Genomic DNA, 105565 nt, shown 5'->3' with positions numbered 1-105565 from the left:
AGCTTGGAAAATTCCAGAAAATTATGTCATGGCTTTAGAAGCTTCTGATAGGCTAATTGACATCATTTGAGTCAATTGGAGGTGTACCTGTGGATGTATTTCAAGGCCTACCTTCAAACTCAGTGCCTCTTTGCTTGACATCATGGGAAAATCAAAATAAATTAGCCAAGACCTCAGAAAAAATATTGTAGACCTCCACAAGTCTGGATCATCCTTGGGAGCAATTTCCAAACGCCTGAAGGTACCACGTTCATCTGTACAAACAATAGTATGCAAGTATAAACACCATGGGACCACGCAGCCGTCATACCGCTCAGGAAGGAGACGCATTCTGTCTCCTAGAGATTAACATACTTGGTGTGAAAAGTGCAAATCAATCCCAGAACAACAGCAAAGGACCTTGTGAAGATGCTGGAAGAAACAGGTACAAAAGTATCTATATCCACAGTATAACGAGTCCTATATCGACAAACCTGAAAGGCCGCTCAGCAAGGAAGAAGCCACTGCTCCAAAACCGCCATAAAACGTGGGTATTGATGGACAGAGTTGGCTGTGAGAAAACCATTAGCACCTCACTTAGGTTAGCCACGGCTCAATAATACCTTCAAGGTAGAGAGATTAATGTGATCAATTGATTCAAAGGAGATGGCCTCCTGTGGAGTTTTCCCTTGCAACCAGAAATGACTACGGTTTGCAACTGCACATGTGGACAAAGATCGTAATTTTTGGAGAAATTTCCTCTGGTCTGATGAAACAAAAATAGAACTGTTTGGCCATAATGACCATCGTTATGTTTGGAGGAAAAAGGGGGTGCTTGCAAGCCGAAGAACACCATCCCAACCGTGAAGCACGGGGGTGGCAGCATCATGCTGTGGGGGTGCTTTGCTGCAGGAGGGACTGGTGCACTTCACAAAATAGATGGCATCATGAGGAAGGAAAATTATGTGGATATATTGAAGCAACATCTCAAGACATCAGTCAGGAAGTTAAAGCTTGGTCGCAAATGGGTCTTCCAAATGGACAATGACCCCAAGCATACTTCCAAAGTTGTGGCAAAATGGCTTAAGGACAACAAAGTCAAGGTATTGGAGTGGCCATCACAAAGCCCTGACCTCAATCCTATAGAAAATGTGTTGGCAGAACTGAAAAAGCGTGTGCGAGCAAGGAGGCCTACAAACCTGACTCAGTTACACCAGCTCTGTCAGGAGGAATGGGCCAAAATTCACCCAACTTATTGTGGGAAGCTTGTGGAAGGCTACCCGAAACGTTTGACGTTAAACAATTTAAAGGCAATGCTACCAAATACTAATTGAGTGTATGTAAAATTCTGACCCACTGGGAATGTGATTAAAGAAATAAAAGCTGAAATAAATCATTCTCTCTACTATTATTCTGACATTTCACATTCTTAAAATAAAGTGGTGATCCTAACTGACCTAAGACAGGGAATTTTTACTAGGATTAAATGTCAAAAATTTTGAAAAAACTGAGTGTATGTAAACTTGTATGTAAACTTCTGACTTCAACTGTATCTGTGTCTTTTCAGACCTCTCCAACCAACACCATGTCTGAAGAGCAGGTTGAGCATTAATACCTCTTTCATAAACACCAGCAGAGGAGAATGGAACAGAACAAGCAAACACTTCCTGTTTCCTTTGCTTGGTTAGGCAGGTTTGACCTTATTGATACCTTTGTATTTTAGTCATTTAACAGACGCTCTTATCCAGAGCGACTTACAGTTAGTGAGTGCATACATTTTCATACTGGCCCCCCGTGGGAAACGAACCCACAACCCTGGCGTTGCTACCAACTGAGCTACAGGGGACTTAAATCTAAATCAATATTGTATGCCTGTGTGTGTTGGGTGTAGGGCAGAGAGAGACAAAGAGAGAGAGGAAGTTACAATTGGGATTGGGTTCCTCATGGGGCGCTGTAACAATCCTCCTCTATTCCGATTTGTTAGCTCGTCACCCTCACTAGAGGTCTTCTTCATTCAAACTCAGTGAGCTCTTGGTAGAATGAGGCAATGTAGAAGTTGAGAACACTTGGCTTCCTCTGGGCCACCTTGTCATGCACTTTGTCCCATCTTTAGGGTTCATCATCTTGGGTTGATTCCAATGTAGTTTCCAGCATTTAATGAAAATATTATTCCACAGCCACTTCAAGAAGATATTTACTAAAATAGTCTGAGCTTCATGTGTCTCACCTGAAAGCATGAGGTTGGCACCTGAAACGGACAATGAAGAATCCGGTCAGTATGAACAGTATAGGTAATGCCGTTTCCATTTCTCTTGAACACGTTTCATGTTTCCATGGGTACCTATTTGGTGCTGCTTAACTATTGTTACCAAGCCATAAACAGGTCATTTCTGGTTGCAAGGGAAAACTCCACAGGAGGCCGTCTCCTTTGAATCAATTGATCACATTAATCTCTCTACCTTGAAGGTATTATTGAGCCGTGGCTAACCTAAGTGAGGTGCTAATGGTTTACTCACAGCCAACTCTGTCCATCAATACCCACGTTATCTTAAAACCATATGGGAAATGCTAGCCTACTCATTGGCGGCGTGTAATCATTTCTATGGTGTAATAATAACCCTTTCCCAGTATTACCAGTGGATGCATCAGTAAGGAAGAGTCAAATAATGACGAGCTGAAAGCAAAGCTTTTACTAACCAGGTGCAGTTGACAGGAGCCTGAGGAAGTAGAATAGGACTAAAATAATTATATTTTCTTTCTGTGTATTTGACATTTAGCAATGTGTAGAACACCTGTTAGCCATGGTGTATTCAGAGAAAGTCGATATTCTGAGAACCATCAGTGATAAAAAAAAAAAAAAAGATTCAGTGGATTTTGGGTCACATCAACAAAGCAACCCAGCTCACAAACATACACAATTTTAAAGGTTTCCAATAATACTGTGTGCATAGCTCTGTAAAAGAAAGGTGTTCAAATTGTTCTGTTCTGAGAAAACTGGTGGTGGGTCCTCACTGAACCATGAACCAGTGAATGGGAAAACAAGAGCAGCCTGATCATTGTGATGAATGCTATCCACCCCCTGTAACCAGGGCCTCAATTTGTAAATGCATTCATTACTTCAACAATCAACTTATCACCCGAAGCATCTCTGCCCATGTCCATTAGAAGAACATACTCTCTGCATCGGTTTTCATGTTATATAACAAGGTAGATTGATAATTGAATCACGCAAAAAGAGAGGGCTCACTTGTAACTAATGGATCTGTACTGTTGAGCTGCCACATGTTGTGTTGTGTGAGAGGTAGGCCTAATTACATTTCCAGCTGGCATCTCCTTGTTCTTTGAGATGTATGCTCTATTTTTACATTGTCATTGCCCCAGGATGGATTTCAAGTGTGCCTGTTCATTTAGCTGTCTGTGTGACCAGATCAAAGCTCCAGTGTTTATGGATTGAGAGAGAGGCATTTTCGACTTGCCCCCGTTTCCCCACACCTCTACTCCTTCCTCCCACCCTAGAGTCAGGCTGACAGTTACAATAGGCAAAGGCTGCATACTGCTTTATGCATGGCATTACCCCTCGGCGCCAATATACACTACATGACCAGAAGTATGTGGACACCTGCTTGTCGAACATCACATTCCAAATTCATGGGCATTAATATGGAGTTGGTCCCCTTTTGCTGCTATAACAGCCTCCACTGTTCTGGGAAGGCTTTCCATTTTATGTTGGAACATTGCTGCAGGGACTTGCTTCCATTCAGCCCCAAGAGCATTAGTGAGGTCGGGCACTGATGTTGGACGATTAGGTTCCAATTCATCCCGAAGGTGTTCGATGGGGTTGAGGTCAGGGCTCTGTGCAGGCCAGTTAAGTTCTTCCACACCGATCTTGACAAACCATTTCTGCATGGACCTCACTTTGTGCATGAGGGCATTGTCATGCTGAAACAGGAAAGGGCCTTCCCCCAAACTGTTGCCACAAAGTTGGAAGTACAGAATTGTCTAGCATGTCATTGTATGCTGTAGCGTTAAGATTTCCCTTCACTGGAACTAAGGGGCCTAGCCCGAACCATGAAAAACAGCCCCAGACCATTATTCCTCCACCACCAAACTGTACAGTTGGCACTATGCAGGTAGCGTTCTCCTGGAATCCAGCCAAACCCAGAGTCATCCGTCAGACTGCCAGATAGTAAAGCGTGATTCATCACTCCAGAGAACGCATTTCCACTGCTCCAGAGTCCAATGGCGGCGAGCTTTACACCACTCCAGCCGACGCTTGGCATTGGGCATGGTAATCTTAGGCTTGTGTGCGGCTGTTCGGCCAGGGAAACACATTTCATGAAGCTCCCGACGAACAGTTATTGTGCTAACGTTGCTTCCAGAGGCAGTTTGGAACTCGGTAGTGAGTGTTGCAACCGAGGACAGACGATTTTAAAGCGCTACGCGCTTCAGCACTCAGTGGTCCCATTCTGTGAGCTTGTGTGGCCTACCACTTCGTGGCTGAGCCGTTGTTGCTCCTAGACGTTTCCACTTCACAATAACAGCACTTACAGCTGACCAGGGCAGCTCTACCAGGGCAGAAATTTGACTTGTTGGAAAGGTGGCATCCTATGACGGTGCCATGTTGAAAGTCACTGAGCTTTTCAGTAATGCCGTTCTACTGCCAATGTTTGTCTATGGAGATTGCATGGCTGTGTGCTCGATTTTATACACCTGGGTGTGGTGATATAGCCAAATCCACTAATTTGAAGGAGTGTCCACATACTTTTGTATATATAGTGTATCTACCTATTTTCTTATGGAGAGTTTACTTACAATTGAATGTGTTAACATGTACATATTACCTCAATTACCTCAACTACCTCGTACCCCTGCACATTGACTCGATACCGGTAGTCCTTGTATATAGCCTCGTTATTGTTATTTTATTGTGTTACAATTTCCAAATTTAATTTTGCACATTTTTCTTACTTTTTAAATTTACATTGTTGGGAAAGGGCTCCTAAGTAAGCATTTCACGGTAAGGTCTACACCTGTTGTATTTGGTGTATGAGACAAATAAAATTTGATTTGAAGTTCAAATAATATTTTCATATTGACATTTCTTAACTCTTATCCAACGGAACAATACATCCATGAATGCATCTCTTGTAACTATTTCTGAGACTATGTGATATATTGTTCAGTAAAGCAAACTGACCAGAATAGTAAACACATACCAGCAAAGTAATTGGTCGACAACAGGCACATTTGAGCAGTCTGTTCCACGAGGTAACCAAAAATAAGGCACTGGCTGTCGGACTACTAAAAGCAACATTTACATTTACATTTTAGTCATTTAGCAGACGCTCTTATCCAGAGCGACTTACAGTTAGTGAATACATATTGTTTTTATACTGGCCCCCCGTGGGAATCGAACCCACAACCCTGGCGTTGCAAACGCCATGCTCTATCAACTGAGCTACATCCCTGCCGGCCATTCCCTCCCCTACCCTGGACGACGCTGGGCCAATTGTGTGCCGCCCATGAGTCTCCCGGTCGCGGCCGGCGGCGACAGAGCCTGGATTCGAACCAGGATCTCTAGTGGCACAGTTAGCACTGCGATACATAAATTGTATCAGTATATGTACTTATTTTTTTATATATTTTTTTTATTTAACTTTTATTTAACTAGGCAAGTCAGTTGAGAACAAATTCTTATTTACAATGACGGCCTACCGCGGCCAAACCCGGACGACGCTGTGCCAATTGTGTGCCACCCTATGGGACTCCCAATCATGGGTCTGTAGTGACGCCTCTAGCTCTGAGATGCAGTGCCTTAGACCGCTACGCCACTTGGGAGCCGAATGGCTTATCTATCCAGTGCAGTTGGGACAGCGGTCAGTTGTGAGTGAATGTATCAATGTCCTCTATGTTTTTAGTGTATGCAGTATGATGGACTGACTGGTTTAAATGTGTATGATGGACAATAAAGTTATATTCTATTCTATTCTATTCTAAATCTACTATGTCATGTATTTTTTATTTATTTATATTTATCTCATGATTGATTTTATATATACTACCGGTCAAAGGTTTTAGAACACCTACTCATTTCTTTATTTTTACTCTTTTCTACATTGTAGAATAATAGTGAAGACATCAAAACTATGAAATAACACATACGGAATCATGTAGTAACCAAAAAAGTGTTAAACAAATCAAAATATATTTTATATTTGAGATTCTTCAAATAGCCACCCTTTGCCTTGATGACAACTTTGCACACGCTTGGCATTCTCTCAACCAGCTTCATGAGGTAGTCACCTGGAATGCATTTCAATTAACAGGTGTGCCTTGTTAAAAGTTAATTTGTGGAATTTCTTTCCTTCTTAATGCGTTTGAGCCAATCAGTTGTGTTGTGACATGGTAGGGGGGTATACAGAAGATAGCCCTATTTGGTAAAAGACCAAGTCCATATTATGGCAAGAACAGCTCAAATAAGCAAAGAGAAATGAGAGTCCATCATTACTTTAAGACATGAAGGTCAGTCAATACGGAACATTTCAAGAACTTTGAAATTTTCTTCAAGTGCAGTCGCAAAAACCATCAAGCGCTATGATGTAACTGGCTCTCATCAGGACTGCCACAGGAATGGAAGACCCAGAGTTACCTCTGCTGCAGAGGATAAGTTCATAAGAGTTACCAGCCTCAGAAATTGCAGCCCAAATAAATATACATGCATGCCATTCATAATTATGTGAATCTTCTGCAACACACCACCAGCTCCAGAAGCTGTCAGATCATCATGAGTATTTTTGTGTCTGTATATAATCCTTCTTTATTTTACGGTGGTTGATTGCGGTTTGCATTTCCCCATAGGTGAATAATATACAATACAGGTATGCTTATTATGGTTACGTAAGTCATGTTGCCCAAGACTAAGAGTGCTCCAACACCCAGAAATACAGATGCCTGTGACACATGGCTATGTCATTACACACATCCTTATTCTTAAGTCTTACACAAAACATTAAGAACTATGAGCCGAACTATACCAACATGTTTCAAGCAGACCACCATAGTCCCCGTGCCCAAGGACACTAAGATAACCTGCCTAAATGACTACCGACCCGTAGCACTGACGTCTGTAGCCATGAAGTGATTTGAAAGGCTGGTCATGGCTCACATCAACACCATTATCCCAGAAACCCTAGACCCACTCCAATTTACATACCGCCCCAACAGATCCACAGATGATGCAATCTCTATTGCACTCCACTCTGCCCTTTCCCACCTGGACAAGAGGAACACTTACGTGATAATGCTATTCATTGACTACAGCTCAGCGTTCAACACCATAGCGCCCTCAAAGCTCATCACTAAGCTAAGGATCCTGGGACTAAACACCTCCCTCTCCAACTGGATCCTTGTCTTCCTGATGGGCCGCCCCCAGGTGGTAAGGGAAGGTAACAACACATCTGCCAAGCTGATCCTCAACACGTGGGCCCCTCAGGGGTGCGTGCTCAGTCCCCTCCTGTACTCCCTGTTCACCCATGACTGCATGGCCAGGTACGACTCCAACACCATCATTAAGTTTGCCGATGACACAACAGTGGTAGGCCTGATCACCGACAACGATTAGAAGCCTATAGGGAGGAGGTCAGAGACCTGGCTGTGTGGTGCCAGGATAACAACCACTCCCTCAACGTGACCAAGACAAAGGAGATGATTGTGGACTACAGGAAAAAAAAGAGGACTGAGCACGCCCCCATTCTCATCGACAGGGATGTAGTGGAACAGGTTGAGAGCTTCAAGTTCCTTGGTGTCCACATCACAAACGAACTATCATGGTCCAAACACACCAAGACAGTTGTGAAGAGGGCACAACAAAGCCTATTCCCCTTCAGGAGACTGAAAATATTTGGCATGGGTCCTCAGATCCTCAAAAAGTTCTACAGCTGCACCATCGAGAGCATCCTGACTGGTTGCATCACCGCCTGGTATGGCAACTGCTCTGCCTCCGACCGCAAGGCACTACAGAGGGTAGTACGTACGGCCCAGTACATCACTGGGGCCAAGCTTCCTGCCATCCAGGACCTCTATACCAGGCGGTGTCAGAGGAAGGCCCTCAAAATTGTCAAAGTCTCCAGCCACCCTAGTCATAGACTTTTCTCTCTGCTACCGCATGGCAAGCGGTACCGGAGCGCCAAGTCTAGGTCCGAAAGGCTTCTCAACAGCTTCTACCCCCAAGCCATAAGACTCCTGAACAGCTAATCATGGCTACCCGGACTATTTGCACTGCCCCCCCACCCCCACCCCATCTTTTTACGCTGCTGCTACTCTGTTAATTATTTATGCATAGTCACTTTAACTCTACCCACATGTACATATTACCTCAACTACCTCAACTAGCCGGTGCCCCTGCACATTGACTCTGCACCGGTACCCACTACTGTTATTTTATTTTACTTCTGCTCTTTTTTTCTCAACACTTTTCTGTTGTTGTTTTATTTTACTTTTTTATAAAAAAAAAAATGCATTGTTGGTTAAGGGCTATAAGTAAGCATTTCACGGTAATGTCTACACCTGTTGTATTCGGCGCATGTGGCAAACACAATTGGATTTGATTTGATTTGATTTATGACATAGACTGACCATGTACTCCTGAGTGGCGCAGTGGTCTAAGGCACTGCATCGCAGTGCTAACTGTGCCACTAGAGATCCTGGTTCGAATCCAGGCTCTGTCGCAGCCGGCCGCGACCGGGAGACTCATGGGTGGCGCACAATTGGCCCAGCGTCGTCCAGGGTAGGGGAGGGAATGGCCGGCAGGGATGTAGCTCAGTTGATAGAGCATGGCGTTTGCACCGCCAGGGTTGTGGGTTCGATTCCCACGGGGGGCCAGTATAAAAAAAAAAAAGATGTATTCACTAACTGTAAGTCGCTCTGGATAAGAGCGTCTGCTAAATGACTAAAATGTAAAATGTAAAATGTGAAAGCTATGATCCCTTATTGATGTCACTTGTTAAATCCACTTCAATCAGTGTAGAAGAAGGGGAGGAGACAGGTTAAAGAATGATTTTTAAACATTGAGTCAATTGACACATGGATTGTGTATGTGTGCCATTCAGAGGGTGAATTTCAAGACAAAAGATTTAACTTCCTTTGAACGGGGTATGGTAGTAGGTGCCAGGCACACCGGTTTGTGTCAAGAACTGCAACGCTGCTGGGTTTTTCACCCTCAACAGTTTCCTGTGTGTATCAAGAAGGGTCCACCCCCAAAAGGACATCCAGCCAATTTGACACAACTGTGGAAAGCATTGGAGTCAACATGGGCAAGCATCCCTGTGGAATGCTTTCTATACATTCTAGAGTCCATGCCCAGACAAATTGAGGCTGTTCTGAGGGCAGAAGGGGGAGGGGGTTCCCAATTAGTATTCCCAGAGATGTAGGTGTCAATCCCACCTACCTCCAAATCAAAATGTAATGCTTTATGTCTCCCATTATTGGCATGAAATGCATTCAACTATCTCTCTCTCTCTCTCTCTCTCTCTCTCTCTCTCTCTCTCTCTCTCTCTCTCTCTCTCTCTCTCTCTCTCTCTCTTTCTCTCTCAGCTGTGATCAAAGTGTTGCTGAGCAGCACGTCTCTCTGGTCTGTTTGGTTATCAAACGTAATTTGTTGCTTTTTTTGTGAAATAGATTACATCTCAGAATTAAATTGGAGCTATGTGATTGGCTTTATTGCTCATTCAATATTTAATAATTGCCATATGGCCTTTATTACGCCCACATATCATCGTCCCTCTCCACTGTCCTTGAGAGAGAGAGAGAGAGAGAGAGAGAGAGAGAGAGAGAGAGAGAGAGAGAGAGAGAGAGAGAGAGAGAGAGAGAGAGAGAGGCCATTCGTTGGAAGTGCAACTACTTATTATTCCCAAACAGGCAACGCAGGCAGACATCTATCCCCATCTATCCCCAAGGGTTTCAGTGAGATGCAGTAGATCATATTGGGAATGGGCTTTTCTATAAAGAGACTAGATTCAGTAGATTCACCTCAGATCAAGGTATTGCATAACACCATGTGTACAGTTCAGGTCTCTAATTGTCCAGTCACTATAAAACTCTAACACAACTCTTAGATGTGCTGTGGGATTATTTAAGATACTCTTTGAAGAGGTAGGGTTTCAGATGTTTTCAGAAGATAGGCAGGGACTCTGCTGTCCTAGCTTGAGGGGGAAGCTGGTTCCACCATTGGGATGCCAGGACAGAGAAGAGCTTGGACTGGGCTGAGCAGGAGCTGCCCTCCCATAGGGGTGGGAGGGCAAAGAGACCAGAGGTGGCAAAATGGAGTGCTCGGGTTGGGGTGTAGAGTTTGAGCATAGCCTGAAGGTAGGCAGTTCCTTTTGCTGGTCCGTAGACAAGTACCATGGTCTTGTAGTGGATGCGAGCTTCGACTGGAAGCCAGTGGAGTGTGCGGAGGAGTGGGGTGATATGGGAGAATTTGGGAAGGTTGAACACCAGGTAGGCTACAGCGTTCTGGATAAGTTGCAGGGGTTTGATGGCACAAGCGGGGAGTCCAGCCAACAGCGAGTTGCAGTAGTCCAGACGGAAGATGACAATTGCCTGGATTAGGACCTGCGTCACTTCCTCTGTGAGGTAGGGTCGTACTCTACGGATGTTGTATAGCATGAACCTGCAGGAGCAAGTCACTGCTTTGATGTTTGCAGGGAACGACAGGGTGTTGTCCAGGGTCACACCAAGGTTCTTTGCACTCTGGGAGGGGGACATCGTGGAGTTATCAACTGTGAATGAGTGGTCTTGGAGCGGGCAGGCCTTCCTCGGGAGGAAGAGCAGCTCCGTCTTGTCGAGGTTGAGCTTGAGGTTGTGGGCCAACATCCAAGCTGAGATATCTGCCAGGCACATAGAGGTGTGTGTCGCCACCTGGGTGTCAGAAGAGGAGAAGGAGAAAAGTAGTTGAGAGTCATCTGCATAGCAATGATAGGAGAGACCATGTGAGGATATGACAGAGCAGAGTGACTTGGTGTATAGAGAGAAGAGGGCCTAGAACCGAGCCCTGGGGGACACCAGTAGTGAGAGTACGTGGTGCAGACACAGATCCTCTCCACGTCACCTGGTAGGAGCGGCCTGCAAGGTAGCACGCAATCCAACAGTGTGCAGAGCCTGAGACGCCCAGCCCTGAGAGGGTGGAAAGGAGGATCTGATGGTTAACGGTGTCGAAGGCAGCGGATAGATCTAGGAGGATGAGAACAGAGGAGAGAGAGTCAGCTTTGGCAATGCGGAGAGCCTCCATGACACAGAGAAGAGCAGTCTCGGTTGGGTGACCCATCTTGAAGCCTGACTGGTCAGGGTCAAGAAGATCATGCTGAGAGAGATAGCGAGAGAGTTGGTCAGAGACAGCACGCTAAAGTGTTTTGGAAGGAAAATAAAGAATGGATACTGGTCTGTAGTTTTTGATTTCAGAGGAGTTGAGTGATGGTTTCTTGAGGAGGACAGAAGGGACAGAAGGGACACAGCCAGTGGTCAGGGATGAGTTGATGAGGGAAGTGAGGAATGGGAGAAGGTCTCCAGAGATGGTCTGGAGAAGAGAGGAGGGGATGGGGTCGAGCGGGCAGGTTTTCAGGCGGCAGGACCTCGCTAGTTGCAGGATTTCATCTGGATAGAGAGGGGAGAAAGAGGTTAAGGGTAGTTCTGTGTGAGTGAGACCAGTGGACTCAATAGGCTGAGTGAATGAGGAGCAGATGTCATCCACCTTCTTTTCAAAGTCTTGACAAAGTATTCCGCAGAGAGGGAGGAGGGGGGGGGGGGGGGGGGGGGGGGTTAAGGAGGGAGGAGAAGGTGGACAATAGTTTCCTAGGGTTAGAGGCAGAAGCTTGAAATTTAGAGTGATAGAAAGTGGCTTTAGCAGCGAATACAGAGGAAGAGAAGGTAGACAGGAGGAAGTGAAAGGATGATAGGTCCTCCGGAAGTTTAGTTTTCCTGAGGCTGAGACATCTCAGGAGAAGGAATTAGCTACAATAGAATAAAACAAGGTCAATGAAACGGTTGCAATTGAGAGAATTCCATTCATTTTACCCTCATCTTCTGTCCTGACAACATATTGAATATAGCTTGTGTAACCCTCTCACCAAAGACTCAGATAGATCAGCATGGGAATAATGGTGAAAAAAACATCTCAGTAAATTAACTATTTATGTATTATAAGTAAAAATGTATTCACACTATAGAAATAAAAACCCTCTGGTATTTGAGTATGCACTCTGAAAACTCAGTCTTGCACGCGTTGGAGCTCAATGAAGGTAGAATGATTCAGCAAATGAATGGGAAACCCAATGTTACTCACGATACCATAGCAAACTCCCTGAAACAATCATTCCAAGGACAATGCCTATCTATAATCAATGGTGGAAAATGCACTGCATGAAATAGAATAGATGTCCATCGTCACTAAATAAGTCTACAGGTCGTCTCGGAACAAAGACGTCCTCTTGAACTCTCGATCCGACAAAAACCAGGCTAATGCTTGAAGCGACGATGGCAAAATTATCCACAGCCGGTGAATTCAGGTACATTTCATAGATAGATGTTTAAATAGACTTTCTCTAGACTTGTAACAGGTAAGTAAAATTAAACAATAGTATTTTTGCTAAATGCAATTCATATCTTCACAAATGTAAAAGTTTAAGCTCAACAAAAGTGTTGTCTCTCTTCTCTTACGTCTTGAACAGCCTCACAAGTCCCATAAAGAGTTCACATGATTGGCTTCTTATTGGCTAAAAATCAATTTAAATTACAGGTTGTAATGCAACAAAATAGGAAAAACGCCAAGGGGGATGAATACTTTTGCAAGGCACTGTACTAATGAACTTGACAGTCTGACATTTTGTCCAACTCTCAAGTTCATTAAATCCATGAAGATTATTTTTCTACCAATGCAAAACACATTCTTGTAAAATCATCTAGAAGGGTCATTCTTTAATTGCGGTAGTAATGCTGTCCCTGAACATTGGCACCATGTAAAAACTCTTTAAAAATACTTTTTTTTATTACAAATAATACATTTTCAGTTTTATTAAACTGTTAGTTAATAAGAAAACATATGGAAGTCCTTTATGTTGCAACAAATCTATAGAAAATACTGGGGTCTAACAAATTGGCTTGTCCCAATGGTGATGTTTTGAGGTGTAGTGACATGTTTTGAGTAGATCTATATATTATTTTGAATGCCATGAATTGAACAAAAGCCTTATATTTACTGAATAGATAACCAAAAAAACTAACAAAAAATATTACAAAGTTTAAATAATTTAAAAGGAATACCTGTCCCTAAATTTAATGTAATTGGTGTTGTTGTTTTTGTTTTTTTACATACAAAATCCTAAAAAGTACCTCCTGTGGCAAATGGTTTATTGGAGGAGCGCGGCATTTACAGAAGCACATGGTGAGTCTGCACACTCGTTTCATATACTACGAATTTCAAAATATATTTGGTAATTTCATGTGTCTAAATAAAATGTGTCATTGGTGTTTGTCATTTTTATGTCTAGGAAAATATAACTATTAACAAAACAATTAATGATATCACACAATTCAGATTTTTTTATGATTGATGAACTCTGGTTTGAGTAACTGTGGCCTTTATCTTGGAAAAGCCATATTTTCTTCAAATTTCTTACTGGTGTTACCATTACTGGTGTTACTGCTCCTTACTGGTGTTACTGCTCCTGCTGGTAACTCCAGTTAATATCAGTAACACCAATTACCTTTATGTCTATGTAAGTTATTATCAAGTTCCTTACAAATAAGCTATCAACACAAAATCATTCAGTATGGTTACAGACAGTATCTTAACCAAATCTTATGCATTTCTTTTGTCAGCTAGCCGTTTTTCGAACAGAGTCAACACAGTAGCCATTGTGTGCTGTACTGTGGCAGCTAAATACAATTTATTTGTGCTAGCTAGCCAACGTTTAATTATTGCTGCGTTATGAAAGGAACTAGACACGGACACGAATTATCTGTTTAGTGTGTTAACACACTATTGGTGGTTTGTTGTGACCAAGTGTTGGTGCTAAACTGTGTGTTATTGGATGCTAGCATGCTAGTTAGCTATGGTGTCATAGTTAGCTAGCTGAATAAAGTGGGTTGAGTCTATTCTTTGAAACATTGAACCGCTGTGGTTCACAACAATTCTGATTTCTAAAGGTGGAAGTTGGGAGAGTTTTTGTTCGGGTGGTTCAGTGAAACAATTATAGTTTCTGAGGTGGAAGTTTTGGTGAGTGAGGCCCTGCTCTCTCCTCTCCCAGATGTTTAGTTCATTTCATTCCGATCTCCTCTGCATTATTGTAGCCATTTGCTACAGCCTGTCAACTATGCCTCTGCCTATCCCTGTTCTCTCCTCTCTGCCCAGGCTACACAAACGCCTCACACCGCGTGGCTGCTGCCTCTCTAACCTGGTGGTCCCTGCACGCACCCCACACCTGGAGTTCCAGGTCTCAGGCAGCCTCTGGAACTGCCGTTCTGCTGCCAACAAAGCTGACTTCATCCCAGCCTATGCTAACCTCCAGTCCCTCGACTTCCTGGCGCTGACGGAAACATGGATTACCACTGAAAACACTGCTACTCCTACTGCTCTCTCCTCGTCTGACCATGTGTTCTCGCATACCCCGAGAGCATCTGGTCAGAGGGGTGGTGGCACAGGAATCCTCATCTCTCCCAAGTGGACATTCTCAATTTTTCCCCTAACCCATCTGTCTATCTCCTCATTTGAATTCCATGCTGTCACAGTCACTAGCCCATTTAAGCTTAATATCCTTGTCATCTATCGCCCTCCAGGTTCCCTTGGAGAGTTCATCAATGAGCTTGACGCCTTGATAAGTTCCTTTCCTGAGGATGGCTCACCCCTCACAGTTTTGGGGGATTTCAACCTCCCTACGTCCACATTTGACTCATTTCTCTCTGCCTCCTTCTTTCCACTCCTCTCCTCTTTTGACCTCACCCTCTCACCGTCCCCCCCTACTCACAAGGCAGGCAATACGCTTGACCTCATCTTTACTAGATGCTGCTCTTCTACTAATCTCACTGCAAATCCCCTCCATGTCTCCGACCACTACTTTGTTTCCTTTTCTCTCTCGCTCTCCTCCAACACTACTCACTCTGCCCCTACACAGATGGTAATGCGCCGCCGCAACCTTCGCTCTCTCTCTCCCACTACTCTCTCCTCTTCCATCCCATCATCTCTTCCCTCTGCTCAATCCTTCTCCCTCCAATCTCCTGATTCTGCCTCCTCAACCCTCCTCTCCTCCCTTTCTGCATCCTTTGACTCTCTGTGTCCCCTATCCTCCCGGCCGGCTCGGTCCTCCCCTCCAGCTCCGTGGCTTGATGACTCATTGCGAGCTCACAGAACAGAGCTCCGGGCAGCGGAGCGGAAATGGAAGAAAACTAAACTCCCTGCCGACCTGGCATCTTTTCACTCCCTCCTCTCTACATTTTCTTCATCTGTTTCTGCTGCTAAGGCCACTTTCTACCACTCTAAATTCCAAGCATCTGCCTCCAACCCTAGGAAGCTCTTTGCCACATTTTCCTCCCTGCTGAATCCCCCCCCCCCCCCCCCTCCTCTCTCTCTGTGGATGACTTTGTCAACCACTTTGAAAAGAAGGTTGACGACATCCGATCCTCGTTTGTTAAGTCTAATGACACTGCTGGTCCTACTCACACTGCCCTACCCTATGCTTTGACTTCTTTCTCCCCTCTCTCTCCAGATAAAATCCTGCGACTTGTGACTGCAGGCCGCCCAACAACCTGCCCGCTTGACCCCATCCCCTCCTCTCTTCTCCAGACCATCTCCGGTGACCTTCTCCCCTACCTCACCTCGCTGATCAACTCATCCTTGACCGCTGGCCATGTCCCTTCCGTCTTCAAGAGAGCGAGAGTTGCACCCCTTCTCAAAAAAACAACACTCGATCCCACTGATGTCAACAACTACAGACCAGTATCCCTTCTTTCTTTTCTTTCCAAAACTATTGAGCGTGCCGTCTTTAGCCAACTCTCTTGCTATCTCTCTCAGAATGACCTTCTTGATCCAAACCAGTCAGGTTTCAGGACTGGTCATTCAACTGAGACTGCTCTTCTCTGTGTCACGGAGGCTCTCCGCACTGCTAAAGCTAACTCTCTCTCCTCTGCTCTTGTCCTTCTAGACCTGTCTGCTGCCTTTGATACTGTGAACCATCAGATCCTCCTCTCCACCCTCTCCGAGCTGGGCATCTCCGGCGCGGCTCACTCCTGGATTGCATCCTACCTGACCGGTCGCTCCTACCAAGTGGCGTGGCGAGAAGCTGTCTCCGCACCACGTGCTCTCACCACTGGTGTCCCCCAGGGCTCAGTTCTAGGCCCTCTCCTATTCTCCCTATACACCAAGTCACTTGGCTCTGTCATATCCTCACATGGCCTCTCCTATCATTGCTACGCTGATGATACACAACTAATCTTCTCCTTTCCCCCTTCTGATAACCAGGTGGCGAATCGCATCTCTGCATGTCTGGCAGACATATCAGTATGGATGACGGATCACCACCTCAAGCTGAACCCTGGCAAGACGGAGCTGCTCTTCCTCCCGGGGAAGGACTGCCCGTTCCATGATCTCGCCATCACGGTTGACAACTCCGTTGTGTCCTCCTCCCAGAGTGCGAAGAGCCTTGGCGCGACCCTGGACAACACCCTGTCGTTCTCCGCTAACATCAAGGCGGTGACCCGATCCTGCAGGTTCATGCTCTACAACATTCGGAGAGTACGACCCTGCCTTACACAGGAAGCGGCACAGGTCCTAATCCAGGCACTTGTCATCTCCCGTCTGGATTACTGCAACTCGCTGTTGGCTGGCCTCCCTGCCTGTGCCATTAAACCCCTACAACTCATCCAGAATGCCGCAGCCCGTCTGGTGTTCAACCTTCCCAAGTTCTCTCACGTCACCCCCCTCCTCCGCACACTCCACTGGCTTCCAGTTGAAGCTCGCATCCGTTACAAGACCATGGTGCTTGCCTATGGAGCAGTGAGGGGAACGGCACCTCCGTACCTTCGGGCTCTGATCAGTCCCTACACCCAAACGAGGGCATTGCGTTCATCCACCTCTGGCCTGCTGGCTCCCCTTCCTCTGCGGAAGCATAGTTCCCGCTCAGCCCAGTCAAAACTGTTCGCTGCTCTGGCACCCCAATGGTGGAACAAGCTCCCTCACGACGCCAGGACAGCGGAGTCACTCACCACCTTCCGGAGACATTTGAAACCCCACCTCTTTAAGGATTACCTGGGATAGGATAATAATTCCACTGACGCTGTACTTTGATTATAAAGGTTTATTGTATCAAAGTATTCCAGCGTCAATTTACAGACATCTGCAGATATCTGGAGAATAACCGGACCCAATCCCTAATATGTTATTTCTCCCCGTCCTTTGTTCAAAACATGGTATTTATCCTATGTAACATAAGATGGGTGGTTTTTTGACAGACCAATCCCTGGCCTCCACATATCTCCAAATGTCCTCTATTCCAAGAAGCCTATGTAGTAATGCTTTCCAGATGTTTCAGCAAAGCAGAGTAAAGTTAATCTATTACACCATTTGCAAATGTCAGCAAAATCATAGACCTTCAGACACTACATTACAGCAAAAACAGGATAGTAACTATAGAAAAATGTTGCACAATAAAACTTTATACATACTGTACCTTTATTATGTTAAAATAAAATAATAATAAAAACCTTACCATTTATATCCTTGATTAGATGTGCAAATTGATTTGACGGAAAAACATTATGGAAAGCCAGAATTGTAATTTAATGACACATCACAGAACAAGCGTTATTTTAGGGAGGGAGGACGGCGAACGTCAAACAACCCAAAGGTTGCGTGTTCAAATCTCATCACAGACAACTTTAGCATTTTAGCTAATTAGCAACTTTGCAATTACTTACTTCTCTATAGCTACTTTGCAACTACTTAGCATGTTAGCCAACCCTTCCCCTAACCCTAACCTTAACCCCTTTAACCTAACTCCTAACCCTAACCTTAACCTTTAACCCTAACCTTAATCCTAACCCCTAACCCTAACCCATAGCCTAGCTAACGTTAGTCACAACAAATTGGATTTTGGAACACATCATACATATTCCAATTCGTAACATATCATACTAATTGTAATTTGTAACATATCATACAAATTGTAATTTGTAACATATCATACAAAATGGATGCTGGACATCCACAAATTAATACATACCATACCAAACGTAACATATCATGCTAATTTGAGTGTCCTGGATTTTTGATTACTATGTTGCTGCAACCTGGTTTCAGAGCATTTCGTATTCTACCCCTGAATCCAGGTTGGTACAGTACGGAACCCAATGACCCTGTGCACCCCTGATTCAAAATAGTTGGTTTTAACGGCTTTGTACAATTGATGTTTGTCTCCCAATAGGGGTTGTTTTTCTCACAGAGGTTATTGAGTGTATGTGACATATGTGTGCGAAAGTGTGTGTATCTGTTTTTTTCCTCAGAAACTGCACATTTCGAGTCCATTTAGACCACATGACGCGTCATCCTCTTACCATTCACCATTAAGAAACTCAACACTCCATCAAAGACAATAACTTGTTTCCCTGCTGAGAGACGCTGTTCTTGCAGAGAGGGAAGGTCTGTATGACTGAATGGGAGCAGGGAAGCAGTGTATTAAAAAAAAGAAGTTTTGTGAGTTTCCTGAGGATAATCACATAAAAGAGGCAGAGAACATATTGTTGCAATTGAACAAAGATTCTGCATGTCAAATGTTGACATTGCTCAGTATATTAAAATGTACTAGAGTGCAGTGCTCTTCAATTAAATTAAACCTCATGCCAAGTACACAATAGGCAGCAGGTAGCCTAGTGGTTAGAGTGTTGGGCCACTAACTGAAAGGCTGCTAGTTTGAATCCCCAAACCGACAAGGTGAAAAATCTATCAATTGAGCAAAGCACTTAACCCTAATTGCTCAAGGGTCACTATTGATAATGGCAGACCTTGGCTGTGACCCCACTCTCAGGGAGAGTTGGGATATAGAAATAAAAAACACGTGTATAATACAAATATAAGCACCCACCAAAATTTGATTTACTACAGCTAACTGCTAAAATAAAGGAAACACCAACATAACATCTCTTAATAGGGCGCTGGGCCACCACGAGTTGCCAAAACAGCTGCAATGCACCTTGGCTGTCACTGGTGTAGAGTGAAGTAGGCAGTCGCAGGTTTAGAACTACTTAATTTGTTTAAGCACCATAGATCAAAGCGGGACGAAACCCAAACGTTGTTGTGCTCAAAATATATTGTCACGATCGTCATATGGAACAGACCAAGGCGCAGCGTGATGAACAAACATACTTTAATTAGTTAAAGTTTAAACATGAATACAAAACAAGAAACGACTCGTGACGTCCACGGTATCAATGACCGAACACGGAACAAAAACCCACAAACACAAAGGGAAAACATACAGTTTAAATATGGCTCCCAATCAGAGACAACCAGCCAACAGCTGACACTCATTGCCTCTGATTGGGAGTCACTCAGGCAAAACATAGAAATCAACAAACTAGAACCCCCAACATAGAAATAAACCACATAGAATGAACACACCCTGGCTCAACATATGGAGTCCCAGAACCAGGGTGTGACAGTACCCCCCCCTAAAGGCGCGGACTGCGACCGCGCCTCAAAAAGAGCAAAACAGGGGAGGGCTGGGTGGGCATACCTCCTCGGCGGCGGTTCTGGCTCCGGCCTTGCCCACCACCCTCCAACAAACCCCCCATAGCGCCCCTGGTCCGGTCTGGCCCCGCTGGCTGGAGCTGGACTGGACGTAGCAGGAGCGGTTAGCTTCAGCTCCGTAGTGGAGCCGTTGACCGGTACCTGGTTAGGCACCGGTGACCCAGGCACGGGTTGTGCCGGACAGACGACGCGCACCCCTGGCTTGGTGCGTGGAGCAGCAACGGGCCGGACCGGGCTGACGATACGCACCCCTGGCTTGGTGCGTGGAGCCGGAACGGGCCTCACCGGACTGACGACTCGCACCCCTGGCTTGGTGCGTGGAGCAGCGACGGGCCTTGCCAGGCTGACGACTCGCACCCCTGGCTTGGTGCGAGTAGCAGGAACGGTCTGGACCAGGCTGACGACTCGCACCCCTGGCTTGGTGCGAGTGGCAGGAACGGGCTGGACCAGGCTGATGACTCGCACCCCTGGCTTGGTGCGAGTGGCAGGAACAGGCCGGGCCGGGCTGGCGACGCGCACCGTATACTTGGTGCGAGTGGCAGGAACAGGCCGGGCCGGGCTGGCGACGCGCACCGTAGACTTGGTGCGAGTGGCAGGAACAGGCCGGGCCGGGCTGGCGACGCGCACCGTAGACTTTTGTTGCGAGTGGCAGGAACAGGCCGGGCCGGGCTGGCGACGCGCACCGTATACTTGGTGCGAGTGGCAGGAACAGGCCGGGCCGGGCTGGCGACGCGCACCGTAGACTTGGTGCGAGTGGCAGGAACAGGCCGGGCCGGGCTGGCGACGCGCACCGTAGGCTTGGTGCGTGGAGCAGGGACAGGCCGGACTGGGCTGGCGACGCACACCGTAGGCTTGGTGCGTGGAGCAGGGACAGGCCGGACCGGGCTGGCGACGCACACCGTAGGCTTGGTGCGTGGAGCAGGGACTGGCCGGACTGGGCTGGCGACGCACACCGTAGGCTTGGTGCGAGTGGCAGGAACAGGCCGGGCCGGGCTGGCGACGCGCACCGTAGGCTTGGTGCATGGAGCAGGGACAGGCCGGACTGGGCTGGCGACGCACACCGTAGGCTTGGTGCGTGGAGCAGGGACAGGCCGGACCGGGCTGGCGACGCACACCGTAGGCTTGGTGCGTGGAGCAGGGACTGGCCGGACTGGGCTGGCGACGCACACCGTAGGCTTGGTGCGTGGAGCAGGGGCAGGCCGAACCGGGCTGTGGAGACGGATAGGAGCCCTGGAGTGAAGAGCGGCCACAACCCGTCCTGGCTGAATGCCTACCCTCACACACTATGTGTGAGGCATCCGCACAGGACGTACAGGGCGGTGTATCCGTAACCTGGTGGCCTCCAGAATCCGCCCCATTTTTGCCTCGGTCAGCCCCGTCGTCCATGCCGTGTGCCCCCCCTAAAAATTTTCTGGGGTTGCCTCTCGACCGTCCGACGTTGACCCGTTTGGCGCCGCTGCTCCTCTCTACGGCGCGCCTCCACCGTCTCTTCTCCCGGCGCCTCCTCCCATGTCCAGCCCAAGAGCTGCCCCTGGACACGCTGCTTGGTCGTTGCATGGTGGGTTTTTCTGTCACGATCGTCATATGGAACAGACCAAGGCGCAGCGTGATGAACAAACATACTTTAATTTGTTAAAGTTTAAACATGAATACAAAACAAGAAACGACTCGTGACGTCCACGGTATCAATGACCGAACACGGAACAAAAACCCACAAACACAAAGGGAAAACATACAGTTTAAATATGGCTCCCAATCAGAGACAACCAGCCAACAGCTGACACTCGTTGCCTCTGATTGGGAGTCACTCAGGCAAAACATAGAAATCAACAAACTAGAACCCCCAACATAGAAATAAACCACATAGAATGAACACACCCTGGCTCAACATATGGAGTCCCAGAACCAGGGTGTGACATATATCTTCACAAACAAAAAGGCACAGGGCGGACACAAAGTGCAAAATATAAAGTACTCAGGAAATCGTAGGAGAGATTCCTCTCAGGAAAACAAGTAACATTTACAATGACCAACAAAGACAAATGACAGAGGGAAGTATTTGATCCCCTGCTGATTTTGTACGTTTGCCTACTGACAAAGACATGATCAGTCTATAATTTTAATGGTAGGTTTATTTGAACATTGAGAGACAGAATAACAACTAATAAATCCAGAAAAACACATGTCAAAAATGTTAGAAGTTGATTTGCATTTTAATGAGGGAAATAAGTATTTGACCCCTCTGCAAAACATGACTTAGTACTTGGTGGCAAAACCCTTGTTGGCAATCACAGAGGTCAGACGTTTCTTGTAGTTGGCCACCAGGTTTGCACACATCTCAGGAGGGATTTTGTCCCACTCTTCTTTGCAGATCTTCTCCAAGTCATTAAGGTTTAGAGGCTGACGTTTGGCAACTCAAACCTTTAGCTCCCTTCACAGATTTTCTATGGGATTAAGGTCTGGAGACTGGCTAGGTCACTCCAGGACCTTAATGTGCTTCTCCTTTGCAGGTGTGTGTAATGAGCCACTCCTTTGTTGCCTTGGCCGTGTGTTTTGGGTCATTGTCATGCTGGAATACCCATCCACGACCCATTTTCAATGCCCTGGCTGAGGGAAGGAGGTTCTCACCCAAGATTTGACGGTACATGGCCCCGTCCATCGTCCCTTTGATGCGGTGAAGTTGTCCTGTCCCCTTAGCAGAAAAACACCCCCAAAGCATAATTTTTCCACCTCCATGTTTGACGGTGGGGATGGTGTTCTTGGGGTCATAGGCAGCATTCCTCCTCCTCCAAACACGGCGAGTTAAGTTGATGCCAAAGACCTCGATTTTGGTCTCATCTGACCACAACACTTTCACCCAGTTCTCCTCTGAATCATTCAGATGTTCATTGGCAAACTTCAGGCGGGCCTGTATATGTGCTTTCTTGAGCAGGGGGACCTTGCGGGCGCTGCAGGATTTCAGTACTTCACGGCGTAATGTGTTACCAATTGTTTTCTTGGTGACTATGGTCCCAGCTGCCTTGAGATCATTGACAAGATACTCCCGTGTAGTTCTGGGCTGATTCCTCACTGTTCTCATGATCATTGCAACTCCACGAGGTGAGATCTTGCATGGAGCCCCAGGCCAAGGGAGATTGACAGTTCTTTTGTGTTTCTTCCATTTGCGAATAATCGCACCAACTTTTGTCACCTTCTCACCAAGCTGCTTGGCAATGGTCTTGTAGCCCATTCCAGCCTTGTGTAGGTCTACAATCTTGTCCCTGACATCCTTGGAGAGCTCTTTGGTCTTGGCCTTGGTGGAGAGTTTGGAATCTGATTGATTGCTTCTGTGGACAGGTGTCTTCTATACAGGTAAGACGATGAGATTAGGAGCACTCCCTTTAAGAGTGTGCTCCTAATCTCAGCTCATTACCTGTAGAAAATACACCTGGGAGCCAGAAATCTTTCTGATTGAGAGGGGGTCAAATACTTATTTCCTTCATTAAAATGCAAATCAATTCATAACATTTTTGACATGTGTCTTTCTGGATTTTTTTGTTGTTAGACTGATCATTTCTTTGTCAGTGAGCAAACGTACAAAATCAGCAGGGGATCAAATACTTTTTTCCCTCACTGTATATATATATATATATATATATATATATATATATATAGTGATAGAGTGGGGATTGGAACCAGGTGTGTGTAATGATGACGAGGCAAGTCCGGGGTTGATGAGTGAAGGGCGTTTGCCAGCAGCAGGTTCGGCAGCAGCTAGAAGGCCGGCGACGCCGAACGCCTGAGCTGGACAGGAGGGGGAGCCAAAGTGAAGGCTGGTGTGACATTGGCATAGATTCTACAAGTGTCTAGAACTCTATTGGAGGGATGCAGCACCATTCTTCCACAAACAATTCCATCACACAAACACACACTTTAAACCCCCTATGCTCCTTTGAGACCCCTCTTTCAAAGTCGCTGAGATCTCTTCTTCTAGCCATGATAGCTGGGTATTTTTATGCATGATGGGATGTTAATTGCTAAATTAGCACCTCTGTGGAAGCACCTGCTTTCAATATACTTTGTGTCCTTCATTTACTCATGTGTTTCCTTTATTTTGGCAGCTACCTGTACTATGCTAGTCAACTGTACATCATGTAATAAAGATAGAATATTCACTTACAGTAGCAGGCACTTTCATACAAAGTGACATAGAAGTACATAACAGGACTAAATGTTCTTTGCAAAACTTCCTGTGTTACTTTGTCCAACAAAGACCCTAGATTTGTCATTCCTTTGGGGTGCAGTCTGTCAAGGCACAAATCTTGTTTGAGTAGCAGTTTGTCTCTGGCGAGAAAACAGGCTGTCAAACAGGCTCAGTACTAATGGTGCTATTTAATAAACTACAGTATCATGGAAACCTACTGTTCACTACTCTGACCATGGGGAAAACTATATTTTATTTTCATATTTTTCCGTGATGGAAATAAGAGCAGGCTCTACTACTCATACTCATCATGTTTCTACTACTATTTAATAATGTCTTCTAATACCTAATTGCAAAGCAGCTTTGTCTGGCTCAAAGGATGACACACTTTGTCCATGATCCCAGCTCATTCAAAGGCTTTTTCACTGTCAGAATTGATGAATTAACTGCTAAATTAACATGTTTTCGGTTGTCGACAAGATTTCAATGAATTCATTTGAATCACGCACGCCTCCAAAAGCAAACATGTTATTTATATGCAATCGTCAGATCATACCAGTTCAGTCTATCTCCCATGTTGTATAACTCTGCTGTATGTCTTTCACAATAAACAACCCATCTGCTAATTTCTTCTTGGTCTTTAATCTTTTTCTAAATTGGAGTCATTCTCTGGTGCATGTGTTTCCCTTTATCATAGCACTCTTCACACTGTTCAATACCAGGAATCTTATCCTTTACTTTCTACTCAAGATGGTCTTTCTACCTAACGTCAAGAAACAGGCCAACTCAAGAGCATCTGACATTGACTGAAGAGACCGAAGAGGAACATGCCTGACCAATGATCAAACTATATATTATCTAATTTCATCTCATATTTCATGAGAATAATTCTCTCATGTTTTTTTGAATCACAGTGTCAGATAAAAAATACAACTTCAGACCTGGCTGAAAATCACTGGGGAAGCAGCAGAAATTATTGATCACCGAGCTCATGATCTTAGGCTTGCTCTTTCGTCTCCTGTTTCTCTTGCACTCACCCTTCCAAATCCTTTTGCTCTGCTTAGTCACCTCACATATGCACTCGCTCTTGGGTTCTCAGTTCAGCCTGATGCGTACAATCAGAGCTCAGATACTGATTGTGAGTAATCAGAACTTTCAATAGCTGCTTCCTCCTCCCCTCTGAGCAGCCAGCGATGTTTTCCACTTGACAGCCAGCAGAACCACTGCATTGCATTCATCAGAACCAGAGGGAGTAGAGTCAATGCTTTCTCCAGCCCATGCCCAGCATAGCCCATTCACTTCACTTCACTCTATCTTGGTAGAAGGAGAATATTACTTTCCCCAGCAGGACACCTGATTGATATATCCATGTGAACATTTGAGGTGTGAATGGAGTCATGAGAGATTGGAGAGATTGAAATTGTATATCAGATGGGTTGTGAAACGTGACTATTTTAAAGTCATATGCTCAGACAATTTCCTGTTTGATGGAACATGTCTGTGAAAGGAGAGGAGTAGAATTCTGATGCCGTCATTTACTCCCTCTGGTTGGTAGACATAATGCATACGATCTTGTCTGCCATGTGTCTTCCTGTGGCAGGTGGTCACCTTAGATGGAGCGTTCAATTTGATCATTAGTAGATGTATTTTTGACTGGGACATTCTCTGTCTAGATAGAGGTGATGCATGCAGTATAATGAAGGCTATGTGAAAAAGGTCTGACCCTGTCCTAAATAAAGAACTTTGACTAAGATTAGTTTTGGCTGCAATCTCCTCTAGACTCTTTTGATTAGGCTTTTCCTAAAATGTAATTATTTGTTCCTCAGTGTTGCCTGGATACCAGTTCTGAGATTTATCAGAAAATGACCCTCGTTATTGCATTCTTAAAAACAGGCATTAAGATTTTGTCAAGGGTTTATATGGTCAGAATAGTTGCACTTTATTTTAATTCCTCTTGCCAAGTGTGAAAAATTAGCATTTCTACGTGTCTACACAAGTATAAAACATAATAAAAACATGCCCAAAGAGTAAACATTATTTTACATCCCAATCATACCACTCACACACACACACACACACACACACACACACACACACACACACACACACACACACACACACACACTCACTCCTCCCAAAACACACCACAGTCTAGATTACCTGATTTACCCCAACACAGAATCAATCATGCTGAATCAGCAATGACAGCCGTACACTTGACATGATAGCCAGCTATCTGTGGTACACAGACATGTAGGCCTACTACTCTTTTATATGAGGGAAGTCTGGTAGATGGATAAACAACTAATTAATGCTTCAAAGAGGTAATGAATTAAATGATTGCACAGATGGTTCCATGACTCATCTGCGCCAATACTATCTCTCACCTTTTTAAGAGTAATTCATTTTGGCAAAGAAAAATATGGTAACGCTTCCTTTTAAGTGGTCCTTATTACAGTGCAATTACATGTGTAATTACACTGTAACAAGTATAGTAGCTAACTGTAACAACTCATAGTTACAATGTAATAACAAGATGTAACTGGTAGTAATTGCCGTCTGTAATTACAGAAGTGTAACAACAAATGTTTATTTTCCATGCTTGTTACAAATGGGCACGTTTCCACTAAATTCACAAACTTATACAGTTCATTACAGTACATTAATAATACATTTACATTTTACATTTTAGTCATTTAGCAGACGCTCTTATCCAGAGCGACTTACAGGAGCAATTAGGGTTAAGTGCCTTGCTCAAGGGCACATCGACAGACTTTTCACCTAGTCGGCTCGGCGACTAGAACCAGCGACCTTTCGGTTACTGGCACAACGCTCTTAACCACTAAGCTACCTGCCGCCCCAATACAAGTAATTTCTGCAAGTGTACAATGTAATTACTAGGTGTTACACAGAATTTGGCTGGTTAAAATGAAGTGTATCTTGAGGGGTACTTGTAATTATAGTGTACAGATAGCCAGTGGTGGAACTCATTGTTCATCTGTGCTAAGGTCACTACTCTCTAGCTAACTAGCTAGCTAGCTGGGCTCACCTATGTGTGAAGCTAGCCACAATAATGATGAGCCACAACAGTGGAATTTATGTTTCGCCTTCATAAAAGTCCCCCATTGAAAGTGATGCAAACAGAGCACACCCTTCATGTTAACGTTAGCTAGCTAGCTAGTTGTGTCAACACACACTATGAGTAAAGTTGGTTCATTTTCTATGTAAGTAACAATGGAAATCAACAACTCTGTCTCTGTCTTCATCTGTTTCTTTCTTTTAAGCATTTTCCCAATGGTGTTAGCATGTACTTTTATAGCTTTCTGGATAACACAAGAACTAGCTAGAAAGCATGATGATAACTAGTATAGGGTAACATAGTGTCTAATGCTAAATTGTCATGCATTTTTCTTCTCTACCACACATTTCCACAAGGTCGCAGACTCTAGGATGGGAAAATGCTTACAAGAAAGAAACAGGTGAAGACAGAGACAGAGTTGTTGATTTCCATTGTTACTTGTAATGTTAAAAATGGGAGAAAAGGACAATCCCATTTTTCTAAATTAGCTATCTAAACTATTCACCCTTCTATTCACCACTAGAATAGTTATTTTCATGTTATATCTTTGTTTAATCTAATTCATCAAATTATTAATCTAACAATAAAAATGCTAATTATTTTGTAAGAAATGCAAGGTCTTTTTACATGTTACAATAAAGTTGACTAAAGTACAAGCTCATCTATTGTTTGTAGGTATTTTCACTTGGTAATGAGTAGTAGGCCTAAGTAATTATATAGAAATGGCCATATCCTGTGTAACACCTAGTAATTGCATTGTACTTCTGTTGATATTACATGTACTATGTGGTGTACTAGTGTGTTTATTTTTCACTTGGATGGCACTTTCAGAACCTGACGATTAGATTGTCAAGATGGGCAATGTACTTTGTAGGAACAATATAATTACAAGTAAGTACCCCTCAATATATACTTCATTTTAACTAGCTAAATCATGTGTAACACTTAGTAATTACATGTACTCTGTGTTGTACTAGTGTGTTTATTCTCCCACTTGGATCTCGCTTCCAGAAGCTATAAATTGAGGGCCAGGTTGTCAGGATGGGTAATGTACTGTATAAGTACACATTAGTTACAAGTAAGTACTCCTCAAGATACACTTCATTTTAACTAGCTACATCCTATGTAACAACTAGTAATTACATTGTACTTAGGCAAACTTTACATGTACTATGCTTTGAAATAGTGTCTTATTCCTCATCTGGGATGACACTCATATTAGATCTGTTTTCATAATCTCAACCAATTTAACCCATATGGCTTTATTTTGGGGGCAAGTGCTAGCAACAACTTTGACTGGTGATATATTTTCAACAGCGCACATTCATGGGTAGGCTATAATAGCATAGGCCATAATCTCTCAGACACCCAGAGCATCCACAAGGGATCCCATCCTTTGTCACAGTTGTTAATGAATCGTTTGCAGCTGAGAAAACCCCCAAAAATAAGTTGGTGAATTTAGTGGAAACCTGCCCATTTGTAACAAGCATGGAACAAGTATTTATTTTTACACTTCTGTAGTTGCAGACAGCAATTACTACCAGTTACATGTTGTTATTACACTGTTTCTATGAATTGTTACAATTAACTACAATACTTGTTACAATGTAGTTACACTGTAACAATGACCCCTTAAAAGGACGTGTGAATTATTATGTGGATTATAATTAATGGGCATTTTTGTAAGGCTCAATACATTTTTAGTTAGGATAAATCAAGTCTGACATTTTAAAGTGGAAATTACAAACTTTGGAAGCCTTTTTAAACCTTTAAGACACTACAATTAGCATTTCCTGCTGCGCAGGAAAATTATCTGTGACAACAGAGTGATCAAATTAAGATAGTTCATCTGTATATAGGCCAACAACCATTGCAAGCTCAACTCAATGGGAAAGCTCATAGAGAACGATGGAGGCCTCTAGTGGCCAAAGGGCCGATTTAGCATGGGCAGCGCCATTGAGGGCTTCCACCATATTAATGTAGTCAACTGGGTGGGACTTCCAACTTCATTGGCTGATCCCTCCTGGTGACCCTGTTGGAGTCATGTCCAACTGGGTCATCAGCAGGGATCAGCCAATCGTGAAGAAGAAAATGGACTACTTCAAAATGGAGATAGCCTCAATGTGGCTGCCCATGCTGTCACAGACGCTATCTGGCACAGATACAAAGATGAGTCCTCTATCTAGCTCTATGGCAAAGCCTTACTCTTAAGCGCCACCCCATGGGTAAATTGTATACATGCTCACATTCTGAGAACGATGGTCAACTCTAGAGGAGGCGGTGTGGTTGCCTAACCTTTCACCATGTTGTTAAAGGCTCAGTTGTCCAAAACAATGTCTCTTGGGAGTAGTGGAAAAAGAAGACATTAGCGTAGTGTTGGTCAAATTTTCACCCCTCATAAGTAAACTTGCTCACAGCTCGTAAAGCAGTGTTGTAGCGTAGGACACAGATTAATTGATGGTTGAACAGATGGGTTGCAGGCTTTTAGTACTGGCTTTTAGCCCACTCATTACTTGTCTGGGAGCCATTCGTTTTATGACCCTGGCAAATACTGCAGTGATTGACATGATGATGAATTGATACAACGTTGGAAAATAGAGGTAGAGATAGTTTATTATACACAATCCCAGCTGTCATTATGTCTTTTTAACTCATGCTAAATTGTCATACATTCTTCTTCTACCACAGATTTCACAGACTCTAGGATGGGAAAATGCTTACAAGAAAGAAACAGATGAAGACAGAGACAGAGTTGTTGATTTCCATTGTTACTTGTAATGTTAAAAAGGGAAGAAAAGGACAATCCCATTTTTCTAAATTAGCTATCTAAACTATTCACCGTTCTATTCACCACTAGAATAGTTATGTTCATCTTATATCTTTGTTTAATCTAATTCACCAAATTATTAATCTAACAATAAAAATCCTAATTATTTTGTAAGAAGTACAAGCTCATCTATTGTTTGTAGGATTTTTCACTTGGTAATGAGTAGTAGGCCTAAGTAATTATATAGAAATGGTTATATCCTGTGTAATACCTAGTAATTGCATTGTACTTCTGTTCATATTACATGTACTCTGTGGAAAACAATGGACAATTAACACATTGAAAACTCTATGACATACATAACATCTTATACTCACATTCTAATATCTTCCAAAACAGGAAATGCAATCATTCAAAATACGTGTATAACTTTTACCATTGCAATTGACCTTTTATACAATCTAATTTGCAAGTTAATTCAAACATATACTGTATCATTGGCGGTTGGTAATTCATTGACTGCAGCATTATACCATTGTTCATACTGTCAAACCACCCAGCCTATTACAACAGTTCATCTTTGGAGAGTTAACTTCCCTGTCTGACTCCAGCCTCTTACATTCTGTCCTGACCAGGCAGAAAACATCAGACTGAGTGCCTGTGATAACTCTGGCGTCATTCTGTCAACTGAATCCCCTGTGGTTGCACTATCTTGACAAACCATAGACCTTTTCTGATTTGATGGGTGGGCCACAAGATGATGTTCTACGACATGTCCAATGATGTCCTGATGTCCTACGATGTGAGTCTGGCCAACTGTCACTAAGCCATTCCCAGATTATTTGCAGTTTGTCCAGTGAGTATCCTAGAGACACAAATATTATTTGAATACTACATTTATCCTTGTTCAACCCTTCACACTCCCATTCCTAAGTGGACCCAATTATAATTCTAAAAGACATAGCACATTAATATTGGCATTGATGTAATAGTGGCATTGATGTATCAACATCCTTGGAAAGACTGCTCTTATAAAACATGTACTGCCATTTAATGTAAACTAACTTTTTGTTGCCTATTCTAAAATGATTTATCACAATTTCAAAATTAGACACTCGTCTGTGACTTTGTATAATTATTGAAATGTTTCTCACATACAGTACAAGTCAAAAGTTTGGACACACCTACTCATTCCAGGGTTTTTCTTTATTTTTTCTATTTTCTACATTGTAGAATAATAGTGAAGACATCAAAACTATGAAATAACACATATGGAGTCATGTAGTAACCAATAAAGTGTTAAACAAATCAAAATATATTTTATATTTGACATTCTTCAAAGTAGCCACCCATTGCCTTGATGACAGCTTTGCACACTCTTGGCATTCTCTCAACCAGCCTCATGAGGAATCCTTTTCCAACAGTCTTGAAGGAGTTCCCACATATGCTGAGCACTTGTTGGCTGCTTTTCCTTCACTGTGCCGTCCGACTTATCCCAAACCATCTCAATTGGGTTGAGGTCGGGGGATTGTGGAAGCCAGGTCATCTGATGCAGCACTCCATCACTCTCCTTCTTGGTAAAATAGCCCTTACACAGCCTGGAGGTGTGTTGGGTCATTGTCCTGTTGAAAAACAAATGATAGTCCCACTAAGCCCAAATCAGATGGAGTGGCGTATCGCTGCAGAATGCTGTGGTAGCCATGCTGGTTAAGTGTGCCTTGAATTCTAAATAAATTACACACAGTGTCACCAGCAATGCACTCCCACACCATAACACCTCCTCCTGCATGCTTTACGGTGGGAACTACATATGCGGAGATCATTCGTTCACCCACACCGCGTCTCACAAAGACACGGCAGTTTGAACCAAAAATCTCAAATTTGGACTCCAGACCAAACAACAAATGTCCACTGGTCTAATGTCCATTGCTCGTGTTTCTTGGCCCAAGCAGGTCTCTTCTTATTATTGGTGTCCTTTAGTAGTAGTTTCTTTGCAGCAATTTGACCACGAAGGCCTGATTCACACAGTCCCATCTGAACAGCTGATGTTGAGATGTGTCTGTTACTCTAATGAACTTATCCTCTGCAGCAGAGGTAGCTCTGGGTCTTCCATTCCTGTGGCGGTCCTCATGAGAGCCAGTTTCATCATAGCGCTTGATGGTTTTTGCAACTGCACTTGAAGAAACTTTCAAAGTTCTTGAAATGTTCCGTGTTGACTGACCTTCATGTCTTAAAGTAATGATGGACTGTCGTTTCTCTTTGCTTATTTGTGCTGTTCTCGCCATAATATGGACTTGGTCTTTTACCAAATAGGGCTATCTTCTGTATACCCCCCCTACCTTGTCACAACACGACTGATTGGCCCAAATGCATTAAGACAGAAATAAATTCCACAAATTAAGGCACACCTGTTAATTGAAATGTATTCCAGGTATATTATTTTTACATTTTACATTTTTAGTCATTTAGCAGACGCTCTTATCCAGAGCGACTTACAGTTAGTGAATAATTTTTTTTTTTATACTGGCCCCCCGTGGGAATCGAACCCACAACCCTGGCGTTGCAAACGCCATGCTCTATCAACTGAGCTACATCCCTGCCGGCCATTCCCTCCCCTACCCTGGGCCAATTGTGCGCCGTCCATGAGTCTCCCGGTCGCAGCCGGCTGCGACAGAGCCTGGATTCGAACCAGGATCTCTAGTGGCACAGTTAGCACTGCAAAGCAGTGCCTTAGACCACTGCGCCACTCAGGAGGCGCAGTGATTTGTTTAACACTTTTTTGGTGACTACATGATTCCATATGTGTTATTTCATAGGTTTGATGTCTTCACTATTATTCTACAATGTAGAAAATAGTAAAAATAAAGAAAAACCTTTGAACGAGTAGGTGTGTCCAAACTTTTGACTGGTAGTGTACATTAGACATGCTGTCATTATGAAGAGAATAAAATGACTCCCTGTTGTAAGTTGTGACTCGATCCATACCTCTTCTGCTATGCCCAAGGATTTCTGCAGCTAACTAGTCTAGTGGCCAAATGAAAGGTTTGATGTCTTCACTATTATTCTACAATGTAGAAAATAGTAAAAATAAAGAAAAACCTTTGAACGAGTAGGTGTGTCCAAACTTTTGACTGGTAGTGTACATTAGACATGCTGTCATTATGAAGAGAATAAAATGACTCCCTGTTGTAAGTTGTGACTCGATCCATACCTCTTCTGCTATGCCCAAGGATTTCTGCAGCTAACTAGTCTAGTGGCCAAATGAAACTTCTAGAAATCAACTAGACAGGATTTCCTCTGATCTACGAGCCAAAGCACAGAGTAGTGAGTGCCCAATTAGGCCTAAAGGAGAGCACAACAAAACCAAGATGTACTCACAGCCAGGGGCGGTGTGTTCAATAGGGCGATATGGGCGACGCACTGCCAAACGGGAAAAGGAAGGGATTTTTTTTCTAATCAATTATATCACGGCAACAGTAGTTATCAGTGTTCTAATCTGATCTGACTGCCACTAAATGTCAAATCAGGCTAAAGTCGTGCTTCAAATGGCCCCGCCCGTTTTTGGGGCGATTTCAGTCATGTTGAAAATCGCCCAGAAGTCTGTCATAGACTCCCATGTAAAATCTATTTTTTTCAAATTTCAAAGCTTTCAATACAATCTCTATGGGTGTCTGTGGGCTTGCACTTACGCGCTTTCGTCATACGTGACGTAACCATGAACGTAACTAAGAAAATAGCGGCTAGCAGCGTCTCTGTTGCGACCTGCAGTGTGGCGTTATCTTATGTTTTTAATTTGTACACTTAGTGGCGTTATTTTATGTTTTTAATTTGTACACTTAGTTTACAAACATTCTGCCAACCATGGATTTCCAGTGGTGGGTTTTGGACTGATCTTGTTGATCGTGTACATACCCGCTACGAACGGACTAAATAATGAAAACGCTGCTGGCAGCGGAATCCAATACAGCTGGGAGACTTGGCTGGATGACAGAGTCCCGGACAGAGAAGTGGAGCCGGCCGGCTTCACCCTGGTCAGAGCGGACCGCGATCTGACAGTCACAGGGAAAATCGATCCTGGTAAGAGAGCGACTCTGTACCCCCGACATTGAACTGCTTTCTGTGTCACTGCGACCTTACTATCTGCCCCGTGAGTTCCCCCAATTGTTTGTTACCGTTGTGTACTGTTGATAATCACAAGTTTACTGGAGAACTGAGACCAAGTAGAGACTTTGGACAGGGTGGATATGGTATAATAAAGGCAGTTTATTCAGAGGTAAAGATATCTGGAATCGCGTGCACGGACTCGTTCGTCAAACTCTTAGGGAGCTATCTGAAGAGAGCCCCGAAAACATTGTGTGCAGACATTTTATACAATAAATGATGTAGGTTGAATCTAGTAGTTCTGATCTTCTGATTGGTCCTGATGAGTTGGGCGAGGTCCCCTCCACTGTTGCATTGGCTCTGAGTCGGGTTCTCTGTCTTCAAATGTTCAGCCTAAAGAGAGGGGATTTTTGTGTGTGTGTGTGTGTGTGTTTAACAGTGATGATGTGTGTGTGTGTGTGTGTTATCAGTGATGATGTGTGTGTGTGTGTGTGTGTGTGTGTGTGTGTGTGTGTGTGTCCTCAGAGCAAGAACTCGTGAGTTGGAAGAACTGAGAGACCTATGGCGTGGGTGTTGTCCTTGGCCACCTGCTGACAAGGCTGACAAGATAGGACTCTTTTGTCCATTGTTATAGGATAGGAACAGCATTGATTGAAAACAAACGCCCAACACAAAATGGGTCATGCACAAGATTTTAGTCAGACCAAGCTATAACATTATATATTTACTACGACAGTACATTCAACCAAAAGCTAATATAACAAAGGCATCAGAGATTATTTATAATCTGTCACAGAAACTGGAATCCATCTCCCCAGATCAGTCAATAAATGCTTCTGGTATTGACTTATATGCTGCCCCTGTCTTCATGTTGTTGCTGGACATATCTTTTTTAAAATGTGTGTAGGTCACCTAAATCATCAGAAAAATTGCCCCTCCTGAGAATTTTTTCAGGAGCCGCCACTGCTCACAGCTATAACTAACAAACATTATTCTGTCTGTTCCCTGGTGTTTTATCTGTGTTTTTTGGGGTTAGGAATTCTCTCAGATACTCTGATGTAGACAGGTATAGATAGAGAGGCTCATATCTGAACACCATGTGATAGAGATAAAAAAACAGATAGAAATACACCTTATGGAACAGCGGGGACTGTGAAGAAACACACATACAGGCACAGACATATGCATACACACACACACGATAATATACGCACTATACACACATGTCCACATGGATTTTGTGTTGTAGATACGTGGTAGTAGAGTAGTGGCCTGAGGGCACACACTTAATGTGTTGTGAAATCTGTTGTGAAATGTATTGTAATGTTTTTTAAATTGTATAACTGCCTTAATTTTGCTGGATCCCAGGAAGCGTAGCTGCTGCCTTGGCAGTAGCTAATGGGGATCCATAATAAATACAAATACACACCTTTAATAACAGATCACACAAAGGATTTCCAAATATTCCCCCACTGACAGGTCTTGCCAATTACTTACTTATCAGCAAAATGGTGATATTCCCTGCTTCCAGATGATAGATTAGTTTCATACCCTTACAAAAACACAAAGTTAATTGGCCTGTTATACACTGCACATGCCCTTGTGGCACTGGAGCGACAAGCAGAACTACTGTGGTTTATCAACTGAAACTCACCCACTGTTCAAATCCACTGACTACACAAACCACACACATACACATTTTGAGGCGTGGGAAGTTTATGTATTTAACATTCTCAGCATTCGACCACTTCCTTTATTAAAATGCTAAGATGTGTACCAGTAACAAAGAAGTGGCACTAAAATCATTGAGAGGCACAATGCAGTGTAACTACAATGTTGGTTATTATATTAAACGAAAACTGAAACTAAAATAAAAACTAAAATGAAAAACTAAAACTATACTGAAACTACTATCTTTGACTACAAAACGAACTAAAATAAAATAAAAACCATCATAAATTATGTTTAGTTGTAGTTTTTTTTTTGTTGGGCTAAAATCAAATGGGGTTTTCAAGCTTTTTTTCTAATGAGGTTTTCGAGCTTCTAAATCTGGTGGGTAAACGCTGCCAGTAGATGCCAATGTTTCAAATAGGCCTAGTTTGTGCATCACAATCACTAGCTATTACTAGCTAACGGAAGAAATCTGAGGGCGAGCATGGAACTTGACTGGGCCAAGCTAGAGCAGCTTGTGAAGTTGCTGGAGCTGTTCACAATCCACACCAACCAACTTCAAACTGAATCTTCTGGCAGCCAACTTCGAGTCTTTGTACTTCAGCAAACCAGAGAGTACAGCCGTGGAGCAGCAGGACCCCCCAAGATGCCAGCACGTTGAATCCCGCAAGCATCTCGAACCACAGTTCTTCAGAAATATAGCTTCCTCGCATCAAAGATTGTGTCTTAGGTGGAGGGTCAACCTGGCAGGGAATTAAGTGCCCCATGTGAGCTGCGGAAATACCTGGAAGTGGTAAAGGGGGGCATGTTGACAGAGTCACCTCTCCAGTTCCGGCAGGCAAGGATGGCTCTTTATCCAAAGCTGTGCCCTGTGGTGCTGGATCTGGTTTCTGCCCCTGCATCCCAAGCATTCGTGGAGAGAATATTTAGCCTGTCATCAGGCTTGAGAAACCAAACGATTACCTCTCTGGAACGCAGAGTCTACTTGAAGATAAACCAGAAAAACACAAAATTAAGTAATGGCACATTTGACATGTTATGTTTGCAGTGCATTCGGAAAATATTCAGACCCCTTGAATATTTCCACATTTTGTTACGTTACAGCCTTATTCTAAAATGGATTTTTTTTTTTAAATCTCAGCAATCTACGCACAATACCCCATAATGACAAAGCAACAACAGGTCATTAGAAAAACACAAAATTAAGTAATGGCACATTTGACATGTTATGTTTGCAGTGCATTCGGAAAATATTCAGACCCCTTGAATATTTCCACATTTTGTTACGTTACAGCCTTATTCTAAAATGGATTTTTTTTTAAAAATCTCAGCAATCTACGCACAATACCCCATAATGACAAAGCAACAACAGGTCATTAGAAATTTTTGCGAATAAAATAAACATAAAAACCGGAAATATCACATTTACATAAGTATTCAGACCCTTTACGCAGTACTTTGTTGACGCACCTTTGGCAGTGATTACAGCCTTGCGTCTTATTGGGTATGATGCTACAAGTTTGGCACACCTGTATTTGGGGAGTTTCTCCCATTCTTCGCTGCAGATCCTCTCAAGCTCTGTCAGATTGGATGGGGAGCGTCGCTGCACAGCTATTTTCAGATCTCTCCAGAGATGTTCAAGTGGGATCAAGTCCGGGCTCTATCTGGGCCACTCGAGGACATTCAGATACTTGTCCCGAAGCCACTCCTGCGTTGTCTTGGCTGTGTGTTTACAGTCGTTGTCCTGTTGGAAGGTGAACCTTCACCCTAGTCTGAAGTCCTGAGCGCTCTGGAGTAGGTTTTCATCAAGGATCTCTCTGTACTTTACTCCGTTCATCTCTCCCTTGATCCTGACTAGTCTCCCAGTCCCTTCCGCTGAAAAACATCCCCACAGCATGATGCTGCAATCACCATGCTCCACCATAGGGATGGTGCCATGTTTCCTCCAGACGTGATGCTTGGCATTCAGGCCAAAGAGTTCAATCTTGGTTTCATCAGACCAGAGAATCTTGTTTCTCATGGTCTGAGAGTCCTTTAGGTACATTTTGGTAACCTCCAAGCAGGCTGTCATGTGCCTTTTACTGAGGAGTGGCTTCCGTCTGGCCACTCTACCATAAAGGCCTGATTGGTGGAGTGCTGCAGAAATGGTTGTCCTTCTGGAAGGTTCTCCCATCTCCACAGAGGAACTCTAGAGCTCTGTCAGAGTGACCATCGGGTTCTTGGTCACCTCCCTGACCAAAGCCCTTCTCCCCCGATTGCTCAGTTTGGCCGGGCGGCCAGCTCTAGGAAGAGTCTTGGTGGTTCCAAACCTTTTCCATTTAAGAATGATGGAGGCCACTGTGTTCTTGGGGACCTTTAATGCTGCAGACTTTTTTTTGGTACCCTTCCCCAGATCTGTGCCTCAACACAATCCTGTCTCGGAGCTCTACGGACAATTCCTTCGGCCTCATGGCTTGGTTTTTGCTCTGACATGCACTGTCAACTGTGGGACCTTATATAGACAGGTGTGCGCCTTTCCAAATCATGCCCAATCAATTGAATTTACGACAGGTGGACTCCAATCAAGTTGTAGAAACATCTCAAGGATGATCAATGGAAACAGGATGCACCTGAGCTCAATATCGAGTCTCATAGCAAAGGGTCTGAATACTTATGTAAATAAGGTATTTCTGTTTTTTATTCGTAATACATTTGCAAAAATGTCTAAAAACCAGTTTTTGCTTTGTTATTATGGGGTATTGTGTGTAGATTGATGAGGACAAAAAAGCAGTTTAATCCATTTTAGAATAAGGCTGTAACGTAACAAAATTTGTAAAAAGTCAAGGGGTCTGAATACTTTCCGAATGCATTGTAGCTGTAGTCCCCTGAGCATGGCGCTTGCAACGCCAGGGTCGTGGGTTCGTTTCTCACGGGGGGCCAGTACGAAAATGTATGCACTCACTAACTGTAAGTCGCTCTGGATAAGAGCGTCTGCTAAATTACTAAAATGTAAATGTAAATGTAGCTCTAATCCGTTTATTTTTATAAACAAAAACAAAAACTTAATAGTCCTTGCCGATGACAAGCATGCCCATAACATGATGCAGCCACCACTATGCTTGAAAATATGAAGAGTGGTACTCAGTGATGTGTTGTGTTGGATTTGCAACCAACCTAACACTTTGTATTCAGGACAAAAGGTACATTTCTTTGCCACATTTCTTTTGGCAGTATTACTTTAGTGCCTTATTGCAAACAGGATGCATGTTTTGGAATATTTGTATTCTGTACAGGCTTGCTTCTTTTCACTCTGTCATTTATGTTAGTATTGTTGAGTAACTACAATTGTTGTTGATCCATCCGCAGTTATCTCCTATCACAGCCATTCAACTTTTTTTAAATCACCATTGGCCTCATGGTGAAATCCCTGAGCGATTTCCTTCCTGTCCGGCAACTGAGTTATGAAGGGCACCTGTATCTTTGTAGTGATTGGGTGTATTGATACACCATCCAAAGTGTAATTAATTACTGCACCATTGTCAAAGGAATATTCAATGTCTGTTTTTTATTTCAACCAAATAGAGCTACTACATATGTACATACTGTATAGTTGTGACTTACTCTCAGACTGTCGCTGTGTCAGTGACATCCATTCCCTCTGGACTGTGTTGAATGGGTGTTAGCGGCCGAGGCAGTCCCTCCTGCCCCAGTCCCTGCTCCTGATCCTGGCTCTGCCCCAGTCCCTGTCTCAGGCCCTGGCAGCTGTGAGTCCCTGCATGGGCTCTACTCTCCTCCAGCATGGCACTAGTCCACAGCCCCTTGAAGACTCTGTTGAGCCCCACCTTAGAGAGCCACGGGCAACATAGAAGGTTCCGGAAGGCCGAGCGGAACTCTGGGCTGCGGCAGTAGATGACGGGGTTGAGGCCTGAGTTCATGTAGCCCAGCCAGTTGAGCAGAATAAAAACATCCCTGGAGGGGATATCCGGGTCAAACACCTTGATGATGTTGGACACAAAGAAGGGCAACCAGCACAGAGTAAAGGTCCCTATGATGATCCCCAGCGTCTTGATGGCTTTCTGTTCCTTTAGGATAGTTAGCTGAGTGTGCCTGCGGCCCTGGCTTCTCCACTGTATGGAGTCGAAAATGAAGCTTCTCCCAGCCCTGCAGGTGTTCCCAGTCCTGTCGATGCTCCCAGCTCTGCCAGTGATTCTCCCAGCCCTGCCAGTGATGCTCCCAACCCTGCCAGTGATGCTCCCAGCCCTGCCAGTAGGACTCCCAGGGCTGACTAGGTGCCTCTCTGACGGGGGGATGTCACACCAACTGAGGAAACGTAGCTTGTTTCCATTAATCAGCCTGACCTGCCGCGTGGCAATGAGGAAGACTCTGCTGTAGATGAAGATCATGATCAGCAGGGGGACGTAGAAGGACACCACGGAGGACACGATGGCATAGGGCATGTTGGTGATGAAGTCACAGCAGCATGGCTCCTCGTAGCACCGTGTGCTCTCTGTGTCGTTATGAGCACGCCACGACTGGCTCATGATTGGGACAACGGAGACAAGGGCCGCCACACCCCACACAACACACACCATGAGCCGCGCCCGGCGTTTCCCCAGCAGAGACTGGTACCTGAGGGGCTGCGTGATAGCGATATAGCGGTCCACAGCGATGGTGCACAGCGTCTCAATGCTGGCCGTCACACAGAGGACATCCAAGGACGTCCAGAGCTCACAGGCTGTGCCGCTGAGGAGCCAGTCCCCCGTCACCACCAGGGAGGCCCCCAGCGGCTGCACCAGGCATCCCATGATGAGGTCAGCGCAGGCCAGGGAGGTGACGAAGATGTTGGTGGTGGTCTGGAGGTGGAGGGTGCGGGCGATGGTGAGGATGACCAGTAGGTTGCCAGCAACTGTCATGAAGATAATGACCACCAGAACAGGCACCACCAATGGTTCAGCCGGAGGGTGGTACGATCCAGAACTGTGGTTGTTCATACTCTCCACAGTCAGTCAGATGACCGCTCAGAAAGCCCTGAAGAACACAGGACAGGGACTCATTTAATCACAAGTTAAGTGATGGCTCAGTTTCTACTTAGCAGGTCAAAAAGGTGAAATAAAACCATGCAGTCTGTCACCTAATAGCTTCTCTCTTACTCTCCTAATCTACTTTCAGTTTTTTTCAGAGTATTAAATTACAGTGGGGAAAAAAAGTATTTAGTCAGCCACCAATTGTGCAAGTTCTCCCACTTAAAAAGATGAGAGAGGCCTGTAATTTTCATCATAGGTACACGTCAACTATGACAGACAAAATGAGAATTTTTTTCCCAGAAAATCACATTGTAGGATTTTTTATGAATTTATTGGCATATGATGGTGGAAAATAAGTATTTGGTCAATAACAAAAGTTTCTCAATACTTTGTTATATACCGTTTGTTGGCAATGACACAGGTCAAACGTTTTCTGTAAGTCTTCACAAGGTTTTCACACACCGTTGCTGGTATTTTGGCCCATTCCTCCATGCAGATCTCCTCTAGAGCAGTGATGTTTTGGGGCTGTCGCTGGGCAACACAGACTTTCAACTCCCTCCAAAGATTTTCTATGGGGTTGAGATCTGGAGACTGGCTAGGCCACTCCAGGACCTTGAAATGCTTCTTACGAAGCCACTCCTTCGTTGCCCGGGCGGTGTGTTTGGGATCATTGTCATGCTGAAAGACCCAGCCACGTTTCATCTTCAATGCCCTTGCTGATGGAAGGAGGGTTTCACTCAAAATCTCACGATACATGGCCCCATTCATTCTTTCCTTTACACGGATCAGTCGTCCTGGTCCCTTTGCAGAAAAACAGCCCCAAAGCATGATGTTTCCAACCCCATGCTTCACAGTAGGTATGGTGTTCTTTGGATGCAACTCAGCATTATTTGTCCTCCAAACATGACGAGTTGAGTTTTTACCAAAAAGTTATATTTTGGTTTCATCTGACCATATGACATTCTCCCAATCCTCTTCTGGATCATCCAAATGCACTTCAGACGGGCCTGGACATGTACTGGCTTAAGCAGGGGGACACGTCTCGCATTGCAGGATTTGAGTCCCTGGCGGCGTAGTGTGTTACTGATGGTTGGCTTTGTTACTTTGGTCCCAGCTCTCTGCAGGTCATTCACTAGGTCCCCCCGTGTGGTTCTGGGATTTTTGCTCACCGTTCTTGTGATCATTTTGACCCCACGGGGTGAGATCTTGCGTGGAGCCCCAGATCGAGGGAGATTATCAGTGGTCTTGTATGTCTTCCATTTCCTAATAATTGCTCCCACAGTTGATTTCTTCAAACCAAGCTGCTTACCTATTGCAGATTCAGTCTTCCCAGCCTGGTGCAGGTCTACAATTTAGTTTCTGGTGTCCTTTGACAGCTCTTTGGTCTTGGCCATTGTGAAATTTGGAGTGTGACTGTTTGACGTTGTGGACAGGTGTCTTTTATACTGATAACAAGTTCAAACAGGTGCCATTAATACAGGTAACGAGTGGAGGACAGAGGAGCCTCTTAAAGAAGAAGTTACAGGTCTGTGAGAGCCAGAAATCTTGCTTGTTTGTAGGTGACCAAATACTTATTTTCCACCATAATTTGCAAATAAATTCATTAAAAATCCTACAATGGGATTTTCTGGATTTTTTTTTCTCAATTTGTCTGTCATAGTTGACGTGTACCTATGATGAAAATTACAGGCCTCTCTCATCTTTTTAAGTGGGAGAACTTGCACAATTGGTGGCTGACTAAATACTTTTTTTCCCCACTGTATATTCTTGAAGTGATATGATTTTGATGCGCAAAGTGCATAAGGTGCCTGCATGAAAGCACTTTGACTGGGTGCATCATCGAGACTTGAGAGAAAATAGGGAGACATTTGTCAAACTGCAGCAGCTCACAGCAGACAAGTTAGATCTGCCTCAGAAGATGTATTCTCCATGGTTGGACCTTTTCCCGTTTTTTTCTTGACATAGAGAACAGAGAGCAACAACAGCAAAACAAAAAGCAAGGTTTGGATAATCCAAAAGCTTCCTAAGTAAATAATACTAATAACTAAACTTTTAGTGCCTCAAAATTCAAGACACATAATATGTTGATGTTTTCATTTGAATTCTTTAAACTAAAGCATTTTAATATGTACACTGTATATCTGTTTTCTACTGACCCTACTATAGCTTATTAATTATGATTAATTAAGTATTATAAAATAAACGACTTAGCCAATAATAAAAACAACTCCATCAATAGAGAAAAATGAATATGTCACAACAACCATACCTGAGTGAAGTGCTCCTGGAGAGTTTATTTGTTTGTTTGATGTCACCTTGGTGGAGGACATAAGAAAAAAACTGTCCCTCTTCAAAACATTCAACAAGTTATGATCTCTTGTACGGAAGTTGGTCATGCAGAGCAGCCTTCTAGCTCATCTCTCTCCATGCACGAGCTGCATGCAGTGTGACCTAAATGTATCTTGCAGAGCCAACTCTGTGGTTTTGTCTATTGCAAAAAGGCATCTTCTCTTATTTTTGCTTTCTGTGTGGCAGAAGAAACAACATCTAAGTCTTCACCAGTTTTCCCATGGTATAAGCTGATGCTATAGGTTGACAGTCTTCAGAAACTTCAGATAGCATACTGATGATTCTTCCCATGTTCTTCTGCCTTGGCTTTTGGTGACTTTGAGTTCTGTTCCATTAATCTTTTATATGCTTGACTTCTGTTACTGATCTCCAGTCCACCAGTGTGCGGTTCAGGCTCACACTGTGGATAAACCTTCCTCACAGACCATATAAAATCAAATCAAATGTATTTATAAAGCCCTTTTTACATCAGCAGATGTCACAAAGTGCTTATACAGAAACCCAACCTAAAACCCCAAAGAGCAAGCAATGCAGATGTAGAAGCACGTGGCTAGGAAAAACTCCCTAGAAAGGCAGGAACCTAGGAAGAAACCTAGAGAGGAACCAGGCTCTGAGGGGTGGCCAGTCCTCTTCTGGCTGTGCCGGGGGGAGATTATAAGAGTACATGGCCATTAAGACCAGATCATAGCCTCCAGCAGGGGGAGGAGTCAGGGTGTGAAGGTTCACACAGGGAGGAGAGACAGAACCCAGGCACACCTTTCCACTGACCTTTCAACCCTTACCTTACCTTCAGAGTTCAGACTTTTCCCCCCTCAGACCTCACAGTCACTGATCCTGAAAGACTTAAATTGAAGATCTTTTTAAAAAAATTTGCTGATGGTATTGACATTATAATCTCATGTGAATTTAATGACCATAGAATATCTATTCACATGATCTCATTATGGGGTTAAGCTGCAGTTCCGTTACATTTTCTCTGTGCAGAAAAAATCTTGCTTTTGTCTTCTTAATCTTTTGAATAGACTGCAGACAGTGTCTTACGCTTCATGCTGCACGTCTCCTCTTTGAAGGAATTCAAATCAATAGTGTTTTCCTGTCTGTCTGTGTTTCAAACAACAATCCACGACCACAATGCTTTAACAACAGTATTGCAACAACAGGGCTTCCCTTTCTGTGACATGTTTGTCTTAGTGGTAATTGTACCCTGACATGGAACACCAACCTGGGTATTCATCACCTGGTATAAAGATGGACATACAGCATCAACCCCATATTGTGTGAAGTGGAGACACGTCGCGGTGTAATTACCAGTGCTGGTTAACACTGGATCATTTGTGTCACTGGAATGTTGACCGTAGGTGTGATAGGGTTGTGGTCTGATCAATTTCACTACAATAGCCTGTATAACAGCCTGGACCCGGAACTTGATATATAGGAACCTCACAGAGTACTAGAACCCAGGTTTGATTTAAAACAACCCAAACAAAACACAAAATTCCCATGGAGCTTTGGCAGTGTGAAAACAAACCACAAAATAGGCTTATAGAATGTTAACTAGATGTGTGTACTGATGAAATTCCTGTTCAATTCCCAACAAGGCTGTGTACTTGCGCTTGTACAAAAGCTTATATTCAAGACAATTTACCATATAGAATGATGCAACTGTTTCCGAAGTCATGCAGTTGAAGGATTCAACATATCAGCGTTTCATTCTCACAACTCTCTGTGATTAGGCTGTAGATGTATGAGAGCCTGCCTGAATTGATTAACTACATACTTTATTTCATTCCAAATCAGACTAACATCCAATTAAGTTAATTGAATCAAATGACTCAGCGCTGACTCAACAAACGAGCCATTCATACTAATTAATTAAACAGACTTCAATCAGTCAGTGATGAAAATGGCCTTCTGCTGAGACAGAGGTGGAAGGCAGAGGTCAATAAGGTCCATATTTTATGCTTCCTGAGATGTGTGGCAACAGCTCTCTCTCTCTCTCTCTAACCAACAACACTAATTAAAGCTGTAGCAGGGGATCAATAAAGAGATGCAGGCAGGTGTAAAATGTCACTTGTCTTTGGTTTAATTAGTATTACAAACTGTGAAAAAAGGCATCATGGTCAGTCTCTGAAATGTTGGGACAACAGAAGAGCAGAGGATATTGAGAGAGCTGGAAGCAAAGGAAACAGCAGATAGGAGAGGCACCAATGGTGTTGTTGCAGAGTGAAGTCATCACTGAATGATGTCCTCGATGTTCGATGTCCTACTCTCCACACAACTCCAGCAGGATTTTGCAGTAATCTCCAGATACATCTCCCTTAACAATACAGACATACTCGGATTACTTCAAGATAACAGAAAGAAATGGGCACAAATCTAACTTTTACTTTTTATGAGATAAATCATTACTCAATCTCTTTTGACCAGGGTCTCACCTTGATGAAGGAATGGAGAGTCTTGCCGTACGCCTTAGAGAACTCGGCCTTGATGTCCAACATGTCAATCTCGGCCCGAGCCACCATGATTCTAATCAGGATGCTGTCTGTAGTTCCCAGACCCTGAGGAGACAAGAGGGAGGGAGCTGTCAACATTCTGACATAAATGCTGTCTGATAACCCACAAGTGTAGGCAGATATGCACACTCCATGGGAGAGTATTTTTTTAAAAAGCCTCAATTTCAAAACCTTTACCTTCATGGATTTGTATAACCGCTCTGCAAAGAATGCTGGCTTGTTTCGGAGACACTTCACTGCAAAAAATAAAACAGATCGATATATAAGGCAGGGTAGCTGAACAAGCTTTAGTTTCAAATGAGTATTATAGCACTGTGCCCTTACAGTCTGGTTCAGCATACTCTTTATGTGCTTATTTTCATCAGAACTGATCTGACTCTTAGTCAAACCTTATCCCACTTGGCAGAGACATCAGTTCAACTTCTAGTTTTGATTTACATTTGGTTGAGTTGTCAACTAATGTGAACTCAACGTGAAATCAAGCAAAAATTGGATTTAGAAAAAAAATATATATATGAAATTCCCTTAAATTGATTACTTTTTGCAAATAAAATCAGTTTTCCACGTTGATTCAACGTCATCACATTTAATTTTGGGGTTGAAATGACATAAAAACAATGTTGATTCAACCAGTTTGACCTCCAGTGGGATCTGTCTTCGATACATTATTACAAGAGGCAGTGAAACAAATTGGATCCGTCGGACAGACCTATTGCCAGGAAGACATCCTCCAGAGAGCCAGACATCTCCCTCTTAATGCTATCCTCGATGTCCCTCCCAGAGATCTTCTGATACTCCTCAAACACTGAGGGAATGAGAGAGGCAGAGAGAGATGTGGAATCAATTCAACTGTTGGAATGAGTAAGCCGTAAGCACATTATAAAATATTTGTTCCCAAAATCACCACAAGAGGACAGCAGAACTGTGTCTGTACATTAATTTCTGTAGAAAAATCAATGCGGAAGTAAATCTTATCTTTACTGAAGTACAGCACTGTAAAGAGTTACAAATAAGTAATAAACAACTTGAATGCACTGAATCATAAAAACACAAAGGGCAAATTTGATAACTTCCCACTCCCAAAACAGGATCTAACTGTGGTCCTCTGTAGCTCAATTGGTAGAGCATGGCGCTTGTAACGCCAGGGTAGTGGGTTCGATCCCCGGGACCACCCATATGTAAAAATGTATGCGCACATGACTGTAAGTCGCTTTGGATAAAAGCATCTGCTAAATGGCTTATTATTATTAACTAACTCCGCTATAAGAGACACTAATGTGGAGCAATTACCTCGGAGTAGGTGGTTTCTGTTCCTCACACAGAGCACAGTGAGGAACTTGACCTCATCTGTTCCCCAACAAGCCTCCCCAGCCTCGTAGATATCCTGAGAACCCACAGCAAAACCATTTTACAAACCCAAAAGGTCAATCTCCAAACACTTAGACTGTTTTTGGGACATACAGTGCCTTCAGAAAGTATTCACACCCCTTGACTTTTTCCACATTTTGTTGTGTTACAAAGTGGGTTTAACTGTCATTTTTTTGTCAACGATTTAAACAAAGTGGAAGACAATTTTGTACATTTGTTTAAAAGAAAATATATGAAAAATAAAACACTAATATATTTGGATTAGTATTCAACTCCCTGAGTCAATACATGTTAGAATCACCTTTGGCAGCAAATATAGCTGTGAATCTTTCTGGGTAAGTCTCTAAGAGCTTTCCACACCTGGACTGTGCAACATTTGCCCATTATTCTTTTCATATTTCTTCAAGTTCTGTCAAATTGGTTATTGATCATTGCTAGACAACCATTTTCAGGTCTTGCCATAGATTTTCAAGCAGATTTAAGTAAAAACTGTAACTCGGCCACTCCAGCGTAGATTTGACCTTGTGTTTTAGGTTATTGTCCTGCTGAAAGGTGACTCAACCAGGTTTTCCTCTAGGATTTTGCCTGTGCTTATCTCCATTCCGTTTATTTTTTATCATGAAAAACTCCCCAGTCCTTAACGATTACAAGCATACCCATAATATGATGCAGCCACCACTATGCTTGAAAATATGGAGTGGCCACAACCGGCCGTGGCCAGGAGTCCCATAGGACGGCGCACAATTGGCCCAGCGTCGTTCAAGTTAGGGGAGGGTTTGACCGGTAGGGCTTTATTTGGCTCATCGCGCTCTAGCGACTCCTTGTGGCGGGCCGGGTGCCTGCGGGCTGATGCCAGTTGAACTGTGTTTCCTCCGGTGTGGCTGGCTTCCGGGTTAAGCTGGCGGGTGTTAAGGAGCGGGTCATGTTACCCATCTACCAATAGGTGTCCTTCTTTGCGAGGCATTGGAAAACCTCCCTGATCTTTGTGGTTTAATCTGTGTTTGAAATTCACTGCTCGACTGAGGGACCTTATAGATGATTGTATGTGTGGGGTAGAGAGATGAGGTAGTCATTCAAAAATCATGTTAAACACTATTATTGCACACAGAGTGAGTCCATGCAACTTATTATGTGACTTGTTAAGGACATTATTACTCCTGAACTTATTTAGGCTTGCCAAAACAAAGGGGTTGAATACTTATTGACTCAAAGACATTTCAGCTTTACATTTTTAATTAATTTGTACAAATTTCAAAAAACATAATTCCACTTTGACATTATGGAATATTGTGTGTGTAGTCTAGTGACAAAAACATCTCTATGTATGCACTTTAAATTCAGGCTGTAACACAACAACATTTTGAAAAAGTCAAGAGATGTGAATACTTTCTGAAGGCACGGTATTTGATGTCAGATTAGGTTGAAAAAACAATGTCTAAAGTTGATCATCTTCCTAACCTTGGGGTGATCCTGATACCCCAGCATGTGCTACTAAGTTAGACAGAGCCAGGTCACCTCCTCTCTGGGTCCATATTCTCACCTTAGCATCCTGCACAGCCTGAGCCTCATTCACAGTGTTGCTCTCATCTCGCCCCGCCTGTCAGTCAAAGCACAGAGACAGAGACCATGTTAGCAAAAAGTCAGACAATGACATGATCATTACTTTGGCTATAAGAGACCTCTAAAAACATCCATTATGTGTTAAACTGTACATAAGGGATGAAGTGAAGGGGGACGGACTATTTCCCTTACAACAATCCATGTACTGTAGTTCTGTTTGCTTTCCTTTGATTGTTGGAATGTGAAGGTGAATCAGGTGTGTACATAGAGAGGTCAATATTGGAAGATTCTCACTGTGAGCAAAGAGACCAGAACCCTCTGGAACATTCCAGAAGTATCACCCTCAATATCGTCCTCCAGGCTCTTCCCATGTTCTGTCGTCACATGATTGAGCAAAAAGAAGTAGGAGTTAAGAATTATCTAAGACCAGTGGTCTGACTAGGCAGTTATAACCACAACACTTGAAACAGTTTGTGAACACCCTGTCAATAGTTATGTAACAAAAGTTTAATATTGCTGTATAGAAAACACTAATAATTCCCGTACACTCTAAAGAGAACTAGACACCGATATCTTAGATCAGATTTCCTCTTTATATACAGCGTTTAATACTAAGCTATTGACTTGTACCATACACTGCATGTGATACGTGGGCTGCAGCCCAATTCTGATATTTTTTTAAACTAATTGGTATTTTGACCAATCACAGATATTTTTCAGAGTTGATTTGATTGGTCAAAAGACCAACTTGTAAAAAAAAATAAAAAAATAAAAAGGAGATCGGAGTTGGGCTTCCTGTTTAAACACAGCACTCTTCTACAGATGGAGATTCAATACATTGCACAGAGAGGCTGTGTACTGTGATGTACCTTTCTTGTAGACCTCCGTGATAGCTCTAATTTCAGCGTTCGTCCTTGAGGCCAGGATATCAATGAGAGCCGTCTCCACTGTTCCAGCACCCTAGCATTCAGTAAAAGACATGTGGAGAGCTATGGAAATAGTTCATAGAGTAGTGTCAGGCAACACATTATGGGTGGTGGAGGAGGTGAATAGCCCCAAGCAACGTCAATAGCTATGAGACGTACAGTATTGACAAGCGTTACATAATTCCCCATTGTGATGGTCTCCCTGGCAGTAATAACCTCTGACCTTTATAGCGGTCTTCAGCTCGTAAGCGTCATACTTAGGAGCGATCATCAGGAGGCCCAGCACCACTTTCTCAAAGTTCCCCGTCAGCTCTCCTTGCAGATCGTCCGCCAGGTCCTACAGGGACATCACACATAGACATTTAAAATGGGTCCAATGGACACAATCCCCTGCCTAGTGCTCAACTCAGCATACACTATTTCTCCAATACACTCATATCTCAGATTGTCTTACCTAGCACATTCCAGATACAATTATACTGCCAGAAGGGTGTGGCTGCAGAGGAGCTGGACACACAACGTACCTAGTAAACAGAGTGAGCTTCTTCGTGAGCCTGCTGTTATGGGTGGAAGATGGCACATTGATGCCATCTGTTGGTAAATGTTCATTACTGCAACTCCAGTGTTTTACCGGTGTACTTGAGATACCCGGATGTATTGCAATATACTGAACAAGACTGGTTACTCGCATCAATGCCTCTGCCTCGTTATTTAACATTCAAACACCTGCTGCCCGTGACCTTGTCTGTCTGGGCGTCCCCACACACTGTATGTCTTCCTGTTTCTGACCAGGAGGATTCCACTAGCAATATTTGCCCTTCCCTGTGGCAAGCATTCTCATTCATTCATGGGCCAAGATAACTTTATTAACAATTAATTTTTTCGCCAGACCCCATGACAGCTCCTATCTCACAGTGTCAGTAGGGCAGAAGGTAGCCTAGCGGTTAGAGTTTAACCGAAAAGTTGATGTAACCGAAAGGTTGCTGATAAGGTGAAAAAGCTGTGGATGTGCCCTTGAGGGTCGCTGTTCATAATGGCTGAGACATCCTCTCAGGGAGAGTGGGATATGCAAAAAACACATTTCCAATTCACGGATATAAATGACACACTTGTACATGTGTGAAATAGGACAGATATAAGCACCCACCAGTGAGTAAACATTGATCAGACTTCCCTTTCGGTTTTAAATGTTGAGTTTAGTGATTATTTAACATAGGGCCTGTCATTCTGTAATCTGCCTACTTCACTTAAACACACAATGCAATATCCTGACTGAAACTGGTCTTCAACCCTCATGAGAGGAGTATTATTCACCTAATCTTTGAAGGTAGATAACCCTCTCTCTATCCTCTGTCTACAAAACCATCTGTTTGTAAGAGTTAATGATGAACCCGAGGCACCAACTGTCAGCACAATGTAAACATTAACACCAGACAGACACCACCACACCCATAGTAACACAAAAAACACACACCAGGACAGAAGATGGTAAATATAACTATTTACCCAATCCCTGCATACTCCTGCCATGCACTTTAACTATATCTAATATAAGAATATCTAAATATTCTTCCTCAATTACTGGAGCTGGCATTGTTTAGCTTTGGGAAACTTAAGAATAGTCTGATAATTCAAACTGGCATATGAGAAATGTCATAATAACACAGGTATAGTCCATTGCGTACGACAGGTGGCGTCACTCCAACGGAAGCTCGTCGTCCCTCAACCAGTGCAGGACGAATCGTCGCGCTGACGTAAAACAATGATATAAGTAAAAATAACACTTATTACCTTCCCCACAGTCTGCTTGTAAGCCTCCTTGATGCGTTGCCTCTGAGCAATGGTACGACGTGCCAGGACCTCAATGACAGCTGCCTCATCAGTGCCTATAAGAAAACATCACAGAGTAACATTACTGTATACCTTCACATTATAATGCTGCATTTTAAGATAAAATAACTTGCTATTGACAAAACAGCATCAATCATCATCATTGCAATTAAGAATACAATATTTCACACATCACCATCTCAACCAATCTTAAAACTTGACACTGACACAACTTGTACATTAAAATGGCACTTGTCCATAGTGTGGCTGCATTTTCAATAAACATTTGATTCCACAACAGAAATAATGGACAGAAATATCTCCCTGATATCGCACAGTTATAAAGCGCTGAACCAGAGTTGAACATGAACACTTCCTGGTTCCAAGCTCCTTCCCTTGGTCCCACTGGCATAGCTGTTTCTCAGTGTATGTGCCATCGGTTTCTAATACATCTCACACTTGAATCAGGTGAAGCCTATTACGTCTATCTAACAGCATCAGCATTCCTAACATGGTGCCAAGATTCAACCATTTAGAGACAAATTGTGCAGGCTTTTCTTTAAACTTTAACACTAACTTTTTTTCTTACAATGGTCAATGTTTCTTTCTGCATTGTACTGCATAGAGACCAGTAAAATGCATAGATACACAAGATATACATCACTGAGGCAACGATAATGCAATCCTAACTTTCAAATAGAACAGGAGAAAGGCAAAATACTGTATAGGCTACGAATGAGTCAAGTATACTGGAGTGGAGAAAGAAAGTACTCTCAGGGCACACTTAGAGGAATGAATGAGGTCATCAAAATGGAAAGTTCAGTAACTACAGTCCTGTAGAGGTCCTGTAGAGAGGTCTAGAATAATTACAAAATATGTGACTGCACTTATACTGTATAACAGGAAGGTAGGTTGAGGCTTTCACGGAAAGGACAGTTAACAAACTATTTTCGGATATAAGACTATTTCTGAGAAGAAAAAAAGTGATACAAACGCAAACATCCGGCCTATCTGACACCTCATTAGAATCACTCACCAGCCCCCTTCATGGCTCCTCTCAGTCTGTTTACATCATCTTCTACATTGAAAGCAGAGGCTTCCGTCACGGTTCCACGGTTGCCAATCTACATTGGGAGAAGGTTATATGGCATACGTTTAAACTGCCCCATTAATTGATATCACAGTCACTCTCCCACTCCCTTGTACTTTGAGACATAGGCTATGGGTACACACACGCACAAACATACGTGTCTCAAAAGGATCAGTAACAGTGATACATTTATTTTCTATGTATTGGAGTCATTAAAACTCATTTTTCAACCACTCCACAAATTTCTTGTTAACAAACTATCGTTTTGGCAAGTCGGTTAGGACATCTACTTTGTGCATGACACAAGTCATTTTTCCAACAATTGTTTACAGACAGATCATTTCACGTATAATTCACTGTATCACAATTCCAGTGGGTCAGAAGTTTACATACACTAAGTTGACTGTGCCTTTAAACAGCTTGGAAAATTCCAGAAAAGGATGTCATTGCTTTAGAAGCTTCTGATAGGCTTATTGACATAATTTGAGTCAATTGGAGGTGTACCTGTGGATGTATTTCAAGGCCTACCTTCAAACTCAGTGCCTCTTTGCTTGACATCATGGGAAAATCAAAAGAAATCAGCCAAGACCTCAGGAAAAAAATTGTAGACCTCCACAAGTCTGGTTCATCCTTGGGAGCAATTTCCAAACGCCTGAATGTACCACGTTCATCTGTACAAACAATAGTACGCAAGTATAAACACCATGGTACCACGCAGCCGTCATGCCGCTCAGGAAGGAGACGCGTTCTGTCTCCTAGAGATGAACGTACTTTGGTGCGAAAAGTGCAAATCAATCCCAGAACAACAGCAAAGGACCTTGTGAAGATGCTGGAGGAAACAGGTACAAAATTATCTATATCCACAGTAAATCGAGTCCTATATCGACATAACCTGAAAGGCCGCTCAGCAAGGAAGAAGCCACTGCTCCAAAACCGCCATAAAAAAGCCAGACTACGGTTTGCAACTGCACATGGGGACAAAGATCGTACTTTTTGGAGAAATGTCCTCTGGTCTGATGAAACAAAAATAGAACTGTTTGGCCATAATGACCATTGTTATGTTTGGAGGAAAAAGGGGACCGCTTGCAAGCCGAAGAACACCATCCCAACAGTGAAGCACGGGGGTGGCAGCATCATGCTGTGGGGGTGCTTTGCTGCAGGAGGGACTGGTGCTCTTCACAAAATAGATGGCATCATGAGGAAGGAAAACTATGTGGATATATTGAAGCAACATCTCAAGACATCAGTCAGGAAGTTAAAGCTTGGTTGCAAATGGGTCTTCCAAATGGACAATGACCCCAAGCATACTTCCAAAGTTGTGGCAAAATGGCTTAAGGACAACAAAGTCAAGGTATTGGAGTGGCCATCACAAAGCTCTGACCTCAATCCTATAGAACATTTGTGGGAAGAACTGAAAAAGCGTGTGCGAGCAAGGAGGCCTACAAACCTGACTCAGTTACACCAGCTCTGTCAGGAGGAATGGGCCAAAATTCACCCAACTTATTGTGGGAAGTTTGTGTTTGACCCAAGTTAAACAATTTAAAAGGCAATGCTACCAAATACTAATTGAGTGTATGTAAACTTCTGACCCACTGGGAATGTGATGAAATAAATAAATGCTTAAATAAATCACTCTACTATTATTCTGACATTTCACATTCTTAAAATAAAGTGGTGATCCTAACTGACCTAAAACAGGGAATTTTTACTAGGATTAAATGTCAGGAATTGTGAAAAACTGAGTTTAAATGTATTTTGCTAAGGTGTATGTAAACTTCCGACTTCAACTGTGTGTGTGTGTATATATATATATATATATATATATATATTTATACACATAGTACCAGTATATATATATCACAGGAGGTTGGTGGCACCTTAATTGGGGAGGACGGGCTCGTGGTAATGGCTGGAGCGGGATGAGTGGAATGGTACATCAAACACATGGTTTCCATGTGTTTGATGCCATTCCATTCGCGCCGTTCCAGCCCTCATCTTCCCTTCAGCAGCCTCCACTGATATCTACGGTGCACAGTGTATTCCAGACTACCTCGTCTGCTCTATGGCTGATATTTACAAAAAGCAGGCTTGTCAGTTTTGTCAGTTGGCCTACAGCAGTAAAGATTGAGGTTTTAGGGCCGATTTCCTTAGCATATTACATCACCCATCTTTATGAAAACTTGAATGAATATACTGTTGATAAGAAAAAAAAACTCCAAGACTAAGCAAACAAAACCTAATTCAAATGTGAGTGTGCATGCAAATGTATGAAAATGTTGACCACTACCATCATTCCTAGTCCAATCACAAAGCTTAATACAGTACATATGTTGGGTGCTGGGACTTACCGCTGCCATTGTAGAGAGTTTCAAAACTTAATCAAGAGAGATGGGAAGAGCTATGAAAATAAAAAATAGTTATATTACTTCTTAGGATTCTTAGTAATGCATTCTTCATTGAACAATGTGGTGAGCTTTGACAGCAGATGAAACAGCATTACTCTCTCAATAATACTGTATGTGATAAGGCCCCCTGAGAGGGCTTACCCAACACACATTTCATCATCCACTCTTTCCAGTGGAACAATCTTCACAGGTCAACTAATTACACACACACACACACACACACACACACCTTTGTAATTACACCACTCAGTAAGAGAGGGCCACTGGGTCTTTAGCTAGTGTTCTACTCTAAGAGATCAACTTACCCACTGAAACAATTAGCCTACAACCCATCCCCAAAAGTCAAATTGAGACAAACTACATCAGTCTCTGGGCAGGGCATATTGCCTCAGGCGGTCACTAGTTTATGTTGATAAAGATTCTAATAATATTTATAGTCCCACTTCAAATGCAAAAAAATATATTTTAGTCCAGGGGTGTTATCCATATTGTGCCGCTGTAACATTAACCAAGGATAACAATGATTTCACTGTATACATCTGGTCCGTTTGGGGCTTCTTTCATGCCTGCTGTGTTAGGTTAGTTTGGGGTGAAAATACCTGGTACAACAATAACCCTTTTGACATCTGCCTCTGTCACAATGCCACATCAAAACATTAGAAATAGCCTAGTAGATCTACAGTAAACTCTTTCAACATGAGTACACCTGCACATTATTATTTAGAGCACTTTTTACGTCAAAATGACCATTAGCCCACTGGAGTAAATGCAACCAATGAAATGCAGTTCACAAAATTACGACTACGCAGACTCTACAAACCTTTCGTAATAATAGGTAAATATGGAGATATTGTTACCCAACACAGTTCTTATAATGGTTTGTTAGTCGTTTCCAAGCTGCCCTGCTTGTGGTTGTAATGTAATGGATCAATTCAATCAACCCAACAATAGGTCTCAGGAAGCGATTTTTGTCAAATGGCCGCCAGCAATGGAAGAATAACTATTGAGGTTTAGTTTATATTCGAGATACACCCTTGAATGTGTCAGATATAATCTTCTAAAGCTTCGAGTAAAAAAAAAAACGAAAACACAATCAATCTATAGCTTATTTGTGTCTAGTTTAACCTCATCCTAAGATGACAGTAAAATATGTACTTACCGTATAGACAGCGAAAACGAACTTTCTTTCAAATGATGAAGACTGGAGAGGTGCGGACACGGCGGAACTCTCTTCTGTGAACCGAACGTCGGCTTTAAAACGCAGCCCAGTGGGTGACACAGAAGAGTTTTCGGTCCCACCCCTTTATACTTACACTAGCGCAGGTTACATTATATTTTACAGTCAAGAGCTTCATATATCTCTTAATAGTACCTTGGCCTATTGTTTTACCACCTCTCTCTCTCTCTCTGACAGACTTCTTGTATTTAATTTGTATTATTAAATATTGATATAATAACATGTGCCGATTTTAGCATGTAAATCTGGGTGGGGCAACAACAACAAAAATCATGGGGGATGTATGCCAGCAAAGCCACTACACTACACTACACTACACAACACTAAACAATACATTAATTGCATTATAACGGTGACCACAAACTGTTAGAGCCTTCATAAAACTGTCCCAACAGCAGAGTACCAACAGCAATCCCAACACCTTACTACTGCTACACCTGGCTATCAGCGGAGCCTTGTCTGGCAGCGAAACAGTTAATTCAGCCTCATTTACTGTCTTAAAAAAAAAACATAGCTTATATGGCTGACTTGCTTAAACAAATGTGGTTTCTACTGACAATTGAGATGTACAAACTATGGCATAAGTGGAGGACAAGCGGATAAGAGGCAATCCGTAATTTCGATTAAGACATTAATGAGCGAGCTAGGACGGACTTAGTCAATATAACTATTTGTTCAGCACTTTTGAAATGTACAGTGACAGAATTCAGAACATGGGCCGTTCTTACAGTGTTCTCCCTGTACACCAAGTCAGAACCGTAGGATAAATAAATACATTTTTTTTTTTATTTCACCTTTATTTAACCAGGTAAGCCAGTTGAGAACAAGTTCTCATTTACAACTGCGACCTGGCCAAGATAAAGCAAAGCAGTGCGATAAAAACAACAACAACACAGAGTTACATATGGAATAAACAAAACGTACAGTAAATAACACAATAGAAAATCTATATACAGTGTGTGCAAATGTAGTAAGTAATGGAGGTAAGGCAATAAATAGGCCATAGTGCAACATAATTACAATTTAGTATTAACACTGGAGTGATAGATGTGCAGAAGATTATGTGCAAATAGAGATACTGGGGTGCAAATGAGCAAAATAAATAACAATGTAAATAACAATATGGGGATGAGGTAGTTGGGTGGGCTAATTACACATGGGCTGTGTACAGGTGCAGTGATCGGTAAGCTGCTCTGACAACTGATGCTTAAAGATAGTGAGGGAGATAAGTGTCTCCAGCTTCAGAGATGTTTGCAGTTCGTTCCAGTCATTTGCAGCAGAGAACTGGAGGTTGACCAGTGAGATATACCTGCTGGAACGCATACTACAGGTGGGTGTTGCTATGGTGACCAATGAGCTAAGATAAGGCGGGGATTTGCCTAGAAGAGATTTATAGATGACCTGGAGCCAGTGGGTTTGGCGACGAATATGTAGTGAGGGCCAGCCAACGAGAGCATACAGGTCACAATGGTGGGTAGTATATGGGGCTTTGGTGACAAAACAGATGGCACTGTGATAGACTACATCCAATTTGCTGAGTAGAGTGTTGGAAGCTATTTTGTAAATTACATCGCCAAAGTCAAGGATCGGTAGGATAGTCAGTTTTACGAGGGCATGTTTGGCAGCATGAGTGAAGGAGGCTTTGTTGCGAAATAGGAAGCTGATTCTAGATTTAACTTTGGATTGGAGATGCTTAATGTGAGTCTGGAAGGAGAGTTTACGGTCTAACAAGACACCTAGGTATTTGTAGTTGTCCACAAGTCAGACCCGCCGAGAGTAGTGATTCTAGTCGGGCGGGCGGGTGCAAGCAGCGTTCGATTGAAGAGCATGCATTTAGTTTTACTAGCGTTTAAGAGCAGTTGGAGGCCACGGAAGGAGTGTTGTATGGCATTGAAGCTAGTTTGGAGGTTTGTTAACACAGTGTCCAATGAAGGGCCAGATGTATACAAAATGGTGTCGTCTGCGTAGAGGTAGATCTGAGAGTCACCAGCAGCAAGAGCGACATCATTGATATACACAGAGAATAGAGTCGGCCCGAGAATTGAACCCTGTGGCATCCCCATAGAGACTGCCAGAGGTCCAGACAACAGGCCCTCCGATTTGACACATTGAACTCTATCTGAGAAGTAGTTGGTGAACCAGGCGAGGCAGTCATTTGAGAAACCAAGGCTATTTAGTCTGCCAATAAGAATGCGGTTATTGACAGAGTCAAAAGCCTTGGCCAGGTTGATAAAGACGGCTGCACAGTACTTTTTTTTTTATCGATCGCGGTTATAATATCGTTTAGGATCTTGAGCGTGGCTGAGGTGCACCCATGACCAGCTTGGAAACCAGATTGCATAGCGGAGAAGGTACGGTGGGATTCGAAATGGTCGGTGATCTTTTTGTTAACTTGGCTTTCAAATACTTTCTAAAGGCAGGGCAGGATGGATATAGGTCTGTAACAGTTTGGATCTAGAGTGTCACCCCCTTTGAAGAGGGGGATGACCGCGGCAGCTTTCCAATCTCTGGGGATCTCAGACGATACGAAAGAGAGGTTGAACAGGCTAGTAATAGGGGTTGCAAGAATTTCCGCAGCTAATTTTAGAAAGAAAGGGTCCAGATTGTCTAGCCCAGCTGATTTGTAGGGGTCCAGGGGGGGGGGGGGGGGGGCATGGGCAAGTTGCAGCGGAGGGTGCAGAGCTGGTGGCCGGGGTAGGGGTAGCCAGGTGGAAAGCATGGCCAGCCGTAGCAAAATGCTTCTTGAAATTCTCGATTATCGTAGATTTATCGGTGGTGACAATGTTTCCTAGCCTCAGTGCAGTGGGTAGCTGGGAGGAGGTGCTCTTATTCTCCATGGACTTTACAGTGTCCCAAAACTTTTTGGAGTTAGTGCTACAGGATACAAATTTCAGTTTGAAAAAGCTAACCTTTGCTTTCCTAACTGATTGTGTATATTGGTTCCTGACTTCCCTGAAAAGTTGCATATCGCGGGGGCTGTTCGATGCTAATGCAGTACGCCACAGGATGTTTTTGTGCTGGTCAAGGGCAGTTAAGTCTGGGGTGAACCAGGGGCTATATCTGTTCTTAGTTCTGAATTTTTTGAATGGGTCATGCTTATTTAAGATGGAGAGGAAAGCCCTTTTGAAGAACATCCAGGCATCCTCTACTGACGGAATGAGGTCAATATCCATTCACGATACCCGGGCCAGGTCAATTAGAAACACTGAGCCAATCACGGCACAACTAGAGAACATTACCAACCCCTACGCCCAGTATTTTCAACTGGCTGCCCCACCACCACAGAAAGCACTGAGCTAGCCTGAAACAGCTGCCTTACTCAAGAAAGCAAAAAAGAGATAATGTTTGTATGTGGCTTTATTAACTCAATGATTTATTTTATTTTACATTGTTTGCAAACTGATATGTGACAAGTATTAATGCTATTTTTTAATTTTAGTAAAAAATGTGGGGGCTCTGCCCCACCTGCCCTGAATGACGGGTCGCAACTGATAGTAACCATCATAAAGAAGTAATCTTGGAGTCACGTGATGATATGGTGTGTGGTCCTCCCACTATTACTCGGGAAATCATGCAGTTTATTAGGCTATAGATGAAATAAGTTATGATGAACTTCACAGAAACATTAATGTGTTGGACATTCCAAATGGTTTGTATAGTCAACTTACACACAACATTGACACACACACTTACCCCTCCAGACATGCCACCAGGGGTCTTTTCACAGTCCCCAGGTCCAGAACAAATTCAAGGAAACGTACAGTATTATACAGAGCCATGAGTGCATGGAACTCCCTTCCATCTTATATAGCGCAAGTGAACAGCAAACCTGGTTTCAAAAAACAAATAAAGCAACACCTCATGGCACAACACCTCTCCCCCATGTGACCAAATTGTTGTGTGTATGTACTGACATGTATGTGTAACTGATAGATGCACACACACACACACACTACATGTTGTTTTTAAATGTAAATTGTGAAGTATTTTTTCTGTAATGTCTTTTTCGTTATATGTTGAAACCCAATAAGACTAGCTGTCACCATTGGTGTCTGCTAATGGGGATCCTAATAAATCAAATCAAAAACAGGGTGGTGAATGTGCAAGGTGATGAGCTTGATGCTCTTTTCCAATAAATATCGAGGGTCTTATTCTGGTGACATGATGATCGAAGCTTGGCTCCTGTTTGAAAAATACAAATAATATCGCTCTTATCCATAATAAACTCATAATGTGGTAGCATACGCACTGTATCTGTGAGCTGTTGGCTAGAGACCAGATTGGGCACATTTTCTAAATAATACAACAGTTATTATGACAAAACTATCAGTAGAGTTGAAAATCCAATGGAAACCCATTTAACCTGTATTTTTAATTCGGTAGCCTACATGGGAATGTAACGGTAAAAGTTATTTGAATGTGCACTAAGTCATCACGCACAGCCTTTGATCTGCAAAAAGTCCGTTTGATAGAAACATATCTCTGGTGGGAAAATGCCCATATTGTTTTATGCAGATTTGAGAATATTCGCATGAAAATCTGTCGCATATTGGATGAAATCCTAGCTATAAATGCTCCCCCACCAGTGCCCCCCAATCGTAGAAATACAGATCCCATGACTCCACTGCTAGCTATGTTGTCGTAGTAGCCGAAGCTTGTATTAGCCTAGCTTGCGTAAATCTAACATTAACTACTAACATTTCTAACGGAGCTGTCAAACCAAACTGAGATCGAAAGTATCTAGCTACAATCCATATACAAGTATCGGAATGACCATTTCCTGTTTGATATGCATTTCCTGTTGCGAAATAGCTAGCGGGTCGTGGCAGCCAGCTAGCCGTTAGCTAATTGTAGCTAGCTAGATGCTGTATTATAGTAGGCCTGGAAATAATCATTATTTGCTGAAAGACATTGAATATGGAAGGATCGTGTAACATTGGCACGTTGCACCGAGTATATATTGCAACGGACATATTTTTTAGAGGATAACCTTAGCTACATGAAATGTCATAAACTAGCCGCGGAGGTGGAGGGACCCACAACCCCCTGAACAGCTGCTCTGATGGAGAAATGTCCTCCTCCAAGACGATAGCAAGTGTAATACTGCACAAGGTTTAGCAGAATTATTTTAGTCTGCTATCTTGTCTCTATATCTAGTCTGTCAAGCAAATAGGAGACTGGTCATTCGGGGATAGCTATCTCATCATTGACTAAGTAGCTAGCTAACTGCTGCCAGTGCTGGTGAAGAAATCACTGCTGTTTTGGCATCTGCAAACAACAAGACTGGCTGTGTCAGACAAACCTTCGGCCTTGTCCAGAAATATAAGGTTAATTTGCGAAACTGACACAACTGGAAACAAGGACATTTGAGCAGTCTGTATCGTTTTGATTGAAGTGAGGATAATTTTTCCTGATCATCGAGATCTAACTGATAACTATCATGAGGAAGTTCTTTGATTCATCTCGTCGGGAGTTGGTCAGTTCTGGACCTGGTTCTGGAGGGGGTAACAGTGGATCCAGCCATGCAGGTGGCAATTTAATTGGACGTTCATGTACTATTGGGCGGCACCAAGTCACTATTGAAGAAACAGTGGCCGAAGGTGAGATGTAGGAATTGATGCTTGTCTTTTGGAAACAATGTTTTGATGTCCATGTTGACTGAGAACATGTCATGTGACATTTCAGTCAGACAGCAAACTGCAACAATGTTTCAGTATGGATCAGTCATTACCAGTCAGGTAGCTGCTGCACTAACTATGGAATTATGGAATTCAGTTATGCTCAAGCGAGAGGCAGGCATAGGTTTCAGAGTGATATGGCTACAGTATGCCATTGGTAGAGACATACTGTTGTGTCAACTTTCCACATTATGTAATCCTATTCCTGACACTCCTACAGTGGCTTGCGAAAGTATTCAACCCCTTGGCATTTTGTTGCCTGACAACCTGGAATTAAAATATACAGTTTCCCAGTCCCTGCTGTTGAAAAACGGGATGGTGTTCTCGGGGTGATGAGAGGTGTTGGGTTTGCGCCAGACATTTTCCTTGATGGCCAAAAAGCTCAATGTTAGTCTCATCTGACCAGAGTACCTTCTTCCATATGTTTGGGGAGTCTCCCACATGCCTTTTGGCGAACACCAAACGTTTTTGCTTATTTATTTCTTTAAGCAATGGCTTTTTTTCTGGCCACTCTTCCTTAAAGCCCAGCTCTGTGGAGTGTACGGCTTAAAGTGGTCCTATGGACAGATACTCCAATCTCCGCTGTGGAGCTTTGCAGCTCCTTCAGGGTTATCTTTGGTCTCTTTGTTGCCTCTCTGATTAATGCCCTCCTTGCCTGGTCCGTGAGTTTTGGTGGGCGGCCCTCTCTTGGCAGGTTTGTTGTGGTGCCATATTCTTTCCATTTTTTAGTAATGGATTGAATGGTGCTCCGTGGGATGTTCAAAGTTTCAGATTTTTTTATAACCCAACCCTGATCTATACTTCTCCACAACTTTGTCCCTGACCTGTTTGGAGAGCTCCTTGGTCTTCATGGTGCCGCTTGCTTGGTGGTGTTGCAAACTCTGGGGCCTTTCAGAACAGGTGTATATATATTGAGATCATGTGACACACAGATTGCACACAGGTGCAATTTAACTAATTATGTGACTTCTGAAGGTAATTGGTTGCACCAGATCTTATTTAGGGGCATTCATAGCAAAGGGGGTAAATACATATGCACGCACCACTTTTCCGTTATTAATTTTTTATAATTTTTTTCTTCACTTCACCAATTTGGACTATTTTGTGTATGTCCATTACATGAAATCCAAATAAAAATCCATTTAAATTACAGGTTGTAATGCAACAAAATAGGAAAAACTATTTTACTACTTTTGACACACCCAGCCCAATGACCATTTCACTGTAGATGGGTAAGCCATGGTGCCATGCTGTTTGTAGTGTGGCTTTCATGGCAGCAGTTTTGAGGATCAAGTGTGTGGCTGCTGCAAGAGATGACAAGTCATATCAGTCAAATGACTGACAGCTCTATCATTGTTAGAACAGCAGCTTCATTTGGTACATTTGTTGGCTGGAAATCTCCTTACGTATGAGGCACTGATTAAATGGGTGTCTGTTTTGGGTGTTGTATGATTTATTAAAATGTGTGACCTTGGACACGAGAAGAGGCTCGCTAGGAATGATAGCTCATTTTCAGGTACTGAAGAGCAGTGAGAGAGATGTCTGGGGTGTCTAAGTATTTTTACTCTTAAACAAAAGTCCATTGGGAACATTAAACCTGGTATTTTTTTCATTTTGACAACCTAATACCATGCAGATCAAGTTGCTGATCGTTTGATATCACTCAGGTAATTGGTAGTGAAGTCCAAAGAACCTGAAGATAATTGTACATTTACATTTTAGTCATTTAGCAGACGCTCTTATCCAGAGCGACTTACAGTAGTGAGTGCCTACATTTTGTTACTTGTCCCCCGCAAGCACCATGCTACTCCAACTGAGCCACACAGGACCATAATGCCTTGATGTGAGGAAGTGATGTGACATTAATCCCTGACTCCCTGTGCAAATTGTGCAGTGGTGACAAATCACCTCTCAAAACAGTATATTTTTGTCATTAAGCATCTGTCTTGGGTTCAATTCCATGTAAATTTAGTCAATCCTTTAAATGAATTAATGAAAGAATAGAAAAATAAATTGGCCTAGTCTTTGAAAATGGCAAATGCATAACCTAGCCTAAATAAACACAATCATATACATAAAAATAAATGGCACATGTCAATTCTCAAATTGACCCCGACCCCTGTTACCACATAACACTATCATTTTGTATCATACACCTGAATGAAAGGTAATACACCTGTCACTCTATATCCCCAGGTGAGTATGTGTGTATGTGCGTGTTAATGTGAGTGTGTGAGAGAGGGACGGATGTTGCATGCTTGAGAAATTGCAGTGTGCATTATCCTGCACAGTAGAGTCATTCATGTGGATTGTGTTCACTGGTAGGGTAATGATGTAGCCCTGACATCTTGTAAAATTACTATACTTTGCACAGCCTTCTTAAAGACTGCAATTTTGCTCTAACAACCTCGGTTCATGACGACAATAATGTTCCTATCACTTTCTCACATTCAACGCTTTTGTTGACGAGTAAGGCAAATTGCATCTCATGATTTCTGCCTATTCTGTCCATCATTCTAGTCTGAAACATGCTGAATAGAAACAGTCTTTAAAGACTGTCTTGCATATTGTTGAAGTAGCCTATCCCTGCCACAGTTTTAGCTCAGCAACTCCCATGGCAATATTGTATAGATCTACATAGTACACTGCAATTTCAACACATTGAAATTCAACACCATTATGGTATAATATGTAGGTTATCAACATTGAGTTACCGTGAATTCCATGCTAAGACAGTTAGGCTAGATATACTGTAAGCCTACAGTTGCCCTGGGGCAATGCCATCATTGTGGATGCTTCAGTTGCACTAAAAATACTACTAGCCTACTACTACTACTACTACTGCTGCTGCTACTACTGCTGCTGCTACTACTACCACTAGACTACTACTACTACTACTACTAGACTACTACTACTGCTGCTACTGCTGCTGCTGCTACTACTACTACTACTACTACTACTACTAATGCTGCTGCTACTACTACTACTAGACTACTACTAATACTAATACTACTACTGCTGCTGCTGCTGCTACTGCTGCTGCTGCTACCACTACTACCACTACTACTACTAGCCTACTACTAGCCTACTACTTCTGAGCTACAATCACTAAAGGCTTCTATCTCTCTACTATTTATAATGCAGTCACTACTATACTAGCCTCAGTTTTTCAACACTAGCCTCTCACAATTTAAATGTAAAAACTTCTTCCACTAACATATAAAAAGTCATACCATTTTTCTTCAAGAAAAATGACCCTTTGTAATATAAATAGTTTTTAGCACAGAGTGATGTTGCCTACATTCCCAACCTCTTTTACATTTTTTATTTAACCTATATTTTATCAGGGAGTCATACTGAGACCAAGGTATCTTTTACAGATGATCCCTGAATTACGTAAATTACAGTAAATACACACATCAATATAAATACAAAATGCAAGCAGATCTTGACACCTGAATACACTTGAAAGTGATTTGTTCATGACCTGAAATATCTCTTATATTCTATTACTTCAGACTTCCAATGGTTGCTTACCTCCAAACACTGAACTTTTAATTTGGTCTCATTCTCTCTCTTTCTCACAGGGGGGTTTGCCATTGTGTTCCTGGTACGAACCAGCCAGGGGCTCCGCTGTGCCCTCAAGAGGATGTATGTCAACAATGAGCACGACCTGCAGGTGTGCAAGCGAGAGATCCAGATTATGGTGAGTTGCTGTGGCATTACCCCATGGCGTGCTTGAAAAGGGAGCTATTCTGTCTAGTACTCTCCTTTGCTCAAATGAAAACACATGCACGACACGCATACAGGCAGCCCTACAAACTCTGCAGCACCTTATTTATCAGCAACAATGATTTGCAACCAAATTTTCCTCAGGAGACAAGTTTGAATTTCAGTGGCATGATAATGTTCACTCTGTCTTTTAATGTAATCTGGGTGTCCATGTACTCTCGCAGAAGGACCTGGTCGGCCATAAGAACATTGTTGGCTATCTGGACTCTAGTATCACCACTTGTGGAGGAGGAGATGTGTGGGAAGTGCTCATCCTCATGGACTACTGTAAAGGTGAGTGCTTACTGAAGGATCTGTGTTCAATCAAGTGTGGTTGAGTCCTCAAAAGTGACTATGAAAGGTAGAAATAAAGGGGGACCACTGTCACTCCACTTGTAGTCCACATGAGGGCGAGTTCTGCCTAACTATTCTGTCTATCTTCCATATAGGCCTACCCTGGTATACGGTATATCGCCCAAGCCTAGTGAGCTTCCACATCACAGCTATATAACACCATGTGAAACCTCTGAGTAAAGGCCCCTATTGTGAAGTGGTCATTTTAGATTATCAAGAGACTGATTGTCTGAGTGCAAGATAGGTGTGACCGAGTGTACCTGTTGTCTCCATTCCCAGTGTGTGTGTTCAATAATGAAACTCAGTGGTGTATCTCTGCAGGAGGCCAGGTGGTGAACCTGATGAACCAGCGTCTGCAGACAGGCTTCACCGAGGCAGAGGTTCTGCAGATCTTCTGTGATACGTGTGACGCCGTGTCTCGACTGCACCAGGGCAAGACACCCATCATCCACAGGGACCTTAAGGTACGGGGGAGGCCAGATGTAGGATCTTAATTTGATCACCCTGTTGCAGGAAATGTACAACTTAGTGGATTTGAGGCATAAAAAGGCATCTAAAGTTTGCAATTTCCACTTTGAAATTTCAGAATTCCCTTACGAAAAATGTATCAATCAATTAATTATAATTCACATAAAAATTCAAATTTCCTGTTGCTGCAGGATTATTTTCCTGCTGTAGCAAACTGGCTCAAATCCTCTCCTGTGTTTTCTCCCACCTCCCTTCTCTGTACTCACCCACTCTCTCTTCTCATCTTCTTCTTGGCTTAGTCTTGCTGTTATATAGGCAAGCTGTTACCGGTATTCATATATGCCATTCAGCAGACACTTTTTTAAATTCATTTCACATTATATATATTTTTTTAATAGCAGCCATTACATGACTCATATTTTATCGTTCTCTGCCTCTGTTAGACTCTTCTTCTCCTTTGTGTCTCTGCAGGTGGAGAACATCCTGTTACATGATAAGGGTCACTACGTGCTGTGTGACTTCGGAAGCGCCACCAATAAGTTCCAGAACCCACAGACCGAAGGAGTGCCAGTAGTCGATGAGGAAATAAAGAAGTTTGTGAACCTACATGCGTACCATTTCCTGCCGTTTCATTTATTTTGAATGGTGCTTTTTTACAGCCATAGAATACCGTTTTACAGCCATAGAACACGGGGGGCCAGTATGAAAATGTATGCACTCACTAACTGTAAGTCACTCTGGATAAGAGTGTCTGCTAAATGACTAAAATGTAAATGTAATAAAGCTCATGATGTTCTTCATCTTCCTGTTTGTGACTTTGTCCCGTTCTCTCTCAGGTACACCACTCTGTCATATCGTGCCCCTGAGATGGTGAACCTCTACAATAGCAAGATTATCACTACTAAAGCTGACATATGGGTGAGTGGACCTTGTATTTTAGATCTAGGTTTCAGTTATGGTATCAGTGCCAGCTTCTGATTTGTATAGGGCTTTTTAACAATACACTTTTCAGCAATTTGTCACAGAATGCCCATGAAAATTGTATAAAATATAGATAAACTAAATGAAAACGTAAAGCAAGTCTTTGGCCAGTGGCAAGAGGAATCTCAGGTAGTTGTTACAGTAGCACATTTGAAAAGCCATATTTGTGTGGAGAAGCCTTTTCCCATCTGGTTTCTCGAGGCATTTGGATGTTTGCTCTAAATGTTATGTAAGTTAATAAGTGTGTGGTGTGTGTGTGGAGGCAGGTAGCCTAGAGGTTAAGAGCATTGGGCCAGTAACTGAAAGGTCGCTGGTTCGAATCCCCAAGCTGACTAGGTGTTGATGTGCCCTTGAGCAAGGCACTTAACCCTAATAGCTAAATGACTCAAATGTAAAATGTGTGTGTGTTCCCTCCAGGCGATGGGCTGTTTGCTGTATAAGCTGTGCTACTTCACTCTACCCTTCGGGGAGAGCCAGGTGGCCATCTGTGATGGCAGCTTCACCATTCCTGACAATTCCCGCTACTCCTACGACCTGCACTGCCTCATCCGTCAGTATTCCACCACTCACTGTATCTGCTAGGGAAATTAGTGTAGATTCTACAATACCATTACATATTTTAGAAGTACACTATATACAGTGGGGAGAACAAGTATTTTATACACTGCCGATTTTGCAGGTTTTCCTACTTACAAAGCATGTAGAGGTCTGTCATTTTTATCATAGGTACACTTCAACTGTGAGAGACGGAATCTAAAACAAAAATCCAGAAAATCACATTGTATGATTTTTAAGTAATTAATTTGCATTTTATTGCATGACATAAGTATTTGATCACCTACCAACCAGTAAGAATTCCAGCTCTCACAGACCTGTTCGTTTTTCTCGTTACCTGTATAAAAGACACCTGTCCACACACTCAATCAAACAGACTCCAACCTCTCCACAATGGCCAAGACCAGAGAGCTGTGTAAGGACATCAGGGATAAAATTGTAGACCTGCACAAGGCTGGGATTGGCTACAGGACAATAGGCAAGCAGCTTGGTGAGAAGGCAACAACTGTTGGCGCAATTATTAGAAAATGGAAGAAGTTCAAGATGACGGTCAATCTCCCTCGGTCTGGGGCTCCATGCAAGTTCTCACCTCGTGGGGCATCAATGATCATGAGGAAGGTGAGGGATCAGCCCAGAACTACTCGGCAGGACCTGGTCAATGACCTGAAGAGAGCTGGGATCACAGTCTCAAAGAAAACCATTAGTAACACACTACGCTGTCATGGATTAAAATCCTGCAGCGCACGCAAGGTCCCCCTGCTCAAGCCAGCGCATGTCCAGGCCCGTCTGAAGTTTGCCAATGACCATCTGGATGATCCAGAGGAGGAATGGGAGAAGGTCATGTGGTCTGATGAGACAAAAATAGAGCTTTTTGGTCTAAACTCCACTCGCCGTGTTTGGAGGAAGAAGAAGGATGAGTTCAACCCCAAGAACACCATCCCAACCGTGAAGCATGGAGGTGGAAACATCATTCTTTGGGGATGCTTTTCTGCAAAGGGGACAGGACGACTGCACCGTATTGAGGGGAGGATGGATGGGGCCATGTATCGCGAGATCTTGGCCAACAACCTCCTTCCCTCAGTAAGAGCATTGAAGATGGGTCGTGGCTGGGTCTTCCAGCATGACAACGACCGAAACACACAGCCAGGGCAACTTAAGGAGTGGCTCCGTAAGAAGCATCTCAAGGTCCTGGAGTGGCCTAGCCAGTCTCCAGACCTGAACCCAATAGAACATCTTTGGAGGGAGCTGAAAGTCTGTATTGCCCAGCGACAGCCCCGAAACCTGAAGGATCTGGAGAAGGTCTGTATGGAGGAGTGGGCCAAAATCCCTGCTGCAGTGTGTGCAAACCTGTTCAAGACCTACAGGAAACGTATGATCTCTGTAATTGCAAACAAAGGTTTCTGTACCAAATATTAAGTTCTGCTTTTCTGATTTATCAAATACTTATGTCATGCAATAAAATGCAAATTAATTACTTAAAAATCATACAATGTCATTTTCTGGATTTTTGTTTTAGATTCCGTCTCTCACAGTTGAAGTGTACCTATGATAAAAATTACAGACCTCTACATGCTTCGTAAGTAGGAAAACCTGCAAAATCGGCAGTGTATCAAATACTTGTTCTCCCCACTGTATACAAAACTATGTGGACACCCCTTCAAATTAGTGGATTCGGCTATTTCAGCCACGGCTGTTGCTGACAGGTGTATCAAATCAAGCACACAGCCAAGCAATCTCCATAGACAAACATTGGCAGTAGAATGGCCTTACTGAAGAGCTCAGTGACTTTCAACGTGGTACCGTCATAGGATGCCTCCTTTCCAAGAAGTCAGTTTGTACAATTTTTGCCCTGCTAGAGCTGCTCCGGTCAACTGTAAGTGCTGTTATTGTGAAGTGGAAACGTCTAGGAGCAACAACAGCTCAGCTGCAAAGTGGTAGGCAACACAAGCTCACAGAACGGGACCGCCGAGTGCTGAATCGAGTAGCGTGTAAAAATCGTCTGTCCTCTGTTGCAACACTCACTACCGAGTTCCAAACTGCATCTGGAAGCAACGTCAGCATAAGAACTGTTCGTGAAATGGGTTTCCATGGCCGAGCAGCCACACACAAGCCTAAGATCACCATGCCCAATGCCAAGCGTTGGCTGGAGTGGTGTAAAGCTCGCCGCCATTGGAGCAGTGGAAACACGTTCTCTGGAGTGATGAATCACGCTTTCCCATCTGGCAGTACGATGGACGAATCTGGGTTTGGCGGATGCCAGGAGAATGCTACCTCCCCCAATGCATAGTGCCAACTGTAAAGTTTGGTGGATGAATGAATAATGGTCTGGGGCTGTTTTTCATGGTTCGGGCTAGGCCCCTTAGTTCCAGTGAAGGGAAATCTTAACGCTACAGCATACAATGACATTCTAGACGATTCTGTGCTTCCAACTTTGTGGCAACAGTTTGGGGAAGGCCCTTTCCTGTTTCAGCATGACAATGCCCCCATGCACAAAGCGAGGTCTATACAGAAATGGTTTGTCGAGATCGGTGTGGAAGAACTTGACTGGCCTGCACAGAGCCCTGACCTCAACCCCATCGAACACCTTTGGGATGAGTTGGAACACCGACTGCGAGCCTGGCCTAATCGCCCAACATCAGTGCCCGACCTCACTAATGATATTGTGGCTGAATGGAAGCAAGTCCCCGCAGCAATGTTCCAACATCTAGTGGAAAGCTTTCCCAGAAGAGTGGAGGCTGTTATAGCAGCAAAGGGGGGGACCAATTTCATATTAATGCCCATGATTTTGGAATGAGATGTTCGACAAGCAGGTGTCCACATGCTTTTGGACATGTGGTGTATATAGTATCAGTCCTGTACAACATGTTACCTCCTCATCTAACCATGCTTAAGCTACAGGTTGTGGGTTAGGCAGTGTGTTGCTCTTGTCTCTTCTGGTGTGGTTTGATTGGTCTCTCACGTTTTCTCTCACATTTCCACCTCCTCCTCCACCTCTCCTTCTCATTCTGTTGGTGTTTGTCAGGGTACATGCTGGAGCCCGACCCTGACAAAAGACCTGACATCTACCAGGTGTCCTACTTTGCTTTTAAACAGGCTCGCCGTGATTGCCCTGTTCAGAATGTGAAGGTCAGTCTTTCTCTGCTCTGGGGTCAGTCTACACTGAGTGTACAAAACATTAGGAACACCTTCCTAATATTGAGTTGCACCCCCTTTTGGCCTCAGATCAGCCTCAGTTCATTGGGGGCATGGACTATACAAGGTGTCGAACGCATTCCACAGGGATGCAGGCCCATGTTGACTCCAATGCTTCCCACAGTTGTGTCAAGTTGGCTGGATGTCCTTTGGGTGGTGGACCATTCTTGATACACATGGGAAACTGTTGAGCGTGTAAAACCCAGCTGCGTTGCAGTTCTTGACACACAAACCGGTGCGCCTGGCACCTACTACTATACCCCGTTCAAAGGCACTTAAATCTTTTGTCTTGCCCATTCACCCTCTGAATGGCACACATACACAATCCATGTCTCAATTGTCTCAAGGCTTAGAAATCCTTGTTTAACTTGTCTCCTCCCCTTCATCTACACTGATTGAAGTGGATTTAACAAGTGACATCAGTAAGGGATCATAGCTTTCACCTTGTCAGTCTATGTCATGGAAAGAGCAGGTGTCCTTCATGTTTTGTACACTCAGTGTATGTGGGTCAGTCTATCTCTGTGCTGGGGTGTCTCTCTCTAGTGTGTCCTGTACTGTATGTTTCAGTCTCTCTCTGTTCTGGGAACAGTCTGTGGATTGGTCTCTCTTGGGCTCAGGGCCAGATCTACCAATGTTCTATTCAATCCATGCCTGAAGTTACTGAATGTGCTTGTCATATGGATCCATTCCCTCACAAATATGAATTTACAATACTTTTGTCTCTAATCTACCCCCATATAGAACTCTCCAATTCCTGCTCAACTCCCTGAGCCAATCAAAGCCAGCGAGGCTGCTGCAGCGAAGAAGAGCCAGAGCCAGACACAGAGTAAGGCCAGGTAAGTCTGTGGTGTTTGTCATACAGGAGGCTGCCTGAGTAATCTTCTGGTTGTTGTTGTTATACACACCAGTATTGAAGCCTGTATCCTACGTTTTTGTCAGTTGTGTGTTCTCTGTTCTGCTTTAACATCATTCATAAGGTAATTTCATACCATTGACATGTTGATCAACAATTCTCACCTTTGACCCCCAGACTGACAGACCCCATCCCCACCACTGAGACCTCCATCACTCCCCGGCAGAGGCCCAAAGCGGGCCATGCCCCACCCAGCGCTGGAATCCTACCCATCCAGCCGGCTGCCCTCACCCCTCGCAAACGGGCCAACCTCCCTGCCGGGGGGGCCCTTCCTCTAGGTATGTACCCACCCTCACTCTGCCACTCTGTCACTCTGCCTATGTACTGCAACTAGGCTAACAGTGGTTTTATTTAGAGGCATGTTACAGTGCCTTCAGAAAGTATTCACACCCCTTGACTTTTTCCACATTTTGTTGTTACAAAGTAGGATTAAAATGGATTTAATTGTCATTTTTGTCAATGATCTACACAAAATACTGTGTAATGTCAAAGTGGAAGAAAAATTCTAACATTTGTAAAAATGAATGAAAAATAAATTATCTTCATCAAGTGTTCAACCCATGTTAGAATCACCTTTGGCAGCGATTACAGCTGTGAGTCTTTCTGGGTAAGTCTCTAAGAGCTTTCCACACCTGGATTGTGCAATATTTGCCCATTATTCTTTTCAAAATTCTTCAAGCTCTGTCAAATTGGCTATTGATCATTGCTAGACAACCATTTTCAGGTCTTGCCATAGATTTTCAAGCAGATTTAAGTAAAAACTGTAACTCGGCCACTAAGGAACATTCATTGTGTTCTTGGTAAGCAACTCCAGTGTAGATTTGACCTTGTGTTTTAGGTTATTGTCCTGCTGAAAGGTGAATTAACCTCCCAGTGTCTGGTGGAAAGCATACTGAACCAGATTTTCCTCTAGGATCTTGCCTGTGCTTAGCTCCATTCCGTTTCTTTTTTATCCTGAAAAACTCCCCAGTCCTTAACGATTACAAGCATACCCAAAACTTGATGCAGCACCACTATGCTTGAAAATATGTAGTGGTACTCAGTAATGTTGTATTGGATTTGCCCCAAACATAACACTTTGTACTCCTGAACTTATTTAGGCTTGCCATAACAAAGGGGTTGAATACTTATTGACTCAAGACATTCAGCTTTTCTTTTTTAATTAATTTGTAAAAACTTAATTCCACTGACATTATGGGGTATTGTGTGTAGGCCAGTGACAAAATAAATCGCAAATTAATCCATTTTAAATTCAGGCTGTAACACAACAAAATGTGGAAAAAGTCAAGGGGTGTGAATACTTTCTGAAGGCACTGTAGCTACTCAAGAGATAAACAAAAGTGACTGAGGTAGGTTCTCTACCCTAATGGCAGAAGCTAAGTTGGAGAAAATGGAAGTAAATAAAGATGGCGGACAGTGGGTAATAGCCATGATAAATAAATATCTGCCTAAGTGGGCATGTACCCAAAGAAGCTAGTTAGCTAACATAGAGCTGGACCTGCACTGACCTAAAACAGTTGTTTCCCCCCCCTTTTTCAGTAACTCAAATAAATGCCTCTTTGGGTGAAAACTGTTCAGAACATTCTGCCAAATTTGGTTGAATTATTTCACAAATTAGATCTTAGTTATATTTAGTCAAACATTATAGGCTCTCTTAAAAAACTAATAGCTGGTTTGCTTAGTCTGTCTCTCAACAGTCTAATCTAATGAGGTCTTGCCAGAGATGTACAGTACAAGCCAAACGTTTTGACACACCTACTCATTTAAGGGTTTTTCTTAATTTTTTATTTACAATTTTCTACATTGTATTATTCTACAATGTAGAAAATAGTAAAAATAGAGAAAAACCCTTGAATGAGTAGGTGTGTCCAAACTTTTGACTGGTACTGTATATAGCATGCAATATATTTTCCTAGTTTCATGGCTTGTATAGTAACCATATTCTGTACTCCTTACAGGAGTGAATTTAAACCTTGCCCAGCAAGCAGCAGCCCTCCAATCACAGAAGGCACAGACCACGGCTCCGCCTAAGCCAGCGACCGGCCAATCACATAACCCTCCCAGTGAGGCCACACCCCAGCTGGGTAGAAAGCCCCAGTCTGGTGCTCAGCAGAAGCAGGTAAACTCAGGCAGCAACCTAACACCCAAACCCACAGCCATACCACCCTGCATCCCACTGCTGGCTTCTCTCTGAAGCTAAGCAGGGTTGGGTCTGGTCGATCTTTGGATGGGAGACCAGGGGCTGTTTGTATCATGCGTCTCAGAACAGAATAGGATTGCTTATCTAGGATCAGGTGTCCATGGTGTAATCTTATTAATTGTGATCTAAAAGGAAAAACTGATCCTAAATCAGCACTCCTACTCTGAGAATCAACCACAGATACTGTTGGAAGATTTCTAATTGGCATGATTCAACATCTACACTGTGATAGCTGTAAGCTTTCTGGTGCAAAAATAACTGCCATCACCTGGTGGGTGCTTACAGGTTGGTGGTGGTGGATGACGTGTCTTCTGAGCATCTGGAAGCTTTTAATGAATCTAATCAATTACAGTACAAAACACTGAACATTATTTTGAAAGATTTAAGTGGGTTAATATAATTATGGTTAATTGCAACAACAAAAAACCTTTTCTAAAGAAAATGTTCCTCTTTACCCTCTAAGGGGTCTGAAAAAATGTAGCTAATTTATTTCATAGGATTTTGTCGCTTAGTGACAAAGATCCACTTATACCAGCTGTAACTTGCCATCTGTAAGACAAGCTCCTGCTCAGGGTTGGGTTATTGTAACTTGCCATCTGTAAGACAAGCTGCTGCTCAGGGTTGGGTTATTGTAACTTGCCATCTGTAAGACAAGCTGCTGCTCAGGGTTGGGTTATTGTAACTTGCCATCTGTAAGACAAGCTGCTGCTCAGGGTTGGGTTATTGTAACTTGCCATCTGTAAGACAAGCTGCTGCTCAGGGTTGGGTTATTGTAACTTGCCATCTGTAAGACAAGCTGCTGCTCAGGGTTGGGTTATTGTAACTTGCCATCTGTAAGACAAGCTCCTGCTCAGGGTTGGGTTATTGTAACTTGCCATCTGTAAGACAAGCTGCTGCTCAGGGTTGAGTTATTGTTCAGCTGACCTTTGCATAGACTGTCATCATGGAACAAGCTTAGATAAGTAGGTTATTGAAGTGCAGGAAACTCTTGACCAAACAGAGAAGAAGTGTGCATTCGGGAGGAAATTGGATGAAAAAAAAACGTTACCATACAATTGCACTCCATTATATTTTCCTGGGATTACATTTTTTACAGTCTCCTCTCCTATAGCAACAATGGTTCCTTAGTTTTCAGGTAGGTAAGACAGTTTTACGGTATACCGGTATATAATTCTGTGTGAAAAAGTGAAATGTTATGCAGGTGAACCCATGATAACAGTCACGTGCATTCTTAGTGGCACACTGTGTTGTCTGTGTGTGAAGCAGCTTTGCCTTCGTTGTCTCGTTTTTTTGACGCCTTGTGCTGTCGTCCGTCTTTGTGTGGTAGCCAGGGCAGCTGCAGCAGCAGCCAATCGCAACAGTGGGAGGAGTCCCACCTGTGCAGACCAAGGCGGAGGCCCCAAGCACCCCCCAACAGGCCATGCCTCCCCTGGTGGCCAGTCCCAACCCCCAGCAGGCCCAGGCCCCGTCCAGCCAAGCCCCACCCAAAGCCCCAGCACGTCGTAAGCAGGCCAGCCAGAGCCAAGCCCAGCAGCAGCCATCCGCTCAGCCTACTCCAGCCCAATCTCCGGCTGCACAGCAGCCTACAGCTCGGCAGCAACCAGTTCCTCAACAACCAGTTGCCCAGCAACCAGTAGCCCAGCCAGAAGCGGCCCAGCAGCCACCTGTCAAGACCCAGTCCACCCCTGCCGAGACCAGTCACAACACAGCTGAGACTGAGACGGTAACATACCTGCAGCCTGTGTCTGACAGCTGCTCCCTGAGCTGACAGACACACTCAAAGCTTGCTTGAAAGTGACATCAGACCATCCATTGTTCCACCCAGCCATCCATCGTCAAGCCAATGCCATCAGCCTTCATCATTTTGCTGTCTTTTCAGTTTTGTTCGTTAGTGTTGTTCTCTCAGTAACTTGAAAAACCCTGCAACATTGTGAACGTATGAATGACCCTCATTTCTGTGTGATAGACTTTTGTTTTGTTTGACCCTTTCTGTCCGTTTTTACTTTAATTATTTTAATTATTTTACTTTGTTTGCCTCATTTTCTTTAGTGTTGTATGTATTTGTATTTGGCATTGAAAGTTAATAGTTAGTGAGTGTTATTGGGATTTGTTATACTTTCTCTCTCTCTCCGTCCCTCCAGACTTCTCTTCTTGGTCTGTCCAAGACTCCGCACCATTCGCCAAAGGCTGCAGAGCGCGCCCCGAGCGACATTACCCAGAATGCAGTCGGTGGGCTTCCTGGAAGTGACTCCAGCCAACTACTGCAAGAGAACACAGCAGAGGATGGCCTCAACCAGTTAATGTAAGAAATGCAGAAATGACATCATCACCTGAAATATCAGCCTTAGTTAAATATGTCTAGTTTTCAATGTGTAATAAAAAGCATGAGCTGGCGCACACCCAGAGAAAATTATTTTGTGTAGAGGTGCTGACTAATGGCGAATAAACTATAAGCTAAAAAAAAAAGTCACACACTCTATATATATATATATATATAGTGTGTGACTCATAGGTACACTTCAACTGTGAGAGACGGAATCTAAAACAAAAATCCAGAAAATCAAATTGTATGATTTTTAAGTAATTAATTAGCATTTTATTGCATGAAATAAGTATTTGACACATCAGAAAAGCAGAACTTAATATTTGGTACAGAAACCTTTGTTTGCAATTACAGAGATCATACGTTTCCTGTAGGTCTTGACTAGGTTTGCACACACTGCAGCAGGGATTTTGGCCCACTCCTCCATACAGACCTTCTCCAGATCCTTCAGGTTTCGGGGCTGTCGCTGGGCAATACAGACTTTCAGCTCCCTCCAAAGATGTTCTATTGGGTTCAGGTCTGGAGACTGGCTAGGCCACTCCAGGACCTTGAGATGCTTCTTAAGGAGCCACTCCTTAGTTGCCCTGGCTGTGTGTTTCGGGTCGTTGTCATGCTGGAAGACCCAGCCACGACCCATCTTCAATGCTCTTACTGAGGGAAGGAGGTTGTTGGCCAAGATCTCGCGATACATGGCCCCATCCATCCTCCCCTCAATACGGTGCAGTCGTCCTGTCCCCTTTGCAGAAAAGCATCCCCAAAGAATGATGTTTCCACCTCCATGCTTCACGGTTGGGATGGTGTTCTTGGGGTTGTACTCATCCTTCTTCTTCCTCCAAACACGGAGAGTGGAGTTTAGACCAAAAAGCTCTATTTTTGTCTCATCAGACCACATGACCTTCTCCAATTCCTGCTCTGGATCATCCAGATGGTCATTGGCAAACTTCAGACGGGCCTGGACATGCGCTGGCTTGAGCAGGGGGACCTTGCGTGTGCTGCAGGATTTTAATCCATGACGGCGTAGTGTGTTACTAATGGTTTTCTTTGAGACTGTGGTCCCAGCTCTCTTCAGGTCATTGACCAGGTCCTGCCGTGTAGTTCTGGGCTGATCCCTCATCTTCCTCATGATCATTGATGCCCCACAAGGTGAGATCTTGCATGGAGCCCCAGACCGAGGGTGATTGACCGTCATCTTGAACTTCTTCCATTTTCTAATAACTGCGCCAACAGTTGTTGCCTTCTCACCAAGCTGCTTGCCTATTGGCCTGTAGCCCGTCCCAGCCTTGTGCAGATCTACAATTTTATCCCTGATGTCCTTACACAGCTCTCTGGTCTTGGCCATTGTGGAGAGGTTGGAGTCTGTTTGATTGAGTGTGTGGACAGGTGTCTTTTATACAGGTAACGAGTTCAAACAGGTGCAGTTAATACAGGTAATGAGTGGAGAACAGGAGGGCTTCTTAAAGAAAAACTAACAGGTCTGTGAGAGCCGGAATTCTTACTGGTTGGTAGGTGATCAAATACTTATGTCATGCAATAAAATGCAAATTAATTACTGAAAATCATACAATGTGATTTTCTGGATTTTTGTTTTAGATTCAGTCTCTCACAGTTGAAGTGTACCTATGATAAAAATGACAGACCTCTACATGCTTTGTAAGTAGGAAAACCTGCAAAATCGGCAGTGTATCAAATACTTGTTCTCCCCACTGTGTGTATATATATATATGAGTGTGCGACTCTTTATTTATTTTTTATATATATAACTCCCAGTAATTTATTAGGTAAACCACCAAAGTTTCGGCATCACTGTGCCTTCTTCAGTGTGGAACAACAAGTTGACCTGTTCCGGCATTTGTGTGTTTTTCCAGATCTGTCGGTACAACTCCACCCAATTCCACCCGGTCCCTTCAGCAGAGTGTGTGTGAACCAGCCCAAGACGGCAACTTTGCTGCCTTTGCCCCTTCACCTGCCTCTGTCCCTGGCCCTGCCACCGGCTCCCCCACGCAGCCTACTTGGAACCCTTTTGGTGATGATGACTTCTCCAATCTCAATGCAGAGCAACTGATTAACAAAGACCTGGTTGATGAACAGGCAGATGGTAAGGCTGCACGCACAACATAATACCATGTGTTCTCAATTCTAAGAGATAGGAGCTAAAAATACACCCTTAGACCTAATTTCTAACATATCCTCTGCTGTAATAGTATTTCCAATCAGATAAAGCTGTATCATTCACTTTGACCTTTATCGCTATTAGACGTGGCTGCAGAAGCAGAGGTGGAGACTGCCCCCACAGAGAATCTGATACCTGGCCTGCTAGAGGTCTCCTCCCCTGTGGAAACAGCCCCCCAACCTGCTGGTGAGACCCTTCTCAACTCCATCACTCATAGTGGTTCAGTCCCATCTGGCTCAGTCGGTAGAGCATGGTGCTTGCAACACCAAGGGTCATGGGTTCAATTCCCACTGGGGCCACCCATACGTAAAATGTATGCATGCATGACTAAGTCACTTTGGATTGAAGTGTCTGCAAAATTGCATATATTAATATTATATTATTAATATTATATGAATCTCCCTACTATATATCTTTCAGATATTCCCATAGCTCCCTTTCCTTTGTTCTTTCTATAGCAATCACATCCTCCATTCTCCATTACAATCATCTCCAGTGACACACCCATAGAAATCCTATAATACACTATTCTATATGTCATTCTATGGATATAAGGGAAGGAAACTCTGCCGCTACTCCGCTCTCCAACCAAGGTGCGTGAACTGAGGAGCAACTGAAATTAAGAGAAAAGTCAGCAACTCTTGCAGGACAGTAGAAGTTAATAAAAGTGCTTATTTATTCCTGCTGAGTGAATGGGCCTCTGTGACCTCATCTGTGGCAATCTGAACACTAAGCTCAGCATAAATTCCTTTCTGAAAGCTTTCATTAACTCTGCATGCTCAAAATCCCTAGCTAGCCATTTAATGGGATGTCTTCACTGAATAACTTACCAAGAAAACACTGTGTCTTTGCCTTGAACTATCCATGCCCAATCATCTCTACAGATGCAGATGGACAACATGCCATGCTTTGTGCATCTCTGCAGTGTTCGTTAGTCTGTCTGTTTTGTTGTCTTTTCTCTGCTGTACTAGTAGAACAATCTGAAGACATCCTTGGACTGGATACAGGAGAGTCTTTCTTGACTGTTCAGGTCCCTTTCAGCGCCCTAGCACTCTCAGACACTCCAGGTAAGGTTGTGTCCCTTTCTATTTGTAAAAGCACACTCCAAATCACTTACCCACATAGAGTATCAACATGACATACTGAGATGCTGGCTATTGTCAACAGGAAGACCAGAATTAGGGTGCATTCGTAAATCCACGCTGGCAATCTACTCCGAGTTCAGAGCACTCTGGTTTGAGAGTGCCAGAGTGCAGAATAACTGATGAATTTACAAAGACATGTCGTGCTTGTTGTTTTGACAGGTGCCAGTAAACATCAGGCTAAAGAACAAACGCACCCTTGGATCCACACACAATTAATCATGGCAACGTTTGGCTGTTTTACTAAGTGGTTGTCAAAAAACATTCCAAGCCTAATTTTCTTTTAACTAAGCCACAAATAGAGCCCAAAATAATGCAGTATTTCAAGTTGTGAAATGTGGGATATTGCTCTAAGAAAGCTAAAGTACTGGTAGTCATGTTGCTAGCAGTGATGTACAGTGCTCTCTTTCCCCAGTTAAAGGGGCTAGAGTGGACTTGTGCTGTGCATTGGTCCATGACTCAACTGTAAGTACAGAGTGGAGAGGCAGGAAGAGAGCAGTTGTGTGCATGTGTTGTATTGGGAGATGACCTGGTGTGCAGAGTGGTCTTTAGAGGGAACCCCAGATAGTGGATGTAGCTACTAGCTAGCGCTCTCTGTGTGACTGTTATTCATCTGGTGTGAAAATAACATTTAGGGTTTGGTGGCTGTGTGAACAAACATCTCGATGTAGGCAAGTTATTCCTTGTCATGTTTTGGGAGTACAAATTCTAAACTCTTGTTAACTGGCCTGTTGGAATGTGATGTAAAGAAAGAGTAACTTTTCTTCAAAGTGACTGGTTCCTCGGCCAACAGTTTCTCTGCTTGAGATTAACCTTTCATTCTTCTGTAGGGTGATATTCTTTCCTCTATTTAGCTATATTCTAATGTGTCTGTCTCAGCTTCTTTGACCTAATATGTCATTCTTTAGCCATTCTGTTATCATCTTTGTCTTATCCATCTGTAATTCATTAATTTATCCCCAACCGCTTTTCTTTATCTTCTCAATTTTTACATTCCCTCCATCTCTGTTTTGTTTAAGCTACTGGTACGTACATTGTTATTTATATGTTTTTAGTTGCATTTCTTTATCAATATCATTGATTACAAAACCCTTGAAAGCTAATATAAAAGTCAATAGCTTCATTAAACAATTGAAAACCGTTCCAGTTCCCAAGGCTCCTATTGATGGAAATAATATCAATGTTGATCATGTAAATACCATGGCAGGTTGTCTCCATGGGGGCTCTCAATCACTTCTGACTGGAATAGCTGCACTTGATAAACAATCATTACGTCTCAGCCATATCAGGTTATTTGGAGCTAGGATACACTATTGGCCAGTAAATATCAATTAATCAACAATGTTTCATGTTGGCTCCCCATGAACTGCAGTGCTACCTCTTACACCATACTAGGAAACGGCCCTTAACGACATGGGTGGGTTGAGTGGTTATAGTTGTAGTACATTAGCCTATCTGAATAGGCCTATATGTAAGTGATAAATAAGGACGCTCTATACATTCTCTGAAAGTAATAGATGACGCAGGCTTGGAAGATGTGCAGCGGAGTCCATCCACGAAGTGCATATTAGTTCCAGAAAATTTACATTAGCCTATCTATATAGGCCTATATTTATGAACATGTAGATTATATTGTAGTCTCTATCCTTTCATCACATTATGTGCTGGAGGCTCAGCTGTAACATCATTTTCCCTCATTGAACACCCATCCTCTCACATTCCCTATAGCCTAGTTCCCTTTGCCCTCATTCCTATTCATTATTTGTCTTTCACCTTCTCCTCATCTCTCTCTTCCTTTTTTCACCCCTTTTCTCCATACTCACTCCTTAATTGCTGTTCTGGCATGACCATGTGAAATGCAGTATTTGCTAGCTAGAGTATTGCTGCCACTCACTTTTTCTTACTGTTCTTTCCTTTTTCTCGTCCTCACTCTTCTTTTCTCTCTGGGGCTGTAGAGAAGCATATTGAGGGACTGAAGTCCCCAGATACACACCTCCTGCTCCCTGATCTCCTGTCCATGGCTGATCCCTTTGGCAGAACTGTGGCGGAGGCTGTTAACGGTAAAGTTCTTTCAGTCACTCCTGGAGATTTCACTACTGTACACACTTTGTTACATTTGTTTTTCCCAATGTGAATGTTTTCCATGGAATGCTCCATGGCAATATCCTCTGTCTGCCCTCAGTTCACCCTTTCTTCCTCTGTCCCTCTCTCTGCTTCCATCTCTCCTTCTCTTCCTCTCTCTTCCTCCCCATCTCCCTCTCTGCTTCCATCTCTCCTTCTCTTCCTCTCTCTTCCTCCCCATCTCCCTCTCTCTGCTTCCATCTCTCCTTCTCTTCCTCCCCATCTCCCTCTCTCTGCTTCCATCTCTCCTTCTCTTCCTCTCTCTTCCTCCCCATCTCCCTCTCTGCTTCCATCTCTCCTTCTCTTCCTCTCTCTTCCTCCCCATCTCCCTCTCTCTGCTTCCATCTCTCCTTCTCTTCCTCCCCATCTCCCTCTCTCTGCTTCCATCTCTCCTTCTCTTCCTCTCTCTTCCTCCCCATCTCCCTCTCTGCTTCCATCTCTCCTTCTCTTCCTCTCTCTTCCTCCCCATCTCCCTCTCTCTGCTTCCATCTCTCCTTCTCTTCCTCCCCATCTCCCTCTCTCTGCTTCCATATCTCATTCTCCTTGTCTCTTCCTCCCTCTCTCTACATGTACAGTAGTGGGTCCAGCAGAGAACTATCTTGTGAGTCTGGACTCTCTGATCCCTGGTCTGGAGGCTCCTGTGTCCCAGTCTGAGACAGACTCTACGCTGCTTCCTGGTTAGTCTCTGTCTCACAGGCAATGCGACACACAATATAGATGCCCCCACAATTTAATGCAACAGTGGAAGAAGATTATTTATATCTGAGGAAACCAAAATGTTTTGGTTTCTGTTATTACTGATAATACCACCTGCCTCGACACTGGTCTTTGGTCATTGCGTAACGTTTTCAGAGGACGGAATGGAGCCAGCCCATTGAGTACAATGAGCACAGTTGATTGATAATTTGAGTGTCTGTCTACCCAGCTAACAATTCTAGGGAGATAGAATGTTTTTGTAATGTTACCTGTAATGTTCCCCTAATGTTTGAGTGTCCAGTTTTCCGTTAGTTAGGGGAACAATCTAATTTATCTAACCTTTTTAGCATGTTTTGGTGTTAAAGTTAGGAGAACATTCCCTTAATGTCTAGAATGTGGTTACAATGTTCTCAGAATATACTACATTAATGTTCTAGATGCATTTTATGGGACGTTGCAAGAACATTCGTGTCCAGTTTTCTGAGGGTTAGGAGAATATTCCATCAACGTCACATTCCAAATATACACAGAACGTGGTTGCCATGTTCTCAGAATATACAATATGCATGTTCTAGACGCGTTTCATGGGACGTTGCAAGAACATTCATGTGTATCAGTTGCCAGGACGTCGCTTGATGGTCACATAAATGGTTTCATTACACATCACGCCATGTTACTGTTGCCAAGCCCATTGAGGCCCTGATTGGTAAACCACTGATTCATTCACAGCTCTTTTTTCTGTTGGCAAGATTAGGGATACGCACAAACACAGTGCTTTTAACATAGTGTTTTCAACTTACATATTTGACACAGTTTGACATTCATGATTACATTGTGCGTGTTTATTTATACAGTAATTATTATTCAACATGTCCTCATCTGGGAATTGAACTCACAACCTCTTGGTTCAAGGCATTCAGATCTTCCTTCTACCCCACCATATCTGTCTCAGTTATCAGTTCATTTGATTTAGCCTACTTATTTTAACAATTGAAGGGCTTTCTGTATAGTTGTCTAATGTTTGGTGGGACATATTAACCTGTTTTAATGATAGTCCTAATTCACTATGATCAATAAACATTTTTCTTGAGTGTACTTCTAACAGAGCTGAGATTTACTTCAAAGTGCATTCACCCTATTGCTTACAATATTTTATTGATCATAGTAATTCAGGAGGATCATTAAAACAGGTTAATATGCCCCACCAACATTAGACAACTATACAGAAAGACCTTCAATTGCTGAAATAGGTCAATCAAATCAATTATGGAATAGTCCGATTTAAAGATGCACTATGCAGAAATCGCTCTGCTATTTCCTGGTTGCAAAAATTCTAATAGTTCGCCTAATTTCAGTTTGTGGCAAAACAAGCAAGTATAGTGTAGAGAGTCATTGTACCATCTAAACCGCTGTGAAATATATTTTCAGCGCACATTGAACAGATCTACCGCTTCTTAGACTTGCTTTCAATGAGAATGACAGATCTATAAAACACATTTCTATGTGAATTTGGTCGGATCACCCAGAAAGTTACATATTGCAGCTTTAAATCATACCTGACACGGACATGGCGTAGCAGGAAGATTGGAGTACCGCAAACCAAGAGGTTGTCAGTTCAAATCCCAGGTGAGGACATGTTGAATAATAATAATGAATGTGTAAATGAACAAGCACAATGTAATCATGTATGTCAAATATGTAAGTTGAAAAAACTATATGTTAAAACCACTGTGTGTGAGTATCCTTAACCTTGCCATCTGACAAAGAGCTATGAATGGATCACTGGTTCACCAATCAGGGCCTTGGTTGGCTCGGCAACAGTAACAAGATGTGATGTGTAATTAATTTTTCTTTGGACACAAATGTTCTTGCAACGTTCTCATTTAATGTGTCTAAAACATTAATATCTTATATTCTGAGAACATGGCAACCATGTTCTGTGTATGTTTTGTCGGACGTTGATGGAATATTCTCCTAATCCACAGAACTGGACACATTAATGTTTTTGCAACGTTACCATGAAATGTGTCTACAACATTAATATCTTAACCACGTAACCACGTTCTGGGTAAGTTCTATTTGACATTAAGGGAATGGTATCTTGGAAACATTCCTTGCTCATCACAGGAACATTCCTATGGAAATGTTAGTTAATTACCTAATGAGACTCAAGGGAACGTTCTCTAAAGTTGTGGGAAAGTTTGTTGTTAGCTGGGTAATAAGTAGCCTGGTGGTTCCAGTTACTATTGTTGTCATTCATAACTAATGTTGACTCAAAACGGGTATGAAATGAAATGGCAAATTGAAATAGAGAGATAAAAAAGCATAAGCCCACTTCAAGAACTCTGAGAAAAGGATGTCTGTCTTCTCTTGGCTGGACAGACTATTGTAGTGTATACTATACGAGTGCTTATGAAAGATGCAGGGTCCTTGTACAACTGGTATTCACAGAATGAGGCTGTTTTTCAAAAGTAGACATTCATTATGTTGTGTATTGCATGCAGGGCTCTGTAATTGCATCACCTGGGGCTTTTTTGAATGATTTGATAATGCAAGCAAATATACATCACATCTCACTGTAAAAAAGGATTCAGGGGCTTAGTAAAATAAAACATAAAAATGCAGGTTTCTGGTTTTACTTCAATATTTTAATACCTTAATTTTGGTGTTCAATTTAATATACTGTAATGTCTGAATTGATGATTTGTGAGTGAAAACAGCAAGGGAAATTGTGTTTAATTTACTCAATTTTCATAATATATTCTATCAACTTAACTTGCAACAACTTGCCATATGGCTCAGTTTTTTGTTGTTGACAATTGTGGGTAATTCTTTTTTTGGGGGACTTTATGATACTTTTACACAATGTTATATGCATGTTTCTTTATTAGTATTAAGCAGTTTGTTGTGTTATGAGGGGTAATGGATCATGATTAACAAATTGACATTCAAAGATGATACCACCCATTCCAACCATCAACAAGGTTATGCGCACAACCACCTTTAACGACAAAGGCAAATGCAGAGCAGCATCCCACAATGCTTGCAGATTGAGCACTGTGCTCAACAATGCCTGCGAAAGTGGTTTAAAATGGCTAATAATCAATGTTAAAGAAAAAGACATGATCACTGAAAGTAACTAATCAAAACGTTGAAGTAGATCTACCGAATAATAACAGTTTTGGAATTGATCAAATTGAAACTAAGCCATTTAGTTTATGCTGGACTTAATATATTAGTGTTTGCGAAACACCAAAAGTTAAGTATATTATACATAAAAATACCTCAGTACTGAAAAAGCTGATGCAGATAGTTACCTCATTTTTTTATGGTTTCAAAGGAAACATATCCCCATACCCCCACTTACGGTTGGATACTTCGATGTGTAGTGCCTCTATTACCATACATTATATACTATAGCATTACATTAAAAAGAGCTACTAGGAACACGTGGATTATTTGTCATTCTTTGTCCTTAGTGCTTACAATCTTTTTATTATACATGATACAGGAACACATTTTGGCCATATCCTGGCGAAATCCTGAACTAATGATTCCAGGTACATTGTCTAACCCCCCCCCACTCCTCTGCCCTCCCTCCCACAGACCCCCTGCTTGGGGAGGACTCTCTGCTGGGCTGCTCTCTCATCTTTCCCCCCTCTGGAGCCTCCTCTCTCTCTTCTGTTCCGGCTTCTGCTGGTGTTGGGTCTGTTCTGGAAGAGTTTGACCTGGCATCTGGGGGTTCCACCCAGTTTCTGGCAGGTAAGGCTCTGTTTCCAAAATCACACACCCACAACAAGCCCAAACTGTGCCACGTAGGCCTACAATTGGAGAGGCAGGAGTGCTGCCACTTACACTTGATGTGTACCGTAGGAACAAATGCTTTGGTTCTCCCTGTTAAGCTAGCTGTTCTCCCTGTTAAGAAGCTAGCTGTTCTCCCTGTTAAGAGAGACAACTACACTAGCAGGCTACTGACTTGCAGTCTAACTCTAACCCTCTGTAGCTGTGCGGCACACTGCTCTCTAACTCCCCTTATCTGCTTCCTCCTTTATCTCTCTTGCTTTCTGCCAGTTCTTATTCTTCCTTTATACTCTTGGTTGTGCTGCTTGCTTTACTCAATGCTTCTCCCAAACACCTTAACCTCCTCTTCCTCCTTTCTCTCGGCTCCATCTTCTGCAGACTCCTCTGATCTCCTGATCCCAGGCTTTGAGCCTCCGCCCAGTGCAGAGACAGGCAACGAGGATGAGTTTGACCCCATCCCTGTCATGACCTCCAAAAACTCCTCCCAAGGTAAGCCCAGTGGGCTTCCAGCCTTCACACCGAGGCAGGGACAGGCAGCGAGTCTGTGGGTCAGTCCCACTGAGATTGCCATTCATACCTCAACCAGGGTCAGAGGAACTCTGGGATTGATTCCGGTCAATGTCCTCAGTAGTGTATTAAACCCTGCTCCCCCTTCCCCTTATAGATTAATCTGAGTAGCCATCCTCGCTCTGTGTAGTTATTCCTTAATGCTCTTAGATTGTATCTGGAGAGCAATTCTTCTTACTTCCTGTCTTTCTCTGTCTTCTGTAACCTTATCTTCTCTCCATCTTTCCCCTGGCTTCTTTATCTGTTCTTTCTTTCTTACTTACCTCCCTTGCTTTTTCCCCCTGTCCCCCCTCCTTCCCCCTGCTTCGCCCTGGCCCGCCCCCCTACCCCCCTTCTCTCTGTCCGGCCAGTTTCAGGAGGCCACTCTCGCAGTAACAATGGCAGCTCTGAGTCCAGCCTTCCCAGCCTGGCCCGCTCCCTGCTCATGGTGGACCAGCTCATCGACCTGTAGAGGGCGGTGGGGAGCCGGGACACTAGAGAGAGGGGAGTGGGGGGATGGAGAGACGTGGTAGAAGTATTGATGCTGGAGAGGAGACTAGAACCCACCATTAGTGATTACACCCTTCCCCCCTTCACCATTCATTCCCATGACCAACGCTTGTTCCATGTGAACTCCTGCTGTCATTCCGAACTCACTGGGCCATAGAGTTATAGAACCATAATCATTGTCCTGTCCGTGTTTGTCCCATCATGCCTCTGATATTGATTCCCATCATGTCCACCACTTTTCTTCTTCTCCCCTCTGCCCTCTCATTTCATGCTCTCACAGCATTTAGGACTATGTTCTGTTGCCCTTCTGCGGTCATCATGGCAAACGAGTTCACGGCACACCGCATCTAACTTTTGCGTTCACAGCACCCTAACAATATAACTTTTGCGTTCACGGCACCCTAACAATATAACTTTTGCGTTCACGGCACACTAACTTTTTCTAGCTTTTGCATTTGTCACACTAACTTCATCCAAGAGTTATTCTTTCTGTAGACCAGGGCCAAATGTTTCACTCCTATCTCTCTGGTCAGTCTTGTCCTGTAAGGAACCAGAGAATTCCACTCTTTTTGTTAGTAGATGTTGGCTAGTTGTTATGGTGGACAAGTAGATGTTTTGTCTCCTGCCTTTCTCCAGTGTTATGTTTCACTTGGATTATTATTTGGGCACATTCAGTAACACCAATATCACAACATTGATTTCTTGTATACATTTTGAGGTGTACCGTAGACCGTTGGAAAAATAGTTGTCTATCTGCCAATTTAGTTTTCCACATTCCAGTGGCTGAGTTGTCAGGGCTTGTGTTTTAACCCTTAGCATGAGGTATCATAGCCGGTGTGACGGGATGGATGTCATATCTAAAATGACAGATTTTGATCAAAAATGACTGATTACTCCACCAGCTGGTCCAGAGGTTGAGCCTCGCTGTGGATGCATCCTCCCAGCTTCCATTAGCAGAGCACTGTAAGAGCCACCAGGCAGGTTACCTGTCTATGGTCAAAATGAGCTAAGAAGTTATTCAAAAAGCTAATAAGTTAGCACCAACATATTTTAAGACTTTAAAGCCTACAATAACATAAATGTGGAGCTAACATTCCCAAAGGAAGAAGCTAAGAAGTGAAAACACCAGCTTGGCTAGAGACTCAGTTGCACATTGACAACATTGATGCATTTCTAAAGCATATGTTTGTTTTCCTCTCGTTGACCTCTCTTAAGCCTGAATATACAGACAGTCTGTCAATATCATCCCTTTCATTTCAGCCTGTTTGTGCCAACGCGCAATCCTTTAATTCTATTCAAACATGCATTTCCACAGAAAGTCCATTCCTACTTGTACATAGATCCTATATTCCAGTAATTTATCGGCCCTACATAATGTACATGTATGTATATCTGCAATACCCACAGACTCTGATCCAGTGATCATACGTTTGGTTCCTCTTGTGTAAAAAGTAAATTGTGAAAAAAAAAGATTGTCCTCTGTTCCTCATCATAGCTTACGTTGTGAAAAAATATATAGAAACGTTTATTTCATAAATAGCTAATAATAAATGTGAATATGAATAGAGTATTAGAGAATGAATGTATGAAATGAATATCAGTCTATAAATAAAGATTCATATATTTAAATTGAATTCTTAAGATGACTATTATAGAAGAATACTTTATGTTTTTCCTGTTTGTGCAGCTGTGTTTTTCCTGTTTGTGCAGCTGTATTTTTCCCACCATATTTCTCCCCAGATTCCTATTGTGACATTAGCAAAACATACAATTATGACAATCTTAGCTTTGATCTGTTGTTGAGGGTTGGGTAGGATTTATCCTTCAAGTAGTGTCTATTAACTTGCCTTGACCTAAGGAGGGATTTATTGCAAACATACTAGTTTGTTGTACAATGGGACCACAACCCAGGGAGCTTTACCATGTCTTATACTGTACCATACTTACTCACGCTGTACAAAGGCAGAGTACTACAGTCTTCGCTGAAATAGTGCTCTACAAAGCCATGCTTTCTCCGTACAGATTTTACATGATCAAAAATATGCATATCGAAGCATGACCGTGTTGTTGAATGTTCTGTTCTGGTGTGTTGGTAGACAGTGTTATCATCGGTGTGTGTATGTGTGGACATACAGTAATGGAACTCCTAGCCAGTCTGATTCGTTGGATGTGATGCGGTTGTGTTGTTGTCTGACCTCGCTGCAATAACAGTGACATCAACAGTAATGTTTGTGTTGACTTCGTCACATTTGAAAAGCACAGGCCCTCTTAAATAGCGCTGAGTCACTCTGTTGCCCATAGAGGAAGCCACTGTTTTTGAGAGTAGAGCACATCAGTGTCTCTGAGTTGACCACTAGAGTCAGTGATCTGATTGAATTAGGAGAACGGAATATATTGGTTATCAGACAGAGGGAAAATCCCACACAGGACTCAACACTATGACCACATACATGTCAGATCCTATGAAGATAGGAATGCTCACTATGCTGTTGGGCATTTAAAGGAATTACAGATAATTGCTCTACTACAGTTTCCCAAACAATGCATGCCAAGCAACAACACTTATTGGCAATCTAATAGGCTGAAGTTCGCATCTTATCCCCTCCACCTCACACTACTGTACAGTCTAGTCATCTGCAGATACTCATGAGGCTATTGACTTATGCAATCCTATGCTTCTTCCTGTAGACACCACTGTGCTGTTGTTCTCAGTAAAGGTCTTGCCCTCCAGGTAGTTAAACTTGTGTTGTTGTGAAAAAGAGAACCTTCATGTTATCCTGTTGTTTTTGCCAAAAGTGGAAAAAGCTGTTTATGATGACCATTGTTCTCCTGAATGTTCTGGATCCCCGTTCGTCTATATGGCACCTAATCCTGCGTCAGAGCTGTAATTTCTGTGTGCACCTTCTATTTTTGTGAGATAACTAAAGAATTACAAAGAAAGGGATGTGGAATAAACATATACATGTGAATGTACTGTTGTGTGGTGTATTGATTGAGTGATTGAAGGGAGTTGATTGCTGAGAATTTGACGCTGTCATGGCAGTCATGTGGTTAACATGATGGATTGGCAGACAGATCGATTCAGAGGGAGAGGGGCGAAACATTTAACTAGCTGTTGTCTTTTAGACACTCGTTTCTACTAATGGGGATCCTTAATAAATACAAATAAATACAAATACTCAAGTACAATCAATTCAATCATGTACTGTGAATGAATCACTACATATTCTCATCTTATTTACATATGCGCAGAGGTTGAATTACATTTGGGAGATAACATTGAGTGGATTTCTTACTCAGTAAGCAAAATGATGTTGAAAAGACGTCTAAAAGACGTGTTTTACAAACGTTGAAGTTAGGTTCATTTTAGGTTCCTACCGATCCTTGACTTCGGCGATGTCATTTACAAAATAGCCTCCAACACTCTACTCAGCAAATTGGATAAAGTCTATCACAGTGCCATCCGTTTTGTCACCAAAGCCCCATATACTACCCACCACTGTGACCTGTACGCTCTTGTTGGCTGGCCCTCACTACATATTCGTCGCCAAACCCACTGGCTCCAGGTCATCTATAAATCACTGCTAGGCAAATCCCTGCCTTATCTTAGCTCACTGGTCACCATAGCAACACCCACCCGTAGTCTGCGCTCCAGCAGGTATATCTCACTGGTCATTCCCAAAGCCAACACCTCCTTTGGCCGCCATTCCTTCCAGTTCTCTGCTGCCAATGACTGGAACGAACTGCAAAAATCTCTGAAGCTGGAGACTCTTATCTCCCTCACTAACTTTAAGCATCAGTTGTCAGAGCAGCTTACCGATCACTGCACCTGTACACAGCCATTCTGAAATTAGCCCACCCAACTACCTCATCCCCATATTGTTATTTATTTTGCTAATTTGCACCCCAATATCTCTATTTGCACATCATCTTTTGCACATCTATCATTCCAGTGTTCATACGAAATTGTAACTATTTTGCAGTATGGCCTATTTATTGCCTTACCTCCATAACTTACTACATTCGCACACACTGTATATATATATTCTGTTGTATTTTTGACTTTATGTTTTGTTTACCCCATATGTAACTGTGTTGTTGTTTTTATCGCACTGCTTTGCTTTATCTTGGCCAGGTCGCAGTTGTAAATGAGAACTTGTTCTCAACTGGCTTACCTGGTTAAATAAAGGTGAAATAAAATAAAAAGTTCTGAATGAAAGATGAAAAGACATAATTTACAGATGTTGAAAATACATATTTTTTGGTCATTCATTCTATGGCCAAATTTCAACTGCACATACATTCTCAATAAAGTAAGCATTATGACATACTTTTTTTATCCATTTAATATAGGAAAGGGGAGCCAACTGCAACATAGAATTTGTATTATTGCTCCCATCTGTCACATGCACTTATGTTAGCTTTTTCAAAATCTTTAAAACTGGCAGCGATGGTGTAGTCCAACCTACAGAATAAACCAACCACTTCTGAACTACTGATAGTGGAAACTTACACAGTCACACCTGGCCAAAGTCTGATTGTCTGTCTACTCCTGTAAAGGTGTGTCTATAATACAACACACACCTTGGCCGGTCCACACTGGGCCAAATCTGAACCAATCATGAAAAAATACCAAAAAAAGACAGCCGCTCCGGACCAGAAAAAGACATCCAAAAGACGTCAGCATCCGTCCTCGCTTAGTGGATCGTTTCTTGTTTAGGAAAATATGATGGAAAACGTTTCTGCAAAAAAATCCCACTGTATCCCTAATCCTTGCTTTGAATAAATTCACACACTTTGGTTTTAACAGGGATCACTCGTATACAAGAACTCACACACATAGACGTATGTCCATGGTGGCCCCCATGTAATCCTCATTAAATTGGGGTTAACCCTGTCAGGCCCGAGACCCCAGCAAAAATCGTCTTTTCAGTTAACTGACTTTCGTTTATCTGCATATCCAGCCCTTATATTTATCCTCACAATAGTGCTGAGCGATTAACCGAAATGTCGTTATTTTAAACAACTAATTGTCAATGTCAGTTCAATTATTTGAATTCCATTTCGTTCGTTTGTTCTTCTGTGAGCTCAATTCGCACATTGCGCAGTTTCTCTAGAGATAAATCAGATCAAACCCGAACTGCGATGCAGTAAGGAGTTGTAGTTTCCAACAGGCCAATATTCTACATAGTTTAGCACAGAAAACGTGGTAATTAACTACAATGAACATAATCCAATGCGCGCCTACTTGTCCGCTCAGTGTGTTTCTTTTACTCCTGCTACGTTAGGTTAGTGTGGGGCAGACACGGAGAGAAGAGAGAAGAATGTGGGATTGAGAGGATAGAGAGCAGTTGATTCGCAAGGCATCTCTACCTGAATACATGATCTAAGTGATTGATAGTTGGTATTCAGCAGTAATAAAAGTATTCCTTATTTACTTTGAACTACTAAAATAGTGATTTTGTCAGACAGCATAGGCAACAGCTCTATAGAGATGAGATGTTGACTTGGAATGAAATAATAAAGTAATCAAATAAAACAAATGTAGTATACAGTGCCTTCAGAAAGTATTCACACATCTTTACTTTTTCCACATTTTGTTGTGTTACAGCCTGAATTTAAAATTGATTAAATTGAGATTTTTTTGCCACTGGCCTACACACAATACCCCATAATGTCAAAGTGGAATTATGTATTTTTACAAATTAATTAAAAATTAAAAGCTGAAATGTCTTGAGTCAATAAGTATTCAACCCCTTTGTTATGGCAAGCCTAAATAGGTTCAGGAGTAAAAACATACTTAACAAGTCACATAATAATTTGCATGTACTCTCTGTGTGCAATAATAGTGTTTAACATGATTTTTGAATACCTAATCTCTGTACCCCACACATACAATTATCTGTAAGGTCCCGCAGTCGAGCAGTGAATTTCAAACACAGATTAAACCATAAAGACCAGGGAGGTTTTCCAATGTTTTGCAAAAAAGGGCACCTATTGGTAGATGGGTACAAATAAAAAAAAGCAGACCTTGAATATCCCTTTGAGCATGGTGAAATTATTCATTACAGTTTGGATGGTGTATTAATACACCCAGTCACTACAAAGATACAGGCATCCTTTCTAACTCCGATGCCGGAGAGGAAGGAAACCGCTCAGGGATTTCACCATGAGGCCAATGGTGACTTTGGATTGCTCAACATTGTAGTTACTCCACAATACTAACCTAAATGGCAGAGTGAAAAGAAGGAAGCTTGTACAGAATATGCGTTACGTTTGGGGCAAATCCAACACAACACATCGCTGAGTACCACTGTTCATATTTTCAAGCATGGCTGCATCATGTTATGGGTATGCTTGACATCAGCAAGGACTAGGGAGTTTTTTAGGATAAAAAGAAACGGAATAGAGCACAGGCAAAATCATAGAGGAAAACCTAGTTGTCTGCTTTCCAACAGACACTGGGAGAGAAATTCATCTTTCAGCAGGACAATAACAATGGAGTTGCTTACCAAGACGACATTGAATGTTCCTGACTGAGCTAGTTACAGTTTTGACTTAAATCGACTTGAAAATCTATGGCAAGACTTGAAAATGTCTGTCTGGCAATGATCAACAACCAACTTGACAGAGCTTGAATAATTTTTCCAGGTGTGCAAAGCTCTTAGTGACTTACCCAGAAAGACTCACTGTCACGGTCGTCTATGTCGTCTAAGTATGACCAAGGCGCAGCGTGTCCAAGAAACATGACTTTATTAATTAAACGTTAATCAAACTACAAAACAAAAGACGACTCAAATGAAGTCCACGGTACACTGACCGAAACGGAACAAAAACCCACAACTCCCACAGGAAAACATACGGATAAATATGGCTCCCAATCAGAGATAACGAGCCGACAGCTGACACTCGTTACCTCCGATTGGGAGTCATTGACCAAACCTAGAAAAGAACCCCACAGAACTGCAAACATAGAAATACACCCAAATACCCAACCAAACAAAATACACCCTGGCTCAAATACAAAAGTCCCGGAGCCAGAGTGTCACAGTACCCCCCCCTAAAGGTGCGCACTCCGGGCGCACCAGCATACAGTCTAGGGGAGGGTCTGGGTGGGCGTCTGTCCACGGTGGCGGTTCTGGCCCTGGTCGTGGTCCCCACCCCACCTTAGTCACTATCCGCTTCCGTAGCCTCCTCCACATGACCACCCCCCAACTAAACCCCACTGGATTAAGGGGCGGCACCGGACTAACGGGCAGCACCGGACTAAGGGGCAGCACCGGACTAAGGGGCAGTACCGGACTAAGGGGCAGCACCAGGATAAGGGGCAGCACCGGGCTAAGGGACAGCACCGGACTCAATGGCGGATCCTGGCTGGCTGGCTCTGGCGGATCCTGGCTGGACGGCTCATGGCTGGCTGAAGGATCTGGCTGCTCATGGCTGGCTGACGGATCTGGCTGCTCATGGCTGGCTGACGGATCTGGCTGCTCATGGCTGGCCGACGGATCTGGCTGCTCATGGCTGGCCGACGGATCTGGCTGCTCATGGCTGGCTGAAGGATCTGGCTGCTCATGGCCGGCTGACGGATCTGGCTGCTCATGGCTGGCGGAAGACTCTGGCTGATCCTGTCTGGCGGAAGGCTCTGGCTGATCCTGTCTGGCGGAAGGCTCTAGCGGCTCCGGTCTGGCGGACGGCTCTGAAGGCTCATGGCAGACGGGCGGCTTTGCAGGCTCAGTCCAGACGGCCAGTTCAAGCGCCTTTGGGCAGACGGGCAGTTCAGGCCCCGTTGGGCAGACGGCAGACTCTGGCCGTCTGAGGCGCACCGTAGGCCTGGTGCGTGGTGCCGGAACTGGAGGTACCGGGCTGAGGACACGCATCTCAGAGCTAGTGCGGGGAGAAGCAACAGGGCATGCTGGACCCTGGGAACGCACATAAAGCCTAGTGCGGGGAGAAGGAACAGGGCATGCTGGACCCTGGGGACGCACATAAGGCCTAGTGCGGAGAGCAGCAACAGGACGCACAGGACTCGGGGAACACACAGGAGGCTTGGTGCGTGGTGTAGGCACTGGTGGTACTGGGCTGGAGCGGGGAGGTGGCGCCGGAAATACCGGACCGTGCAGGCTTACTGGCCCCCTTGAGCACTGAGCCTGCCCAACCTTACCCGGGTTGATGCTCCCCGTCGCCCGACCAGTACGGGGAGGTGGAATAACCCGCACCGGCCTATGTGGGCGAACCGGGAACACCATGCGTAAGGCTGGTGCCATGTACGCCGGCCCGAGAAGACGCACTGGTAGCCGGATGCGTTGGGCCGGCTTCATGACATCTGGCTCAACGCTCACTCTAACCCGGCCGATACGTGGAGCTGGAATGTACCGAACCGGGCTATGCCTGCGTACAGGAGACACCATGCGCTCTACTGCGTAACACGGTGTCTGCCCGTACTCTCGCTCTCCACGGTAAGTCCAGGGAGTAGGCGCAGGTCTCCTACCTGACTTCGCCACACTCCCTTTAAGCCCCCCCCCAAGAAATTTTTGGGTGGTACCCACGGGCTTCCAGCCTTGACTCCGTGCTGCCTCCTCATACCGCCTCCTCTCGGCTTTAGCTGCCTCCAGCTCTTCACGAGGGCGGCGATATTCTCCCGGTTGTGCCCAAGGACCCTTTCCAGCCAGTATCTCCCCCCATGTCCATGAATCCTTAGGAGCAGGGTCCTGTTGCCGCTTGACACGCTGCTTGGTCCTATTATGGTGGGTTTTTCTGTCACGGTCGTCTATGTCGTCTAAGTATGACCAAGGCGCAGTGTGTCCAAGAAACATGACTTTATTAATTAAACGTTAATCAAACTACAAAACAAAAGACGACTCAAATGAAGTCCACGGTACACTGACCGAAACGGAACAAAAACCCACAACTCCCACAGGAAAACATACGGATAAATATGGCTCCCAATCAGAGATAACGAGCCGACAGCTGACACTCGTTACCTCCGATTGGGAGTCATTGACCAAACCTAGAAAAGAACCCCACAGAACTGCAAACATAGAAATACACCCAAATACCCAACCAAACAAAATACACCCTGGCTCAAATACAAAAGTCCCGGAGCCAGAGTGTCACACTCACAGCTGTAAATCACTGCCAAAGGTGATTCTAACATGTATTGACTTATGTAAATTCTGTATTTCATTTTCAACACTTGTAAAAACAGGTTTTCACTTTGTCGTTATGGGGTGTTGTGTGTAGATGGGTGAGAAAAATACATAATTTTATCAATTTTGAATTCAGACTGTAAAACAACAAAATGTGGAATAAGTCAAGTGGTATGAATACTTTCTGAAGGCACTGAGTTTATACAAAAATTGTTTGCTCACTCAGATATGAATATCCAACTAGTCAGTGACAACTGTTTGGAGTTTGTGACCGCAACTGTGAGCTTATTACAGTATTATAGACACTATGTTCTGGGATTTCATGGGATTTTTCTATGTAGAAGAATCCCTTACTTTCTAACGACTCTTGTGTAGCTTGTGAGTGTCATAGAGCAAAATATGGCACTTGTGCGCGTTTGTGAGAGTCTCAGCGTTTCATTGATGTCTTTTAATAGTCTTGCTCAAACCATTTGGACTCTACAGACTTTTTTCTGAAAAGACCCGGCCCCTTCGGGATAACACTGCTCTCTGTCTGCTCCCTGTCTGCACTCCGCACAGGTAAGACTGCCTCTGTGGAACTGCATGCATGCGTGCTTGCCTGCTTGCCCCTCGGTCTCCCCCTTACTGTGGCCCAATGGGTTTGTTAATTTACAGTGCATTCAGAAAGTATTCACACCCCTTGACATTTTCCACATTTTGTTGTGTTACAAAGTGTGATTAAAATGTATTTAATTGTCATTTTTTGTCAAATTCGAAAATTTTAAAAAAGAGAAGAAAAAGAAAACACTAATATATGTTGATTAGAGAAGTATTCAACCCCCTGATTCAATACATGTTAGAATCACCTTTTGGCAGTGATTACAGCTGTGAGTCTTTCTGGGTAAGTCTCTTAAGAGCTTTCCTGGATTGTGCAGCATTTTCCCATTATTCTTTTCAAAATTCTTCAAGCTCTGTCAAATTTGTTGTTGATCATTGCTAGACAACCAAAATATAAATAGTGAAGTAAAGTACAGATACCCCCCAAAGAACTACTTAAATATACACTTTTAAACTTTAATATAATTTCAGCCAGTAGTTTTGAAAGTGGTTCTCATGAGCCAAAAGTGGTCCCTGTTTTTTGTGTACTACGTCATCAAATTGTGTACCACGTCATCCATTTCGTATGATACTGTATGTTACGTCCTTTTTTTGTGCAATTCGTATGATATGTTACGAATCCAATACATACTATATGTTACGGATTTGTTGTGCTTAAGATCCTTGGCCCAGATTCACAAAACCTTCTCAAGAAGAAATTTCTTCTTAACTGCCATTTTTCCCTTAACTATAGACTTATGAAGAAAGTTAAGCAAAGTTGCTATTCCTCAAAAAAGTTATTGGAAATGTTCTTGCGCTATTTCTTAAGTTTCTCCTTAAGCAAAAAGTTAAGAAGAAATTAGATTCTTGAAAATAAAGTTTTGGGATTTGTTCTTAATTCCAAGATAGCTAAACCCTTGTCTTAAACTCAGGGCATTGAGATAATTAGCTCATGAAAGCAATTGAACATGTTTAATTCACTCTCAAACTTCATCTGAAAGTTTCAGTATTGATTATTTTAAACCCAAGAGCATGTTTTAGAACAGTAATTTCAGTAGGAAATATGCTAACATGGTTGCCATTGCTAGCTAGATAGCTAGCTAAATTGGTTGCCTTGCAACAAACATCTTAAGAAGATTCATAAGAATATATTTGAGAAGTTCGTAGGGAAATCATTAAATCTTAAGATATTGTTGAGGAATTGCACTTATGAACTATCTTATGAACTTCTTTTTCTTTTTTTCAATGCCAGCAAGGGCATTGAAGATGAAACGTGGCTGGGTCTTTCAGCATGACAATGATCCCAAACACACCGCCCGGGCAACGAAGGAGTGGCTTCGTAAGAAGCATTTCAAGGTCCTGGAGTGGCCTAGCCAGTCTCCAGATCTCAACCCCATAGAAAATCTTTGGAGGGAGTTTAAAGTCCGTGTTGCCCAGCGACAGCCCCAAAACATCACTGCTCTAGAGGAGATCTGCATGGAGGAATGGGTCAAAATACCAGCAACAGTGTGTGAAAACCTTGTGAAGACGTACAGAAAACGTTTGACCTGTGTCATTGCCAACAAAGGGTATATAACAAAGTATTGAGAAACTTTTGTTATTGACCAAATACTTATTTTCCACCATAATTTGCAAATAAATTCATAAAAAATCCTACAATGTGATTTTCTGGATTTTATTCTTCTAATTTTGTCTGTCATAGTTGACGTGTACCTATGATGAAAATTACAGGCCTCTCTCATCTTTTTAAGTGGGAGAACTTGCACAATTGGTGGCTGACTAAATACTTTTTTCCCCACTGTACGCTTATTCCATCATGTACCCTTGCAAGGGTTTCACTGTTGAAGAACATTCTCACATTTGGATGGGATGCACTGGTGCAATTATTTATTTATTTATCCCAGGAATTAAGGCATCATGTCAAGGAATTAAGGCATAATGTCTGCCCATCTTCACAACACGCTCAAAATAATGTTGTCCTCGAACGTGTCCCCTTGGGTTGACACTGACGTCATCTGACAGTACACAAAGAACGGGTTGAGAAGGTCAGTGTGCAAAATCTAGACAAAAGAAACAAAGTGTTGTAGTAGAGACAAAAACGTCAAGACAGGAGAGAGAAAGTACGTTTTCCATGCAATTCCTTTAGCTTTTTTTGGGGATACATTCATTCTAATGGACGATTTAGCGTAGGTAGCCATTCCAAAATCATGGGCATTAATATGGAGTTGGTCTCCCCTTTGCTGCTATAACGGCCTCTTCTGGGAAGGTTTTCCACGAATTGTTGGAACATTGCTGCAGGGATTTGCTTACATTCAGCCACAAGAGCATTAGTGAGGTCGGGCACTGATGTTGGGCGATTAGTCCTGGCTCGCAGTCGGCTTTCCAATTCATCCCAAAGGTGTTAGATGGGGTTGAGGTCAGGGCTCTGTGTAGGCCAGTCAAGTTCTTCCACACCGATCTCGACAAACCATTTCTGTATGGACCTCGCTTTGTGCACGGGGGAATTGTCATGCTGAAACAGGAAATGGCCTTCCCCAAAATGTTGCCACAAAGTTGGAAGCACAGAATCGTCTAGAATGTCATTGTATGCTGTAGCGTTAAGATTTCCCTTCACTGGAACTAAGGGGCTCAGACCGAACCATGAAAAGCAGCCCCAGACCATTATTCCTCCACCACCAAACTTTACAGTTGGCACTATGCATTGGAGCTGGTGGCGTTCTACTGGCATTCGCCAAACCCAGATTTGTCTGTTGGGCTGCCAGATGGTGAAGCATGATTCATCACTCCAGAGAACGCGTTTCCACTGCTCCAGAGTCCATTGGCGGCAGGCTTTACACCACTCCAGCCGACGCTTGGCATTGTGCATGGTGATCTTAGGCTTGTGTGCGGCTGCTCGGCCATGGAAACTCATTTCATGAAGCTCCCAATGAACAGTTATTGTGCTGACGTTGCTTCCAGAGGCAGTTTGGAACTTGGTAGTGAATGTTGCAACCGAGGACAGGCGAATTTTATGCATTTGAGCACTCGGCGGTCCCGTTCTGTGAGCTTGTGTGGCCTACCACTTCGCGCTAGACAGTTCCACTTCACAATAACAGCACTTACAGTTGACCGGGACAGCTCTACCAGGGCAGAAATTTTACAAACTGACTTGTTGGAACGGTGGCGTCCTATGACGGTGCCACGTTGAAAGTCACTGAGCTCTTCAGTAAGGCCATTCTACTGCCAATGTTTGTCTATGAAGATTGCATGGCTGTGCTCGATTTTATACACCTGTCAGCAATGGGTGTGGCTGAAATAGCTGAATCCACTCATTTGAAGGGGTGTCCACATACCTTTACAAGTAAGCCTTCCTCAATATACACTTCATTTTAACTACCTAAATAATCTGGAACACCTAGTAATTACATTGTATTTATGCCGCTATTACATGTACTCTGTGGGGTACTAGTGTGTTTCCACTTGGATGGCACTTTCAGAAGCTGATGATTAGATTGTCAGAATGGGTAACGTACTTTGTAAGTACACTATAGTTACAAGTCAGTACCCCTCAAGATACACTTCATTTTAACTAGCTAAATCATATGTAACACTTAGTAATTACATGTACTCTGTGGTGTACTAGTGTGTTTATTCTCCCACTTGGATCTCGCTTCCAGAAGCTTTAAATTGAGGGCCAGGTTGTCAGGATGGGTAATGTACTGTATAAGTACACATTAGTTACAAGTAAGTACTCCTCAAGATGCACTTATTTTTAATTAGCTACATCCTGTGTAAATACTAGTAATTACATTATACTTAGGCAAACATTACATGTACTATGCTTTGAAATAGTGTCTTATTCCTCATCTGGGATGACACTCGTATTAGATCAGTTTTCGTAAACTCAACCAAGTTAACCCAGATGGTACGCTTTTGTGCATACTGTAGGCTATAATCACTGACACCCAGCGCATCCACAAGGGATAACAACCTTTGTCACAGTTGTTAATGAATCAGATGCAGCTGAGAAGAAGCTAAACACTAAGTTGGTGAATTTAGTGGAAACCTGCCCATTTGTAACAAGCATAGTAACAAGCATTCATTGTAACACTTATGCAATTACAGATTGCAATTACTACAAGTTACATGTTGTTATTACGCTGTAACTGAGTTGTTACAGTTAACTACAATACTTGTTACGGTGTAATTATATGTAATTACACTAATAAAGACCCCTTAAAAGGAAGTGTTACCGAAGATGCCTCTACTTCATCTCAAGGGAGGGGTTCGATATGAAATGCACTCCCTTCTAAATGTGCTGGGTGGTACCACCTCAAGGCTTACTATAAAAGCAGGAGACAGTGCGCCTTATTTGGCAATGGTCTTGGTAAGTGGAGTGTGCCAATATATTTTGCATGATGCTTCCTTGACTAGACTACTGACGTTACACAAAATTCAAAGGCAGTAAGTCACATTTGACCAAATTCAACGTTTTTGCTTCTATGTGCTTTCATGAAGAAAAAAACAACATGTAGGTTATGAGGTTTCTGCGTTTATATTTGTAGCTACATCCATCGTAACAAGAAAGAGATGACAGTGGTGATCATGTTGGAGCAATCCACTAAAACAGTTGAGCAATTCCCCCCCCGCAACTTCTCACCTGAGGGGTTGGGCAAAGGCTGAAATTGGGGTTGAGAGTTACCCTTTAACAATTACAAGCATACCCATAACCACTATGCTAGTTGCATGGACTCACTCTGTGTGCAATAATAGTGTTTAAGATGATCTATGAATGACTACCTCATCTTTGTACCCCACACATACAATTGTCTGTAAGGTCCCTCAGTCTAGCAGTGAATTTCAAACACAGATTCAACCACAAAGACCAGGGAGGTTTTCAAATTACACTTTGGATGGTGTATCAATACACCCAGTCACTACAAAGATACAGGCATCCTTTCTTACTCAGTTGCCGGAGAGGAAGGAAACCACTCAGGGATTTCACCATGAGGCCAATGGTGACTTTAAAACAGTTACAGAGTTGAATGGCTGTAATAGGAGAAAACTGAGAATGGATCAACACCATTGTAGTTACTCCACAATACTAACCTAATTGACAGTGAAAAGAAGGAAGCCTCTACAGAATCAAAATATTCCAAAACATGCATCCTGTTTACAACAAGGCACTAATGTAATACTTTAAAAAATGTGGCAAAGCAATTTACTTTTTGTCCTTAATACAAATTGTAATGTTTGGGGCACATCCAATAAAACACCATTACTGAGTACAACTCTCCATATTTTCAAGTTATTATGTGACTTGTTAAGCACATTTTTACTCCTGAACTTATTTAGGGTTGCCATAACAAAGGGGTTGAATACTTAATGACTCAAGACATTTCAGCTTTTCATTTTTATTAATTTGTAAAGATTTCAAAATACATAATTCCCCTTTGACATTATGGGTTATTGTGTGTAGGCCAGTGACACAACATTTCAATTTAATCCATTTTAAATTCAGGCTGTAACACAGCAAAATGTGGGAAATAATAATAATAATAATAATAATAATAATATGCCATTTAGCAGACGCTTTTATCCAAAGCGACTTACAGTCATGCGTGCATAAATTTTTGTGTATGGGTGGTCCCGGGGATCGAACCCACTACCTTAGCGTTACAAGCGCCGTGCTCTACCAGCTGAGCTGTCAAGGGATGTGAATACTTTCTGAAGGCACTGTATTTTCCTTCCATCTGTTTTCATGTTGTTTAATATGCTTTGATCAGTCACTGAGTGCAATGTGATTATAGTTATATTCATCCTGTTCTTATTTTTATCAGATTATATTAGCCTTTTCATCTCTTGTTTTTTATTTATTTTCATTCCATACAAATGAAAACCTATCATCCTCAAGCCTATTTGTGTCTCTTCAGACTAGACTGAGTGCCTGTTTGTTTGTGCTACCATGCCAATTTCATGAAAAGCGCACAATGCTTTATTTACTTTCCCCTTGTCTCACTGCCACAGCACCTTCTGTATCTTTCACCTGTCTAGGGGGCCAAAAAGTGGAAAGACTCAGTGTTCTATAAAGTTTAAATCAATATCTTGATTATGATAGAGCTTCACAATTCTCAGAAAATGATTAACCCCACTCCCCTGTTCTCACACAATACTGTCTGCGGGGCATTGGGCAGTTTTAGATTGCTCTCCTGTCTAGTTTTGTTTGACTTACCATTAAAAAAAATCAATTGACACATTTTCCTCTTCAGTGCTGAATACAGAAGTAACTAGTGTATGTGGATGAAATGTCTATCATATTTAGAATGTCTATCATGTTCCCTCACATTCCGTGCACACCACAACACAACTTGTCATTACGGTGTGTAACGGACCTTAAATGTTAGTTGTCTTGACTATCCTGGTTTAAAAGGTCTGTCAGTCTGACTGTTGTCCTCTGTACCCTACAGACCTGCAGAGGGAGCTTAACAGCTGTGACAAACTACCAGGTTCCTACAGGACAGAGGGCTCTAGCAGGACAGAGGGCTCTAGCAGGACAGAGGGCTCTAGCAGGACAGAGGACTCTAGCAGGACAGAGGGCTCTAGCAGGACAGAGGGCTCTAGCAGGACAGAGGGCTCTAGCAGGACAGAGGGCTCTGGGACAGCTGTTGAAGAGGAGCACAGACAGAGACTTCCCTTTGCCCACAGCAGCAACATTCCACCCTCTCTGTATCCAGATGAGACAAACTCCCACCTATTGGCTTCTAAGTCCTCTGACCAGCAAGTCAAGCCTGGCCCGAAGCAGTTCCAGTGCCTCTCACCTCTTACACAGCAGCACCCAGTCCCCTCGCCTGATATCTTCCTGCAGGCCCCTTTCAGAATCGCAGGGAAAGAAGGGAGAGATGTGTTTACCAACTCCCCTTTCCCTCTGGCCCATAAGCCTGCTTTGCCATCTGATCCTTTCCTCCAGGCACCCTTTGGAAAGAGGAAGGAGATGGCTGGGGCTGCTGTCACTGTCTGCCACACTCCACAACCCTTCTGCCAGGTTCAGATTCAGGTCCAGCCCAACACCAACCGTCCCCAGAGCCTTGTACGTCCCAGTGTCAAGGGGAAGGCCCTGTTCACACCTGTTGCTACCCTTCAGCCCCTCATCCGGCAGGTCCAGCCCAGGTACTCCCGGTGCTCGGAGGCCCCCCTGCTCCAGCAGCCTGTCGCAGCCCACCGCGTGGTCTCCAGTGTGGGACAGCAGGCTGCTGTGGGCTCGGTGGCTGTGGGGCCCCTGCACTCCTGGACCATTGGAGGCAGAGCTATAGTGGACCCATTCCTCAGGGCCCCCTTCCACCCCAGATGCCCACAGGGAAAGCCTTGATATCTGGACCCCCACCCCTTACCAAAAACCAAAGCTGGCCTCCCAGGGAAGGAACTGATCTGCTGAAGCCTGGCCCAGGCCAGCCCTGCTCTATCCCCCTGTGGAGGGCATATCCCAGTACCAGCAGCACTCTGGTAAGTGTGCAATCTAGATTACTCTGGCTCCCTCTGTTGAGGATGTGATACTGTAGGTAGACTGACTATATTTCTGTACAATTGCAGTATTAACAATGACTTGCTCTATCTCACCCATATTCTACTTGTTTTGTTACACCCTTGTTCTACCTCAGCTTTCTGTTTCACCTTCAAATGAAGCAATCTGGTAGATTGTGGCACTTTATTTGCAATACATACTATTTCCAGGACACATCGAACTGATAAAACTATTTTGAAACCAAAGATTGTCCAGGATCGTTTCACTCTAAAAGTACTAATAGTAATCCATGTAAAGAGAAAAGAAGAACTCAAGGGAAATAGTTTTTGTGTTGAATGGTTTGTGCTTTTATACTTACTGTATATCATTTTGTTACATATTGTTTTTAACACCATGTTAATAATATACTAATGTTGTGTAAATAACATTGCTTTTATATGGTTGGACTTGATATACTATTGAAGTACTAAATTACATCAGTTGAGTATTTGCCTGATTAGCATGTGACATTTCACCTCTGTGTCAAACGTATGTACACTACATCTACTATTCCTTACATTGTAACCGTTGTTTTATACAGTTTCCTTCTTCAAAGGTCAACATAGATGTTGAACTGTTTTATAAAAAGTAGGGCTGTCAGAGTTATTAATCAGTTAACTCAAGTTAACTTTTTGTAATTTTTGTTTTTTTATTGTGATTAATCGCATTGTCTTAAAGCATTCAAAATACACTAAAAACATCCCAATACATCATCTATACAGCTAAAAACAAGTTGACATTGTGGTTAAAGAAAGTGTGCTTTCTCAATTTACCAAATTTTGCAAACCATTACAAAATCAAGATGTAAATATTCGTGTAATGTTTTTTTTAATGAAAGATCTTAATTTGAGCAAATTCCTAATGTGCAATGTATCATGAATAATCACAGCAAATCCTGCGATTAACTCGATTACATTTCTTTATTTGACAGTCCTAATAAAAAAAACATGTTGTCAAAAGCAAGGGGACTTTGAAAGGTTTATCTTAAAGGATACTTAAGTTTGGTCCATAACCATAGCAGCAGCCTCTATATTGAAT

General features: G+C 43.0%; 3 protein-coding genes across 3 annotated transcripts; 1 reads left to right on the top strand and 2 right to left on the bottom strand.

The window, feature by feature from the left end:
- Window positions 1–39168: 39168 nt before the first annotated feature.
- On the bottom strand, window positions 39169–42899 carry LOC311136017 (beta-3 adrenergic receptor-like; the record flags this gene model as incomplete). The annotated part of the gene is made up of 2 exons (XM_084170079.1): window positions 42839–42899; window positions 39169–40573 (listed from the first exon to the last, which is right to left on the bottom strand). Exon 2 carries the CDS (start codon window positions 40534–40536, stop codon window positions 39169–39171), a length of 1368 nt encoding a protein of 455 aa, XP_084026205.1. The 5' UTR covers window positions 40537–40573; window positions 42839–42899.
- Window positions 42900–44978: 2079 nt separating this feature from the next.
- Window positions 44979–56101, bottom strand: LOC311136020 (annexin A4-like). The gene is made up of 13 exons (XM_084170082.1): window positions 55770–56101; window positions 54554–54603; window positions 52152–52239; window positions 51077–51171; window positions 49509–49622; window positions 49229–49319; window positions 48654–48733; window positions 48340–48396; window positions 46722–46815; window positions 46141–46236; window positions 45609–45667; window positions 45354–45476; window positions 44979–45235 (listed from the first exon to the last, which is right to left on the bottom strand). Exons 2-13 carry the CDS (start codon window positions 54560–54562, stop codon window positions 45182–45184), a joined length of 960 nt encoding a protein of 319 aa, XP_084026208.1. The 5' UTR covers window positions 54563–54603; window positions 55770–56101; the 3' UTR covers window positions 44979–45181.
- A 4580-nt stretch (window positions 56102–60681) lies between these two features.
- Window positions 60682–104418, top strand: LOC311136008 (AP2-associated protein kinase 1-like). Its single transcript, XM_084170068.1, has 21 exons — window positions 60682–61447; window positions 65113–65231; window positions 65482–65590; window positions 65972–66114; window positions 66590–66711; window positions 66955–67036; window positions 67517–67649; window positions 70677–70780; window positions 71588–71682; window positions 71877–72037; window positions 73718–73878; window positions 75287–75682; window positions 76101–76261; window positions 78148–78377; window positions 78537–78638; window positions 79424–79519; window positions 81550–81654; window positions 82291–82392; window positions 86018–86173; window positions 86591–86701; window positions 103437–104418. Exons 1-21 carry the CDS (start codon window positions 61288–61290, stop codon window positions 104333–104335), a joined length of 3747 nt encoding a protein of 1248 aa, XP_084026194.1. The 5' UTR covers window positions 60682–61287; the 3' UTR covers window positions 104336–104418.
- Window positions 104419–105565: the final 1147 nt, after the last annotated feature.

Source organism: Coregonus lavaretus (assembly GCF_964263955.1).
Source record: "Coregonus lavaretus genome assembly, chromosome: 10".
In the NCBI taxonomy this organism is placed as follows: Eukaryota; Metazoa; Chordata; class Actinopteri; order Salmoniformes; family Salmonidae; genus Coregonus; species Coregonus lavaretus.
The sequence above is the reverse complement of the archived record's forward strand: the minus strand, read 5'-3'. Positions and strand labels throughout refer to the sequence as shown.

Excerpts from the sequence above, each read along its gene's own strand:
- LOC311136020 (XM_084170082.1), bottom strand. Across the intron at positions 46,816-48,339 it reads AGGCTGTGCAGGATGCTAAG|GATATCTACGAGGCTGGGGA; the intron begins GTGAGAATATGG and ends GTGGGTTCTCAG. Across the intron at positions 45,477-45,608 it reads GGTTATACAAATCCATGAAG|GGTCTGGGAACTACAGACAG; the intron begins GTAAAGGTTTTG and ends TTGTCTCCTCAG.
- LOC311136008 (XM_084170068.1), top strand. The coding sequence starts at position 61,288 with ATGAGGAAGTTCTTTGATTCATCTCGTCGGGAGTTGGTCAGTTCTGGA. Across the intron at positions 70,781-71,587 it reads GCCCTGTTCAGAATGTGAAG|AACTCTCCAATTCCTGCTCA; the intron begins GTCAGTCTTTCT and ends ACCCCCATATAG. Across the intron at positions 86,174-86,590 it reads TTCCACCCAGTTTCTGGCAG|ACTCCTCTGATCTCCTGATC; the intron begins GTAAGGCTCTGT and ends CATCTTCTGCAG.